Source organism: Primulina huaijiensis, chromosome 4 (genome assembly GCF_012295235.1).
Source record: "Primulina huaijiensis isolate GDHJ02 chromosome 4, ASM1229523v2, whole genome shotgun sequence".
NCBI classification, from domain to species: Eukaryota; Viridiplantae; Streptophyta; class Magnoliopsida; order Lamiales; family Gesneriaceae; genus Primulina; species Primulina huaijiensis.
The window spans coordinates 25,951,421-26,086,297 of NC_133309.1; the positions used below are offsets into that span (position 1 = coordinate 25,951,421).

At 35.1% G+C, this 134,877-nt stretch overlaps 7 protein-coding genes, 5 long non-coding RNA genes, 1 other non-coding gene and 3 pseudogenes across 16 annotated transcripts; 5 read left to right on the forward strand and 11 right to left on the reverse strand.

The window, feature by feature from the left end:
* Positions 1-760: 760 nt before the first annotated feature.
* Positions 761-1,979, reverse strand: LOC140975821 (uncharacterized). The gene is made up of 3 exons (XR_012175057.1): positions 1,874-1,979; positions 1,421-1,545; positions 761-886 (listed from the first exon to the last, which is right to left on the reverse strand). It is a non-coding gene; the product is annotated as an uncharacterized lncRNA (long non-coding RNA).
* A 47-nt stretch (positions 1,980-2,026) lies between these two features.
* LOC140975820 (uncharacterized) lies at positions 2,027-2,423 on the reverse strand. The gene is made up of 3 exons (XR_012175056.1): positions 2,359-2,423; positions 2,216-2,272; positions 2,027-2,045 (listed from the first exon to the last, which is right to left on the reverse strand). It is a non-coding gene; the product is annotated as an uncharacterized lncRNA (long non-coding RNA).
* Positions 2,424-2,511: 88 nt separating this feature from the next.
* LOC140975822 (uncharacterized) lies at positions 2,512-2,856 on the reverse strand. The gene is made up of 3 exons (XR_012175058.1): positions 2,815-2,856; positions 2,677-2,742; positions 2,512-2,563 (listed from the first exon to the last, which is right to left on the reverse strand). It is a non-coding gene; the product is annotated as an uncharacterized lncRNA (long non-coding RNA).
* A 4,831-nt stretch (positions 2,857-7,687) lies between these two features.
* LOC140975823 (WD-40 repeat-containing protein MSI4-like) lies at positions 7,688-13,723 on the forward strand. 2 transcript variants are annotated; one of them, XM_073439755.1, is made up of 15 exons: positions 7,688-7,912; positions 8,115-8,178; positions 9,135-9,221; positions 9,349-9,411; positions 9,824-9,889; positions 10,021-10,095; positions 10,317-10,392; positions 11,440-11,638; positions 11,854-11,935; positions 12,294-12,367; positions 12,466-12,577; positions 12,673-12,747; positions 12,981-13,048; positions 13,136-13,235; positions 13,428-13,723. In XM_073439755.1, the coding sequence occupies exons 1-15, from the start codon at positions 7,791-7,793 to the stop codon at positions 13,521-13,523; spliced, it is 1,359 nt and encodes a 452-aa protein (XP_073295856.1). In that variant the 5' UTR covers positions 7,688-7,790; the 3' UTR covers positions 13,524-13,723. The 2 variants fall into 2 exon arrangements, 1 of the variants encoding a protein (XP_073295856.1); XR_012175059.1 differs by lacking the exon at positions 12,981-13,048 and having other exon boundaries at positions 13,428-13,565.
* Positions 13,724-14,473: 750 nt separating this feature from the next.
* LOC140975825 (uncharacterized) lies at positions 14,474-17,993 on the reverse strand. Its single transcript, XM_073439758.1, has 6 exons — positions 17,305-17,993; positions 15,464-15,516; positions 15,145-15,232; positions 14,977-15,075; positions 14,784-14,902; positions 14,474-14,696 (listed from the first exon to the last, which is right to left on the reverse strand). The coding sequence occupies exons 1-6, from the start codon at positions 17,899-17,901 to the stop codon at positions 14,642-14,644; spliced, it is 1,011 nt and encodes a 336-aa protein (XP_073295859.1). The 5' UTR covers positions 17,902-17,993; the 3' UTR covers positions 14,474-14,641.
* Positions 17,994-19,559: 1,566 nt separating this feature from the next.
* Positions 19,560-22,830, forward strand: LOC140975043 (DEAD-box ATP-dependent RNA helicase 20-like; annotated as a pseudogene).
* A 188-nt stretch (positions 22,831-23,018) lies between these two features.
* LOC140975824 (uncharacterized) lies at positions 23,019-25,443 on the forward strand. Its single transcript, XM_073439756.1, has 3 exons — positions 23,019-23,152; positions 23,236-23,406; positions 24,872-25,443. Exons 1-3 carry the CDS (start codon positions 23,107-23,109, stop codon positions 25,186-25,188), a joined length of 534 nt encoding a protein of 177 aa, XP_073295857.1. The 5' UTR covers positions 23,019-23,106; the 3' UTR covers positions 25,189-25,443.
* Positions 25,444-28,296: 2,853 nt separating this feature from the next.
* Positions 28,297-29,056, forward strand: LOC140975826 (PRA1 family protein F2-like). Its single transcript, XM_073439759.1, has one exon. It carries the CDS (start codon positions 28,376-28,378, stop codon positions 28,946-28,948), a length of 573 nt encoding a protein of 190 aa, XP_073295860.1. The 5' UTR covers positions 28,297-28,375; the 3' UTR covers positions 28,949-29,056.
* LOC140975044 (inactive protein kinase SELMODRAFT_444075-like) lies at positions 28,748-32,633 on the reverse strand (annotated as a pseudogene).
* On the reverse strand, positions 31,694-32,580 carry LOC140975045 (uncharacterized). Its single transcript, XM_073438532.1, has 2 exons — positions 32,385-32,580; positions 31,694-32,142 (listed from the first exon to the last, which is right to left on the reverse strand). Exons 1-2 carry the CDS (start codon positions 32,578-32,580, stop codon positions 31,694-31,696), a joined length of 645 nt encoding a protein of 214 aa, XP_073294633.1.
* A 25,917-nt stretch (positions 32,634-58,550) lies between the features above and the next one.
* LOC140975828 (uncharacterized) lies at positions 58,551-73,567 on the reverse strand. The gene is made up of 2 exons (XR_012175062.1): positions 73,444-73,567; positions 58,551-58,963 (listed from the first exon to the last, which is right to left on the reverse strand). It is a non-coding gene; the product is annotated as an uncharacterized lncRNA (long non-coding RNA).
* A 6-nt stretch (positions 73,568-73,573) lies between these two features.
* Positions 73,574-79,839, reverse strand: LOC140975827 (uncharacterized). Of its 2 annotated transcripts, none has more exons than XR_012175061.1 (5): positions 79,602-79,839; positions 79,155-79,219; positions 78,087-78,245; positions 74,291-74,334; positions 73,574-73,698 (listed from the first exon to the last, which is right to left on the reverse strand). It is a non-coding gene; the product is annotated as an uncharacterized lncRNA (long non-coding RNA). The 2 variants fall into 2 exon arrangements; XR_012175060.1 differs by lacking the exons at positions 73,574-73,698; positions 74,291-74,334 and adding exons at positions 74,383-74,607; positions 77,754-77,797.
* Positions 79,840-87,669: 7,830 nt separating this feature from the next.
* On the forward strand, positions 87,670-89,389 carry LOC140974841 (transcription factor MYB1-like). 2 transcript variants are annotated; one of them, XM_073438332.1, is made up of 3 exons: positions 87,670-88,167; positions 88,252-88,371; positions 88,450-89,389. In XM_073438332.1, exons 1-3 carry the CDS (start codon positions 88,142-88,144, stop codon positions 89,021-89,023), a joined length of 720 nt encoding a protein of 239 aa, XP_073294433.1. In that variant the 5' UTR covers positions 87,670-88,141; the 3' UTR covers positions 89,024-89,389. The 2 variants fall into 2 exon arrangements, with proteins under 2 accessions (XP_073294433.1, XP_073294432.1); XM_073438331.1 differs by having other exon boundaries at positions 87,673-88,167; positions 88,242-88,371.
* Positions 89,390-102,596: 13,207 nt separating this feature from the next.
* LOC140975046 (linoleate 13S-lipoxygenase 3-1, chloroplastic-like) lies at positions 102,597-108,132 on the reverse strand (annotated as a pseudogene).
* On the reverse strand, positions 106,054-106,135 carry TRNAS-GCU (transfer RNA serine (anticodon GCU)). The gene has a single exon. It is a non-coding gene; the product is annotated as a tRNA-Ser (tRNA).
* A 9,175-nt stretch (positions 108,133-117,307) lies between the features above and the next one.
* LOC140975829 (uncharacterized) lies at positions 117,308-126,191 on the reverse strand. Its single transcript, XM_073439760.1, has 9 exons — positions 125,993-126,191; positions 125,005-125,317; positions 124,227-124,424; positions 123,861-124,133; positions 122,958-123,060; positions 122,716-122,834; positions 118,655-118,831; positions 117,508-118,296; positions 117,308-117,471 (listed from the first exon to the last, which is right to left on the reverse strand). Exons 2-8 carry the CDS (start codon positions 125,302-125,304, stop codon positions 117,517-117,519), a joined length of 1,950 nt encoding a protein of 649 aa, XP_073295861.1. The 5' UTR covers positions 125,305-125,317; positions 125,993-126,191; the 3' UTR covers positions 117,308-117,471; positions 117,508-117,516.
* Between the last annotated feature and the right edge of the window lie 8,686 nt (positions 126,192-134,877).

The following is a 134,877-nucleotide window of genomic DNA, read 5'->3' on the forward strand; positions in this document are numbered from 1 at the left end:
CTCCTTACATTAACGGGATATTCCGATGCCGATTGGGGAAATGACATTGATGATAGGCGTTCTACTTCTGGTTTTTGTTGGTTTCTTGGCAACTCTCCTATCTCATGGCATTCTAAAAAGCAAACTGTTGTTTCCCGCTCGAGTACGGAAGCCGAGTACCGCAGCTTAGCCAATGCAACAGCTGAACTCCTTTGGCTTAAATCAATTCTGTCAGAACTCCACATTGGTTCAACTAAGATTCCAGTTATCTGGTGTGACAATCTCAGTACTATAGCTCTCAGTGCAAATCCGGTATTGCATTCAAGAACTAAACACTTTGAATTTGACTTATTCTTTCTAAGAGAAAAGGTTCTTTCCAATCAAATGGCAGTTCGATATGTTCCCTCTTGTGATCAAATCGCTGATGTTCTTACAAAGCCTCTCTCAGCCGTCTCATTTACTCGCTTTCGGACCAAGCTCAGCGTTTTACTCAATCCCACGCTGACCTGGCGGGGGGAAGTTAAGTAATAAAGACCCACATCAGCAGTGGTGGTCTACATCAGCAGCACATGCGAGACTCACACATGTGCAATATTCTAGAGTCATCTATGGATAGAATTTTAGTGTAACAAACTCAACAAACTCTTGTTATGTATTTCTTTATTTACCCTTATCAATTGTGTATAAATAGTGTAGGGTCATATTATTTTAATATACAAGAAGGAAAGCTTTTCATCTTTCCCATTACATGAGTCTTCTTTCCACTTTCCTTACTTGCACCAGAAAAACAGTCAACTGCTATTCCAGTTTCACGCTGGAGAAGTTTTCTTATTGCAGACCATGTATCATCGCTAGCTCCATCTAATAAAACCTCAACAGGTTCAGATAATGATACATTGAATTTTTTCTGTCCATGAAATGTTATCAGCAAAAGCCACACAACATATAAACAAGAAGATTTTTGTGATTAACATGGCTTGGATGTTCGAGTTTGCTTATGGTGTCTAAGAGATATGGAAGGCTCGGAACAAGAAGATTTTTGAAGGGAAAGATCCATTCGTTGAGGCTACTTTCCAAAAGATCAAGATGTTTGTTTTGCAGTGTATTTATCTGGATTTTCCAGTGGATCCTACTGCTTTTCTTACTTAGCAGGTGCTGTTAGTATTAGACAGTCCCGGTTAGACTGATGGTTTTATCATTGATGTTGTTGATTTCTGTTAGCCCAGTATGTCTGGTGTAGTTGTTTTGTACTGACTTTGATATTTGTTGTTCAGTTTTTTTGTTTGCTCAGATATGCCTGGAGTAGTTGTATTGTGACATTTTGATCTATATATTTTATTTACCGATCAAAAAAAATAATAGAAGGTCTAAACATTATAGTGATAATGATGATCCCTCAACAAACACTATCATAAAGATTTCATTAGCCAATATATCATACCTCAAATATGGTTGCAAGTTCAGATAGCTTGGCAGCTCGAACCACTGAAACATGTGCATCTATATCACGATGTATCTTATCTCGTACTTTAGAAGAGTCTCAATTTGCCTGGTCAATGTCCGCTTCTACAAACCATAAGAAAGAGTTATTCTGTCTGTTTCAAATATCATCGCTAATAAACATTGAGAATTAGCTCGTTCAGCACACTAAAAAATGTCTTGGTATAATGAGAATGTTGCTGCAACTAAAGAAGTTTGTATATTACGATGTAAGATAAAATACAAAGCTGGAACAGAAGAGTATAACCGAATAACAGCAATTTCAAAATTCAGTTTTTTGATGCTACTCTGCCATTTTAAGATGCTTTTTAGCCCTCTCTAAGTCGAAATTTAACTGCATTATGATGTAGGGCAGAAACTAGAGTTGAGGCATGTTATATATAAATTATTGAACCTGCAACTGCTTTGTCAAACTGTGACACGAAAAACTTGGAGCAATCCCGTGCAGCCACAAAAAACCCTTTACCCTCGTTCAAGACCCTATCAAATGCTTCTTTGAATTTCTCCAAATGTTTCAGAGCGTATGTGTCCCAACATGAATTGATAAGCTATCTTAGACTTGCCACCTTTGACAAAAAAAAAAAAAACAATGTAAGGTTTTCAGTCTGCATTCATCTTCCCCTAGAGAAAATTACATATACGTGATGCGCCAAATAATGGAGATAGCTCCATTATAGTAGGCTTTTGGAAAACATGAGTGCGACTTTATTAAATTAAAATTCATAAGAGTATGAACCTGCTCTTTAAATTGATCTTCCTTCTCCTCATAACTGGATAGAGCCACAACTTCAACCTGACATCAACCATTTAATAGCCTCGTTAATCAACTTAAATCATAGAAAGGAGTGAAATAGAGCTTATAATAAATCAACACTTTACATAGAAAAATTCACTTAACGGTGTTTCCTCTTGAGCTTGTGGTTTATGAACTGAATTCCATATCTACAAAGAGGGATCATAGATGAAAAAATAGAGAAAATCCTAACACAAAAAAAAAAACAAACAAATAAATAAATAGAAGGCCTCATTAATATACCTTCTGAATGTCTTCTGTTAAAACGGGCTCCAAGTTTTCCAAAGGAGTCTACAATACAAAGAAAAACAATTCAATATTTCTTTCATGGGACCAAACACACCAAATACTTGAAGCAGTTGATATTGAAAGACATATTTGAATGAAAAAAAAGAACATAATACCCTTGTCTTATCACGAATAACAAACAACAAATTTGTCTTGCGTGGGCTAAATAATCTCATCATAACCTGCTCATAATAAAAAAAATCACTTACAGTACCATTTGAATTAAATATCTGAGTTGTGTACTCATGGATTACCTGAAATACAGTTTTTAAAAGAGGTTTGTTTGCAGCCTGCTCGTCGTGACATCACCTGAACATAATATTTTTGCAAGAACTACTTCAGGGATTTTAAAAAATCCCCAAACCCGAACTCAAACATGAAAATATCGAGGATCCCCGTCTCCGTTTCGGGTTTTCCCCACGAGCCCCAAATCTGTGGGGAAAGTTGTCATCCCTACTTCCAAGAAATCCCAGAAGCTCAAAATTGTCCACCAGGATGTCAGGCCTTCTAATGCCCAAGAGAAAGATAAGGGCAAATCCCTTGCTCTCCCCAAAACAAAAGTAGAGGCGCTAGGTACCCCATTGTTTTCTACTATGGCCAGTACTATTCACTCGGGGTCCGACGAAGACCTTCGAGTTCTTGGATCTATCACCTCTTTTTGATCCCTCCTCAATCCGGTCCCTCAGATCGAGTTGATCGGCCTTCGGTGGGGTTCTATAATTTTTCGGGACCAAATCTGTAGTGATCTCCAATTTCCTGTTCTTTATTTCTATATTGAGATGTCTCGCTTTCTCGAGGTCCTTCTAAATCAACTTCATCCCAATTTCTTTCTCATAATGGCCTGGCCTATGTGCTCTTTAAAATGAACAATCTTTTGATCACCCCCATCATTCACTACTGCTTTGTTTGTCGGTTTAATGAGAGTGCTTTCTCTCTTCCTGCCCGGGTTAACAAGAGTTTCCTAGATGATATTCCTTCTTCTCTGAAGGGATGGAAATGCCGGTTTTTCTTTATCAGTCTATCCTCTCTTCCCAAATGTCCAATCGGTTTTTTATCCAACCTGCCTTCCTTGCCGAGCTCCCTCAGTCATATAAGTTTGAGGAGCCTCATACTCGGAGCGAGGAGCTTGTGGAGCAGCAAAAAATTTCCTCTTCTGTGGTGATTTCCGAGGAACATATTGTGACCTATGGGTTGAGTGCTCGGATAGAAGACCATGTACATAGGGTATTGACGAGGTAGACACCTCATGTGCTCAGCCTAGTATCTCTTCTTTTTACTCTTTTTTCTATATTTCCCTTAACTTTATATAGTTGTTTATTTATGTCTGTCTACTTCTTCTTTTTTATATAGATAAGCCCGAGATGCAAGAAACCTTTTCTAAGAGGTGGGCATCTGAAAAAGCGGCTGCCGAGAAAAAACAGGCTGTCTGGAAGGTTGCTTCTGAAAAGAAGGCTCTAGCCAAGAAGGCATCCGAGGAAGCCCGGGTGACTGCTGAGGCCCGAGAAGCTAAGAAGCGATGGAACGTCGGTGATAAATGGAAGACGATTTCTACCCTTTTTTCTTTTCAAAACCCCACCGAAAACCCACATTGGGATGCAAATGAGTCGAGTGATCGTTGTTGGAAGGAAGAATGAGGAAGAAAATCGAAGAACGATGGAGAAAAAAAAGTTGAAATCTCCCTTGCAAGTGGAAGGTTCAAGAACTCGGGCCACTTTGGTAGCTTTCCCGGGATGACGGGGAACTAGATCCATTTTCTCCACCTGAACTGTCTTAGCATAGCATTCCGAGAGGATGGTTGATCTCCTCATACTTCTCTCGCCCTGTTTCCCAGGAGAAATTTGATTTTTTGATGGTAAATTGAGGCGACAATCATGAGAGCATTCATTTTGATCACCCCCAAGTAGGGGATTTTCCATAGCTTTGGTCAACTCGTACTCGGCCTCCTGAGGGGGCTTATCATGATTTCTCAGTCTGGATCGACAAACTTTGATGTTGGCAGGGATGATGGTCTAGGGCTCTCGGTAGCCCTAGGCTTCCATCACTCTGCCCGAGTCTGAAAATGACCGAGTTCTTTCGAAGTATAACCAAAATGAAATAACTGTGTAAGAAGTTATATATCTAACATACATATAAATACACCACTTTCATTTGTGAATTTCCTTATTTGTCCTTGTTCATTTATTTAATTTAATTTAAGTTAGCAAACAAATTAACAGGTTATCTTAAAGGTTTTTTTTGCAATTCATTGTCCATCTTAAATGAATTTGGACATTAATACACATTCCTCTTTCTTTCCTAACTTTTATGCCAAAAAAAATTATTTAATTAAATTTTCTTGTTAATTTAAATTAGCAAATTAAATTAATATGTTTTTTTAGGAGTTTTTTGTAATTCATTGTCCATCTTAAATGGATTTGGACATTAATACACATTCCTATTTCTTTTTTAAATTTTAGGCCAGAAAAATTATTTATTTACATTTCTTAGTAAAATCTAACATCTAACATACATATAAATATATCACTTCTAATTGTGAATGTTTTAATATACCCTTATTCATTTAATTTAGCAAATTAAATCAATAAATTTTTAATGGATTCTTTTATAATTTATTGTCTATCTTAAATGCTTTTGAATATTAATGAATGTTGAATTTATCAATTTACCAATGATTTTTTTTGTTGCTGCTAAAATTATTGTATTTCTTCATAATTGCTAATGATTATTTCATATTTATATCTTATATTTTCTTTTATTTTACATATAAATAAGTCACTTTTATAACAAATTGATTTTAAAATAATAATTTTTTAATGGATTCTTTTATAATTTATTGTCTATCTTAAATATCTTTGGATATTAATGCATATTGAATTTATCAATTTACCCAATATTTTTCTTTGTTGCTACTAAAATTTGTTATTAAAATTAGTGTATTTCTTCATGGTTGCTAATGAATATTTAATATTTATATCTTATCTTTTCTTTTATTTTACATATAAATAAGTCACTTTTATAACAAATTGATTTTAAAATATGAACTAAGAAGCATCGTATATTTTGTAGATATTGAAATATGTTAAAAATTATTTGTAAGAATATTCTTTTAACGTAAAATTATTCTGTGATTGCAATTTTGCAATACTTTTCTCAAATTACTTTTTTAATGAATTATTTTTTAATTGTGGTTTTACTACTTGTACATCTCATTGCGAGGTAGAAAACCTTGTACCATATATGGGTGTAACTCGCTTTAATTTTTAAAATATAACTAATAAAATTTGTGAGTTCTTCAACTATATTTTTTAATTTTTTCATAATATTATAAACACGTTATATTATTTTTTATAAATTTTATATATTTAATTTAAGTTATTTTTACTAATGAATGTCTATAAATTTGTGAAACTCTTGATATTTTTATATAGCTGATAAAAAAAAACTTCTAATAAAATGTTTAATATTTCATATATAACTATAAAATAATTTTTTTAGGAACTTAAGAATTTTTTTTATGTATTTAAATTAAATTTTTTAATTAATATCAATGAATTTATGAAGCTCTTGATATTTTTATGTAGATGATAAGAAATGCTAAATTTTTGACAAATTCCAATAAATTGATTTAAGTAATAATTAAATAAATAGTTACTCAACAATTTAGTGATTTCACTTATGATTAATTATGTATTATGATAATATTTTAGATAAAAAAATGTTTTTAAAGTTAAAGTTTCTATTATTATATATTTTGTTATCAATTTTCAATTGCGTTCTAAACATAATACAAAATATGATTATATTAACATTATTCTATTACGAAATCATCATATATAATATATTATTTGTTATACTGTTTGTTCTTTTCAACCTATTAATTAATTTCTAATTGTATATGATGAAATTACATACATAAAAAACAATTTTTTCTCTTTTCTACATATTAATTAATTTAGCATTATATATGATGAGTTTATATATATATAAGCTATTTTTCACATTTCAAAATAACAAAATTGTTATTTAATATTACTCACTTAATAAATTAACTAAGTTATGTTTACCAATTCATTGTGCATTATTATTATGATTGCAATTTAATGAAGCATAGGTGAGGACATATAGTGGTCACCCTAACAATTAATATTTGTGTTTAAATTATTATTAGTAATTAAAACTACTTTGTGTTCGATGAAATTATTTGATTAGTGAGAATAAATTTGATTTAGAAAAATGATTTCTAGAATGTAAAATAACAACTATATCATATTTGTTAGGTGCAATAATTGTTTATGTAAGGTATAACAATCGAAATGTGACGTTTGAATTGTTTTACGATTTTAAAAGATTTTAGTTAATGTTGCATCGTTACCCTGGTTATAACCTTTGGTAAAGCGGCAAATGCATGATCCTACAATTGGTATATATAAGAGTCAAAGTCATGAGATCAATTCTCATATATTTCAATTAGTGTAATTATTGATATTGTTGGAGTGCAATAATTGTCTTTGTTGGATACATCGATCGAATCATGATGATTGAGCTACTATACAGTTTAAAATATTTGAGTTGATGTGTAATATCTATTCTAAAAAAAGAAACAGTTAAACAAAATTCAACTAAGAGAATTTTATTTGATAGTCACTATATGCACTCCATTTAAATACATTGTGATTTTGATTTTAGAAAAATTTACTATTCTCTTAATTTTATTTTTATTGTTTTCCATTGTGAATGATATTTGGATGAAAATTATCTTTGTTAATTTGAGAGAGCAGTCATTATGTTATAATCATGCAAATTGAAAAATGTTATATAAATAAGTGAATATATTTGATTTATCATTATGATGTATTTTTATTTATTGTGTTTTGATATATTTAGATCAATAAATACTCATAAACAAGATATTATTTAAACGATTTTAAAAATTATTTAAATCTTCTTAGTATATATTTAACATTCTGGCTTCTAGTTATTCATATGTTACCATTTGTTTAATTTTTGTGTATGTCTTGATATATAAGATGTTAGGAACATATAAAAGTTTTGAATAGTTTTTTTGAATTTTTTTATTTATTATATATGTATAATTATGAACATTTATGACGTAAAAAATATATTTTGCATAGCTCATACATATGCAGTACATTATTGACCCCCACACTCGCGCAAGAAAGCGCTGTACACACTCGGCGAGCTACTGAGCACCGCCACCACGGAGGCGAAAATGAAGGATAGAGCAGCGGAGCATAGCGTGGAGGAGCGCTACAGTCAATGGAAATCCCTAGTGCCCGTCCTCTACGACTGGCTAGCCAATCACAACCTCGTTTGGCCGTCTCTCTCTTGCCGGTTAAATTTTCTCCTATCTCTAGGGTCTTAATGCATTTCTTTGTCCTTGTGCTGTCTGGAGATTTGATTGGTAGATACTGGCACCTCTGCTACTGAAATCTTTGACTTGTGGAAAGTGTCGTGGAAATGTACATATTTTTTCCTGCATTTGTTGCTTTTTCCATGTTATATTGATATGTGATGCTTTTTCCCCCTCTCTCAGATGGGGACCGAAGGTGGAACAAGCGACTTACAAGAACCGTCAGCGATTATATCTTTCAGAACAGGTGAGATGGTTTTATCATTCTCTGTCATCCTCATGTTCACAAGTGAAATTGTTTTGTGTGGATGGGAAGTTTGGCCTCGAATCTAGATGCATTGCATTTGACTAGAAATTAAACGTGCATTAGTTTTAGGGAGAAAAGATTAAAACTTTAGATTCAAAGGCATCTATCTCCACCAAGAGTCGCTCAATCAACATGTCTCTATTATTTTACTTATCTCGTCTCTTTCTTATTTTTTGCGTTAAGAGTGGCTACACAATGACTGTCAATTGTGAAACTGCTGGTTTTTCAGTATCACAGTAGTGATTTGACATTTCTGTTTAGTTCTACAAAAGAATGATTGCACAAGCAGTTACCACTTACCAAAGCATGATAACCGCGATGAAACCTTGATCGTAGGAAGATGCTAAAACATGTATAAACCTTGATGGTAGAATAGATACATACTCTGCTGATTTAGATGGCGACTCTTGAAGTTGTAGTTCATTTTATTCAAATCAAGAGCTAGAGCTAGGGCTTTTAGATGTTTTACCCTCGTATGGATTTGGACGGAGAAAGTTTTTAAAGTTCAAAAATTTGTGAAAGTACTAAAACTTCTCAAAACTAAAATGAGTGTATTTATTTGTTGTAAAGGAAATAATTTGTGCATCAATATTTACTGTCGCGCTCGCGCTTCACAAATTCTTATTTCTTGGGAGATGATCTGATTTTTATTTCCTTTCATCATCATCCCATTCCTTTAAAACCAATTTCCCTCCCTTGATGTCTTTGAACAAAAAATATATGGGTGAATGAGATATAAGTGACATGGATTTTAGCCTTTGTAATTTGTCATTGTCTTACTTGGGTTGCGATGATGCTGCTAACATGTGTTCCTCTCCTATTTTGTTTAAAATCAGTTTCTTTTCTTGTGCCAAATGTTCTCGCTTCTAACTTCCCCTTCTCCCCTTTGCCGCTAGACCGATGGCACAGTTCCAAACACCCTTGTCATAGCTAACGTTGAAATAGTGAAAACTAGAGTTGCAGCAGCAGAGCATATTGCACAGGTGAGGTGTTGATATCAAACATTAGTGGGTGTGTTAATGAAATGTCATACCTTTTTCCTGTTCAATTAATAGTCATTTATCAAACCAAATTGATTCTCGTTGGTTGTCTTACTGGTCAATATTTTAGTTCAACGAAGAATCCCGTTCACCTTTTGTAAAAAAGAGCAAGACCATCATACATCCTGGAGAGGTATGTTTTAGTAGTTTCGCCTTCCGTCTGTGCTGAAAATCATGTTGGTTTATCAACATAACTGACTATAAAATCCACCCATTCAAGTTCATGCGTCAGAAGAAAAAGAAAAACTAAAGAAGAAAACGATTTTAAAAAACAAAGTGTCAAGTATCCTGGTAAACTGATGATAAAAACAAATTTTCTCTTCCAAAGTGAATTATGCTTTTTCTCCAAATTCTCTTTTCGATTTTCATTTTAATCTCCTTGCACCTTTTGACTGTGGATCCATGGAACCTGATTGCATTATTACATCAAGAAAACATTTTTCTATCTATCCCTATCAATATGGAACGGAAGGTGGACCCTATCATTTATTTTTAAAAGAGAGGCCAAAGTAAAAATGTGAAACATGGCCCGTGTTATGTTTCAGGTGAATCGTATCAGGGAATTGCCGCAGAATAACAAGATTGTGGCCACTCACACCGACAGTCCTGATGTAAGCTTTTTATCCATGCATTACCTTCTATTCCCTCAAATTTTTGTATAATTGGTTATGTTCATTTCCTTGAAATGGTCTTAAAATTTAGCAAACTAATTTGTATGTCCTAACCTTAAACTTGGGGATAGGTTCTCATTTGGGATGTAGAAAGGCAACCTACTCGTCAACCTGTTTTAGGTGCTACAGCATCTCGTCCGGATCTGGTATGCTTTTGAAGTGACTGTGACTTGATATTTATCAGTCATCTGGATTCACTCGACGCCTATCTATATTTTTGCCCATCGATACTATCAATCTTGTCTCGAAACACCTTCTAGTCAACGAGGGTTACATGCAAAAGTTTATTTTATCTGTCATTTGATACCTTTAAAAGAAAAAAAACATACCATTGCTCAAGCATTGTGATTGGAACCACACATTGCAGATACTGACTGGTCATCGAGATAATGCTGAATTTGCTCTAGCCACATGTCCTATGGAACCTTTTGTGCTCTCTGGAGGTCTCTCTCTCTATCTCTCTGTGTGTGTAGCGTGCATGTGGTGATTTCGAATAAGGCATGCACGATAACTTGAAATTGTTGGAGATAGGTTCAACAGTTGGTAAATAACCGTACTTGTCAGGTTCCACCATAAAAAATTCGAGATTGAGACCTATTTTCTCCCCTTATTTATTATTTATGACCAACTTAAAACTCTGCGTAGGAAACATTTTCTGGACTGATGCTCCCAGAAAAAAAAGTTTGCATGGTTTAAAAAGTCCTTTTAGTATGCAATCCGATGATAGAGGGAAGAAAACAAAATCCCGTATTTGCGATTAAATATTATGTGAAGAAGTTTTTCAGTACTATTTGAGTTATTTATATAAATTTTATTATATATTTTTCAGTATCTCTGTCCTTTATTTTTAAATGCCTGCTAAAATAAGTTTCTGCATTTGATCCGAGTCTGTCATGTTTGAACTAAGATGCTCCTAGACTGGTCCTTCGCTATTTTCTGTGTAATATTCATCATTAGTTTTTTATAAGCAATCTGGTGGAAAAAATTAGGAATTGAAATTAAAGCACAAAATGGTTTCAGATCCCAATATTTTTTGTATTTGGGATGGACCGATGGAGTAAACCTGATTTAGAGTCATGATTCAACGTTATTCAAATTGTACATGCTTTTTGCTAGTAGTTTTGTATCATAATAAAGTAATACCTTTTCTATTTGGTCTGGATGTCAACTACTTAGTTGATGTTTTACTTGTGCTCATACTCACTGTAATAGCTTCCAGAATGCTACCAATTTATTCAACTACCGTGTTCTGGATTAGCCAACACTAAACTGGGAAATGAACTCTCTATATCATATACGCTGATTGATGTATCGATCCCACATGTATGCCATGGAGGACCTTCACATAAGATATGCATCATGCAGTATGTATTGCATAGAGTGTTTTTCCACGATATAGCATATACTAAACCCTTTCTTCTTCAACTAGTTGTTGTACTAGTACTTCCTTTGACAGTTCTACTTTATGTAAAAAAAATTCTTAATGGCAGGCAAGGACAAGTCTGTGGTTTTGTGGAGTATCCACGATCACATATCATCATTGGCAGCAGATCAGGGAGCTCAAAAATCCCCTGGATCTAAGGGAAGTGCTGTCAATGGTAAAGCTTCTGATGGCTCCATTGTTCAACCTCGGGGTATTTTCCTAGGGCACGAGGATACCGTAGAAGATGTACAGTTTAACCCATCAAGGTAGCTAGAATTCTCAATCAAAACTGTCATCAGTTCTGAGAAGGAACTAGGTTATCTCTTTGGTGCAGTGTTGCATGATTGTAGTTAAGGTTGGCGTAATTTGAGATATAAATGACTCACACATTAGCATACGTATTAAGTTTTAAATGTACTCTTTTTATGAAGCTATGCAATATTTAATATTCATCTCTCATTCATTTCAACATGTGATATAGCTCGCAGGAGTTCTGCAGCGTTGGTGATGATTCTTGCCTTATACTGTGGGATGCGAGAAGTGGTTCTTCTCCCATTGCAAAGGTAGTTTTCCAACCAAGATTTTTATTCAATTTAAAACATCATTTCACAATGTTGTATTGTCGTCCCTTCCGCAAAGCACATGGATAATCACTGCATGTTCTCTCCACTGCCCTTCCCCAGTAGGAAGATCCCGCTTTTCTTCTAGATTGATCTATATACATATTGACAATCAAAATTCCTGGATGATGCAAGGGTGCTATTCTTACTTGTTTTACCGTGCCTGTACTTTGCTTAATATTTTCATCGTTGTGCCTATATTTACATTTACTGATTATCAGACTTTTGTGTCATACCAAGTGTCGCATTTACTTGCAAGTAGTATCTGATTTGCCTTTGGTTCTTGGATATTACCCCACAGGTTGAAAAGGCTCACAATGCTGATCTTCATTGTGTCGATTGGAATCCTAATGATTTAAATCTGATTTTGACTGGGTACGTTTTTGACATTTATTTCACTTGAAAGAAATGTTTAAAGATATTAATCACATCATTCATTAAGCATTCTTAACATATTGTTCATCCACATCTAGTTCTGCTGATAATACTGTTCGAATGTATGATCGTCGAAGTCTTACCTCTGGAGGAGTTGGATCTCCCATTCACATATTTGAAGGTCATACTGCTGCTGTTCTTTGTGTCCAGGTATTACTTGCCATTTGGGTTGCATGCTTTAGATGGAGGCTTAAACACGTATCTGTATGTTTACTAGCAACTGGCACCATGATATTTCTATGCAGTGGTCTCCAGACAAGGCATCTGTCTTTGGCAGTGCTGCAGAAGATGGCATGTTGAATATCTGGGATCATGGAAAGGTGAAATCACAATCTATAATTGTTGACTCTCTTTACTCATCTTCCTAACCTTCAAAAGGCTTATGTGCTAACTGAATTGGTGATAAAGCTTGGATTTAAAATCCATTGGAAAGCTAACTTGTCGTTTTCCTGAAAACACAAATTCAAAAAGTCATAATCGTTGTTGGCTTGAATTTCTACTTTCTATCTCTCGCGTTAAAAAAAATTGCTTGTGAGCCATATTCGGCAATCAGGTGGGTAATGCTGGAACAGAAAAATCAGATTATCCCCCTGGATTATTCTTTCGACATGCGGGGCACAGGTACTTGGTCGATAAATCCTTTTCCCTCCTTAATTTGTCATTGTTCTCTTGTAACTAATGGTGGTTGCTCTGGATATAAAACTACAGGGATAAGGTGGTTGACTTCCATTGGAATGCTGCAGATCCATGGACAATTGTTAGCGTGTCTGAAGATGGAGAAAAGACTGGAGGGGGAGGTACATTGCAGGTAGCAACTTTATTCATGTGTTTCAATGCCAAAAAGTGGCCTCTATTACTTTATGTAGAGCCGTTAGCTTCACTATAGAACTGCATTCCTATGCTCTTGGTATCCATGAGATTAAACGAGAGCAGCACTGTAGGACAAGAACTGTCAGCCATTTTTCTTATTTTTAGAATTGAGGCTGGAACATTTGTGCAGATATGGCGAATGATTGACCTGATTTATCGTCCAGAAGAAGAGGTCATTGCGGAGCTGGATAGGTTCAAATCTCATTTGCTGTCATGCTCCTCTTGATTCCATATTCGGAAATCTGGGAATCTTTTTGGTATTTTGTCCCGAACTTTGTCGAAAACAGGTTTTTTGTTTTGTTTTGTTTTTGACAAAAAAAAATTTATGGGACTGTCCAGAAACTTTGGTATTTTACTTGTAAGAAACATTTGTGAATCTGAATGTTAGATCTTAAAATCCTATGAATGGGAGGATATGATATTTCATCTGGTGTACTCGCTTAATATCTTTGACGCGGACGGATGTTTAATTTAGCAGAACTTTCTTTTGTAAATTAATCTCCTATCTTGCATCTGTGTATTTGAATCCCCTTTTGGGTGTTGTGAAAACGTGGTTCGGTTGATGGAGTGGTAAATAATTGATTCAGGGGTGATAAATAATTTGGGTTTAGAGGATAAAAAATGACATAGAATGATAATTAAGGATTGATAATTTAAAATTTTGCATCATATTGGAAGTACATATATATATTTTAATAAAAATTTAACATCATTCTTTCATTTGAACCTTTTCTTTCACCTTGACGTGTTAAATCCTTTTGTGTCGTATACGGCAGCGATGTGTACGGTTTGCTGTATACCAACAAGACACGAGAGACATTTCTCACTTCAAACACTCAATACGCTCTTTAATTTCTCAGGCTTTGATAGATTACCTTTACTAAACACGATCTAAATGAATCAATAAGGAATAAAATAAAAAGTTTGTGCATAAACCTCATTTTCATCAATTTCTTTAAGCTTTTCTTCTTCATCAATAAGGAATAAAATAAAAAGTTTGTGCATAAACCTCATTTTCATCAATTTCTTTAAGCTTTTCTTCTTTTATTCCGTCAATTATAACATACACTAGTTTGGCTACAACAAAGTATATATTCAAGAAACAATTACACTTGATTCTATTATTATTATTATTTTAAAAAGAATTAGAAATAACTTTTAGAATTGCGCAGGATCTATTAGCCAGACCTCGAACCGCCTGACAAGCTTTAGTCGAAATTACAAGTTGGGTCGACTAAGTAACTTTGAAAAAGCTATCATAAACCAAGATGTTAACGTTCTCACCATTTCGGGTCTCCGCATGTACATTTTGTTATTAGAAACTTGGATATAATTATCATTTAGCTAGCATAAACGTTTCGGCTCATCCTGACACGGTTTGAGTCTCCCATTTCTCTGCCTGTACATAAGAAGCTATCTTAGAATCAAAACTAGCTATGAGTGATGACAATGACAATAGACTTCAGAGTTCAAGTTCAGAACAAACCAAAACACGTCTTTTTTTTCCTGTGCCAGTAACTCTTCAAATGATATGTCAGAATCAATGCTCTCCACAAGGCTGGCGGATTTCGCTTCCATCTCCATATGAGCACCAATTTCCAGCATCTACCGTGTGAAACCAACTTAGAGACCGTATTCGAGAAGTGGTTATCAAATATTATCTAGAAAAGGCAACTTACCTTCTTGTAGGCTGGAGAGACCTTGAGCTGTTCTTGGAGCCAGTTATATACAAAAGTATCCTCCTCCAATCTCTTCTGTTCCAATTCTAGCTTGTATATCTAAATGCAATTCAGAATTATGCTACAGATAACAAATAAGATTTACATTTGAGCCCACTTTATCGGTACCTGTTGACGAAGGCGATCAAATGATGACCTGTCTGCTTTAAACAATAGTGCCTTGGTGATAGTGAACTTTCGATTGATGACCTCAGACCTATTTGCCAGACAATCATGGTTAAGCAAAGGAATCCAAGATCATTATCAGAAAAATGAATATTTTCAATTCTATATAACTTTAAAATAGGAATTTTGCAAAGATATACAAAACGGAGGTTTTCTTTCCATTCTGAGATAAGAATTTCCACCATTAAATAAGTCACATTGCAACAATTCATACATCTGAATCAAATTTCTGGTTTATGTAAAAGAAATTATGCAAACCTACTTGTGCTGCAGCTCGTTTTTCGCCTCAATCAGGCAATTGATAAATTGTCCAATCTGCATTTTTGACCAACACAGAAATAAATGCTTTATTATAAATAAATAATATATAATAAAAGTAATTTCGGACCAACATAAAAGTATTCACTTTAGTATCGATAAAAAGGTAACTACTTTAGATGCCTAAAAGAGTTTTGTGCATACACAATTGAAATATCAAAGTCAAGGTAAATAGATGCCGGAAAATTAAAATAAACAAACATCTGCATTCCCAACCTTTTCTTCATCACAAGATGGAAATATTATATACTACACCAGCCGTTCTCTATGTAAAATAATAAAGATGTTCCTGAAATTAAGTAATTGGCTACCTTTCACATTTGTCCAGCTATATTTGGACAAGCAAGAAAACGAGACCATACTTGCATATACACAGGACCTCTCCCTACAAAAAAACTCAAGCTCCTAGCATGCAAAATCTTCTAAAATAACAGACTGAATCATTAGAGGCTAAAAGGTAGCAGGCAGCAAGAAATGCCAAGCGGAACTTGGTTTATCCTAAACTGAAAGCTGTTGCATTCAAGCATCATGTTTACAGTTCTGTTTCCTATGTTCATTGCCTGGTTCAGCATCCGATCTCCCAGTTAACTAAGGATAATGAGCAAACATTTCGGTCTTAAAAAAATCTAAGAATCACATTTTGACTTTCATTTGTTTGGAGTAACACATCTTGCTTAACTGGGTTGACATACACCAGTTTCATGTGATGGAAAATCCTCAAATGGTTAATCTTCTGGTGAAATCTAAGAAGTCAGCTGTAAAGTGCTCTTCAATTTGGCCACAACAAGAATTTTATAACAAACGTGGTAATTACAGCCACTCTCTCTGCTCCACTTCCAATTTTTCCTCTGAACTAAATAAGCGGTATTGGTGCAAGGGACTACCTTGGGGCTTAACTTATGCCTTTGTTTTTGTCAATGACAACTCGTGCAATTATTTTAGATGAATTTTACATAGACAACCTGGTATTTGAATCAAATCAGCCATCTCTTTGATAGAACAGTTCATAAACTCCGGCTTGGGGAAAATACTAGGTTTCATGTTTTGAATTTATCTTAAAACTTCATCTCTTTGACAGAACAATTCATAAACTCCATCTTGGGGAAAATACTAGATTTCATGTTGCGAATTTATCTGAAAACTTCAGGTCCTTGTCTTAATATACTTAAGCAGCATCATTCTTCTGAGGTTGGGACTATGGGGCATCACCACAACAAGGTCGACCTGCCAAATGATACACCTCTACGCCAGTAAAACTTCATAGCAATGTCATCTTCCACAACACAATCAAGTACCATGAATTATTTGAATTCTCCATTTGCCGGTCGACCCTAAGATAATTTCTTTCCAGCTCTACGTCCCAAATCAATTTCATATGAGAGGGAGGCATTACACAATAAGTTTGTAATAAAACAGAAATTACACGCAAACACATCAAATCATAACCACACATCAATAAAACAAATAAAATCAGGTTATCAACTAAACTCAAAAACAATGATTCAAGTCTTTCAATCCAACACCTCATAGCATATCAAACATATCTCCGCGGCATTACATAAAAACAAATTCTCACACATCAACAACAAAGACTCGAATTCGGTGGTATAAATACCAAATGTTCAAGTAAAGGAATACGAGCTAACACTACATATATATATATATTTTTAACAACAAATATACTATAAAGTAATATTATAAATCATGACTCAAGCTTTCAAAAAAAGAAAAAGAAAACAAATAACAAGAACCAGAGCAATGTATTAACTTAAAAGGAAAAAACACCTGATCAAGTGTCAATCCGTTTGACCCATGAGACTTCACAAGTTGATCATATTGATGTTTGATCTTCCTCTGAGTGGCACTAGAAGACTTAGTAAATGGATACAAACACACCAGCCCATCCTTCTCTTTTCCCACCTCTTCATTCGAATCAGGCGTTTTATTCTTTGCCCGTTTCTTCTTCTTCCTCCTCTTCTTCTCTTCCGGAACCGACACATATTCCCCGTCCGGCTCATCATAAAAATCTCTACTTTCACCTGACACGGTGTCCCATTTTTCCAAATCCGCAGGCATGACTCCAAGAAGCAACGAATTACCTGGATTCTCGCGACCCGTACCCAAGCCCATTTCTGTTCCTTGTTGCCGAGATGCAATCCCATCATCATTTACAGGTAAAGATTGGATCTTTATGGAATTCTCTTGCTTTTTACTGCAAGAAATGTTCTTGACGATTATGTACAGGGTGAGAATGAGAACGAAAAAAGCCAGAAAAAGGAAGCAATCGAAGGAAGATAACATTGTAATGCGGAAGAGGGAAGCTCGGTGCGATGATTTATAAGAAAAAGGGAGTGATGAGAAGAACAATTGGGTGGCCGCCATGGGAGAGGGTGTGTTTTGCTTTGCAAGTGACACGAGACGAAACGAGAGACTTAAATTTGGGTTTGATGAAGCTATCTTGGAAAGCAATGTCCATGATTCTTTATGTTGAAGTTGAGTGAAAAATGTTAATGTTATTCAATTTTAGTTGAGTTAAACTATTGTTAATAAAAATAATAATAAAATATTTTAAAAATAATATATTATTTTGTTTATCAAAATTTTAAACAATCAATAAATATTTTTTTAAAATCAAAATTTTGATGAGTATATTTTGATTAAAACATTTAATTATTTTTTAGAACGTGTTAAAAAAATATTTATCTTAAATTTCTAATTAAAATACATAATAATAACAACAATAATAATAGCAATTTCCAAAAAATTAATATACAAAAAATTCACGACGAAACTTTTTAAATAGTTGGAACATAATAGTATATAAAAAATCATATTTTATTTAATATGATAGAGAATAGTGAGAAATAAATATATAAAAGTAACACATCTCAAAATCATAACAGAAATTAAATGAAATGATATAATCAATACAGATATATAAATGTAGTTTATATTTTGAAGGGACATAAAATTCGAATTGGAATTTTAAAAAAGAAATTAAAAAAATTTCATTATAATTACATATTTATTATTTGTGTTAAAATAACTTCTTTATATCGAATGAGTGTAATTATTAATAATAAAAAAATAAATCTAAAAAATCATATTTTATTTTGTTTAACAAAATTTTAAATAATAAATAAATATTTTTTTAAAAGTCAAAATTATGATTTATAAGATGAATAAATTTTGATTAAAATTTTAATTATTTTTTAGAACATGTTAAAAAGTATCTATATTAAAATTCTAATTAAGATACATATAATAATAACAATTAACGGACAATCAATATCCAAAAATATGACGACATATTTTTAAAAATTTAATATTATATAAAAAAATTATATTATATTTAATATGGTAGAAGTAATGATAACTAAATATATATAACACAAAATAATAATCAAAATTAAATGAAATGATTAACCAACACATACACCTAGATCGATTTTATCACCATCTTGCTTTTGCTTTTGATACATCTTACTTAATAAAATTGAATATTGGTTTCACGTATTGATTACTTTAAGCATATTTGGTTTTCATTCAAAGTAGCTTCGAACATTCTTATTATTTTATCATTCTCAATGGCTAACATACTTAGTTTTACCTTAAGACTGTCGAGTCCTTTCGCTGTAAACAGCTGGATTCACTTGATTTGTCTTTCAGGCTTACTTTTTCTGCCTTCACTTCGTCAAGTGATTGAGAGATAATCTTGTACTTTTTTACCATATCATGAAGTTCAGTAACAAGATATTCTTGCATAAATTCATTAGAAATGAAATCAAATATCCCATCATCATCTTCCTCTTGTTCTGATTTTGCCATCAAACGCTAGACCGGCTCATCATCACTATCACTTGAGCTAGCTTTCGGTCCAGAAGACTCACTTTTTGGGTCTGTCTACTTGCTCTTATTCTCCTCAGCAACAAGAACCTTATGATCTTCTTTTTTCTTGAAGGATTTTTCTCATCCTTCCACCGTCTTCTCAAATGGTTTTTTTTCAACATTTTTGGCCCTGTTACAATCAACAATAAAATAAAGTTTAACAATTTTAGATTGATTTTTGCGCATAAATTTACTGAAATTCCTTGCATATAGAGACATGGCCTTGTTGCTTAGTTGCTCAGCAGACTTTTTGCTTGAAGTTTTTCGACCGGAGGAACATCAACGGTCGCAGCTAGAGCCTTTGTTGGTTGAGTAGATGGCTCTTCTTTAGCCCGAATTCTGAGTTCAAAGCTTGTTTAGATCCATGGATTCCCTTATTGATACCATCTTTACATCCCATTCTCTGGGCAATGCTCGCATTACCTTCAAGACAATTTCACGATTAGAATGTCCTTACCTAGAGATGCAAGTTCAATAATGATACTGATAAACAATTCATCAAACTCATTGAGTTTTTCCAGGCTTCATCTTGACATTATCGAACATCTGAGTGACCACAATTAGCTTGTTCTTCTTTTTTTGGTCGTTTCTCTCACAAAGTTGAGTCAATTTCTCCTAGATTTTGTTAGCTGTAAAACAAAATATAATTTTACAAAACATATTTTTATCTAGAGTTTTAAAAAAGATATATTGGCCACATTGTAAAGATTGCCTTTCTTTTTAGCCTCTGCAGTCTACTGTAATAGATGCTTCTCCACCAACTGTGGAGCACCCTCAGATATTGAAACAACTATATTTGCTTTTAGGATCTTCATTGGTACTTTAGTAATGACATACCACATGTCATCATCTTGTGCAGATAAGCGTGTCTGCATAAAAAATTTTCAGTCATCATATCTACTTTAGAAAACATTAGAGTCTTATTGAAAGAAGCCATTTGAGTATATGTATATCAGAGGTCGAGAAAAACTTACTTTGATACCACTTGTTAGGATCGAGTTATAGATTAGATGAGGCGCGACTAAATTCTTTTAAAATTTTCTCTAAAACAATATCAAGTAATGCGACCGGTCTTGATAGTGCTAGCTATAGATCTAATTATGATTTACGAAGCCCAACATCATTTCCCGATCATACCATATTCACTCAACTTTAAAATGATATGAGAACTTTGGAGTGTTCTGTCTCCTTCATCGAGCAAAATTTGAGTGATGATGCAGTTGATGGGATTCCTGAGCAATTCAAAGTTAAGTTAGTTGAGGAACAGACCAAAATCCTTCCCAAGAATGAGGTATCTAGTACTCCTACACATTCCCATGCACGTATTACTGCTGTACTGAATCAACCTTAGCCCACTTCTTCACTGCCTTCTGTAAGAGATTTTTCTGCAGCAGAAGAAGTGATCAATTCCATTGCCGGCCAAGAAGCCTCTGCCCAAATAACTGTTGTTGTTCTTGCTCCTATCGTGATTGAAAGTCTAGATTCCATTGTTCCATCCTCTGTCATTACTGCAAAAGAGAATATTTTTGTTGCTGCTCCCAATTCAGATTTTCAATCTGAATTTAAACTCTTAATCATTGGGGTTGTTGATCTTTGCACTATGTATATGTTAATTATTTGCGAATTGTGTTTATGGGTGGAATTGCTGATTCAGAAAAATTTAGAAAGTTTTTTTTTTTAATCTTAGCTTGGAAAGGACAAACAGGTGTTTAGTAAAATTTGAACCAAGTAGAGTTTCCTCATTCTCCCTCAATTAGGAAACAGTTATTGCGTTTTGTGCTAATTACTAATAGTAATTACATAAGAGAGAAGCTATTTTCATCGTCAGGACAAATAAAAGAACTGGATTTTCTACCTTTTGCACGGCATCACCGTGAAGTTAACAAGGAAAAAATATTCCAAATCGGAGATAGCTCTTGTTTCACACTCATTTATCTCTGGTTTATGTTTTTTGAACAGGTGATTATTGGATCGCCAGATCTGAAAGCCAACCATGCTATTCACCAGCATGTGGAAATTATGTCTGAGAACCAGAAAGACAACAAGTATGGTTCAAATTTTACTTTTTACATTGTGGTATGTTCTCATGTTTGTGTATGTTTATTGAATTGTAAATGAACGATGTATTCAGATTGGTGAAGTTGCTGGAGGACATTATGGATGGTAGCCGAATTTTGATTTTTATGGATACAAAAAAAGGGTGTGATCAGATAACCAGGCAGCTGAGAATGGATGGTTGGCCTGCTTTGTCTATTCATGGAGACAAAAGCCAAGCAGAAAGAGATTGGGTCCTGTCTGAATTTAGGGCTGGCAAGAGTCCCATAATGACAGCTACAGATGTTGCAGCTCGGGGTCTAGATATGTCTGGAGAGTAAACGAATGACAATATTCTTTCTTTCTTTGCTATAATTCGTGTAAAGCATGTAAATCATAGGAGATGTAGAAATGTTGCTTTTTTTCGTTAGGTCGTCCTAGATTCTTGCAATATAGTTTCTCATATCGCAGTAAATCATCAATGTGTCTCTCCTCTCACCCACTGGAATACCTACTGCACGGATATTTCTCAGTTTATCTTCTTTTTTGGTTGTTTTTTGGGGTTGGATTCTCTATTCCTGAATGCTATAAGGCCTCGTTGTTTTGCACGGCTAGACCGTCCTGTGTGCCCTGTGTTTTCTATTTTTAATCATTCACTCAGGATTTGACCTGTTATCTTTCTTGATTGACACCAAACTACACAGAATCTACGAACTCTGGTTCACCGTATTAGATATGCATGTAAATTACCCACGATTAATTAAGCCTTCTTCATATAACAGTCTCATTTCTGAGATGATGAGACCAACAGCCACAGTATCTTAGTATTTGTTGAATTGATAGTATATGGCGATTTGTTAAGTTGGCTTCATTTTGTTAGAAGGAATGTGTTAAGTTGGCTTCATTTTGTTAGACGGAATGTCGTACAGATTGGGACTATCATTCTAATTATGAAGTCTTGTGCATTACATTCACCTTGAAGCAATAAGAAAATTATTGTCAGAAATTGATATTGTAAATTTAGTTATTGACTATGTGAAGATACTATGTTGAATTTAATAACCTGGCTAAATGTGTTTGTATCTGCCAGATGTGAAGTATGTGATCAATTACTGACTTTCCGGGATCTCTTGAGGATTACGTCCATCGCATAGGCAGAACAGGAAGGGCCGGAGCCAAAGGCAGTCTGCTAATGCGAGATCTGCCAAGGGATCTTATTAAAATTCTGAAGGAGGCTGGACAAAAGGTCAGTCCCGAGCTTGTATCGATCGTCTTGAATATTATTTATTTTTTCTACAGAACTACTTGTGGTTTTACATGTATGTATTGTATTGTATTGTATTGTATTGTATTATATTATATTGTATTGGATGTGTAGTTTCATTTTAGAAGTTGTTATTTTGGAGGGAATTACTATTTTCTATTCTACTCTGTTGAATATAATTGGTATTGAAGAAACAAAATCAGAAATACTTAATATTTTGATAATTATTAGCAAAATGTGTATTTGTGAAAACGACGTCATTCATATAACCTTTCGAATTTTAAACAAAATTATTTTGATTATCGAATATTTTTGATACCAACTAGTATTTTGGTGTGAAAACACAAAGCAAAACCCAAAAAGCGTAGAAGTCAATCGAGGGAATTTGGAACCGAGCAATTATGACCGAAGAAGGCCTCAAACTCTTCACGAACAAGCCCAAAAGATGTAATCAAACGCCAATCTTTGCTCTTCTTTTTGATTCATTTCTGATATATATATATATATATATATATTTTTGGTTTTGGTAGCGAAGCTGAAGCCTGTTACACCATCGACCATAGCTTCCTCTTCGTCAACGGGGACTGCCTCTGTTGTTCCTCCACCCACGCCGCCGCCTCCTCCTCCTCCCAAGGAATCGTTTGCTCGCCGTTATAAGTTCACGTGGCCACTTCTATTGGCTGTCAATTTCGTCGTCGGAGGTTTTTATCCTTACATTTCTATTTTTTACACGTGTGTGTTTCTTCGATTGTCTTCTCGCATTTGTTTAGAAACGATCACTTAGACAGATTGAGATCAAATGACTAGTTTGAAATAATTTTATCAAGAAATATGAAGACTATCTTCATCAACTTTCATTTCTGGCAGTATTTTTCGAAAAAAGTTTAATTTTGATGGGTTGCCTGACTGATTAATTTTCCCAGAGACATGAAATTGAAAAGTGTGTCCTCAACTACTAAAATTAGTATGAGCTACCAATGCTTGGGTTATTCCGCCAGCTTCCTTGAGGTTTACAAGCTAAAAGTAATCGATCAACTTTACTATGATCTCTGATGGGCATCAATTAATTTCCGATTTAACTATAGTATTTGCCAGATTTCATTTCAGGTATTTTTGAAATGATATCAAGGATCTTTATTTCAGGTCCTTCTGTTACTTTTCTGGTATCTTGAGAAATGCTGAAACGGAAACTTTGTCGATTTTGTCTTTGAACTTGATAACATCAATTGTTTTAGGAACTTCACTTACCAGATTTGTTCCTTTAGAAGAATATTTAAAATTATTTATCCTAGAGAAGTACATATTCAATCGAATAGGCATCAAATTGATGACTTGACTCTTTGTATGTGTCATTAAGAATGGAACATCGGGATAACCTCTAAAGTGAATGCTACCCTATTTATTTACCTTCTTTGTATCTATTGTCTCCAGTTGTGATCCTGTAAAAGTTTTATCTTTTCTCTGCTTCCGAGAATTAAACAAAATGCTGTGGTGTTCCTCTTCCAAATCCGTTCTTTTCATGTACTTTTACCATCACGAACATGAACCCTCTGTAGCACAAGGAACAGAGATATCCTCTTCCACACTCTATCTTTATTAATCATGGTTGTGATGTAACTGAAATAAAAGAGATTTCTCAACACTTGGGAAAATAATTTCTTCTTACTTCTACGACTCTTTGTTTAAAGTTTTAGTTTGTATGGACTGAATTTGGGAAACCATTACAAAATGGTGGCACGTTTAATAGAAATGTATTCTACTTATCTCATAGGTTTCTTAGAAATTTGATGGATAGAGTGCATAATTCTACCATCGTTGAATTCTTTCTCTAATTTTGTTCGCATTATTTAGAAGCTCTGTCGATTCGAGTGGAGTAGCTGGTCTGTCATTGATTGAAGCAAGAGTTTACCAATTATGCACCTTTCAACCTCCTTTTTTACCCGTGTATACTCTACTAATGCCCGTGCTAAGAATCAGCTTATTTGTTTTCTTGGTCATTGTTTTATGACTTGTATCGTTGGTGCTTTGACACTGCATAAATATGATCACCTTCAGTTTTTTTAACTGTTCCCTGTGTGAACTTGTATCAATCCTTTCGTGAGATTTTGTTTTGAACAAAATGTACTCATTCACTGATGAATTTCTCGCTGTTGCAATTCTTCATAGCCTATCTTTTTACAAGAACTGGGAAAAAAGACGTGGGACCTGAAGAAGCAGAAAAACCAGATGCTCCTGCCACATCTACGTCTACATCACCTCCTGCTGCTCCGGTTCCCATCTCTGAAAATTCAGTTACTCGACCCACTGTTGAGCCTGTACAACGTGCACCAATCCCCGAGGATCAGCAACGCAAATTGTACAAATGGCTGTTACAAGAAAAGAGGAAAATAAAGCCCAAAGATGGTGAAGAGAAGAAGCGGATTGATGAAGAAAAAGCCATTCTCAAACAGTTTATTCGAGCCAAGTTCATCCCAAATTTGTGATTCTTGACTTGGAAAATCGATTCGAACAGCACTTGTGAAAACATCAATCATCGTGAACTGTTCATAGTAGACATCTGGAAGATATCGTTGTTGCTAGTACTGCAGAACTATTGAGTTCTTTGATGGAATTTGGAAGACTAAAAAAGGATTCTTTTTCTTGAATAGAATCTAGGGTATGAAGAAATGGGCAAGTTTGTATATCAACAAGCATGATAAACGTTTAAAAATAATTACAAGATTTTCTTTCAGGTTGAAGTCTCGGAATTTTCGCACGCACAAAGGAGACAAATTTCCAATCAAGAACGACAGAATATGTGGTGGGGAGTGTTGGTATCTTCGAGAGTTTGACGGAATGACGGCATTATGCACTTGAGCTAAGATTTGATTAGTATTTCTGCAAATTCAAACGAAAGGTTGAGGTATGGGTTTTATTATAAAATTTGCACCAAATGAATTAAAATATTACAAAGCAAACGTGAAATGATTTATATCAATGGAGTATTTAGTAATAGTATTAGTTGCAGCGGCACCAGTCAAACCATACTTTCTCAGAAAGTTGTTTCTAATAGGATTTGATTAATTTTTTAGTGCTAGTATGATTATTAATATCTAATAAAAATTATATTTTTAATAAATTTATTAATTAATGTTTTTTTTTCCTTTGTAGAGCTAAGAACTACAAATAGTACAAACGCATAATAGACTTTATAATCAATATCATACTTACTACACGTTCAAAGTTTGACGAAATTTATATATCACAATCGTTTATTGACACAAAAGAGATTTTACTGACTTCTATAAATCACAATCCTTTATTTCAAATGGAATATATACTTTATTTTGCCTTTGAATGGACCAAATCGTGTGGAGTTTTCTGGAGACAGCGACGATGCTATTGTCCTTGTCCACCGTAACTGTGTACGGTACAGGAGCATAATCTTAACTGCCACTTTCAACAGAAGAAGCAGCAGGTTATCATCCTCAGCGATTCCTTTGGGTCATCTTGGAATATTGCCTTTTATTGGAGAAACCATTCACTTCATCTCTTGTGCTTATTCAGACAAACCTGAGACTTTCATGAACAAACGACGTCTCATGTAAGTCGTCATACATACTTTATTTTGGTCTGTGTCCAGACAATAAAAATCTATATATTTTTATGTAAATAAAATTTTGATATTTTGTCCAAAATGTTTCACACTTATTTGGAAGTCCCACAATAATATCAACTGATGCAGAAGTAAGCAAGATCATTCTGCAAAGTGATGCAAATATATTACTGCCATCATACCCTAAATCTCTGACGGAACTCATGGGAAAATCCTCTATCTTGATTGTGAATGGAAGTCTGCACAGAAGAATACATGGCTTGATTGGTTCTTTTTATCAACTCTCCGAACCTAAAAGCACAGATTACCACGGATATGCAAAAGTATGTCATGGAATCCATGGATAAATGGTGCGAAGATTCACCTGTGTTTATTGAAGATGAAGCTAAACATGTAAGTCTTTAATTTTCATATATGGTTAATTCGTTGGGTATAAATATTTCTCTCTTTTTTCCACAGGTAAATTGTATTTCAACTTATACGAGGAATAAAATTGTGTACAAGCTAGCCATCTTCGTGACAAATATTTGATAAGACAAGAACCATGTTTCTTCATTACCAATTACTCCTATTATTGATAATTCAAGCTAAAATAGGACGTTAGCTAGCTTCATTCTTCAAGAAAGCAATTGCTTTTTGGCCTATTTAGTTTTACACCTATAATTTGTAGATCTTTTTTTTTTTTTTTTTTTTTTTTTTTTTTTTTTTTTTTTTTTTTTTNTTGTTTGGCTATACACACACACACACACACACACACACACACACACACACACACGTATATATGATTTTTGTATATCTAATTATTAACACATCAATTCATATAACATACAGAAAATGTGACAGAAGAAAGCTAAGTCCTGTCTATCATATTTATCAGGAAAGGTAACCTTTATCAGATTTTTTTTGTCTGGGCAAATATCAATCCAACATATAACTAAATATTTTTACTACATGCACTACAAATAATTGGAAATAGAACAGGGCCAAAAACAACACTATTACGTGGATTAAATATAATTTAGGTGGTGAGAATTGCTTAAATGCAAAACCCCCTTCACCAAATGCTAAATTCAATTCTACAACAAACCTAGCTAGCTGCCTAAACTGAAGTTTTGCGATAAAATTATAAGAGCTAGGAGTGAATTAATAAGATCAGTTGTCTTGTCAGAATTATAAATATTGTCAAACTTAATATGTCATTTTTTTAAATATTTATGGGACAAATTTATTTATATCCAACCAATTATATTAATATAACTTATCGGCCAGCAAATCAACAATAATTATATTTTTAGGGTTTCAGCTAATTATTTATCTTGTTGTTTACATTATTTTTTTTCCCCAAATTTGAATGAATGCAAACATAGACAACTTTTTGCCTTCCACTTATTAATAATTTAATATATTTCAAAATTAGTTGGGCAGTTAAGGCCCGTTATAAAAATGTTACTGAGCCCAAATACATCAAATATTTATTTGCAATTATATTATTTAAAGGTTGGTGTTTAATTGGTAATGCCAGCAAATGGTTCAACTGCAGGCAGTCTTATCTTCTGAAAAGTGTAAAAGCCCAACTGCCCACCGCGGAATGAATCGATATTCACAATACAACTAGTAATGGGTACTGAGTTAAATCTTTGAAATCTTAATGGCACGATGTTTTTCAAATCTTCCTAGATAGAAATTCCAAAAAAAGCGCAAAAAGTCGCTGTTCTCTGTCGAATTCGAGGATAAAAATAACCGTTAGAGTCATAATTCAATAGGTGAAAATCATTTTCCTTTTCCTTTTTTTGTAGAGCTTCACAAAAAACATTTAGTCGTTTCCAGAATGTTTCGTGACTTAGCTCGTGATCGAACTCGAGTTCGACTCGCTAAATTCATTGGTTGAATTAAATAAAAAATGCCTCATTTTGATGATGGTGTTTGGAACATATTTTTGCCAGCAGATTGAATTGGGGGACCACTAACTATCTATCCCATTTATCTATTTTATTATATTATACCATAAAGACTGATTTTCTGGTACTCTTCATTTCCTCCGCCCTCTACTTTCTTCCAAAAACCTCCACCACGAAATGACGAATTACGGCACAATCCCCACCTCCTCTTCACCCTCCGGCGGCCACATCGAGTACATCTCACGGGCCAAGGAACGCATCAAATCCGGACTCGGCACGCGCCGCCCCTGGCGTGAGATGTTCTCCTTCCGCTGCCTCAACCTCCCCAAATCCTTCCGAGACTCCATCTCCCGCGTCAAGACCAATGCCGGCTACTTCCGCATGAACTACGCCATCATAGTTCTGGTTATCATCTTCCTCAGCCTCCTGTGGTACCCGATCTCGCTCATCGTCTTCATCGTCATGATGGCGGTTTGGTTGTTCCTCTACTTCCTCCGAGACGACCCGCTCGCGATCTTCGGCCGCACGATCTCCGATAAGGCGGTGCTGCTAATTCTCTCCGTCGTGACGCTTGTTGTTCTGCTGCTGACGCACGCGACCACGAATATTCTGGTGGCGCTGTCGATCGCGGTGGTGGTGGTTCTGATCCACGCCATCGTGAGGAAGGCCGACGATTTATACTTCGACGAGGAGGCGGGAGGCTTGTTGAGATCTGCGGGGGGTGGCGGAGCTTCATCGTCCTCCTCTTGATTTTCTTGGTGTGCTTGACTTTTGTGGGATTTGTATTGTATTTATCGTATTATTTGGAAGGAAATCAATCGGTGAATGTATCATAATATTATTCCTTTTTTGGATGAAGTATTATTTAGTTAGTTCGAATTCAAGAAAAAAGTATACAAGGATACATTTGATGATTTTTCCGAGTTAAAAAAAAAAGAAAAAGATAGCCCCATTTAAAAAACTATCAACGCATCGGAATCTGGAATTTAGCAAGTATTATTCGTTACAATGCATAATATGTATGTATACCTAGGCATATAATACCAAAATCTTACACAACGTAAGCCCACTAGTTCTATACAGAAACCAAAATCGTTGATGGATTCGAACAAAAATAAAGACCACAGGTACTCATTTACCAGATCATTTTTACCGCTGTTAAATTCGTTCCCGAGTCGAGAGAAAGCTTCGAACCAAAACATCTTGATGTCTCGTCTATGGAGTTAGTTTGCTGTTCATGCAGTAGCTCGTGATTTGATAAAATCCTGCCGCTCTTGCTGCCCACGTCAAATCCTGGTGTGGATAATTGACAACTTGGATCCATCACATGGCCTTCAAGTATCCCAAGTACCTACTTAAAGGAATGTGATTATTTGCAGTCTGAAGATACTGACAAATACATGACATTCTGATTGAGCATAAGGGTACTGATGCATAAAAAATGGCAGGATACCGGGAATTGTTCGTTACTAACTGGTACAACTTAACTGAAACATGCGAGGCCGAGCCCTTGGAATCACGACGAATGCATAAAGATGCAGCGTGCAACATACAGTAAACCTCATGCTCTATATAGCAGCTTCCTAACCGTGGATCAACCAGTTCATCAGTGGCATATGCATCCAATAATGGATGTGCCTGCCAAGCATCACATTACAAGAAAATTAAACATGGATATATAATTACTCAGCCACGCGGAGCTTGAGAAAATATAACGTTTCAGGAGGTTAGACATACCCATACGGCAAGACACTGCAGTCCTTTGGGCCTGTTAAGATCCACAGCCTTACGCCCGGTTACAAGTTCCACCAGTACCACACCAAATGAGTAAACATTAGCCTTTATTGTGATCTGACATACTCAGGTGCCAAGTACCTAAATAAATATCATGGTTTATTGAACCTGATATTTTGAGAGAGGCCGAAGGAACTTGAAACTCACCCAAATGTTCCAATTAATTACTCTCGTTTCAACTCTCATCTCTCCATCTGAACCTTCCGGAAGATCAAACAAAAATCATGTTCTGATACGTGCACAAATTGTTTGCTAGGTGTCAGTGCACAGACTGGATGGTCCATGACATGCCTCATCATAAGACATGTAACGAACATGGAATCAGTGTAATAACGGAAATGCAAGAAGAAGACAATTAGAAGTGGACGTTATAAGCTGGGATACTACTAAAACCAGGTTCGATTAGCATAACTTTCTAGACAATACGATTTTTCGAAAAAATAACAGTACAGATATTCTATTTGTAAATCTAATATGTGAGTTAAATCATTAAAGGATTGTCAGAAATTTTGAAATTGTTGCACCCTATTTTGCACCAAGATTAATAGAATGGTGACGAAGCACATGAACACCGTGACGGAGGTCTGGAACAAAATGTTAATTAAAACAACAGGTTAAGATTTTTACCAAGGGCTCAAAATCATGGGTAATGAGAATGTTATTTGGTAACAAATCTCGATGCACTATGCAGCCAACCCTACTTTTTTCTTGAAGATATCGCGAGCCTTGTGCAGCTCCAACTGCTATTTTTTTTACGTGCGTTCACTCCTGAAAATTCCACATACATTTGCGAATCTCAGAAACCAGAATTGTCCATTACCAAAGAGCCACTAAAAAGCATGAAAATCATTTCGTAAAGGTGAGAATCTAGCGATCCGTTGCAGATGTATTCATATACTAGTAATCTTCTGCCATCTTTGATGCATAAACCAATCAACATGATAACATTCCGTTGCTAAGCACAACTTAAAACTTCAACTTCTGAACAAAATTCTTGATACCCTTGAGAACTTGCTAGTTTATGCTGCTTGACAGCCACTAAAAGCCATCAAGAAAGTACCCCTCTGTGAACAGATTCAAACCCCACCTTCTGCTTAAAATTATCTTGTGAAAACCCTCCAGTTGCAAGCTCTAGTTCAGGATACGTGAACCTCCTAGGAGGCTAAATACAGGGGCCTTGTGCTGACACACAGAGCACGAGGCGACCCAGAGGGCGTTGTTCTTAGTGACATAACTTCTCTAGAACTTTCATTTAAGTCAAGATTAGGGCGATAGCTTGGCGATTGAAATCCAGATTCTAAATTAAGATTTGAAAGCTTTTCTAACTGTTTGAATCTGGTTACTAAATCGTCCTGAACTTTCCCCTGGATGTTCAAAAAATTGACAATGTGCAGTAACAATTTCTGCCATCCATGGTTGAAACCTTGAAGAGGAAGACAACTTTCACCGTCAGTTTCTGAACTAGATTCATTAATTTCCCTTACCTGTTTTGTGGCTGACAATTCTTCTTGCTTCAGGCCATCTTCTTCAGTCACGAAGAACGGTAAATTTCCAGGATCAGAAATTGAAACTGATGACGTTGCAGCTTCAGTGGCAGTAAATGTCTCAGGACTACTCGATGGGGCAACGAGCGGACCACAAGTTGGATTCAAAGAATTACTCATATTTTCTATTTTCCATGGAAATATGTTCTCATTTTCATTATGTGATTTCTAACGGTTGCAGTAATCCTCCATATCGTTGATACTCGGTCTTGACCTGCTGACACACTAGGCATTTAGAGACAAATTCTGCTTCATCCCTCCTCATTCCGTTCCACCAAAAATTCTTCTTGAGGTCTCTGTACATTTTTGTACTACCAGGATGGATTGAGAACTTTGACTTGTGTGCTTCGGTCATCACCTCCCGGCGAAGGTTATCGGTGTCGGGTACGCACATGCGTCCTTTCATCCATAGTATTCCTTTGTCGTCGATCTGAAGATCTTGAAACTTCCCTTCTTTGACTTGTTCTTTAACCTTTGCCGACACTTGGTCTTGATCCTGATTTAACTTGACGGTCTCTAGTAGACATGACTGAGCAGAGAGTGAAGCTAGGGTCACTTTACTCGTGCTCTTTTGACTTAATGAAATAACCACTTTGTTTGCTTTACCTGGATAGTAGTTTATGGTCTAGTCGTAGTCCTTCAGAAATTCAATACATAGCCTTTGCCTCATATTTAATTCTTTTTGGGGTGACAAATACTTGAGGCGTTGGTGGCCTGTAAAGATTTCACATTCTGCACCGTAGAGGTAATGCCTCTAAATTTTTAAAGAAAAGACAACTGCCGATCATGAGTAGGGTAGTTCTGCTCATGCGACTTCAGTTGCCTTGATCCATAGGCAATGACCATACTTTCTTGCATGAGTACACATCCTAGATCTTCCTTTGATGCGTCACTATAGATGGTAAAACCATTATCCTCTGTAGGTAATACAAACACTGGCGTGGATGCAAGCTTTTCTTTCAACGTCTGAAAACTTCTCTTGCATTCTTCGCTCCAGAAAAATTTAGAGTTCTTCTGTGTGAGTTTTGTCAGTGGCATGGCCATCGAAGAGAAACTTTCGACGAACATTCGGTAATAGCCTGCTAATCCAAGGAAGCTCCAAAGAATTGCCTCTACTTCTTTAGGTCCACTGACACTATCGATTCCGAGATCACATGACCTAAGAAAGACACATTCCTTAACCAGAATTCACACTTTATGAAGTTGGCATAGAGTTTCTTCTCCATTAGTGTATGTAGGGTGATGCGGAGTTGCTGTTCGTGGTCTTCATCGCTAGGAGAATAGACAAGGGTGTCATCGATGAATACCACTATAAATTTGTCAATGAACATCTTGAACATTATGTTCATAGGGTCCATGAATACTGTTGGAGCATTTGTCAATTCAAATGGCATTACCGTGAATTCGTAATTCTCGTACTTTGTTCTGAAGGCTGTCTTTGGGTTGTCTTCTACTCAGACTTTTAGGTGATGACAACCTGTCTTCATGTCAAGTTTGGAGAAGACTATAGCTCCTTTAAGTTGATTGAAAAGACTGTCAATAATTGGAAGAAGATATTTATAGATAATGAGGTGAAAATATTACCATAATTCGGTGGACATTTCTTCCGAAATTTTGAGCTAATTCTTCCATAATTCGAGATATTTCTTTCATACATAATATCATACCATACTTGGTTCATAATGTACCTAGACAATGCTGAAATTTGCTAGCTTTCTTGTCGAAAAAAACTGTTTTGTATGTAATATTTTCTTCCAATTCGATTGATATCTTAGCCTTAATTTTCGAAATTAATATATTTTTTGTACTCGATTTCAAATTTCATGTATTTATTGTCTTGGAATTTCAAATATCATGTATTATTTAATATTTTTGAATTTATTATTTTTACAATAATAACATAACTCGAAAATAAATTCTGATAAATGTCTATATTTGAATAAATAATTATATGCCCAAAACTTTGGGTTCTAACATCCTTCCGTCCTTATTGGATGTTTCGTTCTCGAAACTCAAGTTGGCTCGGTCTTCAAACAGGTAGGAATATTGTTTGCACATTTTCTCTTCAAATTCCCAAGTTACCTTCGATCATGAGTTGTTCCACTTCCAACACATGGCTCGGGTCCGGGATATATTTTCTTAGTTGGGACACGTGGAATACATTATGGATTATAGACATATCCGGTGGTAGTGCTAGCATGTAAACCAAAGTGCCCACTCTCTTTAAAATTTCAAATGGTCCTACGTAACGAGGATTCACTCTTCCAGTTTTACTAAATCGAACGACTTCATTCATCGGCGAGACCCTTATACAAGCCTTTTCACCAACTTTGAATTCCACTGGCATCCTTTTCAGATCGGCCCAACTTTTTTGCCGACCTTGTACAGCCTTGAGTCTGTCTTTGATGATGGCCACTTTGTCCATTGTCCCTTGGATTAGTTCTGGCCCAGTTATGTCTGTATCTTCTATTTCGCCCCAGTACAATGGTGACCGACACTTCCATCCGTAAAGGCCTCACATAGAGTCATTTCAATACACTTGTGGTAACTGTTATTGTAAGTGAACTCTATCAGGGGTAGATGTTCACTCCAATTACTACTGAAGTGCAGGGAACAAGCCCTCAGCTTATCCTCTAGGGTTTGACTCGTTCTCTCTGTTTGACCACCAGTTTGAAGGTGATATGTTGTACTAAGAGTAAATTTCTTTCTCATATCTTCTCGAAAGATCTACCTAAACGTGACACAAATCTTGGATCTCTATCCGACAAGATGTTTGCTGGCACTCCATGTAGTCGTACAATGTTATCCGTGCATAAAGTAGCCAACTTGTCAAGATTGCAATTCACATGGACGAGAAGGACGTGCGCAGATTTTGTGAGTCTGTCTATGATTATCCGTATCCCGTCATGATTATGTCTTGACTTTGAAAAACCTACTACGAAATCTATGGAAATATATTCTCATTTCCATTCTGTGATTTTTAACGGTTGCAGTAATCCTCCAGGTCGTTGATGCTCGTTTTGACCTGCTGCCACACTTGGCATTTAGAGACAAATTCTGCTACATCCTTCTTCATTCCGTTCCACCAAAAATTCTTCTTGAGGTCTATGTACATTTTTGAACTACCAGGATGGATCGAGAACTTTGACTTGTGCGCTTCGGTCATCACCTCCTGGCGATGGTTATTGTATTGGGTATGCAGAGGCGTTCTTTCATCCATGGGACTCCTTTGTCGTCGATCTGAAGATCTTGAGACTTCCCTTGTTTGACTTGTTCTTTAACCTTTGTCCACACATGGTCTCGATCCAGGTTTAACTTGACGGTCTCTAGTAGATATGGTTGAGCAAAGAGTGAAGCTAGGGTCACTTTACTCGCGCTCTTCTGACTTATCGCATCAACCACTTTGTTTGCTTTACCTGGATGGTAGTTTATGGTCAAGTCGTAGTCCTTCAGAAGTTCAATCTATCGCCTTTACCTTGTATTTAATTGTTTTTAGGTGAAAAAATATTTGAGGCTTTGGTAGTCTGTAAAGATTTCACACTTGGCACCGTAGAGGTAGTGCCTCTATATTTTTAAAGTAAAGACCCCTGCCGCTAGTTCGAGATCATGAGTCAGGTAGCTCTGTTGCCTCGATGCATAGGCAAGGACCCTACCTTCTTGCATGAGTACGCATCCTAGACCTTCCTTTGATGCGTCACTATAGATGGTAAAACCATTATCCTCTGTAGGTAATACTACCACTGGCGTGGATGCGAGCTTTTCTTTCAATTTCTGAAAACTTCTCTCACATTCTTCTCTCCAGAGGAATTTAGAGTTCTTCTGTGTGAGTTTTGTCAGTGGCATGACCATCGAAGAGAAACTTTCAACGAAGTTTCGGTAATAGCCTGCTAATCCCAGGAAGATCCTAATGTCGGTTGCATTCTTAGGTTTTGGCCCAATCTAGAATTGCCTCTACTTCTTTGGGTCCACTTACACTTCTGATTCCGAGATCACATGACCTAAGAAAGACACATTCCTTAACCAGAATCCACAAGTTTTGAACTTGACATAGAGTTTCTTCTAGTTCAGTGTCTGTGGGGTGAGGCGGAGTTGCTCTTCGCGTTCTTTCTCGCTGGGAGAATAAACAAGGATGTCATCGATGAATACCACTATAAATTTGTCAAAGAACATCTTGAACATTATGTTCATAAGGTCCATGAAAACTGTTGGAGCATTTGTCAATCCAAATGGCATTACCGTGAACTCGTAATTCTCGTACTTTGTTCTGAAGGTTGTCTTTGGGATGTCTTCTGCTCTCACATCCCACCCTTCTTATTGGAAGTTTCGTTCTCGAAACTTGAGTTGGTTGGGTCTTCAAACAGGTAGGGATATTGTTTGCACATTTTCTCTTCAAACTCCCAAATAACTTCACGTTCTGTGTGATTGGACCATTGTATCTTGACGTAGGGAATTGTACGTCGTCTCAGTACTTGGTATTCACAATCCGAATAGAGACATCTTCATATTTCAGCTCTTCCCCCAAGTTACCTTCGTTCATGAGTGGTTCCACTTCCAACACATTGCTTGGGTCCGGGATGTATTTCCTTAGTTGGGACACGTGGAATACGTTGCGCATTCTAGACATATCCGGTGGCAATGATAGCATGTAAGCCAAAGTGGCCACCCTCTCTAAAATTTCGAATGGTCCTACGTACCGGGGATTCACTGAGTCTGTCTTTGATGAATGCCACTTTGTCCATTGTCCCTTGGATTAGTTATGACCCAGTTATGTCTGTCTCCTCTATTTCGTCCCAGTACAATGGTGATCGACACTTTCATCCGTAAGGGCTTCACATAGAGTCATTTCAATATTCTTGTAATAGCTGTTATTGTAAGTGAACTTTATCAAGGGAAGATGTTTATTCCAATTACTACTGAAGTGCAGGGAACATGCCCCTCAGCATATCCTCTAGGGTTTGAATCGTTCTCTCTGTTTGACCACCAGTTTGAGGGTGATATGTCGTACTAAGAGTAAATTTCATTCTCATGGCTTTTTCAAGTATCAACCTAAACAGGACACAAATCTTGGATCACTATTACAAGATGTTTGCTGGCACTCCTTGCAGTCGTACAATGTTATCCATGCATAGAGTAGCCAAATTGTCAAGATTCCAATTCACGTGGACCAGAAGGACGTGCACATATTTTGTGAGTATATCTACGATTATCCATATCCCGTCATGACTCTGTCTTGACTTGGAAAAACCTACTACGAAATCCATGAAAATATGTTCTCATTTCCATTATGTGATTTCTAACGGTTGCATTAATCCTCCAGGTTGTTGATGCTCGGTCTTGACCTGCTGACAGACTTGACATTTAGAGACGAATTCTGCTACATCGCTCTTCATTCCGTTCCACCAAAAATTCTTCTTGAGGTCTATGTACATTTTTGTACTACCAGGATGGATCGAGAACTTTGACTTGTGTGCTTCGGTCACCACCTCCTGTCGAAGGTTATCGGTGTTGGCTACGCAAAGGTGTCATTTCATCCATTGGACTTCTTTGTCGTCGATCTGAAGATCTTGAGACTTCACTTCTTTGACTTGTTCTTTAACCTTTGTCGACACTTGGTCTCGATCCTGATTTAACTTGACGGTCTCTAGTAGATATGGCTGAGCAGAGAGTGAAGCTAGGGTCACTTTACTCGCGCTCATCTAACTTATAGCATCAACCACTTTGTTAGTTTTACCTGGATGGTATTTTATGGTCAAGTCGTAGTCTTTCAGAAGTTCAATACGTCGTCTTTGCCTCATATTTAATTCTTTTTGGGTAAAAAAATACTTGAGGCTGTGGTGGTCTGTAAAGATTTCACACTTGGCACCGCAGAGGTAGTGCCTCTAAATTTTTAAAGCGTAGACCTCTGCCGCTAGTTTGAGATCATGAGTCCTGTAGCTCTGCTCATGCGACTTCAGTTGCCTCGATGCATAGGCAATGACCCTATCTTTTTGCATGAGTACGCATCCTAGACCTTCTTTTGATGCGTCACTATAGATGGTAAAAACATTATCCTCTGTAGGTAATACTACCACTGGCGTGGATGCGAGCATTTCTTTTAATGTTTGAAAACTTCTCTCACATTCTTCTCTCCAGAGAAATTTGGAGTTCTTCTGTGTGAGTTTTGTCAGTGGCATGACCATCGAAGAGAAACTTTCGACGAACTTTCGGTAAAAGCCTGCTAATCCCAGGAAGTTCCTAATGTCGGTTGCATTCTTAGGTTTTGGCCCAATATAGAATTGCCTCTATTTCTTTGGGTCCACTGACACTCCTGATTCCGAGATCACATGACCTAAGAAAGACACATTACTTAGCCAGAATTCACTTTTTTGAACTTGACGTAGAGGGGTGAGGCAGAGTTATTTTTCGCGGTCTTCCTCTCTGGGAGAATAGACAAGTATGTCATCGATGAATACCACTATAAATTTGTCAAGGAACATCTTGAACATTATGTTAATAAAGTCCATGAAGACTGTTGGAGCATTTGTCAATCCAAATGGCATTACCGTGAACTCGTAATTATCGTACCTTGTTCTGAAGGCTGTCTTTGGGATGTCTTCTGCACGAAACTTGAGTTGGCTGGGTCTTCAAACATGTAAGGATATTTTTTACGCATTTTCTCTTCAAACTCCCAAATAACTTCACATTTTGTGTGATTGGACCATTGCATTTTGACATGGGGAATGGTACGTCATCTCAGTACTTGGTCCTTGGTATCCACAATCCAAATACTGACCTTTACATATTTTAGCTCTTCCCCCCAAGTTGCCTTCGATCATGATTAGTTCCACTTCCAACACATGGCTTGGGTCCAAGATGTATTTCCTTAGTTGGGACACGTGTAATACATTGTGGATTCTAGACATATACGGTGGCAATGCTGGCATGTAAGCCAAAGTGGCCACTTTTTCTAAGATTTCGAATGATCCTACGTACCGGGGATTCACTCTTCTAGTTTTACTGAATTGAATGACTTCTTTAATTGGCGAGACCCTTAAATAAGCTTTTTCACCAACTTTGAATTCCACCTGCCTCATTTTAAGATCAGCCCAACTTTTTTTCCGACCTTGTGCAGCCTTGAGTCTGTCTTGATGATGGCCACTTTGTCCATTGTCCCTTGGATTCGTTCTGTCCCAATTACGGCTATCTCCTCAATTTCGTTCCAGTACAATGGTGATCGACACTTCCGTCCGTAAAGGGCTTTACATATAGTCATTTCAATACTCTCGTGATAACTGTTATTGTAAGTGAACTCTATCAGGGGTAGATGTTAACTCCAATTACTATTGAAGTGCAGGGAACAGACACTCAACATATCTGCTAAGGTTTGAATAGTTCTCTCAGTTTGACCATCAGTTTGAGGGTGATATGTCGTACTAAGAGTAAATTACATTCTCATGGCTTCTTGAAAGATTTACCTATATGTCACACAAATCTTGGATCTCTATCTGACAAGATGTTTGTTGGCACTCCATGTAGTAGTACAATGTTATCTATGCAAAAAGTAGCCAACTTGTCAAGACTGCAATTCACATGGATGAGAAAGACGTGCACAGATTTTGTGAGTCTATCTACGATTATCCATATCCTGTCATGACTCTGTCTGGACTTTGAAAAACCAACTACGAAACCCATAGAAATATGTTCTCATTTCCATTCTGTGATTTCTAACGGTTGCAGTAATCTTCCAGGTCTTTGATGCTCGTTTTGACCTGCTAACACGCTTGGCATTTAGAGAAATTCTGCTACATCCCTCTTCATTCCGTTCCACCAAAAATTCTTCTTGAGGTCTATGTACATTTTTGTACTATCACGATGGATCGAAAACTTTGACTTGTGCGCTTCGGTCATCACCTCTGGCGAAGTTTATCGGTGTTGGGTACGCAGAGTGAAGCTAGGGTCACTTTACTCGCGCTCTTCTGACTTATCGCTTCAACCAATTTGTTTGCTCTACCTGGATGGTAGTTTATAGTCAAGTCGTAGTCTTTCAGAAGATTTCACACTTGGCACCGTAGAGGTAGTGCCTCTAAATTTTTAAAGCTTAGACCCCTGCCGCTAGTTTGAGATCATGAGTCGTGTACCTCTGCTCATGCGACTTCAGTTGCCTCGACGCATAGGCAATGACCCTACCTTCTTGCATGAGTACGCATCCTAGACCTTCCTTTGATGCGTCACTATAGATGGTAAAACCATTATCCTCTGTAGGTAATACTCCCACTGGCGTGGATGCGAGCTTTTCTTTCAATGTCTGAAAACTTCTCTCACATTCTTCTCTCCAGAGGAATTTGGAGTTTTTCTGTGTGAGTTTTGTCAGTGGCATGACCATCGAAGAGAAACTTTCGACGAACTTTCGGTAATATCCTGCTAATCCCAAGAAGTTCCTAATGTCGATTGTATTCTTAGGTTTTCGCCCAATCTAGAATTGCTTCTATTTCTTTGGGTCCACTGAAACTCCTGATTCTGAGATCACATGACCTAAGAAAGACACATTACTTAACCAGAATTCACATTTTTTGAACTTGACGTAGAGGGGTGAGGCGGAGTTGCTCTTTGCGGTCTTCCTAGCTGGGAAAATAGACTGAGATGTCATCGATGAATACCACTACAAATTTGTCAAAGAACATCTTGAACATTATGTTCATAAGGTCCATGAAAACTATTGGAGCATTTTTCAATCCAAATGGCATTACCGTGAACTCATAATTCTCGTACTTTGTTCTGAAGGCTGTCTTTGGGATGTCTTCTACTCTAACTTCCCATCCTTCTAATTGGAAGTTTCGTTCTCGAAACTTTAGATTGCGGGGTCTTGAAACAGGTAGGGATATTTTTTTGCGCATTTTCTCTTCAAACTTCCAAATAACTTCACGTCCTGTGTGATTGGACCATTGCACTTTGACGTAGAGAAGGGTACGTTGTCTTAGTATTTGGTCCTTGGTATCCACAATCCGAATAGAAAACTATTTATATTTCAGCTTTTCATCCAAGTTACCTTCGTTCATGAGTGGTTCCACTTCCAACACATGACTTGGGTCCGGGATGTAATTCCTTAGTTGGGACACGTGGAATACATTGTGGATTCTAGACATATCCGGTGGCAATGCTAACATGTAAGCCAAAGTGGTCACTCTATCTAAAATTTCGAATGATTCTACGTACTGGGGATTCACTTTTCCAGTTTTACAGAATCGGACGATTCATTTCATCGGCGAGACCTTAAATAAGCTTTTTCACCAACTTTGAATTCCATTGGCCTCTTTTTAAGATCGACCCAACTTTTTTGTCGACCTTGTGCAGCCTTGAGTTTGTATTTGATGATGGCCATTTTGTCCATTGTCGTTTGGATTACTTCTGTCCTAGTTACGGCTATCTCCTCAATTTTGTTCTAGTACAATGGTGATCGACACTTCCGTCCATAAAGGGCTTCACATAGAGTCATTTCAATACTTTTGTGATAACTGTTATCGTAAGTGAACTCTATCAGAGGTAGATGTTCACTCCAACTACTACTGAAGTGTAGGGAACATGCCATTAGCATATCCTCAAGGCTTTGAATCTTTATCTCTGTTTGACCATCAGTTTGAGAGTGATTAGTCGTACTAAGAGTAAATTTCATTCTCGAGGCTTCTTGAAAGCTCTACCATAAACGTGACACAAATCTTGGATATCTATCCGAAAAGATGTTTGTTGGCACTACTTGTAGTCGTACAATGTTATCCATGCATAGAGTAGCCAACTTGTCAAGATTGCAATTCACGTAGACGAGAAAGACATGCACAGATTTTGTGAGTTTATCTACGATTATCCAAATCCTGTCATGACTCTGTCTTGACTTTGAAAAACCAACTACGAAACCTATGAAAATATGTTCTCATTTCCATTATGTGATTTCTAACAGCTGCAGTAATCCTTTAGGTCGTTTATGCTCGGTCTTGACCTGCTGACACACTTGACATTTAGAGACAAATTCTGCTGCATCCATCTTCATTCCGTTCCACCAAAAATTCATCTTGAGGTCTCTGTACGTTTTCGTACTGCCAGGATGGATCCAAAACTTTGATTTGTGTGCTCCGGTCATTACCTTCTGGCGAAGGTTATCGGTGTTGGGTAAGCAGAGGCGTCCTTTCATCCACAGGACTCCTTTGTCGTCGATCTGAAGATCTTGAGACTTCCCTTCTTTGACTTGTTCTTTAACCTTTGTCGACACTTGGTCTAGATCTTGATTTAACTTGACGGTCTCTAGTAGACATGGCTGAGCAGAGAGTGAAGCTAGGGTCACTTTACTCGCGCTATTCTGACTTAACGCATCAAACACTTTGTTTGCTTTACCTGGATGGTAGTTTATGGTCAAGTCGTAGTCCTTCAGAAGTTCAATACGTCGTCTTTGCCTCATATTTAATTCTTTTTGGATGAACAAATACTTTAAGTTTTGGTGGTTTATAAAGATTTTACACTTGGTTCCGTAGAGGTAGTGCTTCCAAATTTTAAAAGCAAAGACCGGTGCCGCTAGTTCGAGATCATGAGTGTGGTAGCTCTCCTCATGCGACTTCAGTTGCCTCGATGAATAGACAATGACCCTACCTTCTTGCATGAGTACGCATCCTAGACCTTCTTTTGATGCATCACTATAGATGGTAAAACCCTTATCCTCTGTAGGTAATACTACCCCTGGAGTGGATGCGAGCTTTTCTTTCAATGTTTGAAAACTTCTCTCACATTCTTCGTTCCAGAGGAATTTGGAGTTCTTCTTTGTGAGTTTCGTCAGTGACATGACCTTCGAAGAGAAACTTTCGACGAACTTTCGTAATAGCCTACTAATCAAAGGAAGCTCCTAATGTTGGTTGCATTATTTGGTTTTGTTCCATATTAGAATTGCATCTACTTCTTTGGGTCCATTGACACTCCTGATTCCGAGATCACAAGACCTAAGAAAAACACATTCCTTAACCAGAATTCATGTCACGCCCCCGGGACGGGGTTGGTTGACATCGGCGTTGCTCTCAAATTTACATTCGAAAACAACAAGCCTCAGAAGTACAAAATTCAGAAACCAGTCTTTTTATTCATAAATACTGAATATCTCTATGTCTTATACAAACTCAAATAATTTATGTTTTACAGCGGAAATGTAAAAGAAACCAGACATAACAATGTCTTACAGATGCAGCGGAAAACAACGTAAATAAAACTGAGAATTAACAATCTTCTTCACCAGCCCAAAACTGGATTTGCTTCTCTTCTTCTAGCTTTTCTTCATCGTTCTTATCTGGGATGATTTGGTGGGTGAGTGATATGGTCGTCACTCAGTAAGCGGGGGCGGGAATAACTCCCAGTTTTTGAATCCATTTTAACATAAAACAGTAATACAAATAATATACAGAAATTCTTATTTTCAGAACATGAATCAGTATTCAGAATTAACAGGATTCAGAACAGAAATCAGAATTAGTAAGCACTGAGCACGATAGTGAATTTCATGGCTAAACTGATATCAGTCCCCTATATGTTCTCTCCTCTAAGGGGTGAGGCCAGAAATCAGAATTCAGTAATGTTTAGAATATATATTCCTACCATTAGTTCACTAGGTTTCAGTGTTTCAAAAATCAGATATCAGAAATCAAACATACAGAAACTTTGCTTTAACACAGAAATTATCAAACTGCTTTCAAGATATTTATACATAATCTCACTTACAGTAATTTGCTAGAAATTTCGGTTGAAGTCTGGAATCTGCTGTTCTCGCTACTGGTTTCTACTGCTCCGAAAAATGCACTCTCTTTGCTCTAATTTCAAGTGATAACTCAAGACTTGTGTAACAACAATTTCAGAGATTGAAGGTGTTATTTATAGGCAGAAATATGACTGTTGGACTCCCTATTAATGGCCATAATCTGCCATGATGTGCCATTAACAGTCTTTATTCCATGTTAAATGCTTCAGTTATAAGTTCTAATCTGAATCAGTAGCTTATCTGTTGGAATCTCGCTACTGAACTTTTTCTGCTGCTGGATTTTGTCTGCTGGAAAAATACCAGCTTCTGAAAATTAGTAGCTGCTGGATTTATTAGCTTCTGCTGAAATGCTAACTACTGCTGGTATTTCAGGTTCTCACATCCCTCCCTCCTTATGAGAAGTTTCGTCCTCGAAACTTGGCTATACCTGATCCTCAAAGAGGTAAGGGTATTGTTCTCGCATCTTTTTTTCCAACTCCCAAGTAGCTTCTCTTTCGGTGTGGTTTGGCCATTGTACTTTGACATATGGAATAGTCCGTCGCCTCAGTACTTGGTCTTTGTTATCCACAATTCGAATTGGAATTTCTTCATACTTCAATTCTTCATTCAAATTGCCCTCGACCAGCAGTGGTCCGGCTTCCAGAATATGACTTGGATCGGAGATATATCTTCTTAATTGCGAAACATGGAAAACATTGTGGATTCTTGACATATCGGGTGGAAGTGCTAATCTGTAAGCAAGTGTTCCCACTTTCTCAAGAATCTCAAAAGGTCCGACGTATCTAGGATTCAATTTCGCAGCTTTATTGAATCGGATTACACCCTTCATGGGTGACACTTTCACATATGCCTTTTCTACAACTTCAAATTCCACGGGTCTTCATTTCAGATCAGCCCATCTTTTCTGTCGATCTTGTGCAGCTTTTAATCTTTCCTTGATCATAGCAACCTTATCCACTGTTTCTTGAATCATTTCGGGTCCAACGATGGCTTTTTCCCCTACTTCATCCCAATACAGTGGTGATCGACATTTTCGTCCATACAGAGCTTCGTACGGTGCCATTCCAATGCTGCTGTGGTAACTATTATTGTACGCGAACTCTATTAAGGGCAGATGTTCGTTCCAATTACCACTGAAGTCTAGAGCACATGCTCTCAGCATATCTTCAAGGGTTTGTATTGTTCTCTCAGTTTGGCCATCAGTTTGAGGATGATATGCCGTACTAAGAGTAATTTTTGTCCCCATAGCTTGTTGAAAGCTCTTCCAAAATCGGGATGTAAACCTAGGATCTCTGTCGGATAGTATGCTAGCTGGAACTCCATGTAATCGCACGATATCATTCATGTACAATGTGGCTAGCTTGTCCAAATTATAGTTCACGCGCAGATTTGGTGAATCTATCTACGATTACCCAGATTCCATCATAACCTTGTCTCGATTTTGGTAAACCAACTACAAAATCCATGGAAATATGTTCCCATTTCCATTCTGGGATTTTTAATGGTTCAAGAAGTCCACCAGGTCTCTGGTGTTCTTCTTTGACTTGTTGGCACACGTGACACTTAGAAACAAACCTTGCCACGTCCTTCTTCATTACACTCCACCAGAAATTTTTCTTCAAATCTCTGTACATCTTGGTACTGCCAGGATGGACTGAAAATTTTGACTTATGTGCTTCAGACATTACTTCTTGTCGAAGGTTATCGATGTCTGGTACGCACAATCGTCCTTTCATCCGCAAGACTCCTTTGTTGTCCATCTCGAAATCTGGTGATTTCCCTTCTTTAGCTTGCTGTTTCAGTTTCACCAAAGCGGAATCGCTATCTTGACTTATCTTGATTGTCTCTTGAAGGCATGGTTGTGTTGGAAGTGATGTCAGGATTACTTTGTTCATATCCTTCTGACTCAAAGCGTCAGCTACCTTGTTTGCTTTGCCTAGGTGGTAGCTTATCGTCAAGTCGTAGTCTTTCATGAGTTCAATCCACCGTCTTTGCCTCATATTTAGTTCCTTTTGAGTGAACAAATATTTGAGACTTTGATGATCAGTGAAAATCTCACACTTGGCACCATATAAATAGTGTCTCCAAATCTTTAGTGCGAAGACCACTGCAGCTAGTTCGAGGTCATGCGTTGGGTAATTCTGTTCATACGGCTTCAACTGTCTCGACGCGTATGCAATCACCCTTCCCTCTTGCATGAGTACACATCCAAAACCTCCTTTAGATGCATCACTGTAGATGGTGAAGTCTTTGCCTTCAGTTGGCAATACTAACACCGGAGTAGAGGTAAGCTTCTTCTTCAAAGTCTCGAAGCTTTTCTCACAATCCTCACTCCATCGAAATTTAGAGTTCTTCTGTGTGAGTTTGGTGAGAGGTATTGCTATTGAAGAGAATCCCTCAACAAATTTTCGGTAATAGCCCGCTAATCCCGAGAAGCTTCGAATTTCTGTCACATTCTTTGGTGTAGGCCAATCTGATATTGCTGTTACTTTCTTAGGATCCACAGATACTCCTGCTGCTGATATTATGCGACCCAAGAATGTGACGCTCTCTAGCCAGAACTCGCATTTCTTGAACTTGGCGTACAACTCCTTTTCTCTAAGCGTCTGGAGGATGAGACGAAGATGTTCCTCATGATCTTCCTTACTTTGTGAATACACAAGGATGTCGTCTATGAATACGACCAGAAACCTATCGAGGTAAGCTTTGAAGACTCTATTCATGAGGTCCATGAATGCTGCTGGAGCATTGGTCAGTCCAAACGGCATTACCGTAAACTCGTAATGGCCGTATCTCGTCCTAAAGGCTGTTTTAGGAATATCTTCTGCTTTGACCTTCAGTTGATGGTATCCTGACCTCAGATCGAGTTTAGAAAAGACTGTAGCTCCCTTGAGTTGGTCAAACAGGTCATCTATCCTTGGAAGCGGGTACTTAGTCTCGATTGTGATCTTATTCAGTTCCCTGTAATCGATACATAATCTCATACTCCCGTCTTTCTTTTTCACAAATAGTACAGGGGCTCTCCATGGAGATGCACTGGGTCTAATCTGCTTTTTATCCAACAACTCTTGGAGTTGGTCCTTGAGTTCCTTTAATTCTGCTGGGGTCATTCTGTATGGTGCTTTTGAGATCGGTGCAGGCCCGTGAATCAAGTTGATCTCAAACTCCACTTCACGGTCGGGGATTGAGCCAGGGAGTTCTTCAGGAAAGATATCCGGAAACTCTTGTACTACCGGAATCTCTTCTAGTGCAAGTGCGGTTTCTTGTTTTACCTCTCTTAACATAGCTAGGTAAACTTCTTCTCCACTTTTCATGGCTTTCCAAGTTTGAGAAGCAGAAAGAAGAGTCTTCTGTTCTTTTGTCTTACCATGAAATAAAAGTTTCTCTTGGTGTGAATCTTGGATTGTTACCGTCTTTTCATGACAGTCTACTAAAACATGATTCTTGGCTAACCAATCCACATTCCAAGAATTACATCGACTTCCACCATGTTTAGTTGGATTAGGTTTGCCTTGAAATTCTGATTTTCTATGAGAACACCAATATCCCGATATAGAGTACGAGTTTCTAAAATCCGATTTGCAGGAGTTGCTACTCTATATGGTTCTTCTAAGCTATCAGGCTTAGTTCCTAACTTATTGGCAAATCTCTTAGACATGAATGAATGCGTAGCACCACAATCAAACAATACATAAGCAGGTATATTATTGATTAGAATGATACCAGCTACGACATCATTTGAGTTGTCAGCCTCTTCTTGAGTGATAGCCTAGACTCGAGCATTTGGCTTGTTGTCCATAGGCTTGTTTGGAGTTGTTCCACTACTGGACTATTCTTTGGATCTGGAAAAGGGCATTGAGCAATGCGGTGGCCCAACTTTCCACAACAGAAACAAGCTCCAGAATTCTTACGGCATTCACAAGTGTGAATGAATCCACAACTTTGGCACTTGACTTCCTCTTTGCTTGATTGATCAGAAGTGGTTCTTTTGGCCGGAGCACTGGTGGATTGATTGTTTGAAAATTTAGGCTTCTTGAATTGTTGGCCCGATTGGTACTGGATTGACTGAGGACGTTTGAGTTTGTTTTCACCTTCCCGCCTCTTAATATCATTTTCAGCCCTGATGGCGGCTCCCATCAATTCATCAAAACTATTGGGCTCGATAATAGCAAGGGCAGATTGAATGCGGCTGTTCAACCCTCTCTTGAAGGGATGTATCTTCAAGGCCTCGTCTCCCATGATGGTTGGGGAGTAAGTTCCCAATGAGTGGAACTTGGATGAATACTCCACCACTGTCATGTTTGGTTCTTGAACCAAGCTTTCAAATTCACACAGCTTCTGCACTCGAATTGCTGTCTGGAAATACTGCCTCAGAAATGCCTCTCGAAACCTTTGCCTAGTGATAGGTCCCGTTCCTAACATAGCTGGTGAGACTCATTCCCACCATTTGGCTGCTTTATCCACAAGAAAAGGTGTAATCACATCTACCCTGATCTCTTGTGGAACTTTAAGTAGTCGAAGATGATTCTCCACCTCCTTCATCCAATTCTGTCCGACCTCAGGATCGGAGCTTCCATCGAAGTTTGGGACTCTTGCTCTTCAGAGAGACTCATAGTGCTGCTTAGTCCCATTCTAAGTTGGAGGTGGTGGCGGTGGCTAATTAGCATTTGGGTTGACAACGTGGTTGCCACAATCGTGGCTATAGCCATCAAATCAGCCTGACTGAGGCCAATTGCTGGTGGTGGTGGTTGTTGTTGTTGTTGTGCGTCCTCATCGTTGCGGTTGTTGTTACGGTTTCCATAACGAGGGTTGCGATTGTTTCTCACTGGTCTTCAGTCCATTTCCTACACATATGAAAGTTCTAAGGTTTTTGGCAGAACATGGACTAAACAAGGGAAGCAAAATGATTGTATAATTGCTAAAAAATAAATATGAAACCAATGGATAGAAATAAATTTTTATTGATTTCCCACAAAAGTGCAATTACAACTAATCTTTGAAAATGCTAACAGAAATGCAAATGGAACAAGTGTTATTACAAAGAAAACAACTACTGATAGTCTAATCTATCACTTCTCCTAATCCCAAATCCATAGGATCCTCTTCGATTTCTTCTTCTTCTTCAGGATCTTCCTCGAGTGTGAATTCATGGTTGGCTGCTACTGCTTCTAGATGTTCAATATGACCATGCAGAACAGCATTCTGGTCGCTAAGAACTTCAACAGTGTTCTGCAACTCATGAATCTGAGCATCAGTCTGCTCACTATACTGAGTATGCTGGTGCACAAGTTGGTGATTTTGATCCTTAAGCACTTGGATATTCTCAACCAAGTTATCACGTAACTCAATGAACTCTGCAACGGTCTCTTGAGAGGTTTCAAACTCTTCTTGAGCCTTTCTATTCCTCTCTTCTGCTTCATGCAGATAGTGAGCATAATGTTGAACATCATGTTAAGCGTTCTTCTCTACGCTGTAATTCATCTTTGTCCAGCTCTATGCAGCAGTTANGTCTTAAGCGTTCTTCTCTACGCTGTAATTCATCTTTGTCCAGCTCTATGCAGCAGTTATGCCACTTGAGTTTCTCTATGTTCTTCTCTAAGCTCCTAATGTAGTTACCCTGGTCAGCCATATCCTACATCCAAAACATGAGAGTCAAGGTTCAGATATGATCTCAAAAATACAGGTCGAGTTATAGACATATACTTGGAATGAACAAAATCAGTATAGCCTATAACAAGTAATAGAAGAATTAGCTCAAAATTTTCCGGTCTCAGAATGGCGTGAAATATTTACTAAAAATCCTTCACATCAAGAACATGAAGTGTACCAAATTTGGTGCAAAAATACTAAGCTCTTTGGAAATGAAAATTCCTCAAAGTTTCGAAAAATTGAAAAATTTTACGGAAATGATGATATCCCTATCTAAACTAAGGAATTTGGGGTTCGTCGGCGGTGCTAGAACAAAAGTTTGGTTCTAGGTTAGGTTCTCCTCGTCGAGAGCTTTCCAACTGTATCTTTTAATAGTAAAAATTCCTCCTGGATCAAAAGTTATGGCCGTTTGAAGTTTACGCGAAAAACACCTCAACTTCGAATACAATTTGCAAGGTCTACTACATTCGCCTGCTGGAATTCACTTGCTATAGCAATTCCCAAGCTACTGCAGTCAAGTCTGCTGCTTTCCAGCACTGTTAGAACCAGTCTGCTGCATTCCGTGTTTACTGACCCAGTCTTCTGCATTCAGATCTACTCATTTCCATCTACTGGTTCTTGTTTCGGGCTACTGGTTTTTGGGTCTACTGAATATTTTTTTTTCATTTCAGACATGCTGCTGAAACACTCAGTAGTCTATTACGTTCTGCTTTGTTTCCCTTACTAGTTTTCCTAACCGTACATAGTTGGTCTATCTTTTCAGTAGTCTATTCCAGTAGTTTATTACAGTAGTTTATTAGAACTTATTTTCAGAAGGCTACCAGAACTTATTATTTCTAGTTCCTCCTCCCCAGATTATGAAACCTGGTTTTGCTCTGATACCACGCCCCTGGGACGGGGTTGGTTGACATCGGCGTTGCTCTCAAATTTACATTCGAAAACAACAAGCCTCAGAAATACAAAATTCAGAAACCAGCCTTTTTATTCATAAATACTGAATATGTCCATGTCTGATACAAAATCAAATAATTTATGTTTTACAGCGGAAATGTAAAACAAACCAGACATAACAATGTCTTACAGATGCAGCGGAAAACAACATAAATAAAACTGAGAATTAACAATCTTCTTCACCAGCCCCAGAACTGGATTTGCTCCTCTTCTTCTAGCTTTTCTTCATCGTTCTTATCTGGGATGATTTGGTGGGTGAGTGATATGGTCGTCACTCAGTAAGCGGGGGCGGGAATAACTCCCAGTTTTCGAATCCATTTTAACATAAAACAGTAATACAAATAATATACAGAAATTCTTATTTTCACAGGAATCATTATTCAGAATTAACAGGATTCAGAACATAAATCAGAATTAGTAAACACTGAGCACGATAGTGAATTTCATGGCTAAACTTATATAAGTCCCCTATATGTTCTCTCCTCTAAGGGGTGAGGCCAGAAATCAGAATTCATTAATGTTCAGAATATATATACCTACCATTAGTTCACTAGGTTTCAGTGCTTCAAAAATCAGATATCAGAAATCAAACATACAGAAACTTTGCTTTAACACAGAAATTATCAAACTGCTTTCAAGATATTTATACATAATCTCACTTACAGTAATTTGCTAGAAATTTCGGTTGAAGTCTGGAATTTGCTGTTCTCGTTACTGGTTTCTACTGCTCCGAAAAATGCACTCTCTTAGCTCTAATTTCAAGTGATAACTCAAGACTTGTGTAACAACAATTTCAGAGATTGAGGGTGTTATTTATAGGCATAAATATGACTGTTGGACTCCCTATTAATGGCCATAATCTGCCATGATGTGCCATTAACAGTCTTTATTCCATGTTTAATGCTTCAGTTACAAGTTCTAATCTGAATCAGTAGCTTATCTGTTGGAATCTCGCTACTGAACTTCTTCTGCTGCTGGATTTTGTCTGCTGGAAAAATACCAGCTTGTGAAAATTAGTTGCTGCTGGATTTATTAGCTTCTGCTGAAATGTTAACTACTGCTGGAATTTCAGGTTCTCACAATTCACACTTTTTGAACTTGGCATAGAGTTATTTTTTCTTTAGTGTCTGTGAGGTGAGGCGCAGTTTCTCTTCGTGGTCTTCCTCGCTGGAAAAATAGACAAGGATGTCATCGATGAATACAACTATAAATTTGTCAAGGAATATTTTGAACATTATGCTAAAAAGGTCCACGAAGACTGTTGGAGCATTTGTCAATCCAAATGGCTTTACCGTGACTCGTAATTCTCATACTTTGTTCTGAATGCTGTCTTTGGGATGCCTTCTTCTCTCACATCTCACCCTCCTTATTGGAAGTTTCGTTCTCGAAACTTGAGTTTGCTGTGTATCAAACAGTTAGGGATAATGTTTGCGCATTTTCTCTTCAAACTCCCAAAATAACTTCACGTTCTGTATGATTGGACCAGTGCACCTTGACGTACGGAACGGTACGTTGTCTCAGTACTTGGTCCTTGGTATCCACAATCCGAATAGAGAACTCTTTATATTTCGATCATCAGTGGTTCCACTTCCAACACATGACTTGGGTCTGGGATGTAATTCCTTAGTTCTGACACGTGGAATACATTGTGGATTCTAGAGAGATATGATGACTCTGTCTTGACTTTGAAAAACCTACTACGAAATCCATGGAAATATACTCTCATTTCCATTATGTGATTTCTAACGGTTGCAGTAATCCTGCAGGTCGTTGATGCTCGGTCTTGACCTACTGACATACTTGACATTTAGAGACAAATTCTGCTACATCCCTCTTCATTCCGTTCCACCAAAAATTCTTCTAAAGGTCTCCGTACATTTTTGAACTACCAGGATGGATCGAGAACTTTGACTTGTGTGCTTCAGTCATCACCTCCTGGCGAAAGTTATCGGTGTTGGGTACGCAGAGGTGTCCTTTCATCCATAGGACTCCTTTGTCGTCGATAGGAAGATCTTGAGACTTCCCTTCTTTGACTTGTTCTTTAACCTTTGTCGACACTCAGTCTCGATACTGATTTAACTTGACGGTCTCTATTAGACATGGCTGAGCATAGAGTGAAGATAGGGTCACTTTACTCCCGCTCTTCTGACTTATCGCATCAACCACTTTGTTTGCTTTACCTGGATGGTAGTTTATGGTCAAGCCGTAGTCCTTCGTAAGTTCAATATGTCGCCTTTGCCTCATATTTAATTCTTTTTGGCTTAACAAATACTTGAGGCTTTGGTGGTCTGTAAAAATTTCACATTTGACACCGTAGAGGTAGTGCCTCTAAATTTTCAAAGCAAAGACCGCTGCCGCTAGTTTGAGATCATGAGTCTTGTAGCTCTGCTCATACGACTTCAGTTGCCTCGATGCATATGCAATGACCTGACCTTCTTGCATGTGTACCCATCCTAGACCTTCCTTTGACGCATCACTATAGATGGTAAAACATTTATCCTCTGTAGGTAATACTACCACTTGCGTGGATGCGAGCTTTTCTATTAACTTCAGAAAACTTCTCTCAGATTCTTCGCTCCGGAGGAATTTGGAGTTCTTCTGTGTGAGTTTTGTCAGTGGCGACTAATCCCAAGAAGCTCTTAATGTCAGTTGCATTCTTAGGTTTTGGCCCAATCTAGAATTGCCTCTATTTCTTTGGGTCCACTGACACTTTTGATTCCGAGATCACATGACCTAAGAAAGACAAATTCCTTAACCAGAATTCATGCTTTTTGAACTCGGCATAGAGTTTCTTTTCCTTTAGTGTCTGTGGGGTGAGGCGGAGTTGCTCTTCGTGGTCTTCTTTGCTGGGAGAATAGACAAGGATGTCATCGATGAAAACCATTATAAATTTGTCAAGGAACATCTTGAATAATATGTTCATAAGGTCTATGAAGACTGCTGGAGCATTTGTCAATCCAAATGGCATTACCGTGAACTCGTAATTCTCGTACTTTGTTCTGAAGGCTGTCTTTGGGATGCCTTCTCCTCTCACATTCCACCCTCTTAATTGTAAGTTTCATTCTCGAAACTTGAGTTTGCGGGGTCTTCAAACAGGTAGGGATGTTGTTTTCTCATTTTCTCTTCAAACTCCCAAATAACTTCACGTTCTGTGTGATTGGACCATTGCACTTTGACGTAGAGAATGATACATCGTCTCAGTACTTGATCCTTGGTATCCACAATCCGAATAGAGACCTCTTTATGTTTCAGCTCTTCCCCAAGTTACCTTCGATCATGAGTGGTTCCACTTCCAACACATGACTTGGGTCCGGGATGTAATTCCTTAGTTGGGACACGTGGAATACATTGTGGATTCTAGACATATCCGGTGGCAATACATTGTGGATTCTAGACATATCCGGTGGCAATACTAGCATGTAAGCCAAAGTAGCCACTCTCTCTAAAATTTCGAATAATCCTACGTATCAGGGATTCACTCTTCTAGTTTTACAGAAGATTCACTCTTCTAGTTTTACAGAATTGGATGACTCATTTCATCGGTGAGACCCTTATAAGCTTTTTAACCAACTTTGAATTCCACTGGCCTTCTTTTAACATCGGCCTAACTTTTTTGTCGACCTTGAGTCTGTCTTTGATGATGGCAACTTGTCCATTGTCGCTTGGATTAGTTCTGTCCCAGTTGCTGCTGTCTCCTCTATTTTGCCCCAGTACAGTGGTGATCAACACTTCCGTCCATAATGGGCTTCACATAGAGTCATTCCAATACTCTTGTGATAACTGTTATCGCAAGTGAACTCTATCAGGGGTAGATGCTCACTCCAATTACTAGTGAAATGTAGGGAACATGTCCTCAGCATATCCTCTAGGGTTTGAATCGTTATTTCTGTTTGACCATCAGTTTGAGAGTGATATGTCGTATTAGGAGTAAATTTCATTCTCATGGGTTATTGAAAGCTCTACCAAAAACGTGACACAAATCTTGGATCTCAATTCGAAAAGATGTTTGTTGGCACTCCTTGTAGTCGTACAATGTTATCCATGTATATAGTAGCCAACTTATCAATATTGCAATTCACGTGGACGAGAAGGACGTGCACAGATTTTGTGAGTCTATCTACGATAATCTATATCCCGTCATGACTCTGTATTGACTTTGAAAAACCTACTACGAAAAATCCATGAAAATATGTTTCTCATTTCCATTCTGTTATTTTTAAATGGTGCAGTAATCCTCCAAGTCGTCGATGATCGGTCTTGACCTGCTGACATAATAGATATTTATAGACACATTCTGCTACATTCCTCTTGATTCCGTTCTACCAAAAATTCTTCTTGAGGTCTCTGTACGTTTTTGTACTATCAGGATGGATCGAGAACTTTGACATGTGTGCTTCAGTCATCACCTCCTGGCTAAGGTTATCGGTGTTGGGTACGTAGAGGCGTCCTTTCATCCATGAGACTCCTTTGTCGTCTATCTGAAGATCGTTAGACTTCCCTTCTCTGACTTGATCTTTAACCTTTGTCGACACTTGGTCTCTATCCTGATTTAACTTGACGGTCTCTAGTAGACATGGCTGAGCAGAGAGCGAAGTTAGGGTCATTTTACCCGCGTTCTACTGTTTTATCGCATCAACCACTTTGTTTGCTTTACCTGGATGGTAGTTTATGGTCAAGTCGTAGCCCTTCATAAGTTCAATACATCGCCTTCGCTTCAAATTTAATTCTTTTTGGGTGAACAAATACTTGAGGCTGTGGTGGTCTGTAAAAATTTCGGCTTTACATAGAGTCATTTCAATGCTCCTATGATAACTGTTATCGTAAGTGAACTCTATCAGGGTAGATGTTCACTCCAATTACTACTGAAGTGTAGGGAATAAGCCCTTAGAATATCCTCTAGGGTATGAATCGTTCTCTCTGTTTGACCATCAATTTGAGGGTGATTAGTCGTACTAAGAGTAAATTTCATTCTCATGGCTTCTTGAAAGCTCTACAAAAAACGTGACATAAATGTTGGAAATCTATCCGACAAGATGTTTTCTGGGACTCCATGCAGTCGCAGAATCTTATCCATGTATAGAGTAGCCAACTTGTCAAGATCGTAATTCATGTGGACGAGAAAGAAGTGCACAATACATTTTAGTACTACCAGAATGTATCGATAACTTTGACTTTTGTGCTTCGGTCATCACATCCTAGTGAAGGTTGTCGATGTTGGGCATGTAGAGGCATCCTTTCATCAAGAGGGATAACTCCTTTGTCGTAGATCTGAAGATCTTGAGACTTCCCTTCTTTGACTTGTTCTTTAACCTTTGTCGACACTTGGTCTCGATCCTGATTTAACTTGACGGTCTGTAGTAGACATGGTTGAGCAGATAGGGAAGCTAGGGTCACTTTACTCGTGCTCTTTTGCCTTAACGCATCAACTACTTTGTTTGCTTTACCTGGATGGTAGTTTATGGTCAAGTCGTAGTCCTTCAGAAATTTAATACGTCATCTTTGCCTCATATTTAATTTTCTGTGGGTGAACAAATATTTGAAGTTTTGGTGGTCTGTAAAGATTTTACACTTGGCACCGTAGAGGTAGTGCATTTAAATTTTTAAAGCAAAGACTGCTGCCGCTTGTCCGAGATCATGAGCCTGGTAGTTCTACTCACGCGACTTCAGTTGCCTCGATGCATAGGCAATGACCCTACCTTCTTGCATGAGTACGCATCCTAGACCTTCATTTGATGCGTTACTATAGATGGTAAAACCCTTATCCTTTGTAAGTAATACTAACACTGGCGTGGATGGGAGCATTTCTTTCAACATCTAAAAACTTATCTCACATTCTTCGCTTCAGAGGAATTTGGAATTCTTATGTGTGAGTTTAGTCAGTGGCATTGCCATCGAAGAGAAACTTTCGACGAACTTTCGTTAATAGCCTGCTAATTCAGAGGAAGCTCCTAATGTCAGTTGCATTATTAGGTTTTGGCCCAATCTAAAATTGCCTCTAGTTCTTTGGATCCACTGACACTCCTGATTCCAAGATCACATGACCTAAGAAAGATACATTCATTAACCAGAATTTACATTTTTTGAACTTAGTGTCTGCAGAATGAGGCGGAGTTGCTCTTCGTGGTCTTACTCGCTGGGAGAATAGACAAAGATGTCATCGATGAATACCACTATAAATTTGTCAAGTAACATCTTGAACATTATGTTCATAAGGTCCATGAAGACTGTTAGAGCATTTGTCAATCCAAATGGCATTACCGTGAACTCGTAGTTCTCGTACTTTGTTCTGAAGGTTGTCTTTGGGATGTCTTCTACTCTCACATCCCACCCTCCTTATTGGAAGTTTCAAGAAAGTTGGCTGGGTCTTAAAACAAGTAGGGATATTGTTTGTGCATTTTCTTTTCAAACTCCCAAATAGCTTCACGTTCTGTGTGATTGGACCATTGCACCTTGACGTAGGGAATGATACATTGTCTCAGTACTTGTTCCTTGGTATCCATTATCCGAATAGAGACATCTTCATATTTCAGCTTTTCCCCCAAGTTACCTTCAATCATGAGTGGTTCCACTTCCAACACATGGATTAGGTACAGGATGTGTATTTCCTTAGTTGGGACACGAGGAATACATTGTGGATTATAGACATATCCGGTGGCAATGCTAGCACGTAAGCCAAAGTGCCCATTATCTCTAAAATTTCGAACGGTTCTATGTACCGGGGATTCACTCTTCCAGTTTTACTGAATCGAACGACTTCTTTCTTTGACGAGACCCTTATATAAGCTTTTTCACCAACTTTGAATTCCACTTTCCTCCTTTTAAGATCGGCTCAACTTTTTTGCCAACCATGTGCAGCCTTGAGTATGTCTTTGATGATGTCCACTTTATCCATTGTCCCTTGGATTAGTTCTGACCCAGTTATGTCTGTCTCCTCTATTCCGTCCCAGTACAATGGTGGTTGACACTACCGAATGCAAAGGGCCTCACATGGAGTCATTTCAATACTCTTGTGATAACTATTATTGTAAGTGAACTTTGTAAGAGATAGATGTTCACTCCAATTACTACTGAAGTCTAGGGAACAGGCCCTCAGCATATCCTCTAGGGTTTGAATCGTTCTCTCTGTTTGGACATCAGTTTGAGGGTGATAAGTCGTACTAAAAATAAATTTTATTCTCATGGCTTCTTGAAAGCTCTACCAAAAATGTGACACAAATCTTGGATCTCAATCCGACAAGATGTTTGTTGGCACTCCATGTAGTCGCACAATGTTATCCATGTATAGAGTAGCCAACTTGTCAAGATTGTAATTCACGCGGACGAGAAGGAAGTGCACAGATTTTGTGAGTCTATCTACGATTATCTATATCCCGTCAAGTTTAAAAACCTACTACGAAATCCATGGAAATATGTTCTTATTTGCATTCAGTGATTTCTAACGGTTGCAATAATCCTCTAGGTCGTTGATGCTCGATATGACCTGCTGACAGACTTGAAATTTAGAGACAAATTTTGCTACATCTCTCTTCATTCCGTTGCACAAAAACTTCTTCTTGAGTTCTCTGTACATTTTAGTACTACCAGGATGTATCGAGAACTTTGACTTTTGTGCTTCGGTCATCACCTCCTATCGAAGGTTATTGGTGTTGGGTACGCAGAGGCATCATTTCATCAAGAGGGAGAACTCTTTTGTCGTCGATCTGAATATCTTGAGACTTCCCTTCTTTGACTTGTTCTTCAACCTTTGTCGACAGTTGGTCTTGATCCTGATTTAACTTGACGGTCTTTAGTAGACATGGCTGAGCAGATAGTGAAGCCAGGGTACTTTAATCGTGCTCTTCTGACTTAATGCATTAACCACTTTGTTTGCTTTACCTGGATGGTAGTTTATGGTCAAGTCATAGTCCTTCAGAATTTTAGTACGTCGCCTTTGCCTCTTATTTAATTCTTTTGGGTGAACAAATACCCCTGCCGCTAGTTCGAGATCATGAGTCGGGTAGCTCTGCTCATGCTACTTCAGTTGCCTCGATGCATAGGCAATGACCCTATCTTCTTGCATAAGTATGCATCCTAGACCTACCTTTGATGCATCACTATATATGGTAAAACCCTTATCCTCTAGGTAATACTATCACTGGCGTGGATGCGAGCTTTTCATTCAACGTCAGAAAACTTCTCTCAGATTCTTCGTTCCAGAAGAATTTGGAGTTCTTCTTTCTGAGTTTTGTCAGTGGCATGACCATCGAAGAGAAACTTCCGACGAACTTTCGACAATAGCCAGCTAATTCAAGGAAGCTCCTAATGTTGGTTGCATTATTAGGTTTTAGCCCAATCTAGAATTGCCTCTACTTCTTCGGGTCCACTGACACTCCTGATTCCGAGATCACATGACCTAAGAAGGACACATTCCTTAACCACAATTCACACTTTTTGGAACTTGGCATAGAATTTCTTCTACTTTAATGTCTGTAGGGTGAGGCGGAGTTGCTCTTAGTTGTCTTCCTCGTTGGGAGATTAGACAAAGATATCATCAATGAATACCACTATAAATTTGTCAAAAAACATCTTGAACATTATGTTCATAAGGTCCATGAAGACTGTTGGAGCATTTGTCAATCCAAATGGCATTATCGTGAACTCGTAATTCTCGTAGTTTGTTCTGAAGGCTGTCTTTGGGATGTCTTCTACTCTCACATCCCGCCCTCTTTATTGGAAGTTTCGTTCTCGAAACTTGAGTTGGCTGGGTCTTCAAACAAGTAGGGATATTGTTTGCGCATTTTCCATTCAAACTCCCAAATAGCTTCATGTTCTGTGTGATTGGACTATTGCACCTTCACGTAGGAGATGGTACGTCGTCTCAGTACTTGGTCATTGGTATCACAATCCGAATATAGACCTCTTCATGTTTCAGTTTTCCCCCAAGTTACCTTCGATCATGAGTGGTTCCACTTTCAACACATAGCTTGGGTCTGAGATGTATTTTCTTAGTTGGGACACGTGGAATACATTGTGGATTCGATACATATCCCAGTGGCAATGCTAGAATTTAAGCCAAATTGCCCACTCTCTCTAAAATTTTGAAGGTCCAACATACCGGGGATTCATTTTTCCTGTTTTACTGAATCGAATGACTTCTTTCATCGATGAAACCCTTATATAAGCTTTTTCACCAACTTTGAATTCCACTCACCTCTTTTTAAGATCGACCCAACTTTTTTGCCGACCTTGTGCAGCCTTGAATTTGTCTTTAATGTTAGCCACTTTGTCCATTGTTGCTTGGATTAGTTCTGGACCAATTATGACTATCTCCTCTCTTTCGTCCTAGTACAGTGTTGATCGACACGGGCTTTACATAGAGCCATTTCAATACTCTTGAGATAACTGTTATTGTAAGTGAACACTATCAGAGGTAAATGTTCACTCCAATTTTTAGTGAAGTCTAGGGAACAGGCTCTTAGCATATCCTCTAGGGTTTGAATCATTCTCTCTATTTGACCATCGGTTTGAGAATGATAAGTTGTACTAAGAGTAAATTTCATTCTCATGACTTCTTGAAAGCTCTACCAAAAACATTACACAAATCTTGGATCTCTCTCCGACAAGATGTTTGTTGGCACTTCATGTAGTCGCACAATGTTATCCATGTATAGAGTAGCCAACTTGTCAAGATTGTAATTCACGCAACGGGAAAGAAATGCACAGATTTTGTGAGTCTATCTATGATTATCCATATCCCGTCATGACTCTGTCTTGACTTTGAAAAACCAAATACGAAATCCATGGAAATATGTTCTCATTTCCATTATGTGATTTCTAATGGTTTCAGTAATCTTCTAGGTCGTTTATGCTCGGTCTTGACCTGCTAACACACTTGACATTTAAAGACAAATTATGCTACATCCCTCTTCATTCCGTTCCACCAAAAATTCTTCTTGAGGTCTCTGTACATTTTTGTTACTACCAGGATGGATCGAGAACTTTGACTTATTTGCTTCGGTCATCACCTCCTGGCAAAGGTTATCAGTGTTGGGTATGCAGAGGCGTCCTTTCATCCATAGGACTTCTTTGTCGTCGATCTGAAGATCTGGAGACTTTTTTCTTTGACTTGTTCTTTAACCTTTGTCAATACTTGGTGAAACGTCTGCTTCATTTTTAAGTGCGGAAATATTTTTTCCCAAATATCCCCGGTCTCCGTTACTTGTTCGAGCGCGAAATGCAACTTAAATTATTAATGCATGAACTTTAAATAAACCATGACTTAAAAACACTTATTAATAATGAAATAAACATGCATTTAATGCTTTAAAACAATTTAATAAAATACCAAAGAAATTTAATAACTTGCATGCATGTGGTTCACGTGGACTTTCAAATTTTCGGGACGTTACAATCTACCCCCCTTAAATTGAATTTCGTCCCCCGAAATTCGCTTATCCTCGATAATGAAAAAGTTTAGATTCTTAATTCTAGTAATCCACGCTTCTGCTGCTCTACTCTAATAAAATAAGTGCTAGGCTGTCCTTATGTCTCCTCAATTCTAATTAAATTTGCATTCAATATCCTCGTATGCGAATCGCAACTTAAAACGACCTATGGTGACTTAGTTCTATTCTGTTATGACCTCGAATTTTGAATATTCTCACAATTCCCAATCTTAGTAATGGCAGTCCAAACTTATCGCACTTTATTTTTCTTATACTATACCCAAGCTGTTCACCAACCTATTACATTATCATTTATGCAGTCCGACTTAAGAGATCTTAGCACCAAATATTACTAATCGACTTCCATCCTCGGTAATACACTTAAAAGTTAAACCTTATCTCGACCCCATAATAATATTAGCCTAAGATCCTTGAATCGAATCTATACCTTACAGCACCAAAATAACGTAACTTAACTATTTACAAGTACATCCCAAATATCAAATTGTTGCAAATCTTAAATTCGAGTAGTGTTAATCCATAGAACCCAAAATATACAATATCGATCTTCTACCTGTATTATAACACAATTATAACACCAATTACATGTTTAAACTATTTTCTTCCTAATTATAATATAGTTGAGGCCTAGGACCCTTGGACTTTTCTCCTTGAAACAAATGTCGCATTCTTACGTATCCTTAATGCTTAAATAATTCTAGCGTAAAAACTTAATAAGTTCTCCCCTATTAATGATGAACTAACTCTAATAAATCAACTTCACTTATAACCCACAGAGTTCTAGAATCCCCATATCAAGATTTTAGAGTTCTTACTCCATAATAATCTTATTTTTCGTTCATTGGTAACCTATGTTGAACACAAATAATTCCTTTTTGTTTTTATTTCACCCAAAATTTCCGTATAAACACTTATCTCATAAACTTGAAATTCAAGCTTACTCAACCCAAGCAGTAATAGATAGTATAACTCCAACACACATATCCGCTTAGTCCCAAGTTTCTTAATGACTTTCGAAAATTTCGCAAAACAAGGTGTCTGCGTCAATTCTTACACACGTCTATCAAGTAATCTAACCATCAATCATACCCAACTTTCTAGAAAAATTAAATTCCAACGAAGGTATAACTTTAACTGTTAAGATCATGACTATAACTTATGTTACATCAAACCTTAAGCTCCCAAAAATAAGTTAACCTACTGTCTAATCTTATAACTTAACTAATTGATCAATTTTACCTTAACTTGTCATAACTTTAAATTCTTAATTTGCCACAACATTATTTCACTAACGCTTAAATTTTCAAGCCCAAGATTGATTCGTCCTACAATGTCCTTGATTGTCATTCCTTATAACATTATAACCCAGATATCTAAAGGTTCTAAATATCCTTCAAGCCTAAATCACCGAAAATTCCTATCATTTAAACCATTCAATTCTCACTTACTGCTAAACTAGTCCCCAAAGTTTCTTAAAATTGCAACATTAATTCTTAATTTCCTCAAACATTATCCAATTTGTCCTTAATTTTGAAAATTCCACAATTATCAATACGTTTTTGGCGTTCCTAATTCCATTTTATAGGTTTCTCGTAACATAAAGTTCAATGATTTTAAGCTTAATAGACCCAAAATCAATTCCCATAACCTCGAATAATTACTGATTTAACCCAAGTGTTCCTCAAAAGTTCGAATTTAATCCTCAAAAATTTCGAGATTGGCAATTTGGCCTTTAAATTTCTCGAAAATTACATTTTGGTCCCTCAACTTTTCGAAATTTGCAATTTTGTCCTCATAATTTTTTTTTTCGATTTTAGCCTCATTAAATCTTAAAATTCTCGAAACTCATAATTTAATCCCAAAATTCGGTAAATTCGAAAATAGTCCCTTAGAATTTTGTTTTTGCACTTAGGTCCTCAAATTATGGGTTATCACAATTGGGTTCTTAAAATTTCAATTCATGCAATTCAATCCTTAAATATAACTAGGTCGAGCATGCATCCTAAATAAATTATATGTATTATACTTCCAAAGATCGTCGTAGTTTTCGTATCATTAATCCATACACGGAATCCTCAAAAATTAACTCAATTAGCAGCCACGATCCATCAGTAATTTCTTAGAAAATCTATAAGTCCCAAAAGCATTCATAATCTTCATGACTAACTTGTGACCCAAGGAGTAGAACATCAGTACTTACTAACCAAAAATCAATATAGACAAATCATTTCCAACCTTTTCTAATGCCCAAAAGCAAAATTCTTATCCATGTCCAATTCCACCACAAAGCCAGCATGCATGAAAATCTTATAATTTCTCATTTCATGTCGTAACATGCATTAAAAATTTTAAAGCATCTAATCTCAAAACATAACGACAGATAAACATGTACTATAAAGCATACATCATGTAAACATGCATGTGATAGCATTAAAAACATTTAAAACATTCAAATCATAAAAACTTACAGACTTGAGGCTTGAAGACTGAGCGGCAGAAGCTGGCGGTGGCACAACCCTATGCAGGACCCTTGCTCTGATACCAACTGAAACGTCTGCTTCATTTTTAAGTGCGGAAATATTTTTTCCTAAATATCCCCGGTCTCCATTCCTCGTTCGAGCCCGAAATGCAACTTAAATTCTTAGCACCAAATATTACTAAACGACTTCCATCCTCGGTAATAAACTTAAAAGTTAAACCTTATCTCGACCCCATAATAATATTAGCCTAAGACCCTTGAATCGAATCTTTACCATATGGCACCAAAATAACGTAACTTAATTATTTACGAGTACATCCCAAATATCAAATTGTTGCAAATCTTAAATTCGAGTAGTGTTAATCCATAGAACCCAAAATATACAATATCGATCTTCTACCTGTATTATAACACAATTATAACACCAATTACATGCTTAAACTATTTTCTTCCTAATTATAATATAGTTGAGACCTAGGACCCTTGGACTTTCCTCCTTGAAACAAATGTCGCATTCTTACGTATCCTTAATGCTTAAATAATTCTAGCGTATAAAACTTAATAAGTTCTCCCCAATTAATGATGAACTAACTCTAATAAATCAACTTCATTTATAACTCATAGAGTTCTAGAATCCCCATATCAAGATTTTAGAGTTCTTACTCGATAAAAATCTTTTTTTTCGTTCATTGGTAACCTATGTTGAACATAACTAATTCCTTTTTGTTTTTATTTCACCCAAAATTTCCGTATAAACACTTATCTCATAAACTTGAAATTCAAGCTTACTCAACCCAAGTAGTAATAGATAGTATAACTCCAACACACATATCCGCTTAGTCCCAAGTTTCTTAATGACTTTCGAAAATTTCGCAAAACAAGGTGTCTGCCTCAATTCTTACACGCGTCTATCAAGTAATCTAACCATCAGTCATACCCAAATTTCTAGAAAAATTAAATTCCAACAAAGGTATAACTTTAACTGTTAAGATCATGACTAAAACTTATGTTACATCAAACCTTAAGCTCCCAAAAATAAGTTAACCTACTGTCTACTCTTATAACTTAATTAATTGATCAACTTTAACTTAAATTGTCATCACTTTAAATTCTTAATTTGTCACAACATTATTTCACCAGATTGATTCTTCCTACAATGTCCTTGATTGCCATTCCTTTAACATTATAACCCAGATATCTAAAGGTTCTAAATATCCTTCAAGCCTAAATCACAGAAAATTCCCATCATTTAAACCTTTCAATTCTCACTTACTGCTAAACTAGTCCCCCAAGTTTCTTAAAATTGCAACATTAATTCTTAATTTCCTCAAACATTATCCAATTTTTCCTTAATTTTGAAAATTCCACAATTACCCATACGTTTTTGGCGTTCCTAATTCCATTTTATAGGTTTCTCGTAACATAAAGTTCAATAATTTTAAGCTTAATAGACCCAAAATCAATTCCCATAACCTTGAAAAATTACTGATTTAACCCAAGTGTTCCTCAAAAGTTCGAATTTAATTCTCAAAAATTTCGAGATTGGCAATTTGGCCTTTAAATTTCTCGAAAATTACATTTTGGTCCCTCAACTTTTCGAAATTTGCAATTTTGTCCTCATAATTTTTTTTTTCGATTTTAGCCTCATTAAATCTTAAAATTCTTCGAAACTCATAATTTAATCCCAAAATTCGGTAAATTCGAAAATAGTTTCTTAGAATTTATTTTTGCACTTAGGTCCTCAAATTATGGGTTATCACAATTGGGTCTTTAAAATTCTCAATTCATGCAATTCAATCCTTAAATCTAACTAGGTCGAGCATGCATCCTAAATAAATTCTACGTTTTATACTTTCAAAGATCGTCGTAGTTTTCGAATCATTAATCCTTACACGGAATCCTCAAAAATTAACTCAACTAGCAACCACGAACCATCCGTAATTTTTTAGAAAATCTACAAGTCCCAAAATCATTCATAATTTTCATGACTAACTCTGTGACCCAAGGAGTAGAACATCGGTACTTACTAACCAAAAATCAATATAGACTAATCATTTCCAACCTTTTCTAATGCCCAAAAGCAAAATTCTTATCCATGCCCAATTCAACCACAAAGCCAACATGCATGAAAATCTTATAATTTCTCATTTCATGTCGTAACATGAATAAAAAATTTTAAAGCATCTAATCTCAAAACATAACGACATATAAACATGGAATATAAAGCATACATCATGTAAACATGCATGTGATAGCATTAAAAACATTTAAAACATTTAAATCATAAAAGCTTACAGACTTGAGGCTTGAAGACTGAGTGGCAGAAGCAGGCGGTGGCACAACCCTATACAGGACCCTTGCTCTGATACCAACTGAAACGTCTGCTTCATTTTTAAATGCGAAATTATTTTTTCCTAAATATCCCCGGTCTCCGTTCCTCGTTTGAGCGCGAAATGCAACTTAAATTCTTAATGCATGAACATTAAATAAACCATGACTTAAAAACACTTATTAATGAAATAAACATGCATTTAATGCTTTAAAACAATTTAATAAAATACCAAAAAAATTTAATAACTTTCATGCATGTGGTTCACGTGGACTTTCAAATTTTCGGGACGTTACAATCTACCCCCCTTAAATTGAATTTCGTCCCCCGAAATTCGCTTATCCTCGGTAATCAAAAAGTATAGATTCTTAATTCTAGTATCCCAATAATCCACGCTTCCGCTGCGTTACTCTAATAAAATAAGTGCTAGGCTGTCCTTATGTCTCCTCAATTCCAATTAAATTTGCATTCAACATTGTCGTATGCGAATCGCAACTTAAAACGACCTATGGTGACTTAGTTCGATTCTGCTATGACCTCGAATTTTGAACTTTCTCACAATACCCAATCTTAGTAAGGGCAGTCCAAACTTATCGCACTTAACTTTTCTTATACTATACCCAAGCTGTTCATCAACCTATTACAATATCATTTATGCAGTTCGACTTAAGAGATCTTAGCACCAAATATTACTAAACGACTTCCATCCTCGGTAATACACTTAAAAGTTAAACTTTATCTCGACCCCATAATAATATTAGCCTAAGATTCTTGAATCGAATCTTTACCTTAAGGCACCAAATTAACGTAACTTAACTATTTATGAGTACATCCCAAATATCAAATTGTTGCAAATCTTAAATTCGAGTAGTGTAAATCCATTGAACCCAAAATATACAATATCGATCTTCTACCTGTATTATAACACAATTATAACACCAATTACATTCTTAAACTATTTTTTTCCTAATTATGATATAGTTTAAGCCTAGGACCCTTGGATTTTCCTCCTTGAAACAAATGTCGCATTCTTACGTATCCTTAATGCTTAAATAATTCTTTCGTATAAAACTTAGTAAGTTCTCCCCTATTAATGATGAACTAACTCTAATAAATCAACTTCACTTATAACTCATAGAGTTCTAGAATCCCCATATCAAGATTTTAGAGTTCTTACTCGACAAAAATCTTATTTTTCGTTCATTGGTAACCTATGTTGAACACAACTAATTCCTTTTTGTGTTTATTTCACACAAAATTTCCGTATAAACACTTATCTCATAAACTTGAAATTCAAGCTTACTCAACCCAAGTAGTAATAGATAGTATAACTCCAACACACATATCAGCTTAGTCCCAAGTTTCTTAATGACTTTCGAATATTTCCCAAAACAAGGTGTCTGCCTCAATTCCTCCACACGTCTATCAAGTAATCTAACCATCAATCATACCCAACTTTCTAGAAAAATTAAATTCCAACAAAGGTATAACTTTAACTGTTAAGATCATGACTAAAACTTATGTTACATCAAACCTTAAGCTCCGAAAAATAAGTTAACCTACTGTCTAATCTTATAACTTAACTAATTGATCAACTTTATCTTAAATTGTCATCACTTTAAATTCTTAATTTGCCACAACATTATTTCACTAACGCTTAAATTTTCAAGCCCAAGTTTGATTCATGCTACAATGTGCTTGATTGCCATTCGTTGTAACATTATAACCCAGATATCTAAAGGTTCTAAATATCCTTCAAGCCTAAATCACAGAAAATTCCCATCATTTAAACCATTCAATTCTCACTTACTGCTAAACTAGTCCCCCAAGTTTCATAAAATTGCAACATTAATACTTAATTTCCTCAAACATTATCCAATTTGTCCTTAATTTTGAAAATTCCACAATTACCATATGTTCTTGGCTTTCCTAATTCCATTTTATAGATTTCTCGTAACATAAAGTTCAATAATTTTAAGCTTAATAGACCCAAAATCAATTCTCATAACCTCGAAAAACTACTGATTTAACCCAAGTGTTCCTCAAAAGTTCGAATTTAATCCTCAAAAATTTCGAGATTGGCAATTTGGCCTTTAAATTTCTCGAAAATTACATTTTGGTCCCTCAACTTTTCGAAATTTGCAATTTTGTCCTCATAATTTTTTTTTTCGATTTTAGCCTCATTAAATCTTAAAATTCTCGAAACTCATAATTTAATCCCAAAATCCGTAAATTCGAAACTAGTCTCTTAGAATTTTATTTTTGCACTTAGGTCCTCAAATTATGAGTTATCACAATTGGGTCTTTAAAATTTTCAATTCATGCAATTCAATCCTTAAATCTAACTAGGTCGAGCATGCATCCTAAATAAATTCTACGTTTTATAATTCCAAAGATCGTCGTAGTTTTCGTATCATTAATCCTTACACGGAATCCTCAAAAATTAACTCAACTAGCAACCACGAACCATCAGTAATTTCTTAGAAAATCTACAAGTCCCAAAAGCATTCATAATCTTCATGACTAACTTTGTGACCCAAGGAGTAGAACATCAGTACTTACTAACCAAAAATCAATATAGAAAAATCATTTCCAACCTTTTCTAATGCCCAAAAGCAAAATTCTTATCCATGTCCAATTCCACCACAAAGCCAACATGCATGAAAATCTTATAATTTCTCATTTCATGTCGTAACATGCATAAAAAATTTTAAAGCATCTAATCTCAAAACATAACGACAGATAAACATGTAATATAAAACATACATCATGTAAACATGCATGTGATAACATTAAAAACATTTAAAACATTTAAATCATAAAAGCTTACAGACTTGAGGCTTGAAGACCGAGCGGCAGAAGCTCGCGGTGGCACAACCCTATACATGACCCTTGCTCTGATACCAACTGAAACGTCTGCTTCATTTTCAAGTGCGGAAATATTTTTGTCTAAATATCCCCGGTCTCCGTTCCTCGTTCGAGCGCGAAATGCAACTTAAATTCTTAATATATGAACTTTAAATAAACCATGACTTAAAAACACTTCTTAATGAAATAAACATGCATTTAATGCTTTAAAACAATTTAATAAAATACCAAAGAAATTTAATAACTTGCATGCATGTGGTTCACGTGGACTTTCAAATTTTCGGGACGTTACAATCTACCCCCCTTAAATTGAATTTCGTCCCCCGAAATCCGCTTATCCTTGATAATCAAAAAGTTTATATTCTTAATTATAGTATCTCAATAATCCACGCTTCCGCTGCGCTACTCTAATAAAATAAGTGCTAGGCTGTCCTTATGTCTCCTCAATTCCAATTAAATTTGCATTCAACATCCTCGTATGCGAATCGCAACTTTAAACGACCTATGGTGACTTAGTTCTATTCTGCTATGACCTCGAATTTTGAATTTTCACACAATTCCCAATCTCAGTAATGGCAGTCCAAACTTATCGCACTTTACTTTTCTTATACTATTCCCAAGCTGTTCACCAACCTATTACATTATCATTTATGCAGTTCGACTTAAGAGATCTTAGCACCAAATATTACTAAACGACTTCTATCATCGGTAATACACTTAAAAGTTAAACCTTATCTCGACCCCATAATAATATTAGCCTAAGATCCTTGAATCGAATCTTTACTTTAAGGCACCAAAATAACGTAATTTAACTATTTACGAGTACATCCCAAATATCAAATTGTTGCAAAACTTAAATTCGAGTAGTTTTAATCCATTGAACCTAAAATATACAATATCGATCTTCTACCTGTATTATAACACAATTATAACACCAATTACATTCTTAAACTATTTTCTTCCTAATTATGATATAGTTTAGGCCTTGGACCCTTGGACTTTCCTCCTTGAAACAAATGTCGCATTCTTACGTATCCTTAATGCTTAAATAATTCTAGCGTATAAAACTTAGTAAGTTCTCCCTTATTAATGATGAACTAACTCTAATAAATCAACTTCACTTATAACTCATAGAGTTCTAGAATCCTCATATCAAGATTTTAGAGTTCTTACTTGACAAAAATCTTATTTTTCGTTCATTGGTAACCTATGTTGAACACAACTAATTCATTTTTGTTTTTATTTCACCCAAAATTTCCGTATAAACACTTATCTCATAAACTTGAAATTCAAGCTTACTCAACCCAAGTAGTAATAGATAGTATAACTCCAACACACATATCCGCTTAGTCCCAAGTTTCTTAATGACTTTCGAATATTTCCCAAAACAAGGTGTCTGCCTCAATTCCTACACACGTCTATCAAGTAATCTAACCATCAATCATACCCAACTTTCTAGAAAAATTAAATTCCAACAAAGGTATAACTTTAACTGTTAAGATCATGACTAAAACTTATGTTACATCAAACCCTAAGCTCCCAAAAATAAGTTAACCAACAGTCTAATCTTATAACTTAACTAATTGATCAACTTTACCTTAAATTGTCATCACTTTAAATTCTTAATTTGCCACAACATTATTTCACTAACGCTTAAATTTTCAAGCCCAAGTTTGATTCATACTACAATGTCCTTGATTGCCATCCTTATAACATTATAACCCAGATATCTAAAGGTTCTAAATATCCTTCAAGCCTAAATCACCGAAAATTCCCATCATTTAAACCATTCAATTTTCATTTACTGCTAAACTAATCCCCCAAGTTTCTTAAAATTGCCACATTAATTCTTAATTTCCTCAAACATTATCCAATTTGTCCTTAATTTTGAAAATTCCACCATTACCCATGTGTTCTTGGCTTTCCTAATTCCATTTTATAGGTTTCTCGTAACATAAAGTTCAATAATTTTAAGCTTAATAGACCCAAAATCAATTCTCATAACCTCGAAAAATTACCGATTTAACCCAAGTGTTCATCAAAAGTTCGAATTTAATCCTCAAAAATTTCGAGATTGGCAATTTGGCCTTTAAATTTCTCGAAAATTACATTTTGGTCCCTCAACTTTTCGAAATTTGCAATTTTGTCCTCATAATTTTTTTTTTCGCTTTTAGCCTCATTAAATCTTAAAATTCTCGAAACTCATAATTTATTCCCAAAATTCGGTAAATTCAAAAATAGTCCCTTGGAATTTTGTTTTTGCACTTAGGTCCTCAAATTATGGGTTATCACAATTGGGTCTTTAAAATTTTCAATTCATGCAATTCAATCCTTAAATCTAACTAGGTCGAGCATGCATCCTAAATAAATTCTACGTTTTATACTTCCAAAGATCGTCGTAGTTTTCGTATCATTAATCCTTACACGGAATCCTCAAAAATTAACTCAACTAGCAACCACGAACCATCAGTAATTTCTTAAAAAATCTACAAGTCCCAAAAGCATTCATAATCTTCATGACTAACTTTGTGACCCAAGGAGTAGAACATCAGTACTTACTAACCAAAAATCAATATAGACAAATCATTTCCAACCTTTTCTAATGCCCAAAAGCAAAATTCTTATCCATGTCCAATTCCACCACAAAGCCAGCATGCATGAAAATCTTATAATTTCTCATTTCATGTCGTAACATGAATAAAAAATTTTAAAGAATCTAATCTCAAAACGTAACGACAGATAAACATGTACTATAAAGCATACATCATGTAAACATGCATTTGATAGCATTAAAAACATTTAAAACATTTAAATCATAAAAGCTTACTGACTTGAAGCTTGAAGACTGAGCGGCAGAAGCTAGCGGTGGCACAACCCTATGCAGGACCCTTGCTCTGATACCAACTGAAACGTCTGCTTCATTTTTAAGTGCGGAAATATTTTTTCCTAAATATCCCCGGTCTCTGTTCCTCGTTCGAGCTCGAAATGCAACTTAAATTCTTAATGCATGAACTTTAAATAAACCATGACTTAAAAACACTTATTAATGAAATAAACATGCATTTAATGCTTTAAAACAATTTAATAAAATACCAAAGAAATTTAATAACTTGCATGCATGTGGTTCACGTGGACTTTCAAATTTTCGGGACGTTACACTTGGTCTCGATCCTAATTTAACTTGACGGTCTCTAGCAGACATGGCTGAGCAAAGAGTGAAGCTAGGGTCACTTTACTCGTGCTCTTCTGACGAACGCATCAACCACTTTGCTTGCTTTATCTGGATGATAGTTTATGGTCAAGTCGTAGTCCTTGGAAATATGTTTTCATTTTCATTCTGTGATTTCTAATGCCTTTGCCTCATATTTAATTTTTTTTGGGTGAACAAATACATGTATTATTTAATATTTTTGAATTTATTATTTTTACAATAATACCACATCTTGAAAATAAATTCTTATGTATGTCTGTCTATATTTAGATAAATAAATTAAACGCCCAAAACTTTGGGTGCCCACACCTAAGCCTTGCCGAACTGAAAAATATTCGATGGCAAAGGATTACTGCTTTAAAAGTCTAGCTGATTGGAAACAACCAATGGAACAACTTGCATAAGAAAATCAGTCAGTCTAAAACAACAATTCTTTGCAATCTCTTAGATTACTCAGAATTAATAGTAAGAGCTCAGCTGAATTTTGAATAAAGTTTTCCGCACTAACAATCTCTGATTCCCAACAGAGTGTCAAAAATCCGCAAGCACTACTTAGTGTACTATTGTTAGAGTGGATAGTGACGTGACCAACGACTATTTCATTTGGAATGGATATCAGATTTAATTTTACCGACCTTTGGATCGAAGACTATAAGTTGAGGAATATATCAGTCTCTCTATATAGTTCTCTCGCTTGCTTACTAATTGGTTGAGAATCTTGCTAAACAAAATAGTTCCTCTAACATAAAAAAAATCTCTTTGGATGAAAACTGTTTGAAGAACTATTTTGCAAAAATCAAGTTCTCACGTCAAAGTTTAGGTGACTTGGTTTAGGATGCTTAATCATCTAACTTTCTTTCACCACCAATTTTGAAACGATAAAACTAAGGAAGAGGAAAATCACTTATCTATGCTTGAAAGGTCGGAGAGTATTGCACCCATAAACAAGGCTTCAAAACCCAATAACATAGATTCAAAGAAAAGAGAATTGCATTGTTCAATCAGACTCATAAAATACGTTTTTAACCGTCGATTCTCTAATAGCAATAGGAAGGTTACCAACATAAATCAGCGAGATTACCGTTCACTCGTTTTTGGTCCTTGTGGAAGAGGCCAAAGCAAATACTGCAGGTAAAAATTAATCATAAATATGAGTTCCAAAAAAATTAAAATATATAACATGATTTTTACAAATTACTTATTAAAATTACTAATTGGTAGAGAATCTTGCTAAACAAAATAGTTTTTCTAACATAAAAAAATCCCTTGGGATGAAAACTGTTATAAGAACTATTTTGCAAAAATCAAGTTCTCACGTCAAAGTTTAGGTGATCTGGTTTTGGATGTTTAATTATCTATCTTTCTTTCACTACCAATTTTGAAATGATAATAACAAGGAAGAGGAAAATCACTTATCTTCGTTTGAAAGGCGAGAGAGTTATTGCACCCATAAACAAGTATGCAAAACCCAATAACTCAGAGGCGGAGAAATGAGAATTGCATTGTTTAATCAAACCTTGTAAACTATGCTTCAACCTCCGATTCTCTAATATCATTAGGAAGGTTACCAACATAAATCATGCGAGATTACCGTTCACTCGTTCTTGGTTCATGTGGAAGAGGCCAAAACAAATACTGCAGTTAAAAATTAATCATAAATATGAGTTCCAAAAAAAATTAAAATATTTAACATGATTTTTACAAATTACTTATTAAAATTACTAATTGGTTGAGAATCTTGCTAAACAAAATAGTTCTTCTAACATAAAAAAATCCCTCGGGATGAAAACTGTTATCAGAACTATTTTGCAAAAATCAATTTCTCACGTCAACGTTTAGGTTACTTGGTTTTGGATGTTTAATTATCTAACTTTCTTTCACTACCAATTTTGAAATGATAATAAAAGGAAGAGGAAAATCACTATCTTTGTTTGAAAGGCGATAGAGTTATTGCACCCATAAACAAGTCTGCAAAACCCAATAACGCAAAGGCAGAGAAATGAGAATTACATTTTTTAATCAGACCTCGTAAACTATGCTTCAACATCCGATTTTATAATATCAGTAGGAAGGTTATCAACATAAATCATGCGAGATTATTGTTTACTAGTTCTTGGTCCTTGTGGAAGACGCCAAAGCAAATACTGCAGGTAAAAATTAATCATAAAGATTAGTTCCAAAAAAATTAAAATATTTAATATAATATTTTACAACAAATTAAGTATTAAAATTACTAATTAGTTGAGAATCTTGCTAAACAAAATAGTTCCTCTAACATAAAAAAATCCCTTGGGATGAAAACTGTCAGAAGAATTATTTGCAAAAATCAAGTTCTTGACTTGGTTTTAGGATGTTTAATTATCTATCTTTTATTCATCACCAATTTTGAAACAATAAAAATAAAGAATAGGAAAAGAACTTATCTTGGTTTGAAATGTCGGAGAGTAATTGCACCCATAAACAAGTCTGCAAAACCCAATAACACTGAGGCAGAGAAAGAAGAATTGCATTGTTCAATCAAACTAGTAAAACTTCAACCTCTGATTCACTAATATCAGTAATAAGGTAGTCAACATAAATCATGCGAGGTTACCGTCCACTCGTTCTTGTTCCTTGTGGAAGACGTCAAAGCAAATAGTTTAAACTACTTTAATATGATTTTTACAACAACTTATTACATATTAAAATTATTAATTTGTTGAGAATCTTGTCAAACAAAATAGTTCCTCTAAAATAAAAAAATCCGTTGGGATGAAAACTGTTAGAAGAATTATTATGCAAAAATCAAGTTCCCACGTCAAATTTTAGGTGACTTGGTTTTAGGATGTTTAATTATCTAATTTTCTTTCACCACCAATTTTGAAACGATAAAAATAACGAAGAGGAAAATCACTTATCTTCATTTGAAATGTAGAGAGACCCCATAAACAAGTCTGCAAAACCCAACAACACATGGGCAGAGAGAAAGGAGAATTGCATTGTTCAATCAGCCTTGTAAAACTTCAACCACCGATTCTATAATATCAGTAGGTTATCAACATAAATCGTGCGAGATTACCGTCTACTCGTTCTTGATCCTTGTGGAAGACGTCAAAATATATACTGCAAGTAAAAAAATTTAAACTATTTGTAATATGATTTTTTACAACGAATTACATATTAAAATTATTAATTTGTTGAGAATCTTGCTAAACAAAATAATTCCTCTAACATAAAAAAATCCATTGGGATGAAAACTGTTAGAAGAATTATTTTGGAAAAATCAAGTTCTCATGTCAAAGTTTAGGTGACTTGGTTTTAGGATGTTTAATTATCTAACTTTTTTTTATCACCAATTTTGAAACGATAAAAATAAGGAAGAGGAAAATCACTTATCTTCGCTTGAAATGTTACAGTGTAATGGAAGACGTCAAAACAAATACTGCAAGTAAAAATTAATAATAAAGATGAGCTCCAAAAAAATTTAAACTATTTTAATATGATTTTTTACAATAATTTACATATTAAAATTATTAATTTGTTGAGAATCTTGCTAAACAAAATAATTCCTCTAACATAAAAAAATCCGTTGGGATGAAAACTGTTAGAAGAATTATTTCGCAAAAATCGAGTTCTCATGTCAAAATTTAGGTGACTTGGTTTTAGGATGTTTAAATATCTGACTTTCTTTCTCCACCAATTTTGAAACGATAAAAATAAGGAAGAAGAAAATCACTTATCTTCGCTTGAAATGTTAGAGTGTAACACTCGTTCTTGGTCCTTGTGGAAGATGTCAAAACAAATACTGCAAGTAAAAATTAATAATAAAGATGAGCTCCAAAAAAATTTAAACTATTTTAATATGATTTTTTACAATAAATTACATATTAAAATTATTAATTTGTTGAGAATCTTGCTAAACAAAATAATTCCTCTAACATAAAAAAATCCGTTGGGATGAAAACTGTTAGAAGAATTATTTCGCAAAAATCAAGTTCTCATGTCAAAGTTTAGGTGACTTGGTTTTAGGATGTTTAATTATCTAACTTTCTTTCTCCACCAATTTTGAAACGATAAAAATAAGGAAGAAGAAAATCACTTATCTTCGCTTGAAATGTTAGAGTGTAACACTCGTTCTTGGTCCTTGTGGAAGACGTCAAAACAAATACTGCAAGTAAAAATTAATAATAAAGATGAGCTCCAAAAAAATTTAAACTATTTTAATATGATTTTTTACAATAAATTACATATTAAAATTATTAATTTGTTGAGAATCTTGCTAAACAAAATAATTCCTCTAACATAAAAAAATCCGTTGGGATGAAAACTGTTAGAAGAATTATTTCGCAAAAATCAAGTTCTCATGTCAAAGTTTAGGTGACTTGGTTTTAGGATGTTTAATTATCTAACTTTCTTTCTCCACCAATTTTGAAACGATAAAAATAAGGAAGAAGAAAATCACTTATCTTCGCTTGAAATGTTAGAGTGTAACACTCGTTCTTGGTCCTTGTGGAAGACGTCAAAACAAATACTGCAAGTAAAAATTAATAATAAAGATGAGCTCCAAAAAAATTTAAACTATTTTAATATGATTTTTTACAATAAATTACATATTAAAATTATTAATTTGTTGAGAATCTTGCTAAACAAAATAATTCCTCTAACATAAAAAAATCCGTTGGGATGAAAACTGTTAGAAGAATTATTTCGCAAAAATCAAGTTCTCATGTCAAAGTTTAGGTGACTTGGTTTTAGGATGTTTAATTATCTAACTTTCTTTCTCCACCAATTTTGAAACGATAAAAATAAGGAAGAAGAAAATCACTTATCTTCGCTTGAAATGTTAGAGTGTAACACTCGTTCTTGGTCCTTGTGGAAGACGTCAAAACAAATACTGCAAGTAAAAATTAATAATAAAGATGAGCTCCAAAAAAATTTAAACTATTTTAATATGATTTTTTACAATAAATTACATATTAAAATTATTAATTTGTTGAGAATCTTGCTAAACAAAATAATTCCTCTAACATAAAAAAATCCGTTGGGATGAAAACTGTTAGAAGAATTATTTCGCAAAAATCAAGTTCTCATGTCAAAGTTTAGGTGACTTGGTTTTAGGATGTTTAATTATCTAACTTTCTTTCTCCACCAATTTTGAAACGATAAAAATAAGGAAGAAGAAAATCACTTATCTTCGCTTGAAATGTTAGAGTGTAACACTCGTTCTTGGTCTTTGTGGAAGACGTCAAAACAAATACTGCAAGTAAAAATTAATAATAAAGATGAACTCCAAAAAAATTTAAATTATTTTAATATGATTTTTTACAATAAATTACATATTAAAATTATTAATTTGTTGATAATCTTGCTAAACAAAATAATTCCTCTAACATAAAAAAATCCGTTGGGATGAAAACTGTTAGAAGAATTATTTCGCAAAAATCAAGTTCTCATGTCAAAGTTTAGGTAACTTGGTTTTAGGATGTTTAATTATCTAACTTTCTTTTACCACCAATTTTGAAACGATAAAAATAAGGAAGAGAAAAATCACTTATATTCGCTTGAAATGTTAGAGTGTAACACTCGTTCTTGGTCCTTGTGGAAGACGTCAAAACAAATACTGCAAGTAAAAGTTAATAATAAAGATCAGCTCCAAAAAAATTTAAACTATTTTAATATGATTTTTTTACAACATATAACATATTAAAATTATTAATTTGTCGAGAATCTTGCTAAACAAAATAATTCCTCTAACATAAAAAATCCGTTGGGATGAAAACTGTTAGAAGAATTATTTTGCAAAAATCAAGTTCTCACGTCAATGTTTAGGTGACTTGGTTTTAAGATGTTTAATTATCTAATTTTCTTTCAACAATTTTGAAATTACAAAAATAAGGAAGAGAAAAACCACTTATCTTCGTTTGAAATGTGAGAGAGTAATTGCACCCATTGGGTTTTATAGACTTGTAAAACTTCAACCTTCGATTCTCTAATATCTGTAAGAAGGTTGTCAACATAAATCATGCGAGATTACCGTCCACTCATTCTTGGTCCTTGTGGAAGACGTCAAAACAAATACTGGAAGTAAAAATTAATAATAAAGATGGCTCCAAAAAAATTTAAACTATTTTTATTTTATTTTTTACAACAAATTACATATTAAAATTATTGATTTGTTGAGAATCTTACTAAACAAAATAGTTCCTCTAACATAAAAAATCCGTTGGGATGAAAACTGTTAGAAGAATTATTTTGCAAAAATCAAGTTCTCATGTCAAATTTTAGGCGACTTGGTTTTAGGATGTTTAATTATCTAACGTTCTTTCACCACCAATTTTGAAATGATAAAATAAGGAAGAGGAAAATCACTTATCTTCGCTTGAAATGTCAGAGAGTAATGCACCCATAAACGAGTCTGCGAAACCCAATAACACAGGGGCAGAGAAAGTAGAATTACATTGTTCAATCAGAATTGTAAAACTTCAATCTCCGATTTTCTAATATCAGCAAGAAGGTTGTCAACATAAATCATGCGAGATTACCGTCCACTCGTTCTTGGTCCTTGTGGAAGACGTCAAAAAATATACTGCAAGTAAAAATATAAATAAAGATGAGCTCCAAAAAATTTTAAACTATTTCAATACGATTTTTTACAACAAATTACATAATAAAATTATTTTGTTGAGAATCTTGCCAAACAAAATAGTTCCTCTAACATTAAAAAATCCGTTGGGATGAAAACTGCTAGAAGAACTATTTTGCAAAAATCAAGTTCTCACATCAAAGTTAGGTGACTTGGTTTTAGGATGTTTAATTATCTAATTTTCTATTACCACAAATTTTGAAACGATAAAAATAAGGAAGAAGAAAATTACTTATCTTCGTTTGAAAGAAATGTCACATAATCTCCAAGATAAGAAAAAGGCATGTCTGCCTCAGTTTCTTCATTTTTATACATAGTGGATAAAAGAATCAGACCATCTTCTTGTCAAGCTCTACGTCAACCTTCTCAAAAAGCTTGATTTCCCGATTAACTACAAAATTTAAAACATAAGGTTATCGATGCAAGTTGATGATACTCATAAAAAAAGAACTAGCACGTAAAATTATAATATTGAAGGATGATGCTAAAATATAAAAAAAGACTCCCTCTTGATTGGAAATCAACCCCTTCTTTCACATAAGTTGTTTTATTTAAGAATCTAGCACATATAATTTACAAGAAACTCAAAAAAAAACCCCAAAAAAATTGATATTTTTGAAAAAAAACTGTAATGGCAATTATATTCAAATTACAGAAAATTCAGTTTTAATTATGTTTTATTTTCATGAAAAAAATAAAAAAAAAGATTATTAATCATCAAAGTTTTGTCAGCAAAGATCTATAGGAAAAAAAAAATTAAAAGTGCCTAACATTTTATAATGAAATAACTTTTCACAAAAACTATTTTCTGCATACAAATGAAAGAATTTTTTACAACAATAATATTAAATGATTTTTAATTTTTTCGTATTTTTTCAAAAAAATGAAAAAATTATTGATCCTCAATTTTTTTTTTTTCAGATCTACAGAAAAGTACAACATTGTGAAATGAAACAAAATTGCGATAAAATAACTATTTGTAAGGATTTAAAATAAAATAAAAAAACCCCACTGAGTATCCAACAATACATATCAAATTTTCTCAAGAATACATTAAAAAAAACCAAACCAATTTATGATATAGTTTTTTATATTAATCATCAATAATGATAGCAATCTGAAATATTTTCTAGTACTAGAATATAAATATGATGACATATGAAACTTTTCATACTTTATAAACATCACAGGGATTTCCAATTTATTATTTTGATTTTCTATAAATCATGAATAACTATTGCAAACCGTAATACTTTCTTGCACTACATTATAAATTTAATGATATATGAAATTTTTATACCTTAGCAGGTAACGCCTCATCAAAGCCAGCGCCAAACCTCTCAAGAAACATGATTTCCCAGTAAACTTCAAAATTGAAAACCAGAACGTCAGCGACGCAAGTTGACAACAACAACAACATTCCACTTACAGAATATTCAATTTTAATTATGTTTTACAAATTTTTCTGAAGAAAAATGAAAAAAATATATCAATCATCAAAAATTTTCCAGCGAAGATCATTAAATAATCTATTGGTAATCTAATTACAGAAGTCCACCGCTATTGGTAAAAATAAATTTCAACACAATGCCGAATACCAGAAACAAAATTAAAAGTTCAAAACTCGGTGCAACGATCAGATTCAAAAGTTTTGCAACACGATGAACAGAATATGGGAACATTGAAGTTTCAAAATATAAAGCTTCGAAGTAAGAAATTTATTGTGATAGGAAGAGAAGACGCGAACCTAATCAAGAATCGTTGATTCTTGAATGCCAAGAAATCTGTCCAACTCGATGCCAGAAGTAGGAAGAGAGGAGTGGAGACGGATAATCGATAAGAACGTTAGGTTTGAAAATTGGGGGAAGCATCAAATGGGTCTTCTTCTCACCTTTTCAAGCACTCGATTCTTGAACGCCGGAGAAATCAGCGCGAATTTGGGGGAGAGGAGCGAAGAGGGATAATGGATCAATGGGTTTTCAAGTGTTGCCATTTATTTGGGGCTGCGATTGCTTCGTCATTTGACCGTTGTGATGAGAGTATTTTTGGAAATAAAATCCGATAAGATTTGACATACCGTAACAATTCATTTTTGTAAAAATATTATATTTATTTAAAAATTATATTATAAGACATAAATAACTTACTCTGTATATTAAGAAGCTTCGGTTATCTTATTTTAATTTCTTATATAAAATAACTGAAACCAACTTTCAGAATTTTAACAAACTAAAATTTTAAATTTGGTCGATTCGATCAGTTATTTCTATTTAACTGGAGTTTTTTTATCCCAAAATTTGAAAATATCATTTTTTTTAATTAATGTTATTAATTTATCTATTATATCATTTTAATTATTTCTAGCATCCATCATATTTATTAAACTTTCGAGCATTAGGCCATAAGTTCCTAGTTATAGTAAGCACAAAAAATAATAATATACGATTTAAATTCAATTGTAGTAATAATAATCCAAAGACTATCGATTTAATTACATATTAAAATTTATACTAATTTTTTATATTATTAAATAAAAGGAGAAGAAGAAAGCTTGGAGCTTAAAACATTTTTTAATTACAAGTTTTCCTAAAAACTTCTTCGATAGTTTTTGGAAACATAAATATTTTGGTATTTTGAAATAATTTTGTTGTGACGATAATATTCAATATATGGAAACTTTAATAAAAATTAAATCGTATCTTTTGACCCAAAAAAAAAAAAAAAAAACTATTTTTAAGAATTTAAAATAAATAAAGAAAACCAGGTAAGTATCTTGTAAATATCAATCAAATTTTCTCAAAAACACTTCAAGAAATCCATTTATAATTTTCTCAACTAGGTTTTTTATTTATTTTAAATCTTTACAAATAATTTATATAAATTTATTTCTTTTTAATGATTAATAATGATATATTAAAAATTTTATATCTTATAAACATCACAGGGACTAAAAATATAAATGCTGGAATAATCCATATGCACACCATCCCAAAATTTCCATGATATATAGTATTGTGATCTATTAGAATTTAGAGATGGTGAATAAAATCTTTTAAAAATTGTTCTTGCAATAAAAAAAATATTTTTATAATGAATAAAAAAGTTTTTTTACAAGGCAGATTGTATAGTATTTCTGTGTAATAAATATTAATTAATGGTATTGAAATTGATGATCCATAATTGTATTGATAATGATGTTAGGATCAAAGATAAATTTAGAGGGGTGAATAAATTATCTCAGTAATTATAAAAATATTTCAGCTGAGTTAGCAAAACTGAAATGTAATTCTTGTCAGTTGAGTATCCAATAAGCATGCAGAGAGTTGATGCACGGAAAGAGGCTCATTGAATAGGTCGAACACTGAAAATGGTTTGAATATAATCGGCAAGTCTATCAAATGGATAATTAAAGATAGGCTGACTTAAATGTAAACGACACATATTTGTTTCTCGATGTTCGGAGAATTTAACACTCATACGTCACATCTTTTTCCCTGCAGAAAAATTGCACTAAAAGAATTTGACACTTACAAATTTTATAGCTACCCACTTAAATAGGCCTTATTTGACAACTTAACTGAAACTTTTAGTAACTTCTTCTAACAAAACTGAACAATATACTAACTTTTAGATTACAAGTATTACAGAAGTGAAAAGCTAAGCACAAATAAGATCCGCATGCGTTCTTTTATCAGTTGGGCTCTGAAAAGATTGAAAATTCTTTTTGCACAAATATATGGGAATATTGGAAGTGTAAGCAATCAAGAGATCTATATAGAATACTGATATATTCATCTATTTATAGGCTTCAATTCAACGTTCGATAAAATCAAATCTGATATCCATTTCAAATGAAGTAACCATTCACATCACTATCCAATTTGACAATAGTAAACTAATTATTCTCACGGATTTCTGACACTCTGTTGGGAATAAGAGACTATTAGTACGTAAAAATTTATACAGAATTTCAGCTGTACTCTGATTATTAACTCTGATTAATCTAAGAGATTGCAGAGAATTGTTGTTGTTGTTGATGATTGACTGATTTTTGGATGCAAGATGCTCCATCAATTGTTATGTAATCAGCTAGAATTTTATAGCAGTATTCCTTTGCCATATAATATTTTTTAGTTCAGCAAAAGTTAGGCTCTATCTAACAGTTTTGCTTGAGAAACATATATACACATGAATCATCAGTTTTCTTCTTTGAATTCAGTTCGCTTAGGCTTTGTGTTTATCTTATTGAATCAGTAGCCTTGTTAAATCAACAAAAATAAGTGTTATAATAATTTCTCATTTTTTGGTATTTGGCAGAGTTGAGTATTTGAATCATCGTATGAAGATATGAAGAATTTACATTTAGAGAAAAATTGTTAACAAAAATAAGGTACAACATTATTTCTTCTGATATTCTTTATGTCCAGAGTGTGAGTGCTTGCTACTAGGATCAGTTGGATTTTTTGAATGATCACTTTGCTTTGGAGCTTCTCTTTTCTGAGCTTGATTGCTAGATTCAGCTCTCTTTTGACTGTTTACCATACCTTGACTGCTAGATTTAGTTTTCTTCTAACCTGCTACTTCCTTGTTTTTGTCAACACAACAATATTCTTTCGGGTAGGTAAGCACTCTAGTCAGTTGATTACTAATGCCATCAACCTTTTCGGAGAGAGATGATTCTACTACAACGATGGTTTTTGCCATATCAAGATGAGCTTTGTCGACTTTAGAAACCATATGAAAGTGATTTGCAGATATATTTCCAGACAGATGACTTGCTGATGTAACTTGGATCTTTTTTATGCTCTCTAGCTGTTTGTACATGCCCATAAAATCTTTAGCTAGATTAGAGACATCTTTGAGCATTTTATTTCTGAATTCTTCCACATTTTCCATAGTATTCAATTGATTTCTTTTAAGAACAGTGAGACTGGAAGTAATGGAAGTCAATCTTGAATTAATGTTGTCAAAAGTGCTTTCTTCAGCTATAACTAGATTAGGAGAGGAAGGCCATATCCTGGTCATCTCCTTGGCAATAGAAAGATTAAGATTTGTAGCCTTATTGTTCGAAGGCCCTACCTGTTCTATCATCATAATATTTGGACCAGTCTGACTGGATTTCTCTTTAGGTGAACTATTAGCATTTTCCTGATTAATTTGTTCAGCAATCAGACCAAGTGACTCTACCTGATTGATTTGCTCTGAACCAGACATTATAGCAATATGAAAAGTCATTTCTTGAGGGACTGCTAGAATAACACCTGGTATTGCCTTATCAGACTTAGGCAATATCTCAACACTCTCTTGATTGGCAACTACCATCCAATTTCTTTTGCAATAGATGTATAAAAGATTGCTACATCTGTTTCTGTCATCATCACCTTCTCTGGTAGGATGACTTCTTCAACTAGAATAACCACTTCTTCAGCAGCCTTTGATGCATTCAATTTGATCACCATAGGAGAGAAATAAAAAATAATGCTTAAGGGAGTATCGTCTTCATTAACAACATCTTCCTATTGTTGTGAAATATATTGTAAGACTTCATTAACATTTGGCCAAGAAATCTCCCTTAGCGGAAAAAGAAGTTTTAGTTCCAGTGATTCTAGGAGCCTCTGGGATAGGTTCTTGTGCTGATGAGGAGGTTGAACTACTTCTTCGACTGGTGGAGAGCCTGACTGCTCTGGTTGTTCAACATTCTTTTCTACTTTCTTCTTAATTAGAAACACCAGAACATGCTCATCCTCCCACAACTTCATTTTCATCTGCAGAGATAACAAATCCATGTCTAGTTGATTTATAATTTCAATATCATCAAAAGCCATGGGATGCAGGGGATTGTAATTTTGTCTTCATTCAACACAAATTTGAGTCAAATTTTAATTTTCATGAGGTCCATCAAGTAAGATCTCCTCTAGAGGGCTTCTCCAATATCTTGAGTCTTGATTAGCTTTAATATGTTTTTCTCGAGGTGTACTGCCTTATACGAAGCCTTCTTCTTCTTCTTCTTCTTCTTCTTCTTCAGTTTTTCCAATTGTTTCACTGTTCTGATACTTGCACATTTATCAAATATGTGAATTTCCTCATTTGTATACTCATTGACTTCATCATCATCAAGTAGATCAATTTGAGTCTGAACTACAGAGATAGGATCGGATTAATATATCATCAGCTCTTTTCATGAGGCTGTTGAAAACTTGGAAGTCAGTCTTGAGCGAGTTGACTGGATGGGATCTCAGATCACAACTCCCTTGGTATGAGGAGTCGGAGGAGGAACTGCTATAGGAATTACCCTTGAAGGTGATGGAATAATTGGTAATTGGGCTTTGGAAGCCAATGGTTTTTTAGCATACTTCATCGTTGTCGTTTTGACCTCAGCAATTGTCACATCTTGTCCACACTTCACTTGAGAAACCGGGAAAACTGCAAAAGGTTTCGACATCAGTGGACTTGCAATAGAAATAAGTTAATGACATAAGCAATCCTCCAGCAAGAACATCTATAGATTAGGCATTCATTTGACCAAAAATCGTGGAGAACCTATCTCACAACTGGAATATGCTATGATAATAGGCTGTCTAATATACTTAACTAACTGTGCCCGTACAGATATTCCATATACAGTAAATAAGTTAAGTAGGTTCACTAGCAATCCGAGTAAGAATAATTAGAAAGCTTTAACGAGAGTGATTGGATATTTAAAATATACATTAAATTTTGGATTGCTAAATACAAAATATCCAGCAGTTCTGGAAGGATATTGTTACGCAAATTAGATATTTGACACAAAAGACTCCAAGTCCACTAACGGATATGTGTTCATGATAGGTGGAGGAGCGGTGTCGTGGAAATCTTCTAGGCAGACATGTATAGGTCGATCCACTAAAGAATCCGAGTTCATTGCTTTGGATAAAGCTGAAGAAGAAGTCGAATTACTAAGAAATTTCTTAGAAGACATTCTTTGTGGTAATAAGTCAGTGCCTTCGATTATTATTCACTCTGATAGTCAATCAGCAATAGGAAGAGCACAAAGTAGTATGTACAATGATAAGTCTAGACATATTCATCGAAGACGTAGTACCATAAGACAATTGATCTCAAATGAGGTTATTTCTGTTGAATATGTGAAATCAAAGGAAAACTTGATGGATCCATTTACTAAAAGAATAAATAGAAGTTAAATGTACAAATTAATAAAGGAATGAGCTTAAAAGTCACAAGATAAAATATTTATTGCGGTAACCCAACATTGTAAATTAGATATCCCAAGACATGGTTTAATGGGAAAACTAAGTCATAAATATTAGTTTGAGAATTTGGAATATGCATCAGCTCATTCCTACAGCATCCAAGTAGAAATGACCTGCAACATGTGGTGAAGTTAGGTTTTCTTTTAATGATTCCTATACCTAAGAGGTATAGTATATGAGGATACTCTAAATAAAAGATCACTTATGTAAGTGTGAGGTAATGACAGCTTAGATAAGAACACTTATGAATCCAAGATATGGTCTAGGGCTGAAATGGACATAACATGAGAACATAATATGTTAGAATTATTATTATGTAAATACTGTTGACTAGGTTTTCCAATAGTATATTACTAAGGAAAGTTCAAAGTCACAAACTATCTATCCTCATACAGTAATAATTCACAAGAACTTTAAAGTGAGTCTGCATACATGCATTATTTTCATTCATGTGGGGGATTGTTAGAATATTGAATGAAATGGGACAATATGGAGTTGTCTCACATTTGAAGTCAAACTAATTCTTATCCTCCTTATTAGTTATAAGTTTGAACTATGGTATTGGGCACTTAGGGGTACAAGAAGTTTTTGAAAGGGGGATAACACTGATAGGCTGGATCTCGGTGAAACACATGCTCGCGGTCGGCAGTCCGGTCGGGGCAGCGCTACACTGTGAGGTGAGATGATCTCTTGACCGTATTAATCTTTTTGGACAAAATTTATTTGGGAAATAATTTCTTATTTTCGAAATAAAGATTGCACCCACTCAGAAACCTTATACCCATTTGGAAACCTTGTGTCCCTTGGCCTATCACCAAAGGTTGTGTCCGGACCAAGCGTGCTTTTGAATCAAACAACGCATCCCTTGGCTAATCACAGAAGGTTGTGTTCATGTCCAAAAGGTCGTGTCCCTTCTACGCATCCGGTGAACAAGTTACAAATAATCTCTCTATCTGCATTGATCAACACCTTTACATTCTGCTGCATTTTCTCTTCTCATTCATTTCGTGCTTGAAAGTATTTGCATATTAGCGTTTGCTATTACCGAGAGTTTGTTGTGCTGCACTCTCTCGACTCAAAGTTGATTTGTCGTCATTGTAGAGCGATGTTATACGAGCAATTTCGTCTTGCGGATAAGAGATTCTTCCTTGCCTCGGCTTTACTACTTCATGTTGCTGCAACTTGTTCAGGTTCCAGACATTCAGAACAGTAACAACTGATGATATCAAATTTTTTCCAGATGAACACGTGTTGGAAATTATGGTTGAGGTGCTTGAAGTATTTGGGCGAGCATTGAAGGTTGGTTTATTGATTAATCATTTATTCTTGATTGTTGCTAGCACAAACTCTTTTACAGGTTTCAAGCTTAGTTCATTAGTCCTTTCATAACGTAAGGACTATTGTTCATCAATATCTTGCCACAATTTATGTTCATCAATATCTTACCACAAGATATCATCATGATCAACGCAGAGCACCAAAATAATCTTTTTGGCTATTCAAAATTTATTCTTTTAGTTAGTTTAAAAAAAAAATTATTCTTTTTAGCTTTCTTTTCTATTTTTTTCCGGGGGGGGGGATGGTTTGTGCTTGTGGAGCAGCTAACCTTATTATGCGTTTCTTATTGCTCTAAATTTTGGTAAATGGTTATGACTGCGTTCATGTAGTTGATTCGTTATATCGGTCAAAGTACTTCTTGACCTCTGTTGCTGAAATACGCCATGATTTTACTCACCTTCGAGGTCAAAAGAATGAAATCAAGAAGGTTGCGTTAGAGAATATGAATGACATGAATACCGATGAAGTGCACAGAGTGTAAAAGTTTTGAAAGTTGGCAGCCTGAAGGGAAGGAACGTAGGCCCTTGCTAACCTGGATGAACGGAGATGGTACCATAAATGTACTTGTGTACAAGGGACTTGTACGTCGTGTTCTTGGTATTGTGATGCAAAATCCAGCGATTAGAGGTAATTTTCTTTGTAGACGAGACAATACTTTCTTATATACTGGCATTTGAGGCGCCATTACACCATTCTGCTTGTGCTATGTATTAGCTTAAAAGTTGATGTGGTCCCGACATAGCAGTCAGTCAAAGTGCCAGTTCCTAAAATATTGGGAACCTATCCTTTTTTAGGTTATGAGCAATAACTGTGTTGTGGATGATCCTATAAAATTATTCGCACTTGATTCCTTTTCCCTAGTTTGTGATTATCCTACCCTTCCTTGTTTTTCATGTGAATTTATTCTTCCAAGTTGTCTGATAAAACTCCTTGTGCTCTCACTTGATCTTTTATTGCTACATCTTGAAACATTGTTTCTTATTTTTACGTCTTGTTTTCTACAGGAAAGTATCATAAAGCAGATGCATTGTTTGAATCCTCAGGTACATACCCATATTTTGAAGTCAAATGATGAAATTTTTCTAGGTAATCAACTAATTGTTTCACCCTCGCTAAATTGATTTATATTTTGAATTCCTAATCACGTCATTACAATTTTTTTTGTTTCATTATAGTCGGTCAGCTTTCAGTTTCTTAAAGAATATGCACAAGTGGGTAAAACCCCAGTCTCCATCTAAGACTTCTAAAGTTTTCCATCTTATCGATTTGATGCGCACTGACCTATGACTCCATACAATGATTTCCTCTGTTATCTGTTTTATGTGTATTATCGTGTTATTTCTTTTAACATTACGCTACTCGATCAAATCAAATGATGTATAGAAATCGTGTGTGAAACAACTTTATGTATCTAGCATTTCCCAAAATTGCTACATGAAAATGATGTCCAAATGACATTTAGTTCACACCCCACCAGAAAATAACAAGTCCCCACAAGTCTTCAACCTTAAAAGGGACAATTTTTGTTGTCTCATGGCGTAGAAGAAACATTCAAACTTGGAACACGAACTATCAAGATTTTTAAAATAAGGATGGGGAGAAGTCCTTTTTGTTCCAAAGAAGGCTTAAACAAAGGGGCATGGACTGCCATGGAAGACAAAATTCTCACAGATTATGTTAAGAAACATGGTGAAGGAAAATGGCGAAAGCTACCCAAGAAAGCAGGTAAAAATAGGAATTCATCTTTATCAAATGTGATTTTCTTTATAACTAAAGTAACCATTTTGGTAAAAATTTAGGCCTTAATAGATGCGGAAAAAGTTGTAGGCTTCGTTGGTTGAATTATTTACGACCGGATATCAAGAGAGGACATATAAGTGCAGGTGAAGAGGATCTTATTATCAGACTTCACAAGCTCCTTGGAAACAGGTCATGTTTGCCTCATTTTGTTTCTTATAAATAAGCTTTATTGTGTCATACTCTTAAATGTGCTTTTAATTTATATAGATGGTCTTTAATAGCTGGAAGGCTTCCGGGGCGAACAGACAATGAAATCAAGAATTACTGGAACACGAACATTGCCAAGAAGCAAGCTGTCACTGATCATAAGATGGCAAAACAATCCACCACGAAGAAAGAAAATCCATCAGCAAGCCAACCTCAACTTCCCAACAGCTTAGGGTCACATGTAATTCGTACGAAGGCGAAAAGGGCTTCTGAGGTTTTCATCATAACGAATCCTTCCCAAAGTATCGAAAATGTTGAATCCACACCTGCGTTAGAACATTCCCAAATTGAAAATCATAATCACAAGGCAGAAAAGTTGGAATCTGAACAGTTTGGCATGATGGATTTCAAACTGGACGATAAGTTCTTTTCAGATCTATTCAGCACTGAGCTCTTCATATTTTCTGATCAGAAGCTGGATGATGGATTGGGGGAGGATTCGCTCAATAACATGAAGAACAGCACCGGCTATCCTACTACAAATTCGTGCCAAATTCCTGATGAAAAGCATCAGGATCTTGATACGGGATCAATGATCAATATAGATCCTGCGATGGACTGGTTTCAAGATTGATCTGGCTGATTGCGAACAAATGAATTGGTTGAGTTCCATATTGATATGGTTATTCTGCAATTAATGACATGGAGAGTGGAAATTTTCTGCAACATTATCTTTGTGAGATTTTCGAGCATAATGGAGCGAGATTTAGAAATTTTGCCTAATGCTTGTCATCTTTGATCTACGCAATCAAAATTTTTTTTATGGCATTCATTTAATGTAATTTCTGTTTATAGGATGAATTTGGTGCGTTGAAATTGCTGGAGCATGCTCTTATATAGATTATTTGGTGATTTATGGGGAAGAACCATTGACAGCGTAATTAGATAGTAGTTACTATATATATGGATGGATGATGAAGAATTTGTTAAAATTCGTTCTTCTCCGCATTTGGTAAAAATCTTTATTCGCAGCCAACAAAAGAGCCTATTACTTCACTACCAACTCACTTTGTCCGAAAATAAGGGATATTTGGTAAAATAGACATAGTCAATCATTTTAAAAAAATAAAAAATAAACTCCCCAAATTTATTTGAAATACACTGCAAAAGGTCATTATTTAAAAAATAATAATTGATCAGGGTTAATTAAAAAATAACCAAAAAAATACTCACATTATTATAAATATATTATTATTATAGATGATTATCTTATTTAGTTAGAAAAATTTGTAATCAAGATACATATGACAAGATAATATTTGTAAATATTTGAATGTTGTAATATTTCCTTGTAAATAGAGTGTTTGTGTTCAATAAAGATTGCACATGAGTATTGACTCGTTCTCTCTTTACTTTTATGAATTCTCTCTATTCATCTCTATTTCTTTATGGTTTATATCACGTTATCAGCACGATCCTATAAACAACTAAGGATGAATATATTTCTCGCTCTGTTGATGTTATTGGAATAACACAACGTGTTGACAATACTCAATTTTATGAGATATTTTTTAGTGTTCTAAAAGTAACACAATTATAAATATTGATATATTGGTTCTTATGAAATATAATGATGTTGATGGCTCTAAAGTAGCACAACATGATTTTATATTGAGAGGAATTCATAATTAAGATATAATATAAGATTAAATATATTGATAATCTAAATAGATTCATGCTTATGATATAACATATTGAGAATATAAAGAAATTGATGATAAATATATGATGTATGATTTCATATATTGAGAAACTGAAAATATTCACGGCTGATATCTTATATTAGATCTAAGATCCATAAGTATTACTGAAAGATATAGGTCTATAACAAAATATATCAATATTTATAAAAAAAAAAATATTGGTCAAAAGATTAAAAAATTGTTGATATTCATGAATAATATTTATATAAGATCCAAGATTTGACAATATTCTTGAGGAATATTAATTTATTACCCTTTTGATTTAATGTTTTTTGAGAATCTTATGAATTGAGAAATTTATTATAATTTCTTAGATAACATCGATATAAGATCTAAAATTGTCCATATTCTTAAAATATCTAATTAAATATATAAGATCTATCAAAGGATATTGGCTCGATATCGATTCAAAACATATATATTTTTTGTTAATGCTCTAGAAGAAGCAGGATATATTATTTGTCACTATTTTTTTGTTAATAGTGACTTGATGTTCAATGATAAACTGCATAGACTATTTGAATATGTGTGTGTGTGTGTGTGGCAGTGAGACCACAATGTTTGTAAGAGAATATATGACAGTGAGATCACAACATCATCAATCGAAAAATAAAAATCAATTGTAAACCTAGTAAATTGATATAATCGGTTATATTAAATATCAACGATTATGGTAGTCTGTACATGATGATGGCAGTGAATTGATCTTTGAACATTCACGTATTTCTCATCCGCTTTCACTTATTTTTAATTTCATGTTTCATTTCGTATTATTCTTATGTTAACTAATATGCTTATATTATGTTTTTTAAGCTATCATACATCATCATATATAATTATTCTGATAAATTCTTAAATCATGACATAACTACGTGAATCTCAGTAATTATCCATATTTTGTTTTCTTTTAATCTAATGTTATTTAATGAAATGTTATTTTATATGGATATTATTGTTTTTTATTAATGAATATTATAAGATTTTAATATTTGAAAATAAAGACAAATCACATTAAGGAAATAATTGATTTCCTCATATTTTTTTATTGTGAATATAATTTTGACTTGTCTCAAAATTATTTGATTAAAAATTGTCTTTATTTTAAAGTACTAATAAATGATAAAATATTGTATTACATATTATTGTTTGATATGTTTTGCAAATGTAGGAACAAAAAATCTAATGTACAATGACATTAATGAGAGACCGAATATCATTATTTAATGTAAAAAGATCTACTTGGTATATGTAAGAATTTGAAAAGGTACGTAAAATTTGAAAAGGTACGTTCAATTTCCTAAGTTCAATTTATCAATTTCAATATCTTAGTTATAATGTTTTGTTTATTCAAAGAGAAATAAAAGAAGACATTTATTCAAAGTTGTCTAACTAATGTGAGCCATTCTATAAGATGAATGTGATAGTGCCAATGAAAACAATTTATATCAAAGAAGAATATATTATCTCAAATGAGATATGAATTATAAAATTAGCACAAAATATTGAGATATACATAAAGCCCGATATAAAGTTTGCGGAGTCCGATTATGTCTACCCAAATTATATTTTCATCGTATGTTGATATGAATTTATTAAGGATCTAGAAGATCATTTGGTTGACGATGAGAAAAAAAGGATGATATGTTTGATACAATAAAATAGCGATAAACATTGACGTATATGGATTTGTGAATCCAATGCCAATATTGATTTGGCATAAATAGTATATTACAAATCAATAGTACTAGAAGAGCTAATATTCTCCAAAAGTATCATCGATACAAATATTTTAAGAGTTTAGCATAATCGATTGGGTTGAGCATTCATATTATATAAATAGTTAATAAACTATTGATAGTGCACAAAAATATTAATGATGAAGCCAAAAGTTTCTGGATCGATAAATATGAAGATTTTTTAATCATATATCCAGAAAATTTTATGAGTCCTTATTAGTGGCTTAACAAATTTGATATCAATACCATAAGCTAAAGTTGGCAGAAATTTCCGTATTATCTGGAATGAATAAATAATGTGGGTCCACAAATCACAGCTTGATGTTTGCGAAAATACGTTTTGGGAAAATTTTTCAAAATATATAATCAAGACAAGCTTGATTAAAAGAAATAAAATGAATATCAATTTTTTTATTATAGATACTCTGGTTTAGTTGATTTATTCTGCCTCCAATCAACTACTGAAACAATTGATTTCGATAATGAATGCATCATATTTTGGGGATATCTGAAATATATGTTGTATATATTATACCAATTGATCATGTATTATGTGTGACAAATGCACTAGAGTAAATCTCTTGAAGAGATTGTAGATATGTTAGAAATAATTTGAATCTTATGATCAAATATTTTGAACATTGAGATTTTTATGACACAATTTTTCAATTTTTATTATTATAAAACGATATTTCCAAAATTCAGGAGGAGGAAATAGAAGTTAAAAGAATATTTTTGGATCGATCCCAATGTAAGATAATATGAACATGAAGTTCCAAGTTTAAATATCAAAATATGGTAGTTGATCTTGTGTATAAGATCGATTATACTATTTAGTTTCATTAATGTTCTAGTTGAACAATGTATACAACTCGTCTGAAGCGATGACCTTTAAAGAAAATGAATGAATATCTTAATGTCAAAAGAATAACGGTGGCTAGTCGTTATGAAAGAAATTGATGTCCTGCATGACATATCTTATATTACTTGCAAGTAAATATAAAATACGCTAAAAGCGGCATCAACCAAATATTTTAATGAATTCAATTTGGATAGTGTTATTCATGAAAAATTACAAGAATATTAAAAGATGAGATTTCACATATTATTTGGGATCAAAATGATATAATTATTAATGTATTTTTGCTATAATGCAAATTGATGATTATCTTGAAATGCAATTTGTAGTGATTGTCAATAAAAATGATTGACAAATGACATGTGAAATATGAGCATACTTTAGCTCAGAGTTTCTAAACCAAAGTCGGTTATGAGAAAATATTTTCAGTTGTCATGGATAAATTGATTTGACGGTGATATGTATAGAAAATCTTCTTAGGTTTTCAATGTCAAATGGATTTCGATTCAACGTCCAAAACTATTATTTCAATAGAAGATGTTATTATGCAAATTAAAATAAACATGGTACAAGTGATACTTTCAGCTTAGTAATCTGGAAGAGCTTACTAAAATAGACAATTAATTTAAATATAAATTTGCGATAAAATACTTTGAAAAGACGAAATTCTGTCTACAATTATAGATTGAACATTTTCTAGAAGAATATGTGTACATAAGTCATAGTACAAAGAAAATGTATGAAAATACTTTTATAAATTGCATTAATTTGTAGTTGTTTGACCATTTATGCTCAAAGTATCATTTTCGTCAACTTGAAAGATGGAGAAAAGATATTTGGTCTTGAAGTACCATATATAGGAATTTATAAGTCATCATATCTCACAAATTACACTAGTGATATATATTTTTCTCCAAAGAAGACAGTGACAACCAGAAAGACATATGACCAGTTTTCTTTGCAATTTCATACAGACCACAAGTTTACATAAAGATATTGTCAATAACTGAAGATAATATGATCGATCTTTTTACAAAATTATCACCTACGTCAATTTTTGGCAAATCAGTGTACAAGTTCGGAATACGAAGAGTTGATGATTTCAAGACAGTTGAAAAAATGTGTACTCTTCATTTCCTTGTCTATTATTTTTCCCACGTGACTTTTCACGACAAGGTTTTTAATGAGACAATGAACAATTAGCGAGAGATGTTGTACTCTTTTTATTTCACTAGGATTTTGTCCCGCTGGATTTTTCCTAGAAAGTTTTTAACGAGACGCATCTATCGTCGGAAAGACATGCAAAGAAAGTATATATTGATGTATTCTTTTTCTTTCATTCCATTTTTTCCCACGTGTTTTACTGACAAGGTTTTAACGAGGCAGCTTTGAGTCGTGATTAAGTTTCTAATCATCCATCTTGCCAAATGGATATTTGACGAATCGATTGTTTGTGCAAATAATCATCTAAGGGGAAGTGTTCTAAATATATTATTATTGTAGATGATTATCTTATTTAGTTAGAAAGATTTGTAATCAAGATAAATATGACAAGACAATATTTGTAAAGATTTGTATGTAGTAATCTTCCCCTATAAATAAAGTGTTTGCGTTCAATGAAAATTGTACATGAGTATTGACTCATTCTCTATTTATTTTATGAATTCTCACTACTCATCTCTCTTTTTTTTTATGGTTTCTAACAGACATCTTGTTTTCGAATTTTAATAAACTCATTTTATATATGCAACTTGATACTTATTCAGGTATGTAAAATATGGAAAGTTGCAACGTAACTTTTTCCTTGGCAAAAGATTCTAACAAGGCAAAAACTTGTGTGAGACGGTCTCACGGATCGTATTTTGTGAGACATATCTCTTATTTGGGTCATCCATGAAAAAATATTAATTTTTATAGTAAGAGTATTACTTTTTATTGTGAATATCGGTAGAGTTGACCCGTTTCACAGATAAAGATTCGTGAGACCGTCTCACAAGAGACCTACTCTTCTAACAATTATTATTTAAGACCTCTTTTTATTTTTTTAAATACCAAATAAATGTACTTAATTGTCGACGAAGAATAAATGTGTTTATTCAGCTGTTTATTGCTAATAATAAAATAAAGATCTCAATAATAGAACTTGAAAACTTGAATAATAATATTAACATTTAAGTAAATATATGAGTTTATTTATAAAATTATTTTCAATTCTTCTTTAGGGATCTATAATATGACCGTGGCTCTAGTAAAGAACTATAGCGAATTTTGGCCATAAATAAATTATTTATATTAAATTCAAAATATATCTTCAAATCATTTTTCATCTTTCAGTATCAATTACTCATTTTCTAATTTTTTTTCAAGCATCTAAATCAATGAATACCAACATTAGTAATTTGAAGTATCAAAGAAAAATTGTGATTTGGTGCTATCATTAAATTCTTTTATGATCAAAGCTTAAGTTTAGAGGGGTGAATAAATTTAGCCAAAAAATTTATTTTGATTGGGGTAGCAACACTAAAATTTGATTCTTGTTAGTAGAATTTTCAACAAGTTAATCAGTTGACCTGTGCGGAAGTAGCCTTACTGAAATTGTTGAACAAATAACTCAGTAGAAATGGGTGAAAAATGTATTGTAAAATAAAATAAAAAGGGTAATCTGAATGCCCAGATGTCCAGATATTTCAACACTCTTATGTCATCCCTTCTTTCTCTCATAAAGCTTGCAACTAAAAGACTTTGGTAATTACAGACAATTTGAAATTACCCACTTCAACATGACTTAAACATTGTCTTACTGAAACTCTTAGTAAAAACTCTGATCTAAAGAATTTTGAGAAGTAAGACTTCTTACTTTCAATTACTAATAGTACTGAAAACTTTTAAGCATGAATGTGATAATTGAACTGATCTGATAATGATTTATCGAGGTGTGCTGATTTTTCAGTTGGGCTTTGAAAGCTTTATAAAGAGATTATCAGTTTTCTTTTATGATAGAGGGTCGGAAATAGATTTTATTTAAGTCAGCTGATATATTTACACCTACAATAGGCAACGGTAAGCTTTTCCAAATATATCCATTCATGAATATGGATGTCCTTGTTGTCAGGTCATCGTCCTTTCTGATATATGCAGAATTCTGACTGCAGTTCTGAACTTTAATCATTGAACGGTAAATATGGAAAGCTTTATCAGTTGAGTCTAATCCTTAATCATTGATAAGACCGATTTACCAGAAAATGAAAAATTTTATTCTAATTGATAGACTATCGGTGGATCTAAATCAGCTGACCCAAAATTAGTTTAGCTAACGGTATCCTTCACACTTGATTTATCAGTTATGTTTCTAACCAGTTAGATTACTGAGTTCAGTTTACTTCTAGAATTCAGTTTGGTAAGGTTTATTTTTTCAATCACTAAAACTAAAATGTTACAACAATTTTTCCATTTTTGGTGTTTGAAAAACTTATGCCAAAATAATGAATTCATTGATTTTCAACAATATGTATAACTGAACTAACTAACTGAATCAGCACTGATTATCTTCTAAACTGACTGGTAGATTTTTTCTATGGCACAATAGATGATCTAGGCTGACTAGAACTAGTTGACTTCTTCTCTTCCCCTTTTTTTGTCAACACCAGATTCTGGCTTTAGGTAGGCGAGAATATATGCAAACTGAGAACTAACAAAGTCAATCTTTTCATTCAAATTAGCTTGAATGTCCTCTATCTTTGTGCAAAGTTGAAATTTATTCACTTGAATTTGCCTACCAAGATGAGTAGCAGTTTGATTCGTTCTAAACGACTAAATATATCAATTATATTCTTGATAGTTCTGACAATTCTTTGAACATTTTGTCTTTGGACAATTCTAAGGCTTCTTTAGTATTGAGATTACTTCTTTAAGGATTGTAATAGAAGAGAAGATAGCAGTGAAACTATAGCTGATCTGATCCAAATTTTTTCAAGCGGTTAAGTCCAAATCAGGTGAGGATGTCTCTACTGGAGGCATTTTTTTGGAAGAAAGACAAGTCAATTCAAGGGCTAGACTAGTAGAAGGTCCTTCTTGATCAATCAGCAAGATTTCTGAATCAGTTGGCTCTTCTACAGTCAGACTGATGTGTTCTGCTGATACTGGATCATTGTGCTCAGTCATTAACACTTCAGCTAACTCTTGAACAAGCCCTAAAATAAAAGCGATTTTTGCTAATTCTATAATCAGGATATCTTCAGATGATGTGACATTTGCAATGAAGTTAAATTGTAACATCTTTTTTATTTGCTGATCAAGTTGTTAATGAAGAAAAACAAGAAATTGTTGATCAACCAAACAACCTTAGGAGATTTATTAGAATAAGAAGATCAACAATATCTAGTGATTATGTTGTGTATTTACAAGAATCAAACTTTAACATAGGAGCCGAAAATGATCCTGAAACGTTTTTACAATCCATGAATTGTAATGAGTCAAAACTATGGTTTAATGCTATGAAAGAAGAGATGAATTCTATGGCATTCAATAAAGTCTGTGATCTTGTCCAGTTGCCTGATGGTGTAAAAGACATTGGATGTAAATGGGTTTTCAAAATAAAGAAAGACTCATTAGACAACATTGAAAGATATAAAGCAGGACTCGTAGCTAAAGAATTCACTCAGCAGGAAGGAATCGACTACAAGGAGACATTTTCTCCTATATCTAAGAAAGATTCTCTCCGTATCATTTTAGCATTAGTTGCACATTTTGACTTAGATTTACAACAAATGGATGCGAAAACAGCTTTTCTAAATGGAGAATTAGAGGAAGATGTTTATATGAAACAATCTGAGGGATTCTTCTCTAGTAATGGTAAGCATTTGGTATGTAAGCTTAAGAAATCTATATATGGATTGAAGGAAGCTTCCCGTCAATGGTATTTAAAATTTCATGATGTTATCTCTTCATTCGGATTTGTAGAGAACATCATGGATCAATGTATAAACCAGAAGGTCAGTGGGAGTAAGATTTGTTTCCTTATTCTATATGTGGATGATATATTACTTGCAACTAATGACAATTGTTTGTTATATGAGGTGAAACAATTTCTCTCTAAAAACTTTGATATGAAGGATATAAGTGATGCATCTTATGTCATTGTCATTAAGATACATAGAGACCGAATTTGAGGTATTCTAGGTCTGTCTCAAGAAACCTATATCAACAAAGTTTTAGAGAGATGTCGGATGAAAGATTGTTCACCAAGTATAGCTCCTGTTGTGAAAGACGATAAATACAATTTAAGCCAATGCCCAAAGAATGATCTAGAGCGGGAACAAATGAAAAACATTCCTTATGCTTCTGCTGTCGGACGCTTGATGTATGCTCAGGTTTGCACTAGACCTGACATTGCATTTGTTGTTGGGATGTTGGGAAAATATCATAGTAATCAAAGTTTAGACCATTGGAAAGCTGCAAAGAAAGTGATGAGGTACCTTCAATGGACCAAAGATTATATGCTTATGTTCAGACGGACTGAGAATTTGGAAGTAATTGGCTACTCTGATTCAGACTACGCTGGTTGTATTGATTCACGAAAATCCACTTCAGGATATATTTTCATGCTAGCTGGTGAAGCTGCATCTTGGAGGAGTGCAAAGCAAACATTGACTGCTACTTCCATTATGGAAGCTGAGTTCGTAGCTTGTTTTGAGGCAACCTCACATGGTATATGGTTAAAGAGTTTCATTTCGAGACTTAGAATCATAGATTCTATATCTAGACCATTAAGAATATATTGTGACAATTCAGCTGCTGTTTTTATGGCTAAAAATAACAAAAGTGGTAGTCGAAGCAAACACATCAACATTAAGTATTTAGCCATACGAGAACGTGTTAAAGATGAGAAATTAATTATCGAGCACATTAGCACTGAATTGATGATTGCGGATCCTTTGACTAAGGGCATGCTACCATTGAAATTTAAGGATCATACAGAAAGAATGAGACTTGGTTCATTTATGTAATTTTGTTGTAAGAACAAATTTAATGAAACTGTGATGTGATATTTTCATATATTTGTTGTGCACATATTCATTATTTCGAGAAATATCAATAAACTTGGATCTCGAATATACATAAGGTTTATTCATTAAGTTATTTGAGAAATATAATACATTGTGATACATGGAAGATAATAATCATTTTAAGATGACCTATCGCCATGATTCATGTATTTTGTTTTCTCATATGGTAAATGAAATATATGTGTCAAATGAGAAAATGTAAGAAAAAGTGACACATATCAGAAAGAAGGAAAAACGTGTAGAAAATGACGACGGCCATAGCTTACAATTTTGAAAAACAGTACATGCACCGCCTCAACTTTAGAAAATTGAGGCACGCATGCGCCTTTCTTTTGACTCTTAGGCTCCCGATATACTCATCGATGGTATGAGAAACGCCTATAAATAGCAGTGATTGAGGTTCCTAAGCAAACAGCTCGTAAGAAAAATATACACCATCTATAGAGAGCGTGAAGTGCTTAGAAGGCTTCAATCGGAGGAAAATCAAAAGAATTACAAATTATTCAATGGTAGGAGGTAATGCTCGATCTATTTTCTCATATTGATTATCATGTTTATATACGTAGAAACATGATTTTTGAGAAAAACTCTGACATCCCTTTATCAGCAATTGAAGATTATTGTAATTTGCTTGGTGAGAATGGATTCAACAAGAACATTTTAGGCCTTCGGAAGCAAGGATATCTGAACCATCAGAATGATCCAGACTACCCTGACCTTGTATTCTACTTGAAAACACGCGTAACACCTCCATTCTTTTAAAACTAGAGGTAGCTTATTTTAAATCTACATTTTTTGCAGAATTCTGCGATGCCGAGCAATTGGAGCTCGCAGTCATCAAACTTTGGCAACTGATGATCGATCCATAATTTGTCTGGGCATGACCTAATGTCGTTTTTCCCCATTTTACTTGAATAAAAACTACATTTGTGCATGTTCCCTGAATGTAACAGCATTATTTTCGATGGTAGCTTATCATTAGTTTCGGAACAATATAATTGTGGGAGTGTTTAAGAGACCAGTGCATGAGGTATGAGCTAACAAGATGTGGATCAAGAAGCATGCATAGCGTACAAATATATACTCTTAAAATTATATTAATATCGTACTATATATATGTACTTGATTTATTACAAAAGCTCCTTTCCGATCTCCTAGGAACAAAAACTATACATTCAAGCCCAAGGTTCAACAACCTGCGACTAGTGACATTTCAATCCAAGACACAAACATAATCAAACTAATAAGCCTATTGTTAACGTCCCTGATCTTTAATTATATGGAAACACTGTTTGGTACACCTCTGCATGTTACTCCTGGTTCTAAACCAGGTGCCAGAAGTTCATAAGGTAGCACCCCAGCACCACACTTATTCCGACATTGAGGATCAGTGTTTCTTTTCTCAATCTCCTTCTCGATATGCCTAATCTCACTGGAGAACTCGTAAAAAGCTTCAATAACCTTTGGATCACACGACCAAATTGGTGGATGATTCCTTTCACCCAAATATTCCTCATCGGGTGAGTGGATTGACAACGTATCCACCACGGCATAGCCGGACCTCTTATGAGGCCAACGAAGCGGTTGCCTCAGGGCCCGGCTTAATAAGGGGCCCAAGTTTATATATATGGTATATTTTATTTGTTATCTAATTCAATCCAAATCTCAACTTTAATTCTTGTCAACATTCAACAAATAAAGTTTACGGTCCCCTACTTCTCTTAAGCCTGAAGGTAAGTAATTTTCTTCATGAATTATGATTTATTTTCATTCCAAATCTTCTTTATAAATACACATTTATATTTATATTTGTAGATTAATCTACCAAAGGATCATCAATGAAAATGAAATTTATTTGTGATATGGGCACTGTAATGTGCTTAGAGATCGTGTTAATTAAATATATAACTAAAGCACACATTGCATGATTTAAAATTTTAATTAGTTATAATTGAATTATGAATTTTATATAAATTTTATGTGCGACTTGTGTAATTAATCAGTGGATAGTCTAAGGAAATAAAATAAATTGTGAATATAGTTTGAATGTGTGGACCGTTGAAAGATGAAATTCGTTATTTTTTGGATTTTTTGTCCTTTGATTTTGTAGTTTGTTATTTAGACTCAAGGAATTCTTTGATTTTGTAGTTTCTACAATTATAGAAACTAAAAGTATAGGAATTTTTAGGTTAGACGCTTGTTAATTTGATTTATATTATTTTACAAATTAAAATTTGCAAGTGATTGGTGATTTGGTTCAGAAAATACTTGTCTTTAATTTATACAAATTACAAAATTATAATTTTTTATTCCATGCGATATTGTTTTTTTTATTTTATATGTTAATTGAGAATGATTGATTTTGTTTTAGGTTTTAAAAAAATTTTAATACATAATTTAATTTGTTGTATATTGAAAATTTTGATGATTATTCATTTTAATCACTTGTAGATACAACAAAAGGAAATTTAAAATGCCTCCTAAATATCGGTCTGGAGCTCAAAAAAGAAACATGAAACAAAGAGAAATGTCATTAATTCAAAGTCAAACGGGAGATATTAATAAATATTTTAGTAGAACTAGCACAACAGAAAGAGGAGAATTAGTGAATAATTTGTTGATTAACAAAAAAATCACAATGAATATGAAGAAGTGACTGAGGCTGGAAATCTTAATGAATTGACTGAAGAATTCAATTTGGGTGATTTATATGGCAATGAGGAAGTCAATTTGGGTGAATCGAACGAAAACTTAGAAGATGACTCTCAACATGAAGATTTTAGAACAAAGAGTGATACTGAGATCTTGATACTATATGATCTTGAGAGTTTTGAGTTCTTGCTTGGAATGATAATTTGGTATAACTTGTTACTTGCGATAAATGTTATGAGTAAGTTTACTCAATCTGAAAAAATGGATATTGATATTGCGATCGATCTTTTACAAGGACTTGTTCAATTTCTTGACAAGTTTAGAGAACAAGAGTTTGCTAGTGCCATGGATGAAGCTACACAAAATGGCAAGTACAATGGGGATCGAACCTAATTTTGAGAAAAACGCATCATTCGAAGAAAAACAATTTGATGAAAGTGACAGTGATAATGTGACAGAATCAGGTGGAGAGACTTTTAGAGTTGAATAATTTTCGTTTATAATTGATCAACCTCGATCTTCCCTTAAAGTTCGGTTCGAACAATTTAAACAATGTCAAAAGTTTTTTGGGTTTTTATTGAATTTGAACAAGTTAAAGAGTGAGCCTTTAAATAGCTTGATGAAGTCTCGTATGTAGCTTCATCAATTTCTGAGTCACAACGAACATTCAGACATTAATGGTGATGAGTTGTGATCGGAGGTGATGGTCATGAGATGTGATATAACAAATGAAAAAATAGCAATTGATATGATGCAGTGTTTGACGAAACTGCATAGTTTATTTTCAAATATTTATATTTTTTTATTAGATTTTGTTAATCATACCAGTAACAGTTGTATCGGCAGAAAGAAGCTTCTCGAAGTTGAAGTTAATCAAGAATTATCTTCGATCAACAATGTCGTAAAATAGACTAAATGAGCTAGCTATGTTATCGATTAAGAAAGAAATGGTCCGACAATTAGATTACACAGATTTGATAAATATTTTTGCCTCTAAAACAGCCAGACAAGTAGTATTTATGTAGTTATTTTAAATATTTGTTGAGTTGTTATTGATGTAATATATATTGATTTTTGTATATTTATGTATTTATTAGTATATTTGTTATTTGAAAATTGAATTTAATATTTATTACTCCGGGTCATTCTCATCTAGAATCAGGCGGTGCATGAGCGTGGCTGGTTCGGGATGTAAATCATAAGGGTACTGGCCAAAGTTCAATGCAGCATGTTGCGCAGATGCAAGACATATTATGGTTGTGAGGATTGAAGCCAGGTCCTCTAGGGTGGCTAATGCGGGCGGCGGAGGTCCACGTGGCCTACATTAATGGACTCGGCGTACCAGACCTGAGTTCCTTGTCGTTGCAGACTTGGTTCCCATCTTGATAGTAATGGGCGACGTACTTGTGGACCCATTTTTTGATTGCTTCCCATATCATCAGCTCATCTGTGGCATAAGGGTAGTCATCCATAATAAGTTAAGCCCATGAGGCTGAGTCGGATCTCTTACAGCCATGCCTCTGAAATGAAAAAAAAGGATGATATTATTCGAGTCATGTTGAATGCATGTGTGTGAGAAAATTGACCGTAGCACGCCAATTTATGGTGGCTTAGCTTATGACTATCAAACATTTCTCATGATTTTAATCAAGAATGTGCTCAAAATTATGCACCTTCGAATGTGATCAGCCGGGAGGCTTTCCGAGTCAAACCGCCAAGAACTCTTGTATGCTGCTGCACTGATTTCCATGCAATAACGGCCGGGAGTGAAGCAAGATTCAATCACGCCATCTACACTAATTAAACTCTATCTAGCCAATGCATCTCCAATGTGTATCTCATGTGTGGATCCAAATGCTTAAAACAGGATGCATAACACTCATTTGCCTATGTGCAGCCAATATAAAGGGCTCCAATGCTGCATGCGTGCGTAACCTAATAAAGTAAAACAAATTAGTTGCTTATTTTCCTTGAGACGAGTTTGGCTAAAACTTCAGATAGTACAATCATATGTGAGTTTTACTGCAGTACGTACCAATGGTTGACAAGTTGGTGCACACCGGCATCATTGGAACAAACATGGGCCTTAGCCAATTGCCACATCCAATGAGTAGTGGCATCCACCTGTGGTGTGACCACATGCTTTGGCTGAGAGCTTGAAGAGGTTGGTGGGAGGCTGAGCTCTATGGCTATGGGTTTGAGGGTGCCCAGATCAGTCAAGAAAAAGACCGTGCGCATCGCATATGATTTCCGTCCATCGAGGGCATTCATTCCATTGAGGAATGACAAGTAGATGTCGTGGTCATCGATGATATATAGCCTGTTAGCATTCAAAGCCTGTCGAAGCAGCAAACTAACATGTTATATTGAATGACATCAGAATTATGAAACAGAGGTGATTCAGTTTTTGCATAATTCGTAGACCATGAATCAATTATATCACTATGAACCCACGGTCATTTTCATATATGCCATGCAGAATTTCAAAATATCGCATACCTTTTGTATGGTCATCCCATTAAGTTGATCAGAAATGTGTTCGTCTTTGAGAGCTGATTCTGGTGATCCATAAGTTTCAGGGTCAAGCTTGCTCACTGGAGAAAAAGCCAGCAGCCTTTCCATATTGACAGGATTGGCCCCTGCCAAAGCTTGACGCCCGAATTCGTCATCTTGCAACCATGTATATTTGTCCTCTGTAACACATCAAACAAACATAAAAAATTTGATAATGCTCCCACATTTAAAATGTATTATGATTAAAGTTCATAATTAGGTGTCGTATGAGCCATTAAGCAAAGTACTGAAAAATTTGAAAATGGTGTCCATATTATACTAAGTGGGCAGATGCACGCGTATAAATAATATGTGTGTCAAATTTTCTTGGAAATACTTAGGCACCCAACACTCTTGAAAAGGGAAAGAGGAGAGCACTCACTTGAAACGATCTTTGGAAGGTCAAATTTGAGTAGACCACCGTTTTGAATTTTGTTTACAGCCTCAGGCATGGGCATCTTATTCAAGATTTCATCATGCAGGCCAAGTTTAAGAAATAGGCCTTCACTATAAAGGCTGTCAATATCTGAGAACCCCTTGAAGTCCTTGTTTGACAAAATGCTTGCCATTAATTGCGGAATAAGATCGTGAAGCACAGCCTTCGGAGAAGGTGGTCATTTTCGACTCCTCAAACTGTTCGTCCTTTGGCACGTACATTGGCAATGGCTTCTCTACTCGACTCTTGGCATTCAAATCTGGTATAAAATATGCAAATGTGTTTAATCATACAGTAAATGGCATACATTTATAAGGCGATCAAGAAAGGGAAGTCAAGTAACTGATATAAGTTCTTAAAGTCGTGTTTGTAAATTATAAGAAACGTGTTTCTACTGATTGCACTTCTTTCCCTTAGTATAAATAGGCGAGAGATATTTGTTTTGTACAGTTGGAGATTTTCACCTTGTTAAATAAACGGTTCCAGCAAATGGGAGAAGATTTTCCCCGCCAAGTTGTTCCCTCTTTACCCTTCAACATAAGTAGCAGGGTGTCCTGTGCGTCAACGCCTAGAATAAGGTATTTCTTAGGCCGAGCAAAATCAATGCCTTTATCAGGATTCCCAAGATCATCGTACACATCAAAATCATATATTCTATTAGAGAATTTTCTTTTTGCCATTTCCATCACCTCTCAACTTTCTGAGCTCCTTTTCTCTAAGAGCTTTTAGCCCTGCTGGTGTTTCATGGGGCAAATATGGCTGCCAAATGAAGAAATCATTTCAATAATCAACCGATATACATGCCATGCATGTATTCAGTTGCAGTAAATACCCCAGAATTTTAATTTAGAATAATTAATCATTAGCACTTAGCAGAGCGTGTGTGTAGACATAGATTCAATTAAGTCGTTCCAAAACAACAATCCTTCCGATCTTATCGGTAAAAGCATCCAAATGTTCGACCAAATGTCCTTAAAATCCACCTTGTTCTTGTTTCTTACAGTGAACACCGCTCTGACCTTAAATTTGAGAGCTTTCTGAGGCACCGATTTGACCAACTACAAATCTTCACTGATGGCCGCCTTCAGAGACGATCTGCCGATGGCTTTTTTTGTTGGAAGGGAAACAGAAACCGGCTCTGTGATCTCCGGTTCAAAACCAACAAAGTGGAATGGAATTTAATGTGGGATATACATTTGTAATAATAATAATAATAATGTTCACCGGCCACACGTTTTTATTTCGCTTCTACTTGTTTTTGTTTCTCTTTATCATATCATGATCACATAAATCGGATTGAACTATAGGAAAGTCACTGAAATGATTTTCTTTTTCTTGTTATTTAAATCTTTTCAAGTAAACCATATATTGTGGTTTTCTTCTGTAGCATATGTGTTAGATTCTTATGTAAGTAGATGGTTGGACAACGTAACACCGTCCACATATACGTTTGGCTCGAAACCTTCAAAAAATTGTTTTGCCATAGTTGATTTAGCGATGCGACTAAAAATTAATATAATTCAAATATAAGTAGTGGTTTTTGTAAGACTAATCGAAGAGAACATGTAACTGTTTTTGGTCCAAAAATTTAACTTCAGCTCGTCGCATGAGAGATTCGAACTCTCGCGGGAAAACAACATGTACTTAGCAGGCACACGCCTTAACCGCTCGGCCAAAGCGACTTTAGCGGGATGAGTGATGATTGTTAAATAGGGGTGTGCAGTCGGTCTATTCGGTCACCGACCAAACCGAATAAACATATAACCGATTTAATTTTCGAATAAACGAACAGATCAAAATATTCGTAGAAACTGAATTAACCGAACCGATTTTCAAATCGGTTATTTCGGTTACTGACCGAAATAACCGATATTTTTTAAAATATGCGAATTTTAACACATAAAACAAAGAAAACAATGGAGAACTTATAAATAACTAGAAACATTGAACAAAAAAACAAAAACTTGTGTGAGACGGTCTCACAGGTCGTATTTTGTGAGACAGATCTCTTATTTGGGTCATCCATGAAAAAGTACTATTTTTTATGCTAAGAGTATTGCTTTTTATTGTGAATATCGATAAGGTTGACCTGTCTCACAGATAAATATTCGTGAGACCGTCTCACAAGAGACCTACTCAAACAAAAAATACCAATAACAAATAAAAATATTGAAGATAAAATCATTAGATGAATGAGCTTCCTTCTAATTCATTAAAAGTTGAGTTTCTTTCTAATGTATTTTTAATGCCCATATACAATTTAAATTAATATATATACTAATTCGGTTTAGATAACATAATTGGATGAATGAGCTTCCTTCTAATTCATGAAAAGTTGAGTTTCTTTCTAATGTATTTTTAATGCCCATATACAATTTAAATTAATATATTTACTAATTCGGTTAATTCGGTTTAACCGAATTTTTCAAATTAAAATCGAAACCGAACCGAATTAACCGATTTTTTAAATTTTCAAAACCGAACTTCCGAATTAACCGAACCGATTTTTCTAAATAATTCGGTTCGGTCGGTTAATTCGGTTTAACCGAAATTTTTTCACACCCCTATTGTTAAATAGTTTACACGTATTCGCATTTAAAATGGTTGCTACTGATAACTTATGGGAAAGTTGCATGATTAATCGGTTAATCCTATAAATTCATCTGTTTTGGCGGTTGTTGATCTGGCCTTCGTGTACTAATTTACTTATACTATACAAATTACAGAGATATATATAATATAGTTTCATCATTATTTTCCTTAAAATATTACACTTTATATAAACAATATTTATAACTTATAACAAAATATTTTCAATATAAATGTTCATAGTTTAATTGTAAAAATTAATCAACTTCAAGATAATTATCGCAAAAAGGGTATATATGTAAATAACTGGTGATACATCTGGGGAGGCTCGAGTCGTGGTACTGGATGATCCCGGGTCATGATTAGGTCCTGACAAGCTTTAGGCCGGTTCGATAATATCCGGGCAAATGACTGCCCGAGACATTATCTCCCGGGGCTTCCAGACGAGTTTCCGAGTGATAGTTCTTTACCCGGGTTACCTCGATAATAGAACTTCACTCGAGTGCACAAGTATGAGATACCTTATATTGGTGATCATTACTGACAAAATCGCATTGATTTGACAAAGCAAAAAGGAACAGTTTGGCGAGTCAGAAAAGCAAGGTATGAGCAACCATCTTGCCATAATTAGTAAGGGCAAAAACCTATGTGAGACGGTCTCACAGGTCGTATTTTGTGAGACGGATCTCTTATTTTGGTCATCCATGAAAAAGTATTACTTTTTATTGTGAATATCGGTAGGGTTGACCTATCTCACAGATAAAGATTCGTGAGACCGTCTCACAAGAGACATACTTATTAGTAAGTGGTCATTGAAAACAAGGTCATCATTGACTTTCTTTCTATAAATATCATATTTGTTTAAACATTAATTCATTCATATATATTCTGCTCTCATCATTTACTCTCTAAAAGACACCATTAATACATCATTTCTCCTTGCTACATTGATTTTCTTTATTCACCTACTAACTTTAGCATTAGAGTGGTCACGCCTGACATTCTTTCGACGCCTATTCACGTGGTTATCTTCGTGTTTGCAGATCAGCACCAGCTTTTCTCTGGAGCAAGATATCTGGTTTTGATACATCTCGTTATGCTCTCATCTCTCATCATTTTCAAAACATGTCACACTCATTTTTACCTGGTCTCGTCAATAACTAATAATAATAATAATAATAATAATAATAATATATATATATAGCTGGCAGGAAAAAAAATTCTTTGGACTTTTTCCTCCTCTCTTTCCATGTACTGAAAAGCGTTTTCTTTGTCTTCTATTTTGCCTTTCGTTTCCTTATTTCCAAAACGTTTTCTAATTTACTTTTTCTCCATTTTCTTTTTCCCTCTTTCCACTTCTTCCATGTTCTCTTCTCTTCTTTTCCTCTATTCGATTTCAGAAACTAATGTTTTTGGGTTGATGCAAGAATGTTAATATACTATGAGTACTTTGGAGATTTTTCATTGGATACCACGTACCACTTGTTATCTTTTCAGTTTTCAATCATCACATATCGATGATTTTTAGTGAAGCACTTTTGTATGATGAGATCGCAACATTATTTAAATGGTTGTCTGAAATCTTTTATTTGATGAAGATGGTTCTTATTTCTTAATTGACCTCAAGAGATACATGTATGATATTGATGATACGACCCAGTTTGATAAGGAATAGAGTGTTCAACTAGCATAATATAGTTTTCATGAAAACACTTGGCTACAATCCACATACATACAAAGGAGAAATGGACAGCTTGTTACATGAAGAAGGCTTTCACGCTTGGTGTCACAACTCGTTTCACGGTTAACTTTGACACTAATTTGTCAAACGATACTCTTTATCATGATTTAATTAATTTATCACAGTTAACATACATATGAATAGCAATGAAAATTTTTGGTTCAAAAAATGACTTTTCACGGCCAAAATGTTTCTTAAAATTTATAAATAATCATATAATTAGGACTAAAAATTATAATTTCAGAAGGAAAAATTAATTCAAATGATTTTTACTTAATATGATTATATAAATAAATTACTATTTAGTAATATAATATTCGATGCTTGTTCACGAGCTTTTGAGAAATTAAAAAGAGCTAAAAAATTATATGTATTAAACTTGATTTTTTTAAGCTCTTTTAAAAAGATGAGAAGAAATGTTTTTGGGGGCAAAAAAAAAAAAAGAGAACGTACATGGAAACAGATGAGAAAAAAAGCCCAGGAAATTTTTTTTCTGCCAGCTTCCAAAACGGTTGCGTCTAGCAAAACAGCACCGAGTGCTTTTAAATTTTAATCCTCAACAGCAGAGGATCCGGACCGAGTCCGTCAGATTTATTTATATTTAGTTATTTAGACTAATCAACTTTAAATAATAATAATAAAAAATTTGGGATATTTTGTTATATAGCCTTCAATGAAAATTCAATTAAAAATTTAACCTTCACAAAATTTTATTTTGAAAAATAACCACCTTTCTATTTTAAAGATCTAATTAATTCCCTTAACCAAGATCCTTTGAAAATGGTATCAGAGCCTAGGTAAATTTATGTCAAACACAAATTTTATTATTACGGTAGAATTAAATGTTAGAGGAGGAGAATTTAGAAGAATTATGAATCCGAACTTATGATCGAGGAAAATAATTTACAAGGATTATTCCAATATTTTGGAATATACACAAGAACATCTAACTATGGTTAGATATCCAGAGCCGAAAGGGAATCCTCAGCACCCTCAGGTAAACTTATGATTCAATCTAATAAGTTTATAGAAATTGTACCTGATTCTTCTAAGCTCTCTTTAGATCTTAGAGAGATTCAGAAAACAGTACAAAATTATGGCAATATGCTATATTTTGTACCGCAACGAGTTGAAAAAATCCTTGAAAACCAGGAAGAAATTCTTGGAATATTAAAGGATATTCAAACAAGAATTCAAAAACTGGAACAACAACCAAGTTCTAGTAAACGAAATTCAGGAGGATGGTTACCACCATCATTCGGTACTGAACCTTTGTTACATCAACAAGGGAAAGCCAGAATGGTGTCAAAACCATTAACTGAAGAAGAAAAGAAGATCAACCTAATTAAGTCTGTCTCAGAAAAGAAATTAACCTGATGACAACTCTAGAAAGGATTGGTCTAGAGGATCTACAAGAACTTGCGGAATCTTTCGCAAATCTCAAAGTTGTAGATCTAAAGATGAACACAGCAGGAGGTGAAACACCTGCCATAACGTGGTCATCTTCTCAAGAACCACCAAGAGAAAGTGTGGGATCTCAGAATATAAATATGAGAGAATCTCAAACTGATTTCCATACTGGTGGATGAGCACACCCAGCGGGAACAACGACAAGGAGAAATCAAATTCCCTTGCACCAAACACCCTATGGGAAAACTGTTTTAGATCCTATACATCCTTATGGGGTTATGCTTAACCTTGATGTATTAGATTTCAAAAACAGAGAAGAACTCATAGACGATTGGACATCTGCTATGAGAATCGCAGCAGGAACACTTGATCTCAACAGAGAAGGATTCATTAAACTTTTGGAAATGAGTCTCATGAGATCAGTGAAAATTGCTTGGGACATGACTTCGGTAGAAACCAAAGAATCAGTCCTAGCCGGAGAATCTCTAAGCGAGATAGCCGGAAGAATGGCTACCCTATTTAAAGCACAATTTATAGGGGTAGATTATTTTAATAGTCAAGATACAGAGAAGAGGAAGAAATATACTCAAGCTCTGTATAGTATTGAATTACATGACATCTGTTTAGTAGATGAATACATTATGTTATTTACTAAATATAGATGGAATTCAGGAGTCGAAGAAGAAATAGCTATGCAGCTTTTCTTCGCAAAACTGCCAAGTCCCTGGAGAGAGATGCTTATAAGGGAATATGTACCTGAAAATCCAGATACATTGGCACGAAGAGCCTCTTTCCTTAAAGGAAAATTGGCAGAATAGTGCCATATGACAGCATTACAAAGGAATTACAGACGCTTAAGGGGTATTAATAAACTTACACCTTTGTGTTGTAAAGAAAATGATCTTCCAACAATTATTGGAAGTAAACAACAAAAGCATAAAAGGAAAAGTTTCAGAAATCATCCTTATACTAGTAGTGGAAGAAGCTCTTGGAAACCAAGAACAGTATGGTCTAGACAGAAAGCCAGATCTTACAAATCTGGACAAAGAATTGGACCATCAAGAAGTAGGATATCTTCTCAGGCATCGAGTACATCTCGAAGCACAGGAAGAAAACCTACAAAGAAAACTTTCCGAAGAGCTCATACACGAGCTAATGAAAGTTTTAAGGATTGTAATTGCTGGACATGCGGAGCAAGAGGTCATATCTCAACTAACTGTCCAGAAAATGAAAAAGAGGTATTAAACACTTCGATCCAACTCCGGATACTGAAGAAGCAGTTTATTACCAAGATCTTATTCAAGTATACCGATTTGAGGACCTTGCCTCTGATGAAAGTATATATGAAGAAGAAGAAGTCCTAAGTCAGGAAGAATCCGATGGAACAGAATCGGAATCTGACTGAAAACGAGGTGTTTCGATACGAAACACATGAGGATTTGTCTGGGTTCTTTAGCCAGACAACAATATCTCATAACATGGTCCAAAGGATCATGAAAGAAAATCCTAGTCTACAGAGATATCAAGGATTCTCTGCAGGACAGATAGAAAAGTTCTTGGGAAATTTTGGCCTAAGAAACAGAAAGCATCATCTGATCTATAAAGTTTCTAGAGGGGAGATGGCAATCCCAATGAAACTGACTGGAAATAGAATGGAGATGCAGTTAATTCCTTCTGAAGAAATTAAGGAGGAATTACAAAAACTCAAGATCGAAGTAGCAAGGACTATGTCCTGGATTCATATTGGAGCAATCCAGATTATGATAAAAGCTACTTTTAAAGAAGGTATAGATTCACCCATTGATATTGCTATATGCGATAAAAGAATGGGGAGCCTTCAAGATTCAGTACTGGGAACTATCTCAAGAAATCTCTGTGCAGGAAAAATTGTAGGAGTTATATATCCAAGGATAGCCTACAACCTTGCAGATCGAGATTTCAGTCGAGCCTTGACATTGCATCAAAATTTCAAGGAAAAAAGACTGATGAAGGAAGGTAATAGACCATATTCTATTACCTATCAAATCTCATATGCTCTATCTAATACACATCATTCAGAATTGTTTATTAGAAATGAGTTTATTGAGATACCAGAAATATTTGAAAAAGTTGCTCAGGTAATTTATCCAGAACGAGTTGAGTTTCCGGTAATACAGGAAACAGATATCCAAATACAAGACAAACCGATTCTACAAAGGAATCAAAGTCTTAGATTGGAATCAAGAAGACTATCTTTTCAAGGAGATAGGATTACAAGCTACAGATGGGGAAAAACCCCTGTTCAAGAAACCCAACAGGAGCTAAAAAGTCTTTCAACAATAGGAAAGCTTAGATGCCCAGAAGGGTGGAAGGAAGTCGAAATAGTATTTGATATTACGAAACAGAGGAATCAATTTCCTTGTAATACCATCTACTATTTAGAACAACCTATGATAGGAACTTACCAAGGAATGATCCAAGTTGGAGAATTGGAAGTTCATATCACAGGAATTCCAGGAAAAGAATCAGATCAACTGATTCTTGGACTAGAGTTTCTTGAGGAACATAAACCTTGGAAACGTCTAGAGTATGGAATGGAGTTTATGGCAGAAGATAAGATGTGGAAAATCCAATGACCACAAGTCCATTCTCCATATACGTTCCAGTCGGAATGTTATATGAACAATATAAGGCAGAATATTTTGCTGCTTATATTGATTCAGGTGCTGGTATTTGTACAGCAAAACGAGGAGTTTTTCCAACAAGTTTGGAAGAAGAATTACCAAAGATTGCTGGAAGAGATTTTTCCAGAAGAATCTTAATCTTATGTAAAGGGATTAAGATGACTGAAATAATGATTGGCGGTGCTGGGCAAACACCTTGGTATAAGGTGAAGACACCACCAATTTATTTTCATGATACAGGAGCTGACATTTTACTAGGAAACAATTTCCTACAAATGTTCAAATCCTATACTCAAGAAAATGAGACAAGAAAATTAGTGTTTACAACTCCTTGTAACCACAAAATCATAGTCCAGAGACTAAGAGAGGCATTTTACAGAAAATTGCCAATCCAGTTTCGCAGCAAGCGTGGTGATTCAGGACAACTTCTGAACCCAAAAATGAAAGATTCTAGAAGGTTTGGAGAAACAATGCTCCAGTTAAGAGCAGATAAAGAACTCCAACCAGAAGAGATAGAATGCCTTAAGATAGCTCTACATAAAAATGAAGTAGAGTTTGAATCTAAGGTATCCCTGGAAGATGTCAAGAAGAGGATCAAGGAAAATTATAATGAAGATCCCTTGGCATGGTGGGACAGAAATCAACTCAAAGCTTGCCTTAAAATTAAGGAAGGCAAAGAGTATGAATTTGTCCGCTGCAAGCCTATCCCAATGAATATCATTGACCAAAGGGATATGCAGATTATAATCAAGGAACATTTGGACCTTGGATTAATCAAAGCAGGAATGTCACCATATAGTAGTCCAGGTTTTCTGGTAAGGAATCATGGTGAGATAAAACGAGGAAAACCCAGATTAGTTATTAATTATCAAGAAATTAATAAGATTCTGGAGTTTGATGGGTATTTTATACCTAGTAGAGAACATCTAATAAGTTGCATACGCAGTGCTAAGATATTCTCTAAGTTCGATTGTAAGTCTGGATTTTATCAGATTCGGATGCAAGAAGAAAGCAAGAAATTCACAGCTTTCTCTACACCTCAGGGACATTATATTTGGGAAGTATTAGCAATGGGATTGGCTAATTCACCCCAGATATTTCAAAGAAAGATGGATAATCTTTTTAAAGATTATTTTAAATTTATGTTTGTTTATATTGATGATGTTTCAATAGCGTCTAAAGATATAAATGAACATGTTAAGCATTTGGAGATTTTCTCTAATGTTTGTAAAAAAGAAGGACTTGTTTTATCTGAAAAGAAAGCAGTCATTGCGACAAGAAAGATTGAATTTCTCGGAATTGAAATCGATGAATCAGGAATTATTCTGCAAGAACACATAGTGGAAAAAGTGCAGAATTTTCCAGAAAGTCTCAAAGACAATAAGCAACTTAAATTTTTTTAGGAGTTGTTAATTTTGCTGGGATGTTCATTAAAAACCTAGCAAAACACAGGAAAGTGTTTAGTCCATTATTGAAAAAAGATGCTAGATTTATATGGACGGATGAACACACAAAAGGACTATGCCAATTAAAGGAGATTTGTAAGAATCTTCCAAAAATGCCTATTCCTCAAGATGAGGATAATCTGGTATTGTATACCGATGCCAGTGATCATTGGTGGGCAGCAGTTCTTACTAAGCTCACACCAGATGGAGAACAACCATGCAGATATTGTAGCGGTTTATTCTCAGATGCAGAAGCCATAAGATGGCATATCAACGAGAAGGAATTTTATGCAGTAAAAAGGACTTTTGAAAAATGGCCATTATTTTTACTTGCAAAGAAATTCACTTTGAAAGTTGATAACACACATGTGAAAGCTTTCTTAAGGAATAGAATTGAATCTAAACCTGAGAAGGCCAGATTATTAAGATGGCAGGCATTATGTCAAAATTATATTTTTGATATTATGATAATTAAATCTCATGAAAACATTCTTGCAGATTTTTTAACAAGAGATGGACAACATTGACATTGATGCTATTATCAAGATGCAGAGGCATTTGAGGGAACACCTTGAAATGCTTCAAACCGAGTTTAACAAGTTAGCACTGAACGCAGAAGTTGCGGGAAGGCTTCAACAAGCTGATAAGAGAATTGTCTCTGATCGAATCACATGATGTTTACAGGCATATACTCAGTTATGGTCTGTAATGCAAAGGTATATCCTCCAAGGCATTGAGAAACCATTGGTTTCCCAAATGGAGAGTTTTCGAGTACAGGACTCTATACCTGGAGCAGGCTAGCACAAGTGTTAGGTCGGGATCATCTATAGATGAGTCGGCTAAAACAAAAATTGAGACTCCAGATCCTTATCTCGAGTCCTCAAGTCAACCCTTCACCTCGGGGATTGAAGAGGGAGAGATCGACCTTAGGCCTCGTACTGACAAAGGCAAAACTAAGGTTGATACTAATGAAACTACAATTTCTCCATTTCAGGTTTACCAACAGAATTGGGAGAAATTAAACACAAGAATTGGCATCAACCCAGCCATGGTTCGAGTTGATGTTGCAGGAAAATATCCTAGGATATGGATGAAACAAAATTCATATCCAAAAGAGGTCAAAGTCTGGTATGAATTTGGGGCTCTTGCCTCAGTTTATACTACTTCGCCCAACTTCCCGGAGATATCAGCATTACCAAAATAGATTCAGGAAGCTGTTCTTGAGACTTGGGCAAATAATGATCATTTGTCCAGAGGAGATGTTTTGGAGCTATACTTTTTTAGTGCAGCACCAGAACCAGCAGGAAAAGGCTCACACGAAGCCTTTCATTTTATCAAGCTAAGGAGGCCAGACATGAATTCTCAAAAATTTATAAAGGATCCTCCTACAAATGAAACTCCCTTAGTCTCTTCATTTAATGAAGATGACATGTCTACCAGGAGAGCATGAGGTATCTGGGTCTGTCTCACAGAGATGGACAAAGTCAAGTTTCCATTTAAGTTTTACCAAAACTCTTTAAATGGATCATTCCTGTTAAACACGATGACAGAGAAAACTACAAGCTTTGCAGAAGACCTATTCGAAAAGAAAAGAAATCTTCTGTGGAACAGCAAGCTGCCGGGCAGTAAAGAAACTCGCCGAAAATTCTGTAATATGGCACATATAGGAAGATGGTCAGAAAACATCTGTCCTGAATGCCAGAATCAGAAAGAACCGGAGATCGGTAAGGTTTTAAACCGAGATCTGATCGGAAACACTCTACCGAAGCAAGGACAAGTGGGGAAGGACCACATTCACATTTTCCTCGAGGACACAAAAAGCCGAAGATTCCTCGACAAAATTGAAAGGGACATGTGACTAAACCCACTAAGAAAAAGAGGACCACCATGTGAGTGGAGAAAACAGGACCACCAATAATCGGTGGAAAAAGACACAAGAACCACTAATAATGAGTGATAAAAGACGAAAGAACATTGGATACTTTATTCAAAAAAGAAATCCAATAAAGAGAACAAGAAAACTGGTCCCGAAATTTTTATCTATAAAATAAGGACATATTGGAACCAGTAAAACATACCAAGAAAGAAACCTAAAAGAAAATGTATTTTACATATCTAAAGGTTTTAAAAAGAAAACTCAAGTATGAAAGGAAGGAGCTGAAAGCTCTCCGATCATTAGTCCTAATGTTCCAAGAGAAAGGGGACGAAATTACAGCTGATCTTATTCAAACGCATTCCTACTGGCAGTGCGGTGAAATAAAAGAATGGGAAAAGTTGATGTCTAGATTAATAATCTAGAAAAAGAAGGAAAGGGTCACTCAACCACTATATGGTCCCAAGCAAGCTGTAAAGGCTTATGAAGATTTGAAGTCCGAGTTTCAAATCCGAAGGAAGATTTCTATAAATAAGGCAGGAAGAAGGAAGTGAAGATCATCGAACATTTTCCTCATTTCTTTCAATCATAAGTTGTAATATTTTCTCTTTCAAGTTTATGTGTTTTCAAGTTTCGGCTACTATAAGTAGCTAAGCAAGTTCCTCCTCCTCTACAGGAGGTTTCTATGTAATAAATAAATGTTTGTGTTTGAATAAAGAGATCTTTACTCTCAGCCCCTCTCATGTATTATTTTCAAAATTCTATCTTTTGCTGTACACCCTAAGGTAGGAAACGAATTAAAGTTGTGCTAAGTGCTGCTGAAGGAATCTACGTCAGTAACCATCGGTTGCGATTGTGTGGTTGCACTGTGAGGAGCAGTTCGTAAAATACGGTGGATATAACCCGATGGCATTCTTGTCAAAGAGGTAAAAGGTTTAATTTATTTAACGGAACCATGATGGGCCATTAAGGGAGTTAAAAAATTTTTAAAAAAGAGATTACTGTTTTAAAATAAAAAGGGCTATAAATTTAAAAACAAGAGGTCAGGAGGCTATAAATTTAAATGCCCCAAAAAATTTACCACCCCAAGTTTATTGAAATACACGAGAGAAGATATTTTTCAAAATGAAAAGTTTATTAAATAGTAATAATTATATTTGAATTTTATAAACAATGATGTATCATTTAAATCTGTAGAAAGGGAGGGAGGGCCCTATCACTCACTGGATTGGCTCAGCACAATGATGGAATACAGCAAAAGTCATCATTTTAACTCGCCAAAATGAATCTTCCACCACTTAACTTACTAAAGAATACAATTGTCCACCACCACTCGAACTTACTAAAGAATACAGTTGTCAACTTCATTATTCCCTTCATTTTCAATTTCCCTAATCAGCTTTTCTATTTGTCTTCTATAGATAGGCATATAATGGTCAGCAATCATGGTCTGTGACAGCCTCAATTTACTATATAACGACCTGGAAGTGAGGAAAATACCCACTTTCGGCTCTTCCTCCGAGGTTTCGTCCAAATCACTTGATGTACTGGCATCACTCACCCGGTCAGGGTCATCGTTAACCAGTGTAACAATATGCATTATCTTTCCAGGAGGGAAAAATCTGTGCACCTCCATTGTATTCGGTACAGGCTCGTTATCATCACTTACCTCAGCAATGGCTGCAGCTTCTTCTTCCCTAATTTCCTTTACCGTATCAACTTCCTCAGATGACTCCTGCTCGTAAAGCTCTCGTTCTAGCTGTTGCCACAATTCAACTTCTGTCATGCGATCTTCATTTCTTATGTGGTCCAATACACCCTCACCATCATCACTGTCTGCAAAAGCAATCTCACTTGCACGATTGTCTGAAGTCCCTGCTGCGTCCTCTGAGGAGAATTCTGGAAGTTCTTTGGTATTTGTAACAACTACGGTCTCCTCAACAGTTGTTTGGAAAGGGTCTAATGTTCCTCTCTGAGTTGACGAAGATTCTGGAGTCTCTGCTCTCACACTGCAATTTGTACGGGATCTCTGACGAGGACCGATGCAAGACCATGAAGACATAGTTAGGCCAGGACGGAACAAAGCTGCCTGAGCCATGCTTTGAGCTCTCTTCATAACCACCTACATCACCGAGTAAAATGTTGGTCCAACAAGATTAACTAAATGCAACTCTGAATTCACGTGTGTAAACAACTTAGTTAGACGAGATTGGAAGATAATATCATCCTGAATGTTGAAGGTAAAAGTGGCAGTGTTAATGATCTTGAATTTACCAACACCGATAATCATTGCTCAAAGTTGTCACCTTAAAACTACCGCAATCGTGTCAAACAAATCTTCCTATTTAAGAAGCAGAAGACCCAACAGGAATTGATTTATGACATCATCATACTATATGTAGAAATAAAATAGAAGTTGACACTACTTGAGAGCTGTCTGCCTTTCCAAATGCTGAAATATTAAGATCAAATATTTACACCTGAGTACCACTGGAAACTGGACGTAGTAGTGCACCAGCACCAGCCACTTTTGCTTTAGCACTGGCCATGGATGGAAGCCGAGAACCCAACGCTGAAGCGGATCTATACACAGTACTAAGGATTCGGGTACGTTCAATTTGATTTCTCAGATCATTCAACCACGCAGATGCTGTGACCTTCGAATGGCATAAAGCTATTGTCAGCCGATAAAATTAAGGGTAGAACGTGCGGAAAAACATAATGCGCACAAACCTCTACATTACACCTCTATATTAATCTCAAATCAAAGATAAGCACACCAAAGAGTCGGTTTCAGGTTTTAAGAATTCACAGGTTAAATCATATTCCTCTTCCGAGTGCATTACAGGGTTACCTGACCTCAGTTAGGCATGCTTAACGGACCAATTCGGACCTGAACCGGACCGGTATGGATGAACCGCCCTCCGAACCACCTCCAATCCACTATTTAATGTATTGAACTGCTTTAGTATTTCCTGAACCGATTAAACCGGTTCTGGGACTGGATCTGGTCCGGAACCGGAAATTTTAAAAAATAATAATAAGTGGCCGCTGGGCCAACGGCTACAATTCGGTAGCTGTAGGGATGCCAACGGCTACTGAATACACTTTTCTTTTTGCAATTGCACTAATATTTTTTTTAACCCATCAACTTTAAATACAAGATCGTTTTTTAACATTTTCGCATAAAAAATTTTCTCAACTATACATTTCTCTATTTGCTATCATTTGTTAATATATATTCAATAAAATTTGATATAATTTTATTTACACTCAATATCTCTTAATTATTATTTACTTACTCTTTCGCAATATACTCAAATAAATAATTCAAATTTCAATAGCGTCATCTTCAAACCGTGGTGGTCGTGGTGAATACATTTCCCACTTTGGCCAACATTTTGGCTACATCTCCAACTTTAATGAAGTCGAACTCGACCACAAGGAGGAAGAAGCCATGAAACTCTTGAACAAAGATGTAGGGACACCATCGTCCGCCGAGTAAGCAACACGATTGCAACGGGTATGATGACAGCCCGAGCAAAGCGAAACAAAGTTTGAGATCACTTACGAACAACACTTTTGCCGTGTGTAAAATTTGCAAAATCAAATATTCTTACAAAACAGGTGGTGGTTCAGGTGGAACCGGCACTTAGAAAAAAATTTAGTCAAGATACATAAACTTGACCTTTAACTCTACAACCATTTGGTAGAAATCAACCCAACAACAAATTAATCATTCAAGTATTAAAAATTTCACAATTACAAAAGAAATTATTCAAAAAGTCATCGATAAATTTGTAATGAAATGTTTTCAATATTTTATAATAGCTGAACAAAAAAGTTTTGTTGAATTTATTAGTAATGTTCAACCAGGGTTTTACAATATTTCTAGAGACAAACTTCAGAAATTTTGTTTCGATATGTATAAGGAATATAAAGAAACACTAAAATCGCATCTTTCAAATATTTCTCATAAAGTTAGTTTGAAAAAAGATTTTTGGACTAAATATGAAATATGAATCTTATCTTGTTGTTACATGTCAATAGATTGATGAAACTTAGACTATGCAAAAAAGAATTTTAGACCTAGATCATTTAGAATCGTCACATAACGCATACACTATAGCAAGATATGCTTTAAATTTTGTATGACGTACAAAATAAAATAATGTTGTCACATTATATAATGCGAGTATCAATATTCTTGCGATTAAATACTTTAAAGATTCATTAAAACCAATTTTAGATGATAATTAGCTTATGTTAGATGTGCATGTCATATTATCAACTTATGTGTTAAATGTGCATGTGATGAGCATATATCTATTGTAATAGAAAAATTCAAAGTATGAGATAAATTATTAGGTGAAAGAAGGAAGACATAGACGTTATTGGAAAACACTAGTGGAATCAAACAAGATTAAATTTAAAACTTTCCTCTTCTTGTTAAAACTAGATGGAATTCTTTATATCACTTGCTTCATACTTTGCTACGTTTTAAAGATTTAATTAATCTATATTACAATAATATTGCCGCAGAGTCTTTAATGTTGATAGGCTATGATTGAAATATTTTAAGTAACTGTATTTATTTGTTAGGAATTTTCAGAGCAGCAAACGAAAACTTTTATGGCATTAATTACCCTACTTCAACCATGTTTCTACATTTGCATTTCAAGAGGACGCCTAGGGGGGGCTAGGCGCAGCCAGACGGATTCCACGGTATCAAGAGACTTGTAATGATTCTTAGAATAAATTTCAGCCCAAACTTTGTTAAAATCCAATTGACTATTAAAATCCAATTGACACATGGTTCATTCCTCCTGCTTTTTCTGTTTAAGGCAAGTCAGGATAATAGGCAATGCAATAGAAATTATAATAAAGAAAAAAATTACTTTTAAAGTCTGGCTTGATATTCTTATGTGGGCAGAAATAAGCAAACAAAGAAGATAAAAGTGGTGTTTTAGGGCAAGCGCAAGCCAATAAATCGTTGTTTTAATTGGGCTTTCAATCCCAAAAAAATTAAAAGCCGAAACCTATCATTCTTTCATAGGTCATGATGTTGTTTAACTGGCTACATAATTCCCAAAAAACCTCTAAACACCTAGGACCGCCTAGGCACCCTTGCCACCTAGACGCCTCCTCCGATCGGGTGGCGCCCCGAGTTTAAGAACACTGGAATTTATTGAATATCATGACGATATTATGCATGATTTTGCTTCCAAATGGAAATTTTTTAAAAATATCGGGAGAATATCCCAATTGTGCATGGCTTAACAACATTAGTTGATATTAGTCAAAGTCAAAGCGGGTAGCTCCTTGGAGGCGCCTAGGTGGCCAGCTAGCACGAGTTTTTGAAAACTAAAATTTATTGAATATCATGATGATGTTATGTATTATTTTGTTTCCAAATGGAAAACAAAATATTGGGAGAATATTCCAATTTTGCATGACTTAACAACATTACTTGATCTTAGTCAAAGTCAAGGTGGGTTAGACATGATTTTTGAATATTATCTTAAATTTCTTCGGAAGAATGTTAACTATCAAAAGAAGTCGACGATGCATTCTTTCCGAGAATTATTTGATTTTTATGCTAGTGAACAATGTGAACTGAGTGCGCAGTTCAAGGAGATGCCGACCGAGAGAAGCAAAAGTGGAGCATTTGACTTCTTTCAAAGTTTGAAACGTAAAAGTTCAAAAAAAAAAATCGGTGACAACAACAAGTTACAATGAGATCCAAATTTATCTAAGTCAATATATTTGGATTACAGAGAATTTCGATGTACTTGATTCGTGGAAAGTAAATTCTCAACTTTATCCAGAGTTAGCGGTAATTGCAATATAGTCATTCAAAGTTCAATTGTTGCTTCCGAACCAGCTTTTTCAGTATGTGGAAGAATCATTGGTGAACAAAAAACTAATTTAAAGTCAGCAACAATTAGCATGCTAGCATGCTTACAAAATTGATTTATAGCCGAAAAAAAGAATAGGACTGTTGGGGCAATCAAAGAATTTCCAAGCTCAAGCTCCAACGAAAATCCGAATGCTCAAAATATATTTTAATAAATCGTGATGAATTTTAGATGATTAATAGTGAAAACCAATGTTTAAGTTATTTTATTTTTATGATTAATCGCAGTTCAGATTTACCTTGGAACCGGTCGAGCCGGTTCCGGAGCCTCCCGACCCGGAACCGGCAAACCGTTAAGCATGTCTGACCTCAGTAATATCACGAATATCATATCCAAATTTCTCATCTTGTATTATTTCTTACCTAGCATATCTTTAACTCGTTAAAAGTTGAACCCGCACAGAAGTTCAGCGAAAATTCTCCAACTGAAACAAACAATTACCCGACAGAAAAGATAAGATCCACTAGTTCACTAGGGCCCATTAGATGAAACTATTCTGACATTGATAAGTCGAGGTGACTACTACAACATTTAACGTGGAGATATAGAACAAACAAATCAATCTCTTTTCGAGACAAACTGCAAAATCTAGGAAATATTTTGGACAGCACTTGGAAAAATACCTCAGCACGCAAGTCATCCACAGATGCAGCTGAGAAAGTGGGCACCAAATCAGCACCGTTAATTACAGAAGTAACAAACTCATTTCCTGATTCAGCCAGTTCCCAAGTCATACAAGCAGCTGCAAGTAATAATTCATGATCATGTATAAAACCATGTCATTGATAATATAATACTAAATAGGATAATCTAGACCAGACAACAATAAACGTACAGAACTAATCAATAAGAAAATTAAATGAACCTGGAGCAAATGCAAAACAAGTAGTGGTTGATAACTCTTTTTGCTCACGTAATACATATGTTAAAAGTGCAGCTGTGCCACCACCCAGAGAATGTCCAACGATCTGTAGACAACAGAACAATAAGTCTTGAAACCAGAGCATTACCAGTAACACGGGCCAAATTTCAAAGTTAAACTTAACCTAAAATATGAGTGAAAAAAATATATTAAAAGTGAAAGAATTCTTGATGCCTCAAGTGATGTAATAGATAAATTTAACTTTTTCAATCAAACATTAGCATGACATATTAAAAAATTATGCAGTTAAAGCAGCTTCAACAGATAGTACCTACGAAGGAAGCCATTTTCTCAACTTACATATAATTCTGGGAAAAAACTGGATGAGTCAGCTAAAGAAGTTTTGAACTGTATAATGCAAATGTGTAAACGACATAATTCAGAATTAGAGAATGGGGTTTCTGTGTGATTTCACATGCCAGATAGGAAATATATCAGAGGTCAAAACTCACAACTCGCCCAAGTAAAACCAACTAAGTAAACTAAAATCTTATAACCTCGTGGGGGTGTTTTCTTAACCACTCAATTATTGTATTTATTACAAAATACATTCTTCAATTTTTTTACTTTGATATTATCTATACTTCTTAAATAAGTTAATTAATATATTTGCTGACATATATAATCTCATTTTATTTTAATTTTATACTTAAATAAAAACTGAAAAAATAAAACCTGGCTACTGGGCTGATTTGGATACCCAGTCCAGACCAGGTTTTACAGGGCTGGCTTTATTTAACCTAACAGATCAGGGCCAAAAAATATTTTCCTGGGTCAAGTGAGAAGTCTGCCCGCCCAGCCTGTTTTCACCCCTTTAAAGAAACTTGAGTTGAAGAAAATGTAAACCTTAAGGGTGTAATCGGGATGGCTGTTCACTGCCGTGAGGAGACGAGGAGTGGCAAGTTTTGCAATCCATCTTGCAGCTGCAACCATTCCGCAATGTGCATAACCTAAAACCAAGTTGTTGACTCCACCTCCATAAACCACGGTATGATGGAATGGTACCACTGCTCCTGTAACAGCGGTCAAAGTATCCTTGACACTGTGAGTTCCACGGATCAGCAAAAGGAAATTTTTTGCTTTGTGGTCGACCAATATAGTAAATGCTGGTTTTAATATCTACATCAAGATTCAAAATAAAGATCAGATAATGAGCTTACAACCAGATAAACAATCAAAATATTTAGTTAACAAGTTGAAATAAAACTTTACGCCAGCTTTAGGTTCTTGGAGGAGAACATCTTCTTTAGAATACCCAGTTTCCTCCAAAAATAAAGGGAAGGGCTTTTTTGAGAAATGCCAGCAGAGTGTAAGCAAATTTAAGAGATATTTAAGCTCCACACAAATTTCAAGTCCTTTAAGCTGTAAGCTGTCTTTACCACCAAATTCACGGCTAACATGCAAATTTCCCTGCATAGTAAGTTCAGTCTTAACAGTTACATTTGCAGAACATCTAATTGCTTGTTGAAAGATAAATTAACTTATAAATTGCGAGCAACTGACCATAAACTAACAGTTTATGGTCATGATCTCATGCAAGTATTTTCGGTACCACAGATATACATGGTTCAGTACGACCATTTCCTTGGATATCAGTTGAGCAAGTAAACAACACCTACCGAACCTTAAATCATCATCTTCGCCTTCTATATGTTAACTCCAATTAGTTTAATACATTCCCTGTTTACTATTACGCCAATATCATGCTATGTGAACCTAAAACTGTTCTCTTACTGCTTTGATACATTCACAAGCAGGACTTCTAAGATCATATGAATGATGGTGCAATTATTAAACTCATCTAAGTCAAATCAGTTCTTCAGTTCAACAATAATCTGAACTTAGCATTTTACTGTTTTATATAGTTTCTACAAAAATTATTAATTTACACCTAAAAGTCATGAATATTGTGAAAATGTAAACGGGGAGATGTTGCGCATCACCCGTCAAAAGAATAGCTTGGAACATGTGAAAATTGAAAAATGCATACCTGCCGTTTTAAGAGAAAACTGATACCAAAAGCCAAATCACCAATGGGCCACTTTCCCAAAGTCTCAGAGTAAGTAAATCTAAGAGTCTCCGACAAAGTAGATATTGTCTCTAACCATGTTGCAGGAGCTTGTATAAGTCTATGAGAGACTCTATCAATCCCCAATGGGGGATGATTGTGCACATCTCCACCATTTTCATCATCATCACTAATTCTTCTATTCGATTGAATTTTTTTATTCAACGTGTAATACAAAAGAGCAGCTGCACCTGCTGCCGTGGCCATTGTGGCTGTAGCCATGAGCTTTGGAGCACTACCATTTTACAAAAGTAAGAAGACAATATCTCAGTATGCTAGCAAATAAAAAGGATTTTTCTAAAGATCTCCAAAATAGGCTAGTAAAAAAGTCATACATGCAACGAAAGCTTCAATAGTCACTAGATAGACTCGACATTAATTGATAAGCTAAAGATAACACAATAAAAATAAAAGAGTTAGATATTTTAAAGGATGCAACAAAGGACCTTCCTCTGCTTTTCAATAACAATAAAGAACATGTTTATCCCTTCGGATCTCTTGTATACACTTCTATAAAAGCTCAAATCATGTAATGAGTAACAGACTCAAAATACCATCAAAACAATTTATCAACCATAACAAAGAAAATAAACACTAGTTAAAAATTCTCAATCAAACAACTTCTTCTCTAATTCTCATTCCATGCAAAGATTAGTCATAAGAGAACAATAAAAAAAATTCGGGTTGTCCTACACTCAATAACCCAAGAAAAAAAATGATTTCGACAAATCCTCAGCATGCCAATCGATTACTTAAGCAAAAAAGACAACTTAATTAACCTTAACATGATTAAAAGAAAGCCCTAGAAACCACAACTTCGAGTGCCAATTTTAATTTTAATCAAAGAAAAAGATACGGTCGGTGCACGAAATCGAGAGGAAAAAAACGACGGGGATTTTAGTTGCCGTACCTGAATTCTTGGAGGGTTTGAGGGATGATTCGACGGTTATTCTTTAGCTTCGAGTGTAAAGAATCCGAAATTTAAGAGAAGAAGAAAAGTATACACAGCACAGGTGTAGTTAGCCAGAAGTCAAAATTGATTTCGGATGTTTGGATTAGAATCGGACCTTTTAATCACAGAGCCCACGGCCTCTTCGTTATTTGCTTTTTTTCTTCCACTTTTTCCACATTATGGAAATATTAAAGTATTATAGTAGGTGTTCAACAAGAATATTTATTTAAAACAATTTTTATTAAAATAATATTTTACGATTTTATCTAATTATGACATCTATTTTATTTGCATACTCATACAAGTTGTATAGATAAAGTCTTTGATATACTATAAGTATTATGAGGTTCACAAGTCATGTGGATCATTAAATTCATTAAGAAGTTTAATGTATATTCTAAATTCGTTTCTAGTCGATTCAACCATATAAAACAAGGATAACGGTCGTTCGAGCTCGACGCTATCATCTGTTATGTAAACGACACATTTCGTTGGTAAGTACATGGATATGCATACTCATACAGATGGGTGCTCATTGGATGATGCACAGAACAATCATCCATCGGACTTTCTAAGTGTTTATCGATTATCGAGTGGATTAGTTCGCGATTATGGTTGTACAACATTAGTCCTTTAATTCAGAACAACAAGGAGGCTCTACGTACTAGTAATGCATTTTGATTCATTTACCGACTCCATGAGGGTCATCAAGTGGTGAGGTTGGGTGTAGTTTTGACATACGTAGGAGTCAATGCATTGTAGCCGGTGATTTCCCTCTCACCTACGGGTGTTGATATCCTATGTGGTCTGATGAGTTGATAGTTCAAAGAATCTCTTGTCGGATTAAGACAAGTGCATTATGGAAATGTGTTTCATTAGTTTCACATACGATACCACTATGATTACTCAAAGATACATCACATTTTTATCGAATTTTTTTGCAACTCTCGATATACCAATAGTTGCATATTCGATCGAGACATATGTGTTGAAGGCACGGTACCGTATGCTAACCATAACATACTGGTTCCTACAAGCACTATCAATGATATCTAGGGGATCATGAGACAATGTTCCTAATGAACTTACCATGATCTGATGTGTGCAACTAGACTTGAGTTATGAGTTTTTTGATCAAGAGGTTCATAAAAGTATGAGGGTAATTAGGATAAGCTCGAATAAGGACAAATTGTAACGTACCGAAAATTTGAAGGTCATCGTAAACCGTACGCATGCAAGTTACCAATTTCTTATGTATTTTAATTAATTTATATTTTTATGCATTAAATGCATGTTTATTGCATAAATATGTGTTTTAATTCATGGGTTATTAAAGTTTCATGCAATAGGGTTTTAAGTTGCATTTCGCGCTCGAACGAGGAACGGAGACTGGAGATATTTAGGAAAAATATTTTTATTGAATAATTAATTTTAATTATTTAATATAAGGTGTATTTAAGTGAGAATTTCAAAAATGGCCCTTGGTTGGGTATTTTTACTTGTCGGGCCGTATTTTAAACCGATACGCAAATTTTATCGATTCGAAAGACTTTTTGAGGGCTCGGGCAATATTTTCAAAAATGTAACAAAACAAAATATTTTTCGGAAGCATTTTTGGGCTTTTTGGATTTGGTTTAGTGTATAATGAGCTCAAAACCCTTTTAACCCTTTTTAAAATCCAATATAGAGCCCATTAGTAGTTTGTTTACTATTTAATTACTACACTAAATAAATCCTAAACCTATTCCCCCACTTAGCAGCCGCCCACCCCTATTCCATCAGCCTCCCTCACTCCATTTTCAGCAGCAAAGAACAGCAAACATTGACCCCTCCCTTTTCTTGCAAGAAAACCCCTCCCCACTTCTCCGGTATTCATCCTACGCACGCATCTTCAAGTTTTCTAGCGTAAAAACATCAAGGCACGTTGTGTATCTCCTTTCTCATCATTTACACCATGTTTATGCGTGATTATGTATATATTTGCATGATAATTCGTTGGTCCCCCTCAGGGCATCATTTTGGTAAAGGTTTTGATGCGTATATGTGTATAACTTGTGTGCATCTCATGTTTCCTTGTTTTGGTGCGAAGGGCTGCCGGTTTTTGGTCACTAAGGGGCTGTACTCGATGGTATGGAGGAGATATGAAGCTAGTGTTAAGGGCTGGACGCTGTAGGGTGGAGGCCGAGAGGTGTATTCCTTAGGGGGGTTCGGTTTCTTAGGGTTTGCGATGAAAGGCCGAGCCGACTGTGCAAGGGCCTTCCTTAACCAAGAACCAGACCCTGGTGGGTCGATGTCATGGTCCATGATGGCCTGAACACGGCTAGAGTTGGCCTTGAAGTCACCCGATCGAAGATGAGTCATGGCCTAGGCTTATGTGTGGCTTGTTATGCAGGGGCACGGGTGCGGGGACGTGTGAAGGGCTGCAAGTCCTGGTTAGCTGGGTCCAGTAGGGTCTGGTCTAAATCCTAGGTGGCTTGGTTCGGGTCTAGTGAGGGCGGCGATCGAGCTAAGGCCGAGGGATGGCATTTAGGGTTTTCATGTGTGGAGGGTCGAGTAATATCCAGCAGCTACAGCGGCTGTTCTTGGGGTTTAGTGGGTTACTGTGTGATGATTAGGGGCTGTTAGATTGTGGTTAAGGTGTGGTAAAGGCTTGGGAAAAATTTTGTCAAGTTTCGGTTCGATTTGGGTTGAAACCGGGGCCCCAGCCCCAATTTTAAAATGAATCGGTTAAGTTTTGAAACGGGCTCGAGTTTACATCTAAGAAATAGTTTTTATATGTTTTGAGGTGTTTTAAGGAGTTTGTTAAGCTTCAGGCAGAAATTATGAAAATTACGTTGCATGCTTGATTTAAGAAAAGTTTATGTATATGCATGTTTTATTAAGTGATGAATATGATGACATATTTTTGAAGGAAGGGAGTTGGTTGTGACTAATACGAATACGTTAATACGATGATATGTAAGGCCAAGGCTCAGTGGACGGGTAATGCTGTCCTTGATGTCCCCGCCGTCTGGTACCGCGGTTACACGTAGATGGATCCATCGACTAACATGATAATACGAAAGTCACAGCTAACAAACGGAATTCAAATTAAGAAAAAGAACACGTATATGTTGATATGATGATATGTGCTATGATTATTATTATGTGTTGACAGGTTATGATTATGCATACGTTTTTCTATGATCATGAAAAGTATGTTGAGTACGGTATTTTTCACCGCTGCATGATAGGTATATGTATTTGTTATCCCAGTACAGGTGTGTTGAGTCTTTAGACTCACTAGGAGTGAATGATGCAGGTGAGCATGTCGATGAGGGGACAGGAGGTGCCAAATTCTGAGTAGGCAGGACTGGATGTGCGCACATGACCCGAGGACCACACTTTTCCGCACATTACGTTTTTACGAGTTTTAGATGACATGAACATTTTGATACGTTGATTTTGTTATGGTGATGATTATCAGGATGTTTATTTGAGATTTTTACGTACACATATTATGGTCGTGTCAGAAATTTTAAACTGTAGTATTTTATCTGTAAAGAATTTACGATTATTTTTAAATGGCATATTTTTCAGTAGGATTGCAAGCATGCAAAATATTTAAATGTTTATTTTCGAAATTGTGACCTTTTAAAAAAAACTTAGCAGCATTTTAAATTAGTATACGTCACAGTTGGTATCAGAGCAAGTATAGGGTTGTGCCACCGCCAGCTTCTACAGCTCAGTCTTCAAGCCTCTAGTCTGTAAGTTTACATGTTTTGAAAGTTTTAATGTTGTCACCTGTATGTTTACATGATATACGTTTTACAGTATATGTTTAGCTTTTTATATGTTTTGGAGATTAAATGTTTTTTTGTATAAAAAAAAACTAGATTGGATTGCATGTTGGTTACATGTGGAATTGGCCATGTCTAAGAATTCGAATATTGGACGTTAAGAGAGGTTGAAAATGATTTGACTATATTAAGTTTTGGGTCAGTAGTTGTGACGTCTCAAAAATCTGAAGGTACACGTGAACCACATGCTTGCAAGTTATTAAATTTTTTTAGTATTTTATTAAATTGTTTTAAAGTATTAAATGCGTGTTCATTTTATTAATTTGTGTTTTAAATCATAGTTTATTTAAAGTTAATGCATAATAGCTTTTAAGATGCATTTTGCGCTCGAACAAGGAACGAAGACCGGGGAATTATCAAGAAAAATATGTTTATTACATGTTTAATTTTTATTAATTAATATAAAGTGTTTTAAGTGTATTTTTCAAGAAATGAGCTTTGTTGGGTATTTTTACCCGTCATAGCATATTTTTAATCGGTACGCAAATTTTAACGATTCGAAAGACTTTTTGAGCGTTCGGGCAATATTTTCTAAAACATATCTAATCGAAATATTTTTCAGGAGAGTGTTTGGACTTGATGGATTTATTTTTAAGATTAATGGGCTCAAAACTTTTTTTACCCATTAAACCTTGTTTAGGGCCCATTAACAACTAAATACCATCTAAATTAAACCCTAAACTTAATTATTAAATAAGTGACCCCCACCTCTATTTTCCATCAGCCATTCCCACTAAGTAGCCGCTCTTTTCCTCCTTTCAGCAGCTAGGTGCTCGGCCATAGCCATTTCTTTCAAGGAAAATTCCTCCAGTGCTTCCCCGACGCTCGTTTCTTCAACCTTCTTGCATAAAATACGTCAAGGCACGCTTGTATTTTCATTTCCTCATCTTACACGTCATATATATACTGAATTTAATATATTTTTATGAGAATTGTATGATCTACACCATGCTTGAGTTTTTGTGAAATTTTGACATGAAATTTCGGTTCTTTTGCGTGTTGCTCACGTTTTTATGATCCTTTTCGCAAGGGGCTATCGATTTCTGGTTTTTATGGTGAGAGTGCTGTGTTTTAAGTTGACTAGATAAGGGGAGCCTAGGTATGCTCATTTTTTGGTGAAGGCCGAAGCCTTTTATTCAAATCGGACGAGGTTCGATGCGTGTTTGTGGATTATTAGAGGAGGCTCGGTTGTGTGGGGGCTGTACCATGCTGAGGGGCGATCCAAAAGGTCCAACCGAGACTAAGGAAGGCCCTTAACCTGCTGGTCTTGGCTAGGAAGAAGGCGGCTCGTGTTAGGGTCGATGGTTAGATGGGTTAAGTCGAGGGTCGATCGGTTTTTTTTTTTGAAGTGTCTCAAAACCCGTCACCCTCTATTATTTTAAATTCTGCGACTTATTGTTTAGTTTTCTGGAAATGTGTTCAACATATGATTTGTAGCACTCTCTATTATCTTGGATTCGATAGCAAATTTGTAATTTTCTGATTAGAAACGAGGCGATATGATTTTTATCGTAAAATCGCTCAAACTGTGGAATTTTTGTGTCTCAAAACCCGTCACCTTCTGTTATTTCAAATTCTGCGACTTATTGGTTGGTTTACTAGAAATGTGTTCAACACATGATTTGTAGCACTCTCTGTTATCTTTGATTCGATAGTAAATTCGTAATTTTCTTATTAGAAATGAGGGAGATATGATTTTTATCGTAAAGTCGCTCAAGTTGTTGAATTTCTTTGTCTCAAAACCCATCACCTTCATTTATTTCAAATTCTGCGACTTATTGGTTGGTTTTCTGGAAATGTGTTCAACATATGATTTGTAGCACTCTATGTTATCTTTGATTTAATAGAAAATTCGTAATTTTCTGATGATAAACGAGGGAGATATGATTTTTATCGTAAAATCGCTGTATTTTTATTCGTAATGTTATCTATGTTTTTTGAAGGAGAATTCATTGTGGCTGACGATGTATATGTATACGATGACATGAGATATGATGAGCTGATGCCAAGGCTCAGTGGAGGGGTAATGCTGTCGCTGATGCCCTCGTCGCCCGGTACCGTGGTTATATTTAAATGGATCCATCGAATAGAGCTGATACAAAAGTCACAACTAATGAACTCAATTCAATTAAATGAAAATGTATACGTATATGATAACATGATGAGACATGCTTTGACACGTTACGATTTTACACGACACGTTTATGTTATGCTTTTAAGTTCATGAAATATATGTTGAGTATGGTATTTTTCACTGTTGTGTGCCATGTATATGTACTTGCTATTCCTGGTACAGGTGTGTTGAGTCTTTAGACTCACTAGGCGTGTGTGATGCAGGTGAGATTGTTGATGAGGGGGCTGAAGGTGTCGAACTCTGAGTAGGCAGACATGGTGCGGTGACACGACCCGAGGACCGCATGTTTTCCGCATTTTGATTTATGATATCTGAGAGGACATGAACATTTTTACACGCTGGTTTTGATACGCTGACGATTTTAGGATTTTTACTCGTTTATGTTTACCTTTATGTTTGGATGAGTTTGGCCATTTAAACCGCATAATTTTAATGTCAAATATTTATGATTATTTTTAAATGTTATATTTTTCAGTAGAGCGCATGCAAGAAAAAATTTTAAGTATTATTTCGAAAATGTGATCTTTAAAAAAAACTTTCCGTACTTTTAAATAAGTAGACGTTTCAGTTGGTATCAGAGCCAGGTTCCTGTATAGGGTTGTGCCACTGCCAGCTTCTGCAGCTCAGTCTTCAAGCCTCAAGTTTTTTAAATTTATATGCTTTAAATGTTTTACTGCTATCACCTGCATGTTTACATGATATATGTTTTACAGTACATGTTAAGTTGTTTATATGTTTTGGAGATTAAATGTTTTAAAAACTAGATTAAATTACATGTTGAATACATTTGGAATTGGGCAGGATTAAGAATTTGGCTATTGGGCGTTAGGAAAGGTAGAAAATGATTTGACTATATTGATTTTTGGGTTCGTAGTACTAATGTTCTATTTTTTGAGGTCATAAGTTAATCTTGAAAATTATGAATGCTTTTGGGACATGTAGATTTTCTAAAAAATTACTGATGGTTCATGGTTACTAGTTGAGTTAATTTTTGAGGATTTCATATAAGGAATATGTAATGCCCGGTTACTCGTACAAATGATAATAAAGCGTTTATGTCGTTTATTAGGTAGTTATTTAGCTCATTAGATTTCACGTGATGATTGAGGTATCAATATTGAGATTGAACATGATTTTTTTTTATATTGTCCATGATGTATTGAGAATGAATATGTGTTAAAATAGTGATAGTAAGATGTGTAGATAAAGTAGTGTAATGAAAGTTGGTATAGGACTGCAAGAAATGAGATGAAATTATGGTAGTTGTTACGTGTTTTAGCATAATGATTGGAATATTGATCCAAATTGTTTGAGGCCATAATTATTAGAAAGCTAAGATATAATTCTACAACTTTCATGTTTTGAGTTTTGTTCAAATCATTAAGATGAGCCAAAAGTGGCCCAAAGTGTGTCGTGTGTATCGTTGTTCCTGCACTGACATATGTTGGGAGAATGGGCATAAATTTTTACTCAGACCTCCAAATGACCTAAAACTAGTTGGAGATTCAGGCCACGACATAGGGCTACAACTTTCATGTTTACCACTTTTCCAGATTATGAACGGAAGATACATTTCTGAAGCAATCTTTGAGGTGGCTGTGCGCAGAGAGGCGCCCGAGCGGTAAGAAATGACCGCCCGAGCGCCACTTGTTCTGAATTTTTGGTTGCGGACAGAAAGTTCCACGCTGGAGCGGTAATTTATGACCACCCAAGCGCCGCCTTATATTTATGAAGATAAGTTTCGACTTTCTAAGCCATTGTGTCAGTTTCCTTCACTTCCTTACAGCATAAACTCGAGAGAAATAAGAAACCTTCCTCCCAAAAAGTCCTTTTCTTCTTCTCCTTCATCATTTTGAGGTTAGAAGTTTATTCTCCATCACAAGAACATCATATAGGTGTAAGTTTTCTTCTCTTTTAGTTGTTCTACATGTAGAAGAGTGATTTTCACCTAGTATATACATAGTGATGGATTATTGATATGTTTGACAGCATAAGAATGAAAAAAATCGTCTCAAACCAGTGTTCCTAAGCTTGGACTGTAAGTTGGCATGTTCTTGAAGTAATACATGAGTAATATTATGATTTCAAATACTTCTCATTGATTATTGCTATATGTACATTGTTAGTATCTTATTGATGAAAATATAGCACCATATTCCATTGTGTATTAAATATGTAAGAAACTCATGTATATTGATGTTGGGTGCTATGTTATGAACATGAACATGAACATGAAAAGAAAAGGATTGATTTTTACATGATATAGAGCTTGTTGACATCATGGGTGGTTTTAAGTCCACCAAACCTATTGGCCAATATATGTTCATGGGGCGTGGGGTTGCCAAAGGTTGCTCCCTGACGTCCAACACAGTAGTAGCTGTATAATAAAGCAAGCAAGGTAGTACAGGTCAACTAATGAGGCTCAAGTACAAAAATGAACATGAGTATATGCTATGATATGACATGGTTTAAAGATTCATTGTTGTCACGACTTGATATGTATGTTCTTTCGACGCATATTGATACGTACAAGTGCCAACTTATTGAGTTTTATAAACTCACATAGCTCATGTATTACAGGATCATGTAGTGAAGAGACGTAGGATGCCGGTTCGCCAATGGATGCTTGTGACGTGCCTTACCTCAACAAGAACCGGGACTTCTTATTGTATAGCTTCCGCATATGTATTGTACGAAAATATGTCAGGGTTTGAAACAAGTTTTACAATGTTTATGTCTAGGTGTATGATGATACAGAATATGTTTGTATGTAAGAATACGATTATATATATGTGTTGATGTTGATGCTTGAGTTGAGTTTTTGGTTTTTACAAGAATGTAGGGACATCATGCCAAAATTTTTATAAACC

Bases quoted from the DNA above. Each gene is read 5' to 3' on its own strand.
- LOC140975823 (XM_073439755.1), top strand. From the start codon at position 7,791: ATGAAGGATAGAGCAGCGGAGCATAGCGTGGAGGAGCGCTACAGTCAA. The intron at 9,890-10,020 runs GTAAGCTTTTTA...ACTTGGGGATAG, and splicing joins CTCACACCGACAGTCCTGAT to GTTCTCATTTGGGATGTAGA. The intron at 12,748-12,980 runs GTGAAATCACAA...TTCGGCAATCAG, and splicing joins ATATCTGGGATCATGGAAAG to GTGGGTAATGCTGGAACAGA.
- LOC140975825 (XM_073439758.1), bottom strand. From the start codon at position 17,901: ATGGCGGCCACCCAATTGTTCTTCTCATCACTCCCTTTTTCTTATAAA. The intron at 15,076-15,144 runs GTACCGATAAAG...AATTGCATTTAG, and splicing joins TTGATCGCCTTCGTCAACAG to ATATACAAGCTAGAATTGGA. The intron at 14,697-14,783 runs GTTTGTTCTGAA...TCTTATGTACAG, and splicing joins GAAAAAAAAGACGTGTTTTG to GCAGAGAAATGGGAGACTCA.
- LOC140975824 (XM_073439756.1), top strand. From the start codon at position 23,107: ATGACCGAAGAAGGCCTCAAACTCTTCACGAACAAGCCCAAAAGAT. The intron at 23,153-23,235 runs GTAATCAAACGC...TGGTTTTGGTAG, and splicing joins CACGAACAAGCCCAAAAGAT to CGAAGCTGAAGCCTGTTACA. The intron at 23,407-24,871 runs GTTTTTATCCTT...AATTCTTCATAG, and splicing joins TGTCAATTTCGTCGTCGGAG to CCTATCTTTTTACAAGAACT.
- LOC140975826 (XM_073439759.1), top strand. From the start codon at position 28,376: ATGACGAATTACGGCACAATCCCCACCTCCTCTTCACCCTCCGGCGGC.
- LOC140975045 (XM_073438532.1), bottom strand. From the start codon at position 32,580: ATGGCCATGCCACTGACAAAACTCACACAGAAGAACTCTAAATTTTTC. The intron at 32,143-32,384 runs GTATGGTCATTG...ACTACTATCCAG, and splicing joins ATGTGTACTCATGCAAGAAA to GTAAAGCAAACAAAGTGGTT.
- LOC140974841 (XM_073438331.1), top strand. From the start codon at position 88,035: ATGGGGAGAAGTCCTTTTTGTTCCAAAGAAGGCTTAAACAAAGGGGCA. The intron at 88,168-88,241 runs GTAAAAATAGGA...GTAAAAATTTAG, and splicing joins AAAGCTACCCAAGAAAGCAG to GCCTTAATAGATGCGGAAAA. The intron at 88,372-88,449 runs GTCATGTTTGCC...TAATTTATATAG, and splicing joins CACAAGCTCCTTGGAAACAG to ATGGTCTTTAATAGCTGGAA.
- LOC140975829 (XM_073439760.1), bottom strand. From the start codon at position 125,304: ATGGCTACAGCCACAATGGCCACGGCAGCAGGTGCAGCTGCTCTTTTG. The intron at 122,835-122,957 runs GTTCATTTAATT...TATTACTTGCAG, and splicing joins TTGTTTTGCATTTGCTCCAG to CTGCTTGTATGACTTGGGAA. The intron at 118,297-118,654 runs GTGTAAATATTT...TCGGTGATGTAG, and splicing joins CAGTTTCCAGTGGTACTCAG to GTGGTTATGAAGAGAGCTCA.